The sequence below is a fragment of the Saccopteryx bilineata genome, chromosome 2, assembly GCF_036850765.1.
Source record: "Saccopteryx bilineata isolate mSacBil1 chromosome 2, mSacBil1_pri_phased_curated, whole genome shotgun sequence".
Taxonomy (NCBI): domain Eukaryota; kingdom Metazoa; phylum Chordata; class Mammalia; order Chiroptera; family Emballonuridae; genus Saccopteryx; species Saccopteryx bilineata.
In genome coordinates, this window is record NC_089491.1 from 221,797,747 (window position 1) to 221,939,674 (window position 141,928).

At 45.1% G+C, this 141,928-nt stretch overlaps 4 protein-coding genes across 11 annotated transcripts; 3 read left to right on the forward strand and 1 right to left on the reverse strand.

Moving 5' to 3' along the window:
- The first annotated feature begins 16,596 nt into the window (after positions 1–16,596).
- Positions 16,597–32,033, forward strand: RSPH1 (radial spoke head component 1). 5 transcript variants are annotated; one of them, XM_066254942.1, is made up of 10 exons: positions 16,597–16,704; positions 17,888–18,001; positions 18,104–18,209; positions 23,114–23,204; positions 23,682–23,817; positions 26,182–26,253; positions 28,834–28,993; positions 29,872–30,027; positions 30,361–30,422; positions 31,932–32,001. In XM_066254942.1, the coding sequence occupies exons 1-9, from the start codon at positions 16,651–16,653 to the stop codon at positions 30,387–30,389; spliced, it is 918 nt and encodes a 305-aa protein (XP_066111039.1). In that variant the 5' UTR covers positions 16,597–16,650; the 3' UTR covers positions 30,390–30,422; positions 31,932–32,001. The 5 variants fall into 5 exon arrangements, with proteins under 5 accessions (XP_066111039.1, XP_066111041.1, XP_066111038.1 ...); XM_066254944.1 differs by having other exon boundaries at positions 29,872–29,982; XM_066254941.1 differs by lacking the exon at positions 30,361–30,422 and having other exon boundaries at positions 31,932–32,033.
- Positions 32,034–32,923: 890 nt separating this feature from the next.
- Positions 32,924–72,505, reverse strand: UBASH3A (ubiquitin associated and SH3 domain containing A). 4 transcript variants are annotated; one of them, XM_066254946.1, is made up of 15 exons: positions 72,388–72,505; positions 70,351–70,404; positions 66,476–66,662; positions 63,917–64,115; positions 60,721–60,890; positions 58,937–59,145; positions 52,887–53,013; positions 50,508–50,607; positions 47,709–47,831; positions 45,477–45,569; positions 42,073–42,217; positions 41,326–41,432; positions 38,637–38,743; positions 37,449–37,595; positions 32,924–33,506 (listed from the first exon to the last, which is right to left on the reverse strand). In XM_066254946.1, the coding sequence occupies exons 1-14, from the start codon at positions 72,498–72,500 to the stop codon at positions 37,458–37,460; spliced, it is 1,872 nt and encodes a 623-aa protein (XP_066111043.1). In that variant the 5' UTR covers positions 72,501–72,505; the 3' UTR covers positions 32,924–33,506; positions 37,449–37,457. The 4 variants fall into 4 exon arrangements, with proteins under 4 accessions (XP_066111043.1, XP_066111044.1, XP_066111042.1 ...); XM_066254947.1 differs by lacking the exon at positions 32,924–33,506 and having other exon boundaries at positions 36,849–37,595; positions 38,646–38,743; XM_066254945.1 differs by lacking the exon at positions 32,924–33,506 and having other exon boundaries at positions 36,849–37,595.
- An 8,597-nt stretch (positions 72,506–81,102) lies between these two features.
- Positions 81,103–104,814, forward strand: TMPRSS3 (transmembrane serine protease 3). Its single transcript, XM_066254949.1, has 13 exons — positions 81,103–81,184; positions 82,528–82,672; positions 87,108–87,218; positions 88,079–88,195; positions 88,572–88,695; positions 91,542–91,667; positions 92,881–92,924; positions 93,612–93,777; positions 94,428–94,597; positions 96,444–96,539; positions 99,633–99,775; positions 100,442–100,594; positions 104,125–104,814. Exons 1-13 carry the CDS (start codon positions 81,164–81,166, stop codon positions 104,140–104,142), a joined length of 1,434 nt encoding a protein of 477 aa, XP_066111046.1. The 5' UTR covers positions 81,103–81,163; the 3' UTR covers positions 104,143–104,814.
- A 19,517-nt stretch (positions 104,815–124,331) lies between these two features.
- On the forward strand, positions 124,332–128,044 carry TFF1 (trefoil factor 1). The gene is made up of 3 exons (XM_066254950.1): positions 124,332–124,483; positions 127,192–127,347; positions 127,824–128,044. Exons 1-3 carry the CDS (start codon positions 124,399–124,401, stop codon positions 127,838–127,840), a joined length of 258 nt encoding a protein of 85 aa, XP_066111047.1. The 5' UTR covers positions 124,332–124,398; the 3' UTR covers positions 127,841–128,044.
- The last annotated feature ends 13,884 nt before the right edge of the window (positions 128,045–141,928 follow it).

Consider the following 141,928-nt stretch of genomic DNA (forward strand, 5'->3'; position numbering starts at 1 on the left):
TTAATGGCATCTGAGGGTGGTTTTGTTGATAGTACTATTGAGAATTAATAAAGAATAAAAAGTTAAAAAATTAAAAATTAAAAAAAATTATTATTTCCCTTTTTTTCCCACTCCTCTCCTCTTCCCTCCTTCTTGAGAAAATCTTGTGGTGCACTGTGAATTATATTGTGCTAAATAGAACAAAAACTACCTATAATGAAGGGCCTTAGTTTGGGAGAAGTGATAAAGGGGCAAAAAAGGGGGTATGGACCCACAAATGCAAAAAAGGAAAAAAATTGGGTCAAGAATAAAAAGATTTGCTTTTAGGTGATTGATGGTTAACTAAGAGATATAATGAGAGGAATAAGAGGGAAACAGGAAAAATGGAAAAAAAATTTAAAAATTACTATTGTATTTAGTGGAGCAAGAACTAGATAAAATGGAGAGACAGGGTTGGGAGCACTGCTAGTGAGTTTAAAAAGCAAAGTAAAAAAACCCCAAAGCATCACAAAAAAAATTTGAGTCCCAAATAAAATAATTTGTTCATGATTGAGGATTGAATGAGAGGAAAAGTAAAGGAGAAAAGAGGAAACTAATATAGACAGAGAAAAAAAGAAAGAGGAAAACACAAAAAGAAGAAAAAAGAAAAAAGAACAAAAGGAGAGAGAGAGAGAGAGTTAAGGGTTTTGGAGTGCAACCCTCATAGAGAGAAAGGAAGAGGAAAGGAAAGATAATGGGAGATGTAACACTTATGTGTAGTGTAGTTCAAGGAGAGGAGAGAGTAAGACCGGCAGAGAATTAAACGACCAAATTGGAAGAGGAAGAAAATAATCAAGACAATAAGATAAGAGAAACAAACGAACAAATATAGTAAAATGGGATAGGTTATAAAGTCTGTGGATTATTCTTCATTTTGAGAGGTTATCTTCTTGCTCTTTCTTTTCTCTCCCTCTTCCTGGTCGGTGACTCTGTACCCTGGGTTTTGCCCCTGTGGCACGCTTAGGTAGAGGTTTGCAGTTGATAAGTCTCTATGGCGATGTCATATTCTAGGCTTCAGTCTCGTTGGCAGTCAAGGCTCATTAGCATTTGCAGGCTCCGACAATGAGAGAGTCCATTTTCCCAGAGCGCCTCTCCTAGTCTTTCCTTCCTGAATTAGTAGCCTAATGATCCAGCTATGGGGTTGTTGCTGCCTCTGCCCGGAGAGTAAGAGGCTCAAAGAGCTGGCAACTCCCCACTCTATTCCCACTCAGCACAGGGCTCTGGGTAAGGCTCAATCAGTCAGAGCTGCAAGCATAATCAAGCAGGGCTGGGAGCCAATTGTTTTCAAGGTGCCTTTCTATGCACCTCTAGGCACGTCCCGAATGCCTCAGCACTCTGTGGGACCACTTTCCCCAGGCTTTTGGCACTTTATAACCTGTTTTGGCTGGGTAGAAGATGCCCTAGTCACTGTTTGCAAAGCAGGAGGACTTATAAGCTGCCAAATCCCTCTTTCTAACATATAGCCCTGAGTATGAAAGCTCTGCCAATCAGAGGTTGCCCCCACCCCTATGTGCATAGCATAACAAGAGGTACTAAAAAATATCTCCTCTCTTGTCTTAGATTGCTGACCTGAGAGAGATCTTGTCAGTTAGGGTCGCATAGGTCAGTTGGGAGGCGAGCAGACCGTGGGTTAAGCTAATCCTTCACGGGTCTGTTAGCTTGTATGGCTGGGTGAGGTGCCCCACCTGCCTGGAGAAGTTCAAGCGTAGAGAATCTCGCTTTCACGTGCCGCTCTTCAGGGCGCAGGGGTGACACTGAGACTCCAGTTACAGCCCATGCAAAGGCCTCTGATTCTGCCCCTCTGTCCGGGAACACGGACGCCCACTCCCGGGGGAATCTCTAACCCACTATCTGTGCTCACTGACCAGGATATCGGGCTGGCTGCCTCTCGCACTGGGTGATGTGCCGCCTGCCAGGAGAAGTTCCAGCATTGAGAATTTCGCTCCCGCTCCCTCCCCACACGCCACTTTTTCAGGGCGCAGGAGCGACCCTGAGACTCTGGATTCAGCCCACACAAAGGCCTCTGACTCTGCCCCTCTGTCCGGTAACACAGGTGCCCACTCCCAGGGGAATCTCTTGCCCACTCTCCGTGTTCGCCAACCAGGACATCCGGCCAGCAGCCTCTCACTCTGGGTGAGACCCCTGCCCGCATGGAAGTTTGAGCGTAGGGAATTTCGCTCCCGCTCACTCCTCACGCGCTGCTTTTGAGGGCACAGGGGCGACCCCAAGACTACGGTTTCGGTCCACACAAAAGCCTCTGACTCTGCCCCTCTGACCAGTAACATGGGCACCCACTCCCGGGGCTCTAGGAGGAATCTCTCACCCACTATCTGCGTGCGCCGACCAGGAGATCGGGGCGAATGGCTGCCCCACTTGTTTTTCATTGTCTGGATTTGGTGCGAGCGTTAGCTTGTGTTGACTGGGTTGCCACAAGCACAGTTTTTCCTTGGCTTGGATGTCCGTGCCACAGCCTGGTTTGGACGTTTGTGCCGCAGCCTGGTACTATTCACACCCTATGCCCGCCTCAGTTTCTATACTCTCAGTTCCCAGTGGAAGCAGCCTTTATTTAGGTTAGTGAGGAAGGTGGAGTGTTTCTTCCTCTGTCTTATTTTCTTTGGGGTTGATGATATATTTAGTCAATTTTTCACTCAATCATACCTTTACATTTAGTGTGGATCTGCTGGAGGCTCCAAGGATAGATTTTTCTGTCTCTGGTTGAAGATCTTGTTGAATTTTTGGGGAGATTTATCGGTATTGCTCCTTACAGCACCATTTCTCTGACATCATTAAAATACTTTTAAATGCTGGGATTACTGGTGTTCTATTTAGGGTGCCTAATTCTGTTAACACAATGATGTCACTTTCACCATTAGGAATATAATTGTATAAGGAACTTTGTATACATGTAATGGTACAGTTCTGAAATAAAGCCCTTCCTGGTATATGGAAGGCTTTCTTTCACCTAACCGTGGAGAAACTTCTTGAGCTGAAATGAGAGACAATTAAAAAGAAAGCCTGAAGTTCATTTTAAAGCAGTGCCAAATATTTATATGAGTGGTGCTAACTCAAATTACTTGAAATGAATTTTAGGAAAAATCCTGCATACAACAAAAGCTAAATCTGACTTGTAAGAGAATTAACCATTTCTTTGGAAAAATAGAGTTCCTTTTAAATCATGAATGAGTCTTGGTCAAACTTCTTAGCAAAACTATATTAACATTAATTTGAAATTTTACCATTTCAGGTTCAAGAATCTAAGCACAGCAGTGTATGTACATACTGTGAAAAAAACTAAGTATCCCATTTCAATTCCTAAGGGAAATCGAAATATTGCCCAACACTGCTTTTCCTGAACAGTAGTCCACAGTGTTACTCTAGCAAGTGTTAAACTAACTATTGCAGAGCACAGTTTCTGAAATGCAGAGATTAGAATGTTTCGATTTAATTCTGCAAAACAGGAAAGGAGCAATGTGATGAATGTGGACAACACATATCAGCTTTTCTGATACAAATCACTCAAAGCATTCCTGTTACAGTGTATAACCTTCAAGAAAGATTGCTGAATCCAAGGGAAATTATGTTTCATTTTCAACAGAGTGAAAATAAACTAATGTATTGTGAAATGCTCATTATATTGCACTGCCAAATATCCTCACAAGTGAAGGTAACTCAAAACACTTGAAACAAAATTTGGCAAAAATCCCAGATACAACGAAAAGCTAAATAGTCCTGTAAATGCATTTACCATTGCTTTGGAAGAATAGAGTTTCCTTTAAAGCATGAACTAATCTTGGCACAGCTTCTAAGCAATACTATATTAACTATATTAGCAGTGAAATCTCACCATTTCAGGTTCAAGAATCATTTTTACATGTACATAATGTGTAACAAAACCGAGTATACCATCTGAATTCCTAAGGAAAGACAAAGTATTGCTCCAGCACTGCTTTTCCTGAAGAGCAGACCACAGTGTAACTCTAGCAAGAATTACACTAAGTATGACACTGCACTGTATCTGAAATGCCTGGATCTGAGAGCTTTGACTTGTCTATGAAAAGTATAAGGAACAATTTGATGAATATGGACTTCACAGATCAGCTAGTTCTGATTCACATCACTCAAAGCATATTTGTGAACAGTGTAAAATCTTCGAGTGAGATGAGATTGCTGTCAATCATCACTCATTGACAAGGGGTGGCTCTTGGTGAACTGCCTATATAGGACAAGGTGAGCAAATGTCCTCGCTCTGGGCTCTTGGCCACATTACTAGTAGAGATCTTTCTTGTGTGTGCACATGATAAAGGGCCTGGTGGCCGAGAATGGCTCGATCCATCTGCAGAGGAACGGCAGCCCAACTCCAGGGCTGCCTGAGGGGCAGCACGTAATGGGGGACCTGCATCCCCCCAGTTCCCCTTAGGGCTCACTTGTTGCCCAGCCTGTCTGCTCTCAATTCCTCCTCATTTTCAGCTCACAGGTAGGAACTGGTCAGGAATGTGATGTAGATAGCTGACCTTTCAACCAAGGGGTCACCCCCTCAGCTGAGCTAGTCCAGATAAATATGATCAGCAAATTAAGAAATTTTTATAAGTTCTTCAGCAAGGCTGACTACTCCTCAGTCCCAGTGTGGTTTGGTAAAATATGCGGTTTAAATCGAGGGGCTGTACTTTAAAGCTCCCTCTGGGCCTGCATTTGATGATTTCTGAAGGGAAGGTACTTTTATTTTCAACAATATGCTAACTGCCTGGTGGGTGTGACAGCAGCTACTCATGCTGTCTTTATCAAACATTAGCAGCCTGGCTCAACAAGGGTGTCCGTCTTTTCCCAGCCAGCGCAGAGTCTGTGGGAGTCTGGCCTTGCATGTGAAGCTCTTTGCTCAGTTAGAGCATCGCCCTAATCACAGGTGGGGTGGGGAGGGGGGCTGACCACAGTGCTCTACACCAGTTCCCCTGCACAGCCTAAATTAGTGACCTCAGCAAGCACTGTGCTCAAAGGGAGGCTTGGTTCTGGGCTCCTCCAAGTACTTATGTTTTCTAATTCATTTATTGTTTAATTCCTCTGGTTGAAACCATCCATTTTTAGTCCTTATAGTATAAATCCTTTCTAGCTGTGGCCGGGTAGCTCAATTGATTAGAATGTCATCCCAATATACGAAAGTTGCAGGTTTGATCCCCAGTTCTGACACATATAAGAATCAACCAGTGAATGCATAAATAAGTAGAACAACAAATCAATCTTTCTCTCTCTCTTTTTCTTTTTCTCTCTCCCTCTTCTCTCTAATAAAAATATTTTAGTTCTTTCTAAAAATAGACTTATGTAACTTGCTAACAAATATACCTTACTGAGTATGATACTTTTCCTTCACTGTCACTCAAGATTATCTTTTTGAACAGCAGTTATGACCCCACAATGGCCAGTGGCCTAGCAGGAAAGGCTGGGGATCTGGAATCTAAAGATGCAGGTTCAAAGCTTCATTCCACGCTTAACTGTTGGGGACCCTGGCAATGTGACTTTCCTCTCCTGAGCACCAGTTTCTCTACTGTGACTTCCTGGGGCTGACGTGAACGTGGAAGAAGACACATGTCAGAATGTGGGCTCCACGAGGGCAAAGGTTTTTACCTGTTTTGTCCATCAGTGAATCCTTATCACCTGGAATCAGGTCTGGCGCATTAGAGGGGCTCAGCAAATCTCTGCTGGGAGTGACAAGTCATAGGCATGCTGCAGAACTGAGTCAGTGCATGGAGGCTTGTGCTGCTCCCGTCACTGTAGACACAGCAAACCAGCTTGCATGTGGAGTGATTCTAGGACTTATACCGGCAGCAGGGCACAAGAGAGAAGTAACTACAAAGTCCTTTCCAGCAACTTGTTTTAGTGTTTTTCCATTTTCTTCTAAAATCAGAGCTTGATTCCTGCTCCTCATCTCTCATATAAATCCTGTTAAAGTTTGGTTATGTGGCATGAAGTTAATGGGAGTTTTTAAACCAATATGCCTACAAAGTGCCCGTGGATGACTTCCCAGGCATCTCACTGGCGAAGGCAGGAGCGTCTGTGTGAGGTACATGACACTGTCATTTTAACTGAGGACTATCCAAGTGGAGCCCGGCTACTGGTGTCCATGTCCTCCCTGCTGTGCAGGGCAACACCTCCTACTGCCCGCGGGCCCTGCTGAGCCAACACTAGCACTTACTAGATATGTCACGTTGGGAATGTTCCCAAACCTTTTTGTGCCTCAGTTTCTTCTCTTCAGTGTTTGAGTTGTAAGACACTGTCCTTGTTACAAAGGTGACTAGGACATGTGTCATTCTTAGAGAGTTGACAGTCTAATTGGCATAAAACAACAGAGAACCTCAAGCCACATGACCTACAATTCCCCATCCCCCAATTCCTTAACAGGTTATACACTTTCTCGTGTTAACAATTTTAAAACTCTTTTAGAAAAAAATTATGCATTTTGGGGGTATTGTAATTTTTGTGAATTGCACAATGCTTTGACTTTACTAGGGGACTAATAATCATAGAATGAGCTAAGGAAGTGAAATTACTTTAAGCTAACTGAACTTGAGTTGTAAATGCCTATTTTTACATTTCCATTCTTGTTCAATGGGAAGCTTTCAAGTCCCTGCCCTGAGATCCTGTACCCAGTGCTATAAATAAATAACACTGAGCAGATGAGTCCAGCACTGCCTGGAGATGGTTGCCAGGGACCTAGCATGACCCACAGCAGATCCAAGCCTGGTTTAGTTCAGTGCCAGAGCTCAGTGCTCAGATGGCACGGATGCCAGTCCTTGGAAACCTAACAATGCCAGCCTGGTTTAAAAGTCTTCCTGGCTCTTGTCTGTGTGTGTGTGTGTGTGTGTGTGTGTGTGTGTGTGTGTGATTTGTCCAGCTCTCCTGACAACTGTATTTGGTCTATCACTGCTCAGAGGAGCTAGATCCTCCTGTGGGGGAGAGAAAGACAGGTGAGCAAGCAGGTTTGCAGGAGCCATGAGAGGAGAGGTCAGTGCCCAGGGCTGAGGAAGGCTCTTACTGGTGGTCACCCCAGAGTAGGGATGATGAGGTATCCAGAAAAGACACCTGAAACGGCACCAGTAACATAATGGAGCACAATATCCTTAAGTAACACCCCTACCTCCTTCCAACTTGTATTAAACATTTCCATTCATTCTTTTATCAAACTTTTGACTGATATGATATGTCAATATCCTTAAGGTGAAACATTATTTAATCTTCTAAAAACACTTCTGAAGAAGTTTTGACATCTTCAGCATATAATGGTCTGTGATTGTGGCAAGTGGTAAATGAAATGAAGTACAAATATACATGTATTTTAAAAGTTTATATGGATTCACACCAGACGCCAGTCATGCCATCTCTGGGAGGTGAGGTTAGTGGTCATCTTCTTTCTCTTCTTCATACTTGACTGTATTTTCCCAATTTTCCAATGGTATTTAGTAATTTTAATAATCTGAGCCTAGAGTATGTGTCGAGGTCTGTGCTAGACTGGAAGGAGAGGGTCGAGGCCCTGGGGAAACTAAGGGAGGCTGTCCTGCAAACATGTCACAACTGTATAGGGAGTGCGACAGAAGCACAACCAGAGGGATGGTCAGAGGGGCTTGAAGCAGTTAGGAAAGGTGTCCCCAAGTAGGTTCCGTATGGGTAAGGTAAAAAAGCTGAAGAATTGTTTACCAGATAAAGAAACATGGGAATCACATTTCAGAAAGAAGGAACAACGTACTCAGATAGATGAGGGTGTCCTGTAGAAAAATGATCTAAATAACTAGCAATAGTTAACGTAGTTAACGTAAGTCTTGAGGGGGGGGGCTTATCCTTACAAATAGTCAAGGAAATACAAAAAAAGGTGCACTGTTTTGCCCATCAAATTAGCAAAGAAGACGAATTACTTACAGCAGGCGAGGTAGCAGCAGGGATCATTCACTCTGCTGGAGAGAGTGAGGCTGGGCTGGCCATTCTGAGAAATGAGGTAGTATATGTCTAGTCTAAATGCTCCTCCCCACTGGCCCAGTCACTCTTCAATCTATGTCACTGAATTCTAGAGTTGGATTTGAGGTGTAGATGAAGCTCTATGCATTCAGATGTCCACAGTGATTCTATTCTTTCATTCATTTCTTAATTTTTGGGAGTGGTTTCACAGGCATTCCATTGCATTGCTTTGCTACATTATTTACATAAACAAACATATATTTTCAGTAGGCATCAAAATGATATAATCACAGATCAAAAAACTCGAGTTAAATATACACATTGTAGGCCCTGGCTGATTGGCTCAGTGGTAGAGCGTCAGCCCAGTGTGTGGAAGTCCTGGGTTTGATTCCCAGACAGGGCACACAGGAGAAGTGCCCATCTGCTTCTCCACCCTTCTCCTTCTCCTTTCTCTCTCTTCCCTTCCCACAGCCAAGGCTCCATTGCAGCAAAGTTGGCCCAGGCGCTGAAGATGGCTCCATGGCCTCTGCCTCAGGCACTAGAATGGCTCTGGTTGCAACAAAGCAATGACCCAGATGGGCCAAGCATTGCCCCCTGGTGGGCATGCCAGGTGGATCCTGGTCTGGCGCATGCAGGAGTCTGTCTCTTTGCTTTCCCACTTCTCACTTCAGAAAAATACACACACTCAAAAAATACACATTGTATTTATAAAGCATCTGGGATTTCCAGAGCATTTTTACCCTCATTGTCTTACGTGATCCTCAAGACCTTCTTGCAAGTTGGGTTAGGCCAGCCTTTTTCTGAGAGAAGAGTGCACAGGTCATTCTGCTTGCAGCCTCCTCTCCTGTCCCTTCCTCGAAGACCCTGGACCATCCATGAGTCCTGGAAAGTGCAGCCTCTTGTACCCTGGGGTCCCCCCTCACACACACACCACATCACTGGCCAGAGCAAGGTCATCTATAATAGCAAAAGTGGAACCAAGCTTATATATCCACTAGTAGGGAGGAGTAACATCCATCATAGAATGAGGGACTAGCATGTAGCTATAGGTATCACAGTTTGGCTAATTTTTTAACAGCATGGATTAATGTTGAATTTTCCCCAAGCAGGTCTGTAATATTCTTTTCTCATTTCCCCATAGTGTTCCCCACCCCTGCAGAATGACCTAGGGACACAGCACACCAGTTGTAGTTATTTAACTGAAGTACTGAGAGAGCCCCTGAAACATGGAACCTGATTTAAGAATACAGTAATAATAATAAAAAGAACAAGATCATTAAAAAAAAACCTGATGTACTTTACTCTTTTTTTTTTCCTTCCCAAGTGTTGCATAAAGTACAGCTCTGTGGCAAAATGGTATCTAACATTCCATTTGATAAGCATATGGTGATTGGGCACTTACTATGTGCTGGGCACTGTGCTATGTGGTGGGGAAGGGAGCAGAGGGAGCCCTTGAGTTGCTGCCCAATATAAAATTCAAGTCTGCCGGATTTTGTGAAGTCTCATCTCCACCCTGGCTGACTCCACTAATCCACCTGTTCTACTGGTTGTGATGCATACTGAACAATCTTACTCTCTGGGTGGAAAAAAAAATTGTTTTTCCTTTCTTGATGACAGCATTCTCAATATCCTTCCATAAAACCATCTAACTCAAGTAAGGTCTGTATGTATATCTGGTTATTTCCTCCTTGTTGGTTGCCATTTTTATAAAAGACGTAACCTCAAAGAGTTAAAAAAGTTATTTACACTTAAAAAGTGCATGTTGATGTATTTCTAGAAACTCGTCTCTTCCTAGCCTCATGCATAAAACATATGCATTAAACATAATGCCTAGCTTTTGCATTAAACATAATCTGTTCATCACAGACTAACTTCTGACTATCACAAACAATTACCAGGCTGAACATCTTTAGCAGTTTGATCCTCTTAAGAAGAAATAAAGATTGAAAATGAGTGAAAACCATTGTCAAAAGCTTCCCAAAGACCCATTGATAGAGAGACAAGATGGCGCTGGAGTAGGCGGACGTACCAGCATCTACCTCCCAGAACCATTGTGGATTACAAACTAATTTTATGAACTATCATCTGGAAAACCCAACTTTGGACTAAACTAAGAGGACTCTTCAACCAAGGAACACTGAAGAAGCCACACCGAGACTGGCAGAGGAGAACAGAAGCTCCATTTTCACGCATGCTGCAAATGACTTTTCCAGTCTACCTGAATCATTACCAGCTAGAAGCAGCGGTCATTGGGACTTGGACATGAGCTGCAAAGTATAGAATGGTGACAACAATTCCAGTGCCATGTGGACTTTTCCTAGATATGGACTTTTCCTGGACTTCTGCTCCCTGTGACAGCTCCTAATAGACTGAACTGTGGTTGGGTTGCATATTTCAGGGATATGGCATGGTGATGGGGCCAACTTGGACTTGGTGAACATGTTAAGGACACTACTTTTTTATGGATTCTTGCTGTATTGGCCAAGAGTTTGCTTAAAGGCTTTTAATCACTGTAAAAAAAATAGAAGACTGGATAAAGAAGATGGGACACATATACACCATGGTATACTATTCAGCTAGAAGAAATGATGACATTAAATCACTTACAGCAGAATGGTGGAATCTTGGTAACACTATGCAGAGTGAAATAAGTGAATCAGAAAAAAACAAGAACTGCAGGATTCCATACATTGGTGGGACATAAAAGCGAGGCTAAGAGACATGGACAGGAGTGTGGTGGTTACGGGGTGTGGGGGGAGGGAATGAGGGAGAGGGGGAAGGGGAGGGGTACAAAGAAAACTGGATAGAGGGTGACAGAGGACGATCTCTCTTTGGGTGATGGGTATGTAACAGAATTAAATGACAAGATAACCTGGAAATGTTTTCTTTGAATATATGTACTCTGATTTATTGATGTCACCCCATTAAAATAATAATTTATTTATTAAAATAAAAAGACCCATTGATAGACAAAAGGTGCTTGGCTACTCTATGAGTGACAACAGTATAATTAAGAATAATAATAGCTATCCTTTACTACATGCTTTATTGTGTGCTAGGCACTGTGCTAAGCTCATTATAAATAGACTTCACAACAGCCCCCAAATGGGCAGTGCAATGTTATCTCCCTTTTACAGATGGGCAAATTGACTTCAGAAAAAAGGAAACAGAGTTAGAATTCCAACCCTGGGTCTCCCTGGACTCCCTGGGTCTGACTTCATCCACTAGATGCCTCAAAAATTCTATTTTAAAAAAAGAAGTCGCAATTCCTGTCATTTTGATATCTATATATACATTATCTATATATACACCTATATCTATATGTGTGTTTCTATTGAATATGTGTGCATATGTATATAATATTTAAATTTGCAAGCACATAAATATTTTAATAATCTTACATTTTTATAGTTAAGATGGATCTGAATTCATTTTGTTGGAAGTCCCTGCTTTTTATCTGAGCAGTTGCTAGACGTTTAAATAAATTTATAAAACGACCCTGTTTGCATTTTTCTGGCTCCCTCAGTTCTTAAAGCCTTTTCTCTGCCTTGTCCTGGGTAGCCCAGCAGAAAGGCTCAAAAAATCAGCCAGTAGCATGGCAACTGCCAGACTGCCTTGGCCCCCAGCTTGGAGGGGGGTTAAAAAGGTGTGGAAGATAGGAAGAGCACCCCCCGGAGGGCTTCCCAGACACTTTCTCTTCCTTGGGGCAATCCCATGTAGATGCAGAAGGCACCCTCACCAGCACCTGTGCAGATGGCCCATGGCCGCCAGGACCAAGTTTTCTTGACTCATTCTTCGTTTATTTGGTGGAAGAGTTATGCAGAGAGAGGTGGATAGCTTTCATTTTATATGTAAGAAAGGCAAAAAGATAATATCTCACTGGGAAATGGGGTTCAGAGGAGGAGGAATCATGGGTACTCTTCTCGCCCTTCACCCAAGGCCCCACTGCCCATCTCAGCCGGTCCTTCTCCATGAAGGCTGCATCTGCACAACTGCCTTGCTGGGAATGATGGGAAATTCCTCCCAGAAAATGATGGGAAGCCCCTCCTGGTGGATGATGGGAAATATCCAACTGGGATGGGAGTGCCCGGAGACCCCTGCCAGGGAATTATGGGAACCCCTACTGGTGGATTATGGGAAGTGCCTCCCTGACAAGGTTTTTACAAGGCAGAAAAGGATGTCCTTCTCTTTTTGCCCCATATTATTTGTTAGAGAGGAAGAAGATGAGCTGAGCAAGTGTTTTGGGGTCTTTCAGGATTTGAAAGTGCTGCTTCTATGATTTCCAAACACTTCCGGGGGGTTAGGGGTCAGGGAGTATGGGGTACCAAAATCAACTTGGCCTGGTCTTCCTAGGACTCCCCAGGTCTGCAGAGGGAGGGGGCAGGTGAGGCTCTGTGGCTGATCTGAGCTGGGAAGCAGCCTCTTTCTGGAAGGAACACTTTGGATTTTGTCCAGTTGCTGCTGCTGGAAGCTGGGAGGCAGTCTTGTTATTTACTCTGTCTTGCCTTATTTGGACAATTGCTAAACCTGGAGTGTAGTGAAATCACTGTATTGAAATATTTTGTAAGGAAGAACTCTGAGAAATTTGAATGGGATGTGAATCAAATTGTAAATTTTAGGGTTCCCCAGCGCTATGGCTAGGCAACCAGCTGCTGTTGATGTGATTTAGAACAGGGTTTACTTAAGCCACTTTGTTTTTTTAATCTAAGCTTTATTGAACCAGTGCTTCTCTGCTTGGTGGGTGGCTTGAGGTCACTCCCAGAAAACCAGAGTAACACCTTTAAATCAGGGATCTGGGAGGCAGTCAAGTGTAGTGATTAACAGTAATAGCTCTTGAGTCAGAAAACGTGGTTCAAATCCCACTGCCTGTATGACCTTGAGCAATGACTTTATTTCTCTGTGGTTCCCTTTGCTCAGCTATGCAATGGGGAAATGACCATGAGGATTTAATGAGATACAGTCAGAACTTCGCCAACATTAGTTATGGTCATTATTAGAGCAAATTTGAAAGTTAAATTTCCAACATTTATTTTTATAGTCAAAAAGGTAACATTTATTTGCATATTCTTGATTACCACTCTATATTTCTAAAACTTAAATATATTAAATGTTTTATTAGAAAGACATGTTCAATTGTAGTAAATGTGGCAACTGCCAAGTTCAAAGAAGAAAATAATGGTCTATTATTCCAATCTCCTCACTTTTCCCCATAAGAAAAACTGTTAAATTTTGATGTTTTTAATCTTATTATCTTTGCAACTAATAAGCAGTATAATTGTAAGGTCGTGTGTGTTAATTTGCTTGTAAATTATTTCTTTTTTTTCATAAGCGATGTGTTTGGGCCTGAGATTTGCTTAAGACTGCACCTTCCACTGTTTCATTGTTTCTCAGGGAAAGGTCTGCATGGTTTTGTGTTCAGGAAATCTGTGGATAATCGTCTTGTGGATTCGGCATCCATAATGCTGTCAGCGGGATCAAACTCTGTGTCTACTCAACAACCCTTCCTCTCTCTCCTCCACAGCAGCAACAAACAATAAACCTTGGGGTGGGTGTGCAGGGACCTTTCTATAATGATATGTGATTTCTTTGTAGTATCTTCATTATTAGCAGTATGTGGCCATTATAATAAATAAAATATCATCTTTGATCTCCAATCTCTTTGAGATTGCTAGGATTTATTCTACCCAGTTGACAGAGTAAGAAACTGGGGCTTAGAGTACAAGTGAGTTATGTGGGAGATGAAAAATATTTTTTCCTCTATCTTTCTAAGTTCTCCTTGCTGGTCTAATAATCAAATTAATGCGAGACAGATTAACATGAGAAAATAACCAAATTTGTTACATATATACTTATGGGGCTTCTCAAGAATATGGGACCTGAGAGTAGGCAATGCGCAGGTATATGAGGAGAAGCAAACATTTGGTCCACAAATTCTTGCTGGGCCACCAGAAACATTGTGACACAGAGGGCAGTCGAACAGAGTTTGTTTGGATCCTCCTTGTCTGCCACACTTAATTCATAGCATGATACTAAGGTGATGTTCCCTTCCTTTAAGCAGGTTTTTCTATGTGAATTCTTTTCAGCAGGTGTGTGTGTGTGTGGGGGGCAGTCTAAAGTCTTTCTGAGTCTTTTATTTCTTAAAAAAACCCAGCTTAAAGTAATCAATATTCCAAAAAGGCAAATTTTGGGGTGTTGAACTCTGCTTCTCATCAGTTGCCCAAGGTGACCAAAGCTAATAACCTACAGGAACCCAGAATTAGAACGTGGGCATTCTGACTCTAAGTAAGTAATGTTTTCACCAAACAATGATGACTTTAACAATGTTTTCCTTCCTTATAGATTGATTATTTTGAAAACTTAAATATTAGTTTTAAAGGAATAAAATGATTGGGTTATGATTGTTGTTGAAGGTTTTAATCTCAGTAACAACTAAGAATATCATACAATATTTAGATTTAAGATGAAACAGTTATTTGTATAGTTTGAAAAACACACTAGAAATCAGATGTATAAAAATATACAATGTCCAGACCATACATAAAAATGGATTTCTGACCCAAAATCTGTAGCCAAGAAAATCAACCCAGTGTCTTCAGTAACCATCTCAGGAAGCCAGCCTGCTGTAATTCAGACTTGTAGGAAGTCAGTCTGCCATCTCTACCAACAGACCCAGGAACAAACAATAACTGTAATAATTGGCGTCAACTGACCAGGACTTGATTAATAACTGAGAGTTTTTCTAATTTTTGTCTGTACTTCTTAAGACCAATAAAAGAAAGTTTAATTTGTACTCTAACTCATCATATAGGATGCCTGCTTCTAGTTAGCTTTCTTGCAGCTTCCCAGAATCAACAGCTTTCTATCAGGGCACACCCAGAGCCTTCCATTTTTTCTGCTATAAAATTTTCCCATTTCTCTGCCTGCCTTTGAGTCCCTGCCAAATGCAAATGATAGTGGCTTACTCCCTTGTTATAGCAAGCCATGAATAAATAGTCATTGCTTGTTCTCATTTGGATGGTCGTTGTTTATTTCCACATGCAAAAATATTTTTAAGTAAAACAGATTTTAAAAATTGACCATATATCCATCGCATTAGGGATTGAAAGGCTCATATGAACTGGATTTCACTGGTTTGGTTGAACATCTACTGAGTGAAAAGACTTTTCTAGGTGCTGTAAGGAGAAAAAGATAAAGGTGGCATAGCTTCTGAGTATTCAGAAATCAGATACCTGCAGAGATGACTATTACATGAGACAGAACTTGTCTTGCATGTGATAAAGATGGTTCAAGGTACTGTGGGAGTTAAGGGAGAGATAGTAAGCACACCTAACTTAAAGGATCAATAGAGGCTGCAAGAAGGAGGTTTCACATATTTAAAGTAAAAAAATTAAAAACACAGAAAAATATGCTTAATATATACTAATAAACACACGACATAGAATTAAAATTTGCATTTTGTCACACTCAGACCTTTAAAGTAGATGGATGAATGATAGATAGATGATAGAATTGAAGTCCTTTCTTCTTTCTCAAAGTACTATTCCTCTTTCTCTTCCTGAGGGTGCCCTTATGGATTTGGAGTTTTTTTGGAAAGTGGTCCCTTAGCTAGTTTGGCTATGTGTTTTGATAGATGAAGTCATTTCAGGGCGAGGTGTGGCACAGGCAAAAGTATAGAAGTGGGAAGTGAAAGATGTATCTGGGGAATTGCCTGTGGTTTGGTTTTGTGTGAAACAAGTATAAGGAAGGGGTTGTGGCCATGAAGCTAAGAAGATGAAGAAGATGGCTTGGGCATTGAACATGAAATGCTGAATTCCAGCGAATGAGACTGGTTTGCATTTGGATTTCCGAGTTGAGGAGGTGTGTGAAATGGCTAAGAAGTCCAGAGGCTGTTGCCAGAGTTTACTGGGCGAGTAAGAAGGCCTGGATCCGGTAATGACTAAGAAATTGGGAAAGAGATCACGAGGGGCCCTAGGAAGGCACAGTGTCAGATGGACAGGAGATTGTCAGATGACAGGAAGAGGGGCCCATCAGCGGGTGGAAGTGGGCGTGAATGTGCATGTGGATGTCTGTGCGACCGCGTGTGCGTGTGTGTAGTGTGTATGCATGTGGTCACGCATCTGCTAAGAGGTCAGAGCTGCCTCCTAGAATCAGGAGATGTTTACAAACGTCTCTGTGGACCGCCAACGCCTCAGAGCCGGAAGAGCAGAGCAAGGAGATGAGAAGTGGACAAACCTGCAGAAGCCGAGAAGCCGAGGGAAGGGGTGGGAAGGGGCAGTGCCCAAAACCTGTGAGGGGTGATGCCCACTTTAGAAGTTACCCAACGCGCCTCCTGCGCCCTTCCCCTTTAGGGGCCTGATTCAAAGGCCCCTCGCCGCAACACCCAGCAGCCCACAAAAGGGATTCCCAAAGTCAGTTATGAAACGTCGGGTTAGAGAGCCGGAAGGTATCAAGTCGGCTCCAGGCCCCGCCTCCTCCCCATCCCGGGCGGCGATTGGCCGATGCTTCCCGTTGCTGATAGCATCGGTGGCTGCCAGTGGCTCCACCCCGCGCCTTGCATCTCTTCGCCGGCTCTAGAGGAGAGAGGCGGAGCTGGCCGCGTCTCCCTGGCGACGGCGGACGCAGAGGTGCCGGCTGCTGGTACTTACCAACTAGAGGCGCGCAGGCAGCGACGGAGATCGAAGCAGAAGCGAAGCCATGTCGGATATGGGCTCGGAGGAGTTGGAGGAGAAGGGAGAAAATGATCTTGGGGTGAGAGCTTCGAGTGAGAGAAAGGCTTCACGGGGTACCGGACCCCTGGAGGCCGGATTCGCATAATAGACTGGTCTGGAGGCCAGTTACATACAGTCTCCCTACCAGAGGCCTACCCAGGGACCAAGACCTCGCCGGCCACAGCTAGCACTTGAGAGGTGAAACGTTATGACGTTTGCTTGCCACATCCCAGCTCGCTGTGTCCTACTCCACATCTATCCTCCTGTTAAAGGCAAAGATTTCCAAGTCAAAGGTCCAAGCATCCTCCCCTCTGTCCAGTTTTCTTATGTCTGGGTTCTCCCAAGGTGCCATACTATTTATTTTTAAACTTGATTTTAGAGAGAACGAGGGGGGGGGGGGAGAGAGAGAGATTTGTTGTTCCACTTATTTATGCATTCATTGGTTGATTCTTGTATATGTGGTGACCAGGGATCATACTGCAATCTTGGTGTATTTGGGTGGTGCTCTAACCTGCCCCACCAGGGCAGTGCCATACTATTCTTGGATAAGTATTTCAACAGTGGAGCTTGGCTCCTCAGGATTAAGGTGGATGAAGGAAAGCTGCTTTCTGGCAGCCTTCAAAAATGCTGAGAGGAAATCTCAGGCTCAGCAAAGGCTTCCTGAAGATATTACCACATAGCTCTATAATCACATGTGCTTTCTTCACTCTTGTGGGACCTGACCCTGGTTGTTGGAATTATTCTTTGGTTTAGGCAGCGGAAGAGGTAAGGGATACACAACCAGTGAGGTGAGCTGGGCTCTATGTGAGTGTGTATTGCAGGGGTAGACAAACTTTTTATAAAAACCGCCCACTTTTGCAGTGCTGGTCAACCTAGTCCCTACCACCCACTAGTGGGCGTTCCAGCTTTCATGGTGGGCCAATCAAGGCGCCATTTGGTTGCTCTGCTACTACCCACTACTGGTTTCTCCTGGGAGCACTTTAAAAAAAAGTTACTTGCTCAGGGTCTGTTTCTGAGGGAACCCAACATACAACACATGCCCAGTCAGCTTTCTAGTTTCTCTCCTTAAATAGCCCCACTGGATTTGTAACTTTTTAGTGCCCAGGCATGGTTACCTTCCTCACCTGTAAGACTGGTCAGAGCATGGGGAGGATTTGATGTGTAGCACATGGTTGGCACTTAAAAAGTGGAAGCTTGTAATTATGCTGATTTTTTTTCCCCAGGAATATGAAGGGGACCGAAATGAGGCAGGTGAAAGGCATGGTCATGGGAAAGCCAGACTGCCCAATGGGGACACATATGAGGGGACCTATGAACATGGTAAAAGACACGGCCAGGTCAGAATCGGTGACTTAAGTAGGTAGTCTTCTATATTTAATACTCAATTTGTGAGTATTTAATTCAGAAATGATATAACTCCTACAATCAATGTGTTTCAGGGGACCTACAAATTTAAAAACGGTGCTCGATATATTGGAGAATACTTTAAAAATAGAAAGCATGGTCAAGGCACGTTTATATACCCAGATGGATCAAAATACGAAGGTAATATGTTCTCACAAAGCAGATTTTTGTGTTGCAGAGGCCTTCTTTTGGGACTGAACTTGTCTGTGAATACTGAGATAAATGGGGAATTTTAAAGTTCTCCAGATTAGTCAGTCATTCAACAAACACAAACTGTGTTCCTATGTTCATAAGGTTGATGCATAAACCAGAAAGGCTTGCAATTATGGGAAGTGTGACTGTCCCTGTGACCAGCACATTCTGTCCTGTGAGCCTGTGCATGGAGGAGCAAATGCAAGGGAAGCTGCTGGGCAGAGGCAGATTTAACGGCGGGTGCACCAGGCATGTGCCCTGGGCCCCGACTTCTGAAGGTCTGCACAAAACCCTGCTGCATATGATACACATACTACGCTGCATAGGCACATGAGGCTGCACCCAGGGCCTCAACTGACCTTAATCCGCCTCTGCTGCTGTGTGAACACGAACCTTGGGGAGGGAGTTGTGCCCATGACATTAGATTCTCTGTTGTGTTAGTTTCTTTGAAGTTGTTTTTACTGTTTCCATGTCTGATAGACCCCTTTTCTGATGAAAACTATTTATATTGAGCACTTCCTTCACTGAGGGCTCCTCGTGAGAGGCATTCAACCTTATTAGATTAGTGTTCTTCTCTGCCACAATTCTTAACATGCCAATGCTATGTCTCAAGAAGATTCTTGTTTCCTTATTTCCAAGAACCTCACTGATGCCCCAAGCATTATTGTCATCGGGTGTTCCTATTGTCATAGTCTAATCCAAACAAGGGATGAAGAAAACTCTGAACCTGGGAGGAATGACAAGCGAGGAGTGGGAGTAAGCCTTCAGAAACTGTGTACAAAATTCTACATCTGGGCTTCTTTTCTGGGAAGAAGTTACCTAGTTTCATCAGATTTCCTAAAATGGGTTGGGAACCTATGGCTCGTGAGCCAGATGTGGCTCCTTTGATGGCTGCATCTGGCTTGCAGACAAATTTTAATAAAAAAAATAATAACGTTAAAAATATAAAACATTCTCATATATTACAATCCATTCATTTCCTACCGCTCATGTTAATAGTTGCTGGTGGCTGGCCAATCACAGCTGTCCTCCGGGACAACACCAAATTTTTATTGGATAATGCGTATGGCTCTCACGGAATTACATTTTAAAATATGTGGCATTCATGGCTCTCTCAGCCAAAAAGGTTCCCGACCCCTGTCCTCAAAGATCTATAAACCCAGCCCTGAAATTGTGGTGACAATAGGTGTGACCTTGTACAGGGGACCTCATCCCTGACTGCCTCAGCTTTCTCATCCGTAGTGAATTGATGCACGTAGAACACTCAGAATTGTGCCTGTTGGAAGGAAGCACTCAGTAAATGTTGGCTGGGTGACCACATACCTGTGTGGCAGTATCACCTCTTCATGTGACATATCCTTAGAGAGCAACCTAGAGTTGCCTGCCGTGTTGCCAGGTAAAACCGGAACCCAGGAATCCTGAAACAAAGGCCCTTCCAGAATCAGAGGCCAAGTTTTAGAGTGTTAATTCTCTTCCTGTTGGAGATGAAATTTCTATTTTGTTGTGCAGATCTTAGAAGGCTTGCTCCAGAAGAAACACCTGCTGCTTTTTAAATCAACTTTAAACAATTTAGGGTTTAATTTAATTCTTTCCAAATCCTATGAACCCCCTCTTATTGTTGCCATTTTTTATTTCAGTGTAGATGTTAATACATTTGAACAACATGTAACTGTATATAAAAAAGATTAAAGAATTTTTAATATGAAGGTTAGAGAACCTAAAATGTCTTTGGAAACATTTGTAAATTTTTGTTTCTCCATATGATTTCCTAGTTTACAGCAAGCAGTGACTACTCAGTTTTTTTCTCTGAGATCAGAGAACACATGGCTGAATTCTTTGTGACTGTCTTTTGGCTGACTGCCAACATAAGGGGCACAGAATAGTGTTCTGCAGTTTAATGAGTATGCTCAGACTGTGCCGGAGATATAGCGAATAGTCTCCCAGATATTGGACCCCATCTGATTAAAAAGCCCAGGAAGGAGTGCTGTGAGAAGAGAAATCTGGGAGGAATTCCTAGGTGGGTGGGTGACTTAACTAGACACAGGGAAGCAGGGATGCTTAAGGGATGGGAGATGAGATTGGAGGGGTGGGTGGGTGTCAGAGACAGAGGGCCAATGAGGGTTTGATGTTGGGAAAGGAGAGGAAGAGAGCATATCTATTCATGCTGGTCTGGTGGTCTGTCAAGGGGAACCAATACATATAAAGATGTTTAATAATGAAATTGTGCAGAAGCAAGAAAGTATGACTTAAAGTTGGCTCTTCTGGAAGCTCTCAGATGGCAGGAGCTGGAGGAAGGAATGAGTGCCGGCCATGGGGGTGCTCGTGGAGAAGAGAGTGTGACACGTAGGAACCAAACAAACCCCGATCTCCATTTTAGTTCTGCATGATCTCTCTGGTTTTCAGGTGTTGCATCTACAAAACCATATTTTTGTTATTATACATCCCAAATTCGGTGGCAAGTGCAAGACCCTAGCTGGTGGGTCTCCACAAATGCTATCTCCCTTCTCTTCTGTGTTTCTCTGACACAGCAGCAGGAGAGGAGGGGGGAAGCCACCAGGGAAAATCAATGACTCACTGTGTTTTAAATGGGGAGAAAGTGTCTTGTTCTTCTTTATCCTGTGTGGGCTTTTCATTTTATTTATTTATTTTATTTATTTATTTTTATTTTTTTTGCATTTTTCTGAAGCTGGAAACAGGGAGAGACAGTCAGACAGACTCCCGCATGCACCCGACCGGGATCCACCCGGCACGCCCACCAGGGGGCGACGCTCTGCCCATCAGGGGGCGATGCTCTGCCCATCCTGGGCGTCGCCATGTTGCGACCCTCCTGGGTGTCGCCATGTTGCGACCAGAGCCACTCTAGCGCCTGGGGCAGAGGCCACAGAGCCATCCCCAGCGCCCGGGCCATCTTTGCTCCAATGGAGCCTTGGCTGCGGGAGGGGAAGAGAGAGACAGAGAGGAAGGCGCGGCGGAGGGGTGGAGAAGCAAATGGGCGCTTCTCCTATGTGCCCTGGCCGGGAATCGAACCCGGGTCCTCCGCACGCTAGGCCGACGCTCTACCGCTGAGCCAACCGGCCAGGGCTGGGCTTTTCATTTTAAATGGTCTTTAATCCCCAGAGGACTAGACCCATGGGGAGGCATGGGGAAGATGGTGGGATGGAGAGCTTTGTAACTAATAAGTCTCTCCCAGAGAAAAAACCAGCCCAAACCACCACCCACCCAACCAACTAACCAACCAACCACTAACCAACTAACTGTAGGGATTTCTCCTGAAAAGAAATATAGTTGAAAAAAAACCAAACACTTCAGCTATCATCATCAAGAATGATGAGAAAGTAAGGGATTGGGGTAACAAGACTAAAAAAAAAGTTAATTTTAAATGAAAAAAAAACCAGTAATAAATTTTAAAAATGGCACTCACTTCAAAGGAGAAAACTGACTTAGAGCTGTTAGAGACCAGCCCAGGGGGTGGCTTTCTCTCAGCTACCTCTGCACAGTTTACTGATTATACTCCAATTATAATTATAATAACAGTTATTATCAGTGGATTGTAATCTGCTGGGCAGAATCTCCAGCAAGTTGTTCAGTAAATTGTGACATTTAAAAAGGTTTGCTGCTGCCTGACCAGGCGGTGTGCAGTGGATAGAGCATCAGATTGGGATGCGGAAGACCCAGGTTTGAGACCCCGAGGTCGCCAGCTTGAACGCAGGCTCATCTGGTTTGAGCAAAGCTCACCAGCTTGGACCCAACGTTGCTGGCTTGAGCAAGGGGTTACTCGGTCTGCTGAAGGCCCATGGTCAAGGCACATATGAGAAAGCAATCAATGAACAACTAACGTGTCACAATGAAAAACTAATGATTGATGCTTCTCATCTCTCTCCGTTCCTGTCTTTCTGTCCCTATCTATCCCTCTCTCTGACTCTGTCTCTGAAAAAAAAAAAAAAGAAAAGAAAAAAGAAAGTTTGCTCACCTGTCCTTTCTGGTTGAAATTTAGTGCGTTTTGCAATTTAATTTTTTTCTTTTATATTTGAAAAATTTATGCAAAATACTTAATATATTTTTCTTGCTGCACTACCCTGGAGTTAGATCCCATGTTCATTTGTAGGGTTGTTGTGAACTTTGGAAACTTCTATTAAGGTCCTTTTCATATGTCAGCTGTAAGATGTGAGGACATTGTGAAGGAATATGTTTATACCTTTTAATTGAGGACATTCATTAACTAGTTTGTTGTTTTCTTAATGGTAGAGCTATGTTATGAATTTTATGATCACTTTGCCAACTTCAGTATTTCTTGTCAAGTGAGCAGGTAACTAGCCAGACCCTGCATGGCGGTGAATAGGCAGGGACACTCAGGTGAGGGAGGAGTCCACACAAAGGCCCGAATGGCAAAGGCAGGGAGCCCACTCATACGAAGCTGTGTGCAGGCAGGGCTGCTCTGAGCAACTGGGCTCGGAAGGTGCATTGGAGCCAAGTGACAAGGTCAAGAATGGAGTGACATGCTGGCACGTGGCCAAAAATCAAGGCTTGAGGTGGCTACTGGGTCAGTAAACACATGCAAGGCAGAAGAATGTGGTGTTGGGACCTCTGGCAGCAGGGCGGACAATCCTTGGTTTGAATCCTTGCTGTGTGGCTGGCCAACTGTGAGACCTGCTGTCAGCACACACGTATGACTGTAGCCTCCACTCATACATCTGCCCAGTCACTTCCTAACTTAACCTCCCTTAGCCAGCTCCCCACTCCATGCCCTTCCGCCGAGGGGTAGGGTGGGAGGGAAGTCAGAGTGGGAAGAGACAGTGATGAAGGGTTGGCCCCCTTCTTCTCACCAGGGCTTGCTTTTGTGTTGTCTCTTCCAGGGGAGTGGATGGATGACCAAAAGCAAGGCCACGGCGTCTACTACTATGTCAATAACGACACCTACACTGGAGACTGGTTTGCTGACCAAAGGTGTGGTTCTCTCTTTAGATTGATTCATGTAATGAGAATATGATGTCTTATTAAGAAACAGAATCATGACATAAGTCCACAAACCAATCCTGCCTGGCAGTCCAAACCCTTCATGGCTTTAAGGGTTTATGATGCGCTATGGGGCAGGTGCAGACTCACAGGGAAAAGCCGTGGGTCCTTCACCCTATAGCCCCAGGGAGTGAGGGCACAGAAAAAGGACCTTCTGGGGACTGAGCCTCAGCTCCCAGAAGTGCTACCTCTTCTGCATGAGAACCAGAAGGTTCCTGCTGCCTGGCACGTGCTTCCTGCCCCACGCTTGGGCATGGTGAGCAGGAGGCATGCTATGATGGGTCAGACACAGATGGCTTATGATTCTATGTCAGTCTAGGCTACCCTCAATGGAAATGCCTGTTTTCTACACCTGGAAGGTCTTTTACTGCTACAGAACAAAAGGCTTGTGCTCCCTGTCTTTACCAGGCACGGACAAGGCACCTATGTCTACGCAGAGACTGGCAGCAAGTACGTGGGGTCCTGGGTGAATGGGCAGCAGGAGGGCGCAGCTGAGCTCATTCACTTGAACCACAGATACCAGGGCAAGTTCTTGAACAAAAAGGTAAGTCAGTGGGAAGTGATGTTTAACAGCAAAATATGCAGTGCTCTCCTCTTTGTGTAACCCTGTGAACAAAAAGTACTAAAACTTCAGGGACACCCTCCCATCTTGAGTATGGAAAATGAGGCCACTGTGCCTCCCTCTAAGCATCCTGATACCCACAGGGGGCAGAGCATGGGTCAGGGGGAGGCTTGGCCAGTTTCTCTGCATCCCAGTAAATCCCAGACTCTTCCAGCAGTGGTCTATCACGTCCTTATAACACAGGGGCATGTGGCCTTCTGTTGTGTGTGCTCAATTTCAAGGGTGAATCAGATATGAGATCCTTATTTGTCGGGAACGACTGAACATTTTCTGCTGTTGAGCATGTGGAGTTTTGACTTTCTTTCCCCTGGGGGACACAAGGCTGGAGCTGGGGAGAAAGACCACAGTACCTTCCTGGTCTGATGGCTGTGGGTTCTGAGAACTGCCCAGAGAACCACCTGGAGTGCCAGACCTTGGGTTGGAGGCCTCCAGCTTGCAGTATCCACGTTGGTTACCTCTGCTGGGAGGACTTCGCGGCTCTGCCTGCCCTTCTGTCTAATTCCCGGTGGGATGCAGAGAAATCCTGGCGAACTGAGAGCCTACCACCTTGGCACTCACGTTGTTCAGTCAGGGGCTGAACAGATGCTGTCCCTGAGACAGCTGTTAGAAGTCCGCACAGGGAACACTTCACTGAATGAAGGAGCCTCACACTCTTCTAACAATTGGGGTTCATTTACATATCGTTCACACCCTAATTACAGACTCTCCTTTGAGTCTTTGAAAAACAGCTCATTCTCCTTAAATCTACACATTGCACATGTGATTCCAGCAAAACTTTTGTGGGCTATTTAGTAGGATAGAGCTATACAGACCAGTAAAGCTGAAAGTCTAGAGCTGGATACAAGTATGTATAATAATTTAGTGCTCCATGAGGACGTAATTTCAAATTCATAAAGAAATTACAGGAGAAGTTAAGAAATGGTGCTGGACCAACTTGGTAACCATTTGGGAGAAAAATAAAATCAGAGTTTGTCCTCCAGCTTATAGATAAAGATCTTTTCTAGGACAAATAAAGATTTAAATGTAAATAAATTCACAGTGAGAAAAATAAGTGAATATTTATTAACTTTAAAATGAAGAAGGAAACTTTGTAAATGAAAATATAAAGGGAAAAAGTAGTTTTTACCTGATAAAAATAATCCTTTATAGCTTAGAAAACACTAGAAAGAAAACTTAAAAATTCTGTGATGAATGGAGCTAGGTTATTTGCCACATTTAATATATAAAGCACTTATATCAATGTGATTCAAGTGGTCATAACTTAAAATATATGACTTAAAATGAATTTCTAAAAATTAACATTTTAATTTTTTCTTTAAAAAAATAATGTTTGTCCCTGAGCTCAGTGCCCAGGAGCCAGTGAGCTTTTCTCATTTTCATTTTTTCATTTCCTGCATGTACCCTGACTGGAGATAAAACCCGCAACTCTGTCGCATCGGGACCGATACTACAACCAACTGAGCTACTCAGCCAGGGCTAAAAATAATATTTTATATATTAAAACTGTAAAAACAGAACAAAATGTTAAGGGCCAGATAAAAACAAGATTTTGAGAACGAAGAGCCTCTTAAGTGCTGTTGTGAGAATGAGAATTATTAAAGCCTCATTCTGGTGTACCTATACTGCACATACTTCTGCCCAAAAATGTTACTTCTGAAAACTTATCCTAAGGAAAATGCCAGAAGTGCACTCAAAGATTTAACCCAGGATATGTTTACTTCTGCTGTCTTTGTCAAAGGAAAGTGAGAGTGGACCCAGGATCAGCAATAGTAAATGAGTGAAATAGATTTTGATTCTCAGATGAAATAAAATACCAGGTTGATGACTGGTGTTGTGGAAGAATATTTGTAAACACAGGAAGACATTCATACCATACATCTAGTAAAAATAGAGTTGGAGTCAGTATATGTAAATTGTCCGATTTATAATACAAAAAAACCCTCTGTCTTAGAAACAAGGTTACAGAGACTACATCAAAATGTTAGTAGTTCTATCACTATCTAGTTTGCTTGTGGCTGTTGTCTTAGTGAAATTTTTGTAATAAATACATGACTTTTATAAAGAGATAAAATAGAGTGAAGTTTTTAAAAAACAAAAACACAGTCCTACTTTGCAATTCCATTAATTATTAGTTCAGAAAAGCAATCTTTGTTCCATACTGGACTTCCCCTATACTCATGAGGTGGGTGGGTTTTATGGGGGGTAACATTTCTAAAGCATTTGGGACTTTCTATTGAGTGCTGACTCTCAAAAGTTAGGCACCTCTTGGTTTCCCTTTGCCCATAGCCTACCGGCCCCGGCAAGTACGTGTTTGACATTGGATGCGAGCAGCATGGGGAGTATCGTCTCACAGATGCGGTAAGTGATGGAGGATATATCATTTCCTACACTTGTGGGCAAGAGAGCTGCTCAGAGACATTGATCTCACAGACGGACAGGTGAGATGTCCGGTCTTGGGGGACTTTCAGTTATCCTCATTCCTTCTTCACTGACGTGTGTTAGTCTAGGAACTAAATGGCCAGAACTCAATGATATAATTTCACAGTTATTGCTGAAATCTAGACCTAGTTCCTCTGCAGAGGAACCAGCTAATTCTGAGCCAGCCAGAGGCTCTGGACAGTTAGGTCCTAGAAATGATGACTGAAATCTATCATCAGATTTGTGCAATAACTCAACATTTTAGGTGTGTTCAGATAACTTGCACCACTTACAGTTTTCTCAGTTTGTTTCTTTCCAACACTTAACATTAACATTAATATTAATAATAAATCAATACTCTGTGGTTCATACTAAAATTAGCTAGCTAATTTGTCATTATTATGCACCCAAATGTGTGTGTATTTGGGGGAGGCATGTCTGTATTTGTATTTCTGTTTGTCTGCCCAAGGCTTATAGATAATAGGCAATTTAGTAAAATACCACGGGCACTCCCCAGTATCCCCACTACCCCAGGGTAGACCCAAGGCACCCCACCAGGGTACCCCACCACCCAGACAGGCCCTGGGCCCCTCTTTTCCTGGTTTCTTTTCCCAGGGTGTTCTACTTCCTTTGTAATTACTCCACCACAGTCACTTTGCCCCCCAAAACAGCCCATGATTCCAAAGTCTGTGGGTCGATGTCTACCTTCCTTACTGTGACCAGAGGCTCATCAGCCTGTTCCCTTGGCCTTTTTCTCTTGCCCTGCTTCATAGCCACTGTGCTCCAGCTGACATGGATTGTGGTCAGGGTCATTTTCTTAGTTAACTATAGAATATGAAATGTCCGAAATGCTTGATTTTGTTGCCAAAAATGAGGCCTCACCACCCCTGAGCATTGTGTCTTCTTGGTTCCCAGGACGTCTAGTCTGAATGTGAGGAGGGTTTCCAGAAGTGATCAGGGACATGTCATCTTCCATGCACCTCTAGAACTCAGTGCATTTGTCTTTGTGGGAATCCCACACACCAGCCTCGAACAAAACACATCTGACTGGCTCTGTGGTAGGACTACTGATTGCTTTTGCTCTCCCTGGAGTTGGAAAACTCTTACTTGGCCCCCAAAGGAACCTGTCTGCTAAGGTCACTGTCCTGCCATTTGTAACAGATCTAACGTTTACAGTCTTGGTGATGGAGCAGTTATTTTCACTTACAAAGTGATAAAAATAAAACACATTAAGTATTTTTCAGTTCCAGGCAAAAGTTAAATTAGAAGTCAGTATTTCAGGATAAAAAGAAGAAATAGGAAGAACCGCTAGAAACACCTAAGGGGGAAATACTTATACACCCCCCCCCCCACACTCTTTCTATCATATTTGGGAACAAGTCTGTGTAGAAATGCACGCGACCCAAGGACCTTTGTCCACAGCCAGCACTGCACGCCGGGTGATGACCACACTGTGATGAAACAGAAAAGCCTACATTTTCAAAGGGGAATGCATTCCTTTAGAGAAGGGGTAGAGAACTGCAGCCCATGGACCAAATCTGGCAGCAGCCTGTTTTGAATTTTTTTTCCAATTGTAGTAAAATACGTATAACATAGGAAATCCTCTGGTGGGCTGAGTGACGGAAAGTGGCCGCTTTGGAATTTCATTTTCCCTCCGTAATCCTTGAGACTGGAGCTTTAGTGCTTATCCCTTTCGATATCACTATAAGCTCATTTTAGCATGCTTTTAGGCCCTTTCTTACTGTGATAGGATGGATCTCAGGGCAGGAAAATGTTGCTGAGATGTGGAAAAATGCTTCTCACTGTGGTCAATGCTTGATTGCCCCAGAGCTGGGGAGTGTAGGTCTGCAGGCTCTCCCGGCGCCTGTGGGGAGTGTGCTGGCACCTTGTCCCACTACATTTTATTCCTCATCCTAGTGCCACTCCCGCCACCCCCACCCCATGCTCAAGCCTTAGGCCAGGGGTCCCCAAACTTTTTACACAGGGGGCCAGTTCACTGTCCTTCAGACAGGGCCGGACTATAAAAAAAAACTATGAACAAATCCCTATGCACACTGCACATATCTTATTTTAAAGTTAAAAAAAAAAACAGGAACAAATACAATATTTAAAATAAAGAACAAGTAAATTTAAATCAACAAGCTGGCCAGTATTTCAATGGGAACTATGGGCCTGCTTTTGGCTAATGAGATGGTCAATATCCGGTTCCATATTTGTCACTGCTAGCCGTAACAAGTGATATGTGCTCCTCTCACTGACCACCAATGAAAGAGGTGCCCCTTCTGGAAGTGCAGCGGGGGCCGGATAAAATGGCCTCAGGGGGCCGCATGTGGCCTGCGGGCCGTAGTTTGGGGACCCCTGCCTTAGATTATACCTGGACAGTTGGCAATTGATCTGATCACTGATTCCTATTATACGAATGCTCAAAAGCAATTAACCTGCCCTTTCTCCCCTCCCTTTAAGTATCTGCAGTGCGTTTTCAGACACACTGGCAAATCCACATTTTTAAACTTAAAACAGGAAAGAGGGGAAGAGGAAGAGGAAGAGGAGTCATTAATAAATGTCATTCCAAAATGGAAAGCTACCAAGATCACAGAATTGGCCTTGTGGACGCCGACCCTCGCTGAGGGGCAGCCGCCTGTGGATGTGCCTGGCCAGGAGGAGGCCCCGGGAACGGAGGGTATGGCGCCTGCAGGTGTGGGAGGGGTGGGTTGAGAACAGCATCCGCACAGGCTGGCTGGAAGTTGGGCTCCTGGGACACTGATGTGGTCCCTCCCATACACAAGGGGTTATCAGGGAAAGCCTTTGGGATCAGAAGGGCAGTGATCAGTAGGATTGATTACATAGAGTCAAGCCATGATTCAGGCCCTCACAACCTTAGTTAATTCCATGGGAGGCCCTGGATATAAAATGTTTCTTGGAACTTTTATCCCTTCACCTTGCTCAGTGATTGGTTGTGGGTGTGACCTCAGGAAAGCTGGCTGACAGCAGCTGGGTGACAAGCCCTTCCGTGGGGTCTGGGCCGTATTCTCCATGGCCATCACTGTGGTCATCCTGAGTAGTTACACTGCCTGGGATGTTGAAGAATTGCAAGAGATTAAAAGCTAAGTCAAATTGACTTAAGTGAAACTACACTAATTTATTGGTTCATACAACTGGAGGTCAAGGTGTACCAGGCATGGTTGGATCAGGCCTTAGCTCACTGGTCTCTGCTCTCATAAGCCTTGGCTCTGCTTTTTTCCCTTTGGAGACTAATCCTCACTGACTTTATCAAATTGTCACCTAGTCAGCTGAAGGACACTGGGGAACAGAGAGCTTCTCTTCCCCAATATGGTCATCCAAACCCTTGGGAAGTGGAGCCACCATCCCTGAAGCAGTCATTGTGGTGAGGGATGGGAGGCTCTGTTGGCCAGGTCTGGGCTGGAGCTGGGTGATGTCCACTGGGAAGGGGTGGTCCCTTGAGGGATAAGGGAGGGTGGGAGTCACACAGGTGAGCAAGCAGCCACCCTGCACAGGCCTGTGCTCCGCTGGACACTGTGTTTCTTTGTTTCATCGCAGGTGAAGGAGAGCCTGTGGAGGAGTCCCAGGCGCTGACAGATGTTTCAGACGGGGAGGGCGATGTCACGAGGCCTGGGGAGGAAGATACTGATGCCTTCAGGGAGGAAAGCGGTGATTTCAACCGGGGAGAATACCGCTATAACAGCACAGACCAGGGTGAGCCCATGCTCTGGGGGGCACAGGGGTGGTGGAAAGTGAGGCTGCACACACACTGGGATGGGCTGTAGGTTCTCCTCCCTGACCACGGCCACGCTTGGTCCAGGCCTGAACAACTGGGAGAAGGTCTCTGAAGACCTTCCCTGAACTCACATAGGACCCACAGGTACACAGTACCCCTAGGTGCTCCTGTGACCCTCCCACAGCTGCAGGGACAGCGGGTGCCATGCATGCTCTCTCTGATCTTTGCTAATTTTCATTTCTACCAGGAAAGCAGGCCTCAGGCTGCAGTGTTCTGTGAGAAATGCATAACATGGCTGTGTGTTATTACAGGGTTGACCAGGGCTGAGTCACAGGATTAAGAGCTGGCACTGTTGGGAATCAAACCTTTTTAGGTGGGTTTGAGTATACCATTAGTCTGGAAGCTTCTGCCACTGCAGGTCCTGGGACAGGGATGTGACCTCGAGTCTGCTTAGGGCTTCCGGTTCCTCAAATCTTCATAAATCTTTCCTTGAGTGCTGAGAGCATGGCCAGAAAGCTCAGGGAGGGTTCTCTCTTTCCAATTTCCTACATCTGATGTCAAGTGGATATCTTGGTGGACAGGCCACCGGTGGTCTGAGATATGTGGTCCTTGGGCCTAGGGTCTTAGTTGCGACTTAGTTGGTCTAGGCTGTAAATTGAGGGAAAATATATTTCCTTTTATTTTGAAACTAATATCTGAGATAATTACAGCACACAAAGCTGTTTTCTAACCACTTTAAACACAAATGGACTTGGACTTTTGTCAGCAACATGATCCCAAATACTATAGTAATGCACCAAAGAATTATGCACCACCATGTGGCCTCGTGGCTGAGAACTAGGGCCTGGAAATCTGGCTTCACCAGTTTGCGGCCTGTGACTGCCTGTCCTGTTCTTCCTGCATCCCTCATTGGCATAATGCAGAGAATGACCCTTAGTGCCTGTGGGATTCTGTGAGGATGCAGTGTGCTCATGTTCATACAGTGTCTAACAGGCACAGAGATGCTCTTGCGAGGAGGTCCTGGGCAGGTACTGAGCATCTCCCACCGGGAGACACCATGCTGGCTCAGCCCCTGAGGAATGGGCAGAAAGCTCGTAGGACATCAGTGACTTGACTGCCTTATGACCTCTATGTGACTCTTAGGTACAGGACAGGTGCATGACTTACCTAGAGCATCCATAGAAAGAACTTCTGGGAGAGGGAGAACCTCTAGGTACCTTGAGAGAGTTGGGGGAGGTGGAACGTTGAAACCAAGAAGGAACTATTGCTTAGACAGACAGCAAGGTGGAGAGTAGGGCAAGGTCCCTTTCTGATGGCCTTTCCTTGAGAGCTTGAGGTGACGTTTGGACTTGATCCTGAGTACAGTGAGGAGGGAGCCTCTAATTAGGGAGCTCCTCTGGGGCTGGTGGGGGTTGGGTGCCCTGGGGCCAGGCAACAAAGAGGAAGAAGGGGCTCCACTTGGGTAGTGTGGGCTCCCCCACACAGAAGCCATGGTGGGGGGAGCACAAGGAGGGGATAGGCATGAGTGATATTCAGAATGAGGAATCCAGGGACCAGGCTGGGGATATTAGGCTGAGTCCATGGCATTAGGACCAACTAGTGTCTGAGACTTCCGATTCTTGAAACAGCTTGGACAGAAGGAAGGTTATCTTAACTCAGCAGTTTTGGCCTTCAGGGGACATTTGACGATGTCTGGAGACTTGGAGGCTGGGCAAGGTGACAAGTTGTGCTGGAATAGAGGCTAGGGGTGTTATTGAATATTCTACAATACACAGGACATACAACAGAGGATGATATGGTCCCAAATGCCAGCTTAGCAAATATAGAATTAAAAAACCCCCAGTTAATATCAAATGTACTCATGCTTCCCTTTTCTTCCCAGGAAATGTAGTTTTTGAAGAAGATGATACTAGACAGTCTGATCCAGACTAAGACGGGACCCAAAGAATGGGGACTGTGTCATACAAATGTCTGTCACTTGGGTGGTTAACACTAACCCATTACTAATCTTTCTTACTTAGTTGTTTGTGAAAATGGTTTAAATTGCAAATAAATTTCTTCATTTTCCTTTGTTGATGAAATCGCCTCTACCTCACATTCCTTTTTTTTTTTTTTAAGATTTTTATTTATTAATTTTTTTAGAGAGGAAAGAGAAAGAGAGAGAGAGAAGGGGGGGAGGAGCAGGAAGCATCAACTCCCATATGTGCCTTGACCTGGCAAGCCCAGGGTTTTGAACTGGCAACCTCAGCATTCCAGGTTGATGCTTTATCCACTGCACCACCACAGGCCAGGCCTGCCTCATGTTCTTTACACTAAATGTTACCAGGTTGTTTTACCTTGGTTTTCAGGGTGTCTTCTGGGATAATGAAAACTGCCACACCACTGACCCTCTACAGGACATGGTGGGGACCAGACTTCTGGCTGGGCCAGGGCAGTAATAGATACTGAATCTCCTCTCTCAAATGACCCTCAAGAGAACTGGGAAAACATCTAGACAATGAGAATTCCTGTGTGCGATTCTCATAAAACACAACATCATAAATACACTTTAGGTTGGATGAGAATGCAGACGCTGCCATTGGAAGTGTGCTCTGCCCTTCCCACAGCTTCAGCACACCAGTATGGGTTTTGGGGCACCCTGCCGATAGCTGAGAGGCAGGGCGCCCACAGGCGTGGCTTTGCCTGCATGTACCCTTTTTGGGTCTCCTACTGGGCTGGAGGCTAACACCTAGGTCACCATCCTGGCCCCTCCTTCTCCTCTCAGCACCAGTTCAAGCCCCAGTCTTATAAAATCACAAACTCTGGAGGAGCCCCTGCCTCCCACCCTGCCAGTTCTGCATCACCTATCCTCCATTGTCCCGAGTCACTCAAAGGGTAAGTGTCTTTAGATCCTCCCAAAAGTCCTCTGTAGTTGGTCTGCCCAACCTGAGGCCATGTGCTCTATCTGGTTTTTATGTTCTTAAACATGGGGCCTCTTTAAGAACAATACGTCATGAACCCAGTATCTGGGCCTCTTTAAGAAAAAGCACACAGCATTATAACTATAAAATTATATTCAAACAAAAATTTATTTAGACTAAAGAAAGAAATCTCAAAAAATTACAAACTAAAAGGTTGAGAAATTCACGAACAGCACAATGTCAGAAAACTATCAGATTATTGCTATTAATTCATTGCCTAATACAAATCTCTATTGCTTCTTTTCCTGTGCCTTTTGCCAGCTATAGATGTCCAAACTTTATCTCGGACCTGAGCCACTTGGCTGAATCTTCTTCTTGTGGCACTAGGATTTCAGTTGATTTTCTTGGGTTCCAGGTTTGTGGTTCTGGCATCTGCAAATACAGATACCAGGCCTTTCGTATATGTGCTGGAGGGCTGGGGGTTCTGCACATGGGTGGGAAGGGGCTCCTCTGTTCTGCATCTTTACAGTCCGCAGTTCCTTGGGCTGATTTGGAGCCTGAAGGTGTGGGAGGGAGCAGTTAGGGATGTTTGTGAGACTTCGTAAACCCTGACACCAGGTGACAAAGTGGCTCAAAATAGAGGAGACCCCAGAGCCACTCTGCATTGGGAGCATGGGGTAGTGACCCCAACTGGGTGCGTGCCTTCTTCCTGATAGCAGGTTGGCAAAGCCACCAGAGGCCAGTCGAGTATGGGGCTGAGAAGGGCAGCGGGCTCTGGAGGAAGCTCAGAGGCTGTGTGTGTCCAATGGACCCCTGAAACACCCATGCCCTCCCCTGAAAGCTCCCAGGGATACATGGAGGTGGGAGGGACAAGTTCAGGGAGTTCTGCAGCAAAAGTCAGGAGATCTGTTCTTCCCAGGACTGGGAGTTGGGAGACGTTTGGGCGTCTTCTTGCCTTTACTCTTCACAACTGCTCACAGGAAGTCAGAGCTTTATGTTTAATGTTGGAAAATAAGTGCAAAAATGTCAGGGGAGGTAGTGTATGGATCTGGACATTTTTTACAGATTCACATGAGGGCGCCACTTATCTAATGCCTGTGCTGGGCTGCACCACTGGGACCAACAGTCAGCCCTCCTCAGGAACCGGTTTTGGTATTTATATCAGTGTTTCTCCTGTGTTAGTAGTATCCTAGGGCTGCCATGATAAGGTACCACAGATCAGGCAGCTTAAATAACAGATATTTGTGTTCTCACCATTCTGGAATCTGGAAGCTGGAAGCCCGAGGTTAAGGTGTAGGCAGAACTGGTTTCTCCTGAGGCCTCTCTTGTTCGCACATAGGAGACAGTCTTCTCCCTGCGTCCTCACATGGTTGTCCCTCTCTGTGTGCATCTGTGTCCTGATCTCTTCTCAATAGGACACCAGCCAGATAAGATCAAGACACCCCTACTGACCTAATTGTACTTTAATTACCTCTTTAAAGGCCCATTCTGAGGAGGTTAGGATGTCAGCTTCTGCACTTGTTGGGGAACACACAACTCAGCCCATAAAAATTCACCAACATGAGTCATATATAAAAGATTTCAAATTTGGTTCTAAAATAAGACTTACTTCAGGGGACAATTAAGATGACTCTTCTCACATAAACTTAGGGGAGTGTTGGCCAGGTGGCAGTCTCCAGACCTGTCCCCAAGCACTTTTCCATCAGAGGATACCAGGTTCCTTTGCTGTCCCGCCCGGGGCCAGCTCCCCCTCCCATTACTTCCACCTCTCATCTTCTGAAAGAACAAAGTACTGGGGCACGAAGAGCCCCAGTCACTGTGCCACAAGGGGTATGAACATTAACATCTGCTGTGTCAGGGGTATGCAAGCAAAACCCGCACAGTTCCTTTCCAGGTTTGTGTTTTCAAGCCCACTGGTGAGGAAATCAAGAAGATGATGTCATGGGTGGGTGGAGGTGGGAGTCCCTGGTAGCAGGATGTCCATTTCCAAAGGACATCAGCAGGGGTCAGACTAAGCTTATAAATATCAAAGACCAGCACAGGGACAGGAAAGAAGAGGCAAATGGTGAGAAATCTTTCTCTTGCTTTAATTTTTGGTTTCTTTTTTTTTAAAAAAATTTTTTTATTTTAAAGATTTTTTTTTTAATTTAGAGAGGAGAGAGAAAGGGAGAGAGGGAGAGAGAGAGAGGAGAGAGAGACACAGAGAGAAGGTGGGGAGGAGCTGGAAGCATCAACTCCCATATGTGCCTTGACCAGGCAAGCCCAGGGTTTCGAACCGGCGACCTCAGCATTTCCAGGTCAATGCTTTATCCACTGCACCACAACAGGTCAGGCAACTTTTGGTTTCTTGATAGTTCATAGAGTTGAAACTTAATCAGATAGTGACAAACTGTCATAGACACTTCTGTGTTGGCCCATCTCCAGCACTGCTCCCAGGACTCAGTCCTTGAGATGAGGTTCATTCTGGAAGCTAACTAAAAGCCTATCAAAATAGATTTTTCTGTCATTGCAGCAGAATGTGGTTGGGTGTCTAGTCAGAACCAGAATGATGAAATATAAACAAAATGCTGTTTCTTGCACACTTGACCTCGAGATCAAGATTCAAACGCCTCTTGGGGTCCCTTGCAAGGGTCCCTACTGGCCCCTCTCATTACCCAGGAGCCTGAGACCTGGAAGCCTCACCTCAAAAGGGTGAATTCGGAAATCTGTGTACCATCGCAAATTCTATTAGCTTGATTTGCAAAGTTTTACTCCTTGTCATGATTAGTAAGGTTGGTGTGGCACCTGGGCACTAAAAAAGCAAGCAGGGGGTGAGGCGGGCAACACAGCCTATGGTGACTATGCTCTATCTCTGAGCACTTGGATGACCTTTACGTTTTCTTCAGTAGGGCTAGGCTGAGAGGTCACCACTGGGGAGCCCCCATCAACCACCTGGACCAACTTCTCAAAGTAGGGGCACCATTTTACTCAGATGTCACTGGGCTGGTTGGTCCCTCTCCAGTTTGTCTTACCTGTTAGTCTGGTCAGGACCCACACCTCCATTTTTAAAGCCCATCTCCCCTCTCCACTTGATCAAAAGAGATAAAGAAGAAGCTAAAAAAGAGCTCCACTTCCTGAACAGGCAGTGGTGCAGTGGATAGAGCATCGGACTGGGATGCAGAGGACCCAGGTTTGAGACCCTGAGGTCACCAGCTTGAGTGCAGGCTCATCTAGTTTGAGCAAAGCTCACCAGCTTGAGCCCAAGGTTGCTGGCTAGAGCAAGGAAGGGGTTACTCAGTCTGCTGTAGCCCCACCATCAAGGCACATACGAGAAAGCAATCAATGAACAACAAAGGTGTCGCAACGAAAAACTGATGATTGATGCTTCTCATCTCTCTTCGTTCCTGACTGTCTGTCCCTATCTATCCCTTTCTGACTCTCTCTCTGTCTCTGTAAAAAAATAAATAAATAAATAAAAATAAAAAAGAGCTCCACCTGGGTGGGTGGGTGTCTCAAATCCTTACACTTGGGCCCCTGTAATAGCAGCCCCGATGTGTTGGGGTGTGGTGTGCTCAAGAGTGGCCCCCAGAGATGCCACATCCTAATCCAGACCTGTGAATGTATTCTCTTATAGGCAAAGGGGCCTTTGCAGATGAAATCAAGTTACACATCTTGAGATGGGGGATTAATCTCAATTATCCTATATTATCACAAGAGACTTTACAAAAGGGAGACAGGAGGGTCAGAAGCAGGGGGCAGCATTATGTTGGAGCAGAGGGACAAGAGAGAGATTTGAAGATGTGACACCACTGTCTTTGCAGATTGAGGAAGGTGCTATGGGGTGAGGGATAGGGGTGCCTCTGAAAGCTGGAAGAGGCAGTGAAGTTAATATTCCCCCAGTGCCTCTGGAAGGGGTGAAGCCTGTTGACCTGTTTTAGGACTCGTGACTTCTGGAACTGCAGCAGGATAAATTGCGTGTGTGTTTTAGAATTTGTGCTGTCTTCACCACACTGTAGTGATTTGTTACCACAGCAATGGAAAACTAATACCCAGTTGTGGATGCCAAGCAGCAGTTTCCTGCTTTTGATCTGATAGACGGCTTCTCATTACATTTTATTGAACATTTACCTCTTTCTGCCCCTGTGGACATCGCCAAAGAGTGATTGAAATAGAAATGGGAAAATGGTTGGGAACTTGACGAATAAGAGTATATATAATAAAATGAATATATCCTTTTGGTGTTTGTGTGGCAGGTCTTTAATTCTTGGAAATTAGAGTCACAGTTCTCATTTCTCTCCAAGCCACGTGGCAGACACATGTTACCAGGTGGCATCCCACAGCTGGGCCCACAGGGTCACAGGTCCGCAGGTGGCGATAACAAACCTGGAAGCAGACTTCCCCGAAGCTGAAAGTGCATTTTGTGCTTCTGTAAATCACATCAGGTGAGACACCTCAGATCACAGTACCTCACAGTCTCTGTGCGAGTTTCACGTCCCCATCATGAAGTTGTGCAAACGTACTGGCGGCGCTCAGTTGCCCAGGATCCAGTTCTGCCAGTTAAATGCAGAGTTGGAGCCATGGGTCAGTGTCTTCACAGGAGGGGCCACCAATTCCCACTTTCCTTCCTCTTTATTTTCTTCACAGAAGCACATTCCCAAAGAAGGGATCTAGAACAGAGTTAAACCACTTATTAGTATTTTATGCCAGGTCCATTGATTTTAGTCTCGTTCTAATGCCAACTGACAGGTACACCTTGTGATCTGCGCACCCACAGAGCTGATATTGTCTGGACTCCTCCACAGCCCTCTGACCCCACAGGGGCTGGGAAACTCCTTGCTGCCCACACCTGTGGCAAACAAGCTGTGGCCGATGGTGGTCCCATGACAATTTTGTGTGATGGAACCATGTTGAGGACCCAGATATTGTCTACACTACGGTACTCCCAACCCCAAGACCATTGGTCAATTACTTGGTCAATTTGCTAAAAGGAGATGGGTAGAGGGCATGTCTGGCCCTGAGTGGATTTTGGGGGCAGGGCAGGAGGTGGGTCTCAGTTTCTGAGTCTGCCTGCCTCAATTCATCTCACTAACTGGATAAAAGAAACTTTTGCTTTGCCGGTGACATTCCACAAGTTGGTCAAGTTCCCATCATTCTTTTCTTCATGTCTGCCACCTGTTTGTTTTTCTCATAGTTGTGTATCCAGCAGGCCCAGCACTGAGTGCTCTGGCAGCTACAACAAGCTCTTGGGTGTCCATGGCTGGATGGCTCTCAAGGCAACAGGGTGTGTGTGTGGGTCCTTTCTGTCTTCACACGTCCCCTGGAGCAAGCCAGCCTGGCCAATGTCCTTTTCTCTTTTTATCTAAATAGTTTACTCTCTACTGGACCATCTGCTTAACTACTGGAGTTGCAAGGAATTATCATGTGAACTGACCTTTAGAGAGTCCTGTGTTTCATTCTTTTATATTATCTTGGCAGCAAATGGCCAAAACTGCCAAACTGATAATCAGGATGACAAACCTCTCCCATCAGCCCCTGCCCAAAGCTGCCTTTTGCATAAAAGCAGGTGGGCACATTCCGAGGGGACTGGTGGGTCCCTGCTGCCCTGGGCTGTCAAGACACTTGCTTTCATTCTGAGAAAGGAGTGGGAGGACCCTGAGTCCTCGGGCTGCCTGACTTTGTGGCCCAAAGAGGAAAAAACAGGCATGCACCTTTCTCACCAGCTGGGCGAAGTCCGCGCAATCCCGGGGCGGCAGCCTGAGGAGGGGGCGAGTGCAGGAGTCCAGTGCCGAGCCGTGGCCCACGATGAGGATGACGCCTACGGTAGGATAAAGAACAGCTCAAGGTCCAAGCAGGCAGAGAGCACCTTTTATTAGACTGGAGGGGTCACCAAAGTTCTTGAGGTGAAACTATCTCATGGTACCCCAAAGCCTCAAGAGGCCCCAGGGTAGAATAGGTGTAGTTGGTGACTGATCAGTGACATTTACAGTCCTGCCTCTCATTGAACATAATTGGTTCTGCAAGAGTTATCACATCCTCAGGCAGGGTCTAGAGTGGCAGCTCCTGCCTGTGAACTTCAGGAATGAGACTTTGCCTTAATCTGAGCCACCAGCAGTTATCTGAGCTGCCATCTCTCAAGGGATATAGTGGTGGCTGCCACCCAGGCCTGATCCGATTAGCTTGAGAATTATCGGCTAGTTAATCACAATGAGTCTACTGATGACTCATTTTGGATAAGGACATCCAGAGTCCACTGGCTGAGTGAGTCTCCCTCAGGTGACAGGATGTGGGAGCCAAAGCCTGGACAAAGCAGAGCTGGGAAGGTTCACCTAACAGGGGGTCTGGGAGGTGATTTGATCAGGCTCACTGGCTCCACCTAGAGGAAGAAATCAGACAGAGCACTTCCTTTGAAGGCCAGCCTGACTGCAGAGCAATCTGTTCACAGCACCTCCTAATGTGACTATAAATTCTTCAATGTGACACTTAGACTGAAGCTCCATCTACCTTTCCAGTGATATTTCATATTAATTTCATACTCACACCTTTGGTCTCCAAACTCATGGTTACTTGTTGGAATGCCATTGTGGGAGGTAGAGATGCAGGTTTGACTCCTGGCCTGTGCTCTCCATCAGGGTGACTTGGGCACCCAAACCTCTCAGTCCCTTTGAGCTTCAAAGTCACATTGTATAAATGGAGGTGGTATCTCAGACCTCACAGGAAGGTAAGGAGTTAACAGGTCATGTCCGTGAAGGGCTCACCTGTGCCAGGGTATTGCTGGGTATCAGTGTTTACTCTGCAGCCCAGTTGGACTTTCTGTTGCTCTGTCACTGCTTCCGACACCTGTTGCCCTCCTTCCTTGCTCAAGTGCTTCTCGTCCTCATGGGGCACCTCTGTCTCCTGATCCTCCTCATTCTACTACTCGGTGAGACATCCTCAGAGCCTCAGCCACTTGTCATAAGCTTGGATGGATGAGCTGTGCTCCCCGTGGGAGCAGCACACACATAGTGCTCAGTAGACACCGGAGTTGGCAGAGCAGTGATTCTGCATCTGAGTCCCCAAAGGACTGCAGGGGTCCTTGAAGGAAGGATCATCCTGGGACACTGACATTCAGCTGGTGGTGGAGGCTTGAATTGGGACAGCCAGAAAGGGGCCAGCTGGATGGGGCCCCGAGGGCTCAGTGAAAGGCTCTGATTTCACTTTCCATCCTCTGATGTCCTGCGGCAATGACTGTGAGTAACAACATGTGTTTGATAATTAAATGTCACTAAGGCGTGATTCCCAAAAGTATGTTCCCCAGGTTCAGAGCAGTCAAAACAGGCAATGTAGCCATCCTCAGGGCTAGGAGTGCTTGAGGTGCTGGATGTGGCAAGGTTTGGGGTCTCTTCCTGTAGGGTGTCTCAGTGCATGTACCCCGGGTGCACTGGGAACTCTCTGGGAAGGGGCCAGGTGCTTCGCTCCTCCTGGGTCCTATGTCAGCACAATTCTTCATCCCCAGAGCATCTCTGGGATGCGGGGCAGGGCTGGTGGTGAAGCGGGCTGCGTGGTCTCTCACTGCCTCTGTCTGAGGCTCTTTTTCGTGTTATTAATATTCTTAATATTCCAGATGTTTATATGTTTGTACCCCTTTCCCTAACAATATTTAAATTCCTTGAAGGTAGACTGTGTCTTCTTCACTTAGACTCCCCATGATGTTCTGTTTGATGCCTGACACATCGCTGGTGTTCAACACACATTTGCTGACTTAAATTTCTATAAAATTAACCTCTAACTTTTTACTATGGACATTTCTAATATGCACCACAGAAGGGTCTGATGAACTCCACATACCCATCACGGAGCTCCAGCAGTCATCCACAGTTAGCCCTTGTGTATTTCTTTTCTCTGCCCCCTAATATTATTTTAGCGCATATCTGCATATCCACCATGTACCGCGCCATCCCACAGGGACACCTCCAAATGATAAGGACTTTGCATTTGTACACAACCTCCTGCTATTATCACACCTAACATAATTGACAAGACATCCATATTCCAATTCCATACTCTAATCAGCTCAGTGATCTACTGAGCTGATTAATCTACATGCAGATTTCCCCCCATTGTCATTCAACCACATCCTGACATTTGGTTGTTCAGTTCCTAGTCTCTTTGTTTCCTAAGAATTTGGCACAGGTGGTATGTGTTGACCCTGCATCCTGGGTCCCATGGGGTCTCAGCTCCAAAATGGGGGTTCCGGGGCTTCCGTGGCGGGGAGTATGTGCCTACGTAATGCTCTGTTGGGGAGTGGGGAGGAGGAGGTTGGGGAATTATTAGGTTCAAAAAGTGGTCCAGTTTCTATCCCAGAGGTTATGACCCCGACCTCTGGGCACTGCTCATAGCGAGCATGATAGAGGCACTCACCATCCTGTAGGCAACTGTTCACAATCCGTTCCACACTCACCGCACACCTGTCCACATACTCGCTGTAGCTCTCGGCCGGCAGGATGGAAGTGGAGGGGAATGCAGGCCTAAGGGTGGAGACAGGGAACAGCTGCCATCCTGGCCTGCTTGGTGGGGTCCAAGACCATATTGTGGTCAGTTGGAGAAAGAGGATGTTCTCCAGGATGGCTTGGCACAAGGGAGGCTCCAGGTTTGTGCTCAAAATGAGCAAAGGTCTGTCAGTCCCAGCGTTCTCACTGACCACCACATGGGGTTTGTGATGGCAAAGAGTCAGCCATCGGCCAGGCAGAGAATGACAAAGATGCTCTCTAGCCAGGCTCCCCCGAACCCTCTTCTCAATAGGCCCTAACTTTGGGCTTTAGTGTTTGCCCTTGTAGAGTCCATTTTAGCAAGAATTCTGCAAAGCAGTTTAGCAAAAATCCTCCTCCCCCATATCTGATTCCTCTTCCTGATATCTGAGTCCTCTCTCCCCCACCTCCCCATGTCTGATCATCCAGGTTAGCCTTTACCAAGAATCCTGTTAGGTCAGTTTAGCAAGAATTACCCTACCCTTCTAGAAATTAACCCTGCACCCTCCTCCTCAGCTACAAATCCCTATTTGTCCTTATTGTGTTTGGAGTTGAGCCCCCACTGCCACGGTCCCCACTCACTGTCTTTAACAGGAACTGGGAAAGCCCCAGCCACAGTGGCTCTGTGAGAGCTGCGTACCTGTACTCGGTGCTGACGTTGAAGTTCGCCTCTTTCAGCTCTTCCAGGGTCATGAGGGTTGGGGTGGTTTTGCCGGCCTCCCACTTTGTCCATTCAAAGAGTCCAGGTTCCACTCTTACCTTCATTTTTCTCTCCAGTCTGAGCTCTGCATACAACAGAAGACATGTGTAGCATCTTTACTGTCCATTTTGGCTTTATGTCAGTAAGTCTCTTCCCAGATCTAAATAATACCTTTCAAAAATGTGTTTGTTTGTTTTTTTCTTGGCCAATATTGTTTTATGATCACACATGGCTGTGCTGTGTGTGAGACAAAAACCACAAGAGATTTGGAAGATATCAGAGGAGTGATGGCCCCCTGTCCATCGGAAAGGACAGTCTCTCCCTCTCCTTGCATCACAATCCGCAGGCCCAGCCTGGTGCTCGTTCTGATCATCTGGAGCAACTCAACAGCCGGATCAAGATGGCCTCACCTGTGGGTCTAGAATGAGAACGCACCCCAAGAACTCGGCTGATCCAACGATCCATGGAGAAGATACAGCTAATCTTGGAGGATGTCAGTTACATGGGAGTGTCCCCTAACACTTAGACCAGACTGAGGGCAGACTGATGGGTGGAGGGAGTCATCTTCTGGGGCATTTTGACTCCTCCCAACTGACCCTTCCCAAGCATTTTATTCTCCAAACCAAAAGACCTATAAAGTAAGGCCATCTCTTCTTGAGTGGAAGAAAAAAAGACCTTAATGTTCTTATTTGAAATGGAGAAAACTACATTAAACTCAAATTCTGGCAACAGGGCTCCTGAGCCCTGTGAAGGGCTCGTGTCTGCTGTGAACTGATCATACAAAGGAACAGTTTGGAGAGTTGCCAAATGGGGTTGACCACTTCCTTTTGAGGACATCTTATAGGCCATGGTTCTTTGGCTATCCTTTGGGAAAAGGTCCATTCGGACATTCACTGACATAGTATTGAAACAAAGTTTAGCATGTTGGTCTCAGATGTCTGCCTGAAAAACAGGTTGGCCATGTTTGAAGACCTATGAAGCCTTCTGCATGGTTCCACCCCAGCATTCACTAGGGGGCCACCAGTCAAGAACAAAAATGAGTGGTTTTTGAAGGTTAGTGGAATGATAGCAGCCCCTTGTGTAGGTTAGAACAAAGCAAGCTCATTAAATGGCAGGAATAAAAGGGGGTACGGGAGATGGGAAATTCAGGGACCAGTTTGTACCTTTAATCTCACATCTGTATGTGTTTCTCCTCTGTTCACATCTGACTACTCTAGTTGTTGGACAAGGGAGAAATACATGGATCCTGAGCAATCCAGGGAGAAAGCAACTTTATATCTACTTTGCTTTATTTCATCATAGTTAGCAAGAGTTCTCCTCAAACTGAAAGCTTAGAACAAACACAGCTGAGAAGGGCTTACCTAGAGGTTGGGGAAACCCCTGCCTTCGCATGGCCATTTCTGCTGTCCCCACTGTCCGCTAGCAAAGGCCACAGTGGGGGGACCCCTCCTCATTTCTTCTTCCTTCCTGAACCCATGAGGGGTGGAGTGATCTGCTCTGACACAGAAACAGGGAGTCTAACACCACAAGACCGTGTTCCCTGGGTGGGGGAGTCACTGCTTTAAAAAGGTTGCCTTCTCTTAGTCTCTGTCCCCCATCACCTAGTGTAAGACTCTGAAGCTGAGTGAAACCCCAAGATGAGTGTGTGTATTAGTATGTGAGTGTGCAAATGTGTGAGTGTGTATGTGAGTTTGTGTTTATGTAGGTGTGGATGGAGCAAGTTGTGTTAGAAGCCTGGCTTTAGTGTTAGGGCCAGGTCACATCTTCCAACATGCTATTAGAATTCATAGATTTGGGCCTTGGCCAGTTAGTTCAGTGATAGAGCATCAGCCCAGTGTGAAGTTTATGAGGACATAAGAGAGGAGTGAGTCAGCCAAGTGCCTGTGTAGGTCCTGCAGGACTGGTCCAATCCCTCGCTGGGACCCTGGCTGTGCGCCTAGACGTGAGTGGGCACTTTGTCAGAGTTTCTCCCATGTAGAAGTAAGAGGTGGAGACAACACGTGAGACACACATGCTTAGTTGGATCCTTTATTGTTTCAACAGCTCCTCTTATGAAGATTTTAGCCTGGGCTCACTGCCCTCTTGGACACAACTGTAGGTGCAATGCTTGGTAACACCGTCGTCGGTAAGATGGCTCACCCAGCCTCTTGGCTCCTTGTGCTCCTCCTCCAGTGATGTACCTTCCTCCCTGACCTTGGTCTTGTCATTAGCAGATACTGCAACCTCTTTCTAGGCTCAGAGTCAATCTTCTCTGTCTCCAACCAGCCCTTCTTTCTATATGGCTTTCTCTCTCTCATCCTCTGACTGCAGTGGTCCTGCTAGGATTTTATTCCACACTGAGCTCACTTGTCCTCTACCATTCACCTCCCTCAGCCTCTGACTCCCCCTTACCTAGTTTATGACCTACAGTCAATGGTCTTGCCCGCCTGTGTGCACCCTCAGCTCCTCCCGCCCTCTCTTGCTTCATTCACTGCACTCACTTTCTGAACCACCCGGAGTCAGATCCAGCTCTCGGCCTGCTCTCCTTGTCGGCGCTGGAGGCAGCCCGCACCCAGCTGATGGGTCTCAGTGTTAAGTCATTTTCAATGACCTCAGAGGGCTCTTTGTGCTGCTGCCCAGTGGCCACCCTCTATTTGCCGGGCTATGTCCTTCCTGTCCCCTCTCCCTGATATGGATTTCATACCTTCAGGACTCCTCCAACCTGCAGAAGCCCTCCCCTTTCCACATTATCTGGTGCCCTGATCCCCAGTGTGTCTGAGAAAGTAGAGGCAAGCCCCACTTCCACATTTGCCCACCTGCTGCCTCTGTATCCATATGCTCTCCCTTTGTCCTGTCACCATGGAGGGCTGGCCCGTGCTCCTGCATGGTGAACAATATCTAAGTCTGCTTTCCCCACATAGGAGGGCAGGGAGCGTCCAGAGGGAGCAGAACCCCCAGAACAGGCTGCCCTCCCTAGCAAGAACTTCCTTCCTCGGGCAGGTGGAGGCCCAGAAGCTCTGCCAGTGGCTTCCTGGTGCACATCAGCTTTGGTGGTGCTGGACAGCTTCCAGTAGCCAGCCAATTCCCTTGCCCTGGGAGTCTTGCATTTTGGACTTTAAAGAACCACATTTCCCACCTCTCTGGCTTTCTAAAAGCCCCTCCCAGAAGTTTTTCTTTTTCTTTTTAAACACATAGCAGAAGCCAAAGAAGGTGGACAGTGTGATGACAAGGTCCAGCACTGTTACAATACTGACATTCCAGTAATGTTAAGGGTCTCAGTGCCTGCTAACAGTCCTAAGAGGGTTGGTCCATAACTGTCTATGACTCACGTGGCCATTCACAGCCACTCATTCAGTTTCACTGACCTTCCAGGATGTATTTGGCTGTCTGCACACAGCGGAGGGCTGGGGAGGTGAAGACGGAGGTGATTCGGACACCGCTGTCCATTAGTGCTTCTCCTGGAAAAAAAGCAGGTAGAAATGCCTCTGTATAATTATAGCCTCCAGCGGTGGCTGCCCCGATGGGAGGCTTACCACTTGAGGAAGCCAGGCACTTAAATGGCTTCAAGATTTCCAGCCCCTGCTATACACACCCCGTATAACTCCCTGGAGTATGTGGAGCCTGTGAACAGGGTGAGATGGCACTCTTGTGACTATGTCATGTTCTGTGGGAGAGGGGAGATCACCACAGGTGGCCTGACCCATTCAGGTGTGCACATTAAAAGTCAGAGGTTCAAAGGCAGAGGGATTTAACACATCAGAAACTCTACTGTTAGCTTCCAAGATGGAGAGGCCATGTGGCAAGAAATGTGGGTGCCCTCTTAGAACTAAGTGTGGCCCTGTGCTGACAGTGGCAAGGGAATGAGGACTTCAGTCTCACAACCACAAGGAACGAACTTCTCCCAAAACCTGATGAGATTGAACTGCTTCCAAGAGCCTCCAGATAAGAACTTTATCCAGTAACCATTTGGTTTCATGTTCAAGGCCCTGAGCAGAGAACCCAGCCACACTGTGCCTGTGTTTCTGATCTACAGAACTGTGAGCCAACAAGTGGGTGATGCATTAAGTTCCTGGCAGTTTGTTCTGAATGATGGAAAACTCAAGCCAACCTGAGGCTCATGGAAGCACAAGCCTGTGAACAACACTTCCTCCTGCAACATTAGAGGACCTCACCTTTGGTGAAAAAGAGGATCTCTTCAGTAGAAGAACTACAGTACCGAAGTCAGGAGGTTTTAGTTGATGCTGTCATGGGCTGGATTGTGTCCCCTTAAATTCATATGTTGGAGTCCTAACTCCCAGTGCTTCCGAATGTGACTTTCTTTGGAGATGGGGGTCTTTGCAGATTTGATCAAGTTAAGATGAGGTTATGAGGGCAGCTCTAACTCAATCTGATTGTTGTCCTTATAAAAAGGGGACAATTGGACACAGAGACAGACATGAACAGAGGGAGATGATGTGACAACACTGGGAGAAGCCAGCTGTCTACAAGCCAAGGACAGAGGCCTGGAGCAGGTTCTTCCCTCACAGCTTCAGGAGAAGCAACCCTGCCCACACTTCGATCTCTCTAGAACTATGAGACAATACATTTCTGTCGATGAAGCCCCTCGGTCTGTGGGACTTTGTTACGGCAGCCCGAGGGCACAAATACAGAGGCTTTGCTTACATATATGCCCATTCACAGATGCTTTCAAACACACACATGGAGATTGTGCAAACATCCAGGTGAAGATTTAAGCATGCAACACAGAGCTGCGAAAGTACTTTACATATCAGCACACATGGTATACACCACATACTCTCTCTCTCTCTCTCTCTCTCTCACACACACACACACACACACACACACACTCTCCACAGTGTGTTGCAGGAGAAGGAGCCCAGATAAGGTTGTGGGGAGCAGGTCACACTGACCAGTGGGAGTCCCAACTGCCCAACTCTGTCTACCTCCTAACTCTACACTAAGTGGCTTTAAATCAGTGATCTTGATATAGTCTTGGTGTGAGCCCACTATTCACATCACTGAAATCAGCAAATGCTACAAATCAGAGCTGGGCTGCCTGCCCAGATGGCTGCGGACTAAATGCTTACATCACACCACTGGGTGAGGAACCAGAAACGCTGGGTTCCAGTGAGTTACTTCTGTTAATCAGCCATGTGTGACTCGGGGAAGCCTGAGTTAATCCAGAAATTAATTCAGAAAATAAGAAGACCAGATGAGCTCAATGGCCTCTTCTGTTCCAAAAAGTCAATCATGTGGAACCAGAACCCCAGACACAAAATCAAAGAAGGAATTAAAAAACATTTTTTTAACTGACATCTTTAGTGAACCCGACGGTCATTAATTTTTTCCTTCCTTCTCTGTTTTTTACATACCTTTAATTCTTCCCTACTTCCTCAACCATCTGTTCCTGGGTCAAATCTCTGAGCTTTCACTCACAAGCTGTGTGACCTTGGGTGACTTACTCAACCTCTTTGTGCCCCAGCTTCCTCATCAGCATAGACCTCAAAGGGCATGTAGCAAGAGCTCAATACATGTTAGTGGACAACCATTGCCATGATTATTATTACTATTCTTACTAGAACAACTCTCCAATGTACCTGCCATTCTGGACTGGAAAATTCCACAAGAGGATAATGGTGGATCGTTTTCAAAGCCTTTGATGCCATTGCTCCGTGGGGGTAGGCTGCAGGGGAAGTTCAGGTCTGGCCGGTAGTATTTCCCTAAAGTGTAAATCCATATCAGACATTTAGTTTCCTCAAGTAAATGCATTTGTCCCACAATACTCTCAAGATCAAAACCCACATTAGAAGCATAGTTAGCATTTAAATTGTTGACCGTGTTTTTTCTTGAATGTGCTCTGCACTGTGATTTGAGGATAAAAAGGTGCTTTACTGTGCACACATTGCTTCAAATACAGAAAGCTGTTTCAGCCCCAGGAGTCTCAGGACCCTCTCTGTCCTCTCCTGACCCCTGCTCATACAATTTTCCTGAGTAAGAACTAAGTGTCTCCATGTTGGACTGAGCTTAACTGGTTAAGAATCTCAAATTGGCATTAATTAATTAGGTGAAATTCGACCCATTCCCAAAGCTTAAGTGTGTCATATTGCCTGTGGGAACAGAACCCATACAGCCGGCTAGAGAGGTGCCTGCGTTGTGCACTATTCAGTCAATTGCTTGAGGTGGTACTGGAATCTGGAGGATTCCCTGGATTTCCCCACCCACCTACCCATCCAGAGGCTGCAAAGCACCATGGTTGACGCTGAGTTTGACCCTAAGCTTTAATCTGACAGTCTGGGGCAAATCCTGGCACCACCAGTTACTGGTGTGATTAGAAGTAAAGGATTTACTCTTCCTTATCAGTAAAAGGGGAAGTACTACTTTGATGAATTATTGAGATAATGCCCAGAACCTGGCTCCTGTAAGATGTCAGTAAGTGGCTCGTTATCAAATTATCTGATCTCATTATCAAATTATTGACTACCCTGCAGAGGTCACCACTCTGCACCAAGACCTCACATCCTCCCAAGTCACCCCCAGACCTCCTGGTACAACAGATTCTAGCATACTTTGTTTTTTAGTTACCATGCACAATTTTCCTGAAAGCTCGCTCCTTGGAAATTCCATTGGCAGACCAGATATTTCATCTGAACCATTAACTTTTAGAGAAATCTGTGCCTTTATTGGCTATGTGAGAGGGAAGATGTAGAAGGAGTGTGGCCTATAGGTGATGGAGAAGTTGCTCAAGTAGTGGCAAATCATCTCAGGCTTGATTTCCACCTGGTCGAAGGACTTGCCCTTGTACACACCCACCATGCTGCCCACCATCGCCGCAGGAGCTTGTGTCCCGCAGGTGTCTTCACCGCAGCCTTCTCCATGGGCGGGGCCTCCTTCTGCCTTGGGCAGGCTCTTGGGCAGCGGCAGTAGGTGCTGCTCCCTCCACCAGCTCCCGTTCACCTGTCACCACCACTGCTGCTGGGTGCTGTACAGCTGCACCAGCTGTTCACAGGACACATCAAAGCAGCTGATCACCGTCCATGTTGCGGTAGGTGAACATGCGGAGAGTCCACCTCCGCCATCTCTTCGCTTCTTTGGAAAGGACTATCCACTCTTAACAGCCTTTATTAAATGTTACCTTTAAGCTGGTCATTTTCAGTGTCTTAAAATGTATTTCATAATAGGTGACTTGATCTTTTGTCTAGGACTCCCTGGTTGGCAAACTGCGGCTCGTGAGCCACATGCGGCTCTTTGGCCCCTTAAGTGTGGCTCTTCCACAAAATACCACGTGTGGGCGCTACCTTGATAAGAAATGTACCTACCTATATAGTTTAAGTTTAAAAAATTTGGCTCTCAAAAGAAATTTCAATCGTTGTACTGTTGCTATTTGGCTCTATTGACTAATGAGTTTGCCGACCACTGGTAGGTGAATGAATATTTTTCCTTATATCCACCTATTATCCTGTTGTTTCTTTCTTGAGCCTTCATACCTCTACTTGATATTGTTTCATAGAGACAACCATAGAACTACCTCTGTGAGTTCTTGGAGGTATATTTGGTCATAATGTGATTGGCTCAGAATTTTTCTGTTGCGTGCTGGTCATCTGCCAATGGTTTTCCCTATTCATTTCCCCCTTTATTGAACTGCCGTGATCCTGGAGGAACCCCAAAGGGTCTGGGTAGCCCAGAATCTGGGAATAGATTTTATCACTGTGTTCATTCAATGCCTTCATGAAATCATGGCTGTCTGTTAGGGATATAACAATGACACAGATGTGGATCCCCAGTACAGAGACTGGTTTGTGGGACTTTGTATTTTCAAGTCACAGCCCTTCATTCTTGGCATCCAGAAGGATAAAGTTGGGGAGAGCAAGAGAATGTTCAAAAGTCAGCTCTTCAGTTGAGAAAGATAGGTAAACATTGTAGGGCAATGACCACCGCAGTGAAGATCAGATGGGAGAGATACAGTGATGAGATTGTGAGACAGGGCAAGTGCCAGCAGCCGAGGGCCCAGAGACCACAGGCCAGCATGACTTGCTCAGAAGTCAGTGCTGCACACACTAACCCAATACTATGTGTGCCGCTGTAGTATGCGGACTGGCCATGTATTACACCAGCAGGCTTGCTTGCTAGTACAACCATTCTTCTATCTTCCACAAAGCATTTGACCTAGGATACTCATAGACACCACCTAAGGTACTGATGGACAGCATACACACCAATGCCTTCCTGTAATGCCTACAGGGAAAGAAGTGGCATGTATCCACTTCACTTGTACAATCTATATGTAATCATTCTGAAGAATGGTGCCATGGGGAATCTGGCTCAGAAACTCAGGAAGTGATCTCATCTGTTAGCTTTGTCTTGCGTCTGCATTGAGGGACAGCCAGGACTTTACCTACCATCAGGAGTGGAACACTGTTGCAGCCACGACTTTCCGAAGATTTGATCCACGCGCTCCCCGTGGCGTACCACCAACACACTTCTCCTCATGACGGTGGCCTGAGATGGTGGAAGGAGAGAAAAGCTGTGGTAAGCAATAGACATGTTCAAAATATATGTCCATCAATTGAGTAGCATAGCCAGACATTGTTGAAATGTGCAATTTAACCTCCACATTATTAGACTTCAAAAAAGAATTGCCTAGTAATCCAGCAGCTGGCCTAGAAATGGACCCCTTCTTTCCTTCCTTGTTCTGTAGATTTACCTTCAGCTTTACCAATGTCATTGCAACAGAAGAGGACTAGCAATTGCAGGTGAAAATATCTTTCACTTCTTGCAACCTTTTATTTCCTGGGCATTATAACATTGTAAAGCAAATGAAAAGAAACAGAAATGTCCAAACCATGGCACATCAACTTCTTTACTCTTTGGTCTCTTCTAAGTGCTTATCCCTGGTCATAGTCCATTCCAGCTGCTCTAACAGAATACCATACACTGGTTGGCTTAGAAACAACAAGTATTTACTTCTCTCATTTCCTTGTCCATACTGATGTGCTAGTAGGTTGCAAGACACATATGTTTCTAACTGTTGCCTGCTTACTAACCATCTCAAAGTACTCTCAATGCTTTGGGCTGAGGTTTTGGATTTTGGATTTGAGGTATTTTCTCCCCTGGAGGAGCCTGGAGCATTTTAACTTTGAAAAGCGGAGCTTGGCAACAAGAATATTAAGATACAGTGAAAGGTTCACAGGGAATGGATGGAACTGAGCCCGGGTCCACAGAACAACAAGGCTGCAATGACTCTTAAGATGTGAGGTGCTGTATGTGTGCCCTGTGACTGCTGTAACCAAGTGCCACCAACTGAGTGGCTTAGAACAAAATTAATTTATTCCCTCACAGTTCTGGATAACAGACATTCAAAATCCAGGTGTAAGTAAGGCTGTGCTCTCTCAGAGGTTATAAGGGAAGGTTCTTCCTGCCTCTTCCAGTTCCTGGTGGCCCCAGCAATCAATTGGCTTGTGGCCTCATTGATCCCATCTCTGCCTCATGCTCACACAGCCTCTTCCCTGCATGCCTGTAGCTTCTCTTCTTGTGTATGTCAAACCCCCTCTGTTTTCCTCTTGTAAGGGTAGCTGTGATTAGATTCAGGGCCCACAGGATAATGCAGAATATTCTCCTTCACTCAGTCCCATGTAAAGGCCCTTTTCCCTTATAAAGTAACAGTCACAGTTCAGGGATTAGAACCTCCTATCTTTGGGGCCATTATTCAGATCACTACAAGTCAATTTACCAAACCTGATGCCCCAGTTTCCTTGCTATTTGGGAGGGGCACGTGTAGACCAGGTGAGAGGGTTTAGTCCACAGGGAGGCTTGTGCCAGGTTTTCATGCACTTGAAGCACCAGTGAGTTTAGACACAGGCTGAGCTATAGGCTAAGCCTTTTATTCCAGCTTCTCCCCATCCACCAACCTGCAAAGGAGGCTCACAGCTCCAGGAAGGCCCACCATCTATGTCTGCTGTCATACTCTCCACCTGATGAGTTTAGACTTCACTGCACCTTCCCAAACCTGGGCAGTTTGGGGGAGGGAAGCCATTTTTGTCTCTGTGGCTGCCAGGTCTCTAACTGCCGGTCAGCGGCTCCTCTTCCCTGGTCCATTCTGTCCAACTGAAGACCTGGTTCACAGAGCTACCTGACTCCTACCCTGGGTCCAGCTTCTGGTGCTCAGCTTTTGTCTGGACCAAGCCCACTCAGACTGGAGGCAGCCTCTGAGGGACAACAGGTTTGTGGAGATGGAGGATGAGTTTTGGATTTAGGAGTCTCAATCAGGGCCTTTATTAGGTCATTCCATGTTTTATTAAATAAGAATTTTGGGCAGGCCCCGAGCCAAGCTCTGGGACACAGAAAGGAGCCAGACGCTGTAGCCCTGTTCTCTGGGCAGTAACACGGGACTGTCAGGGTTACCCAGTTTGGTGATGAGAGAATCAGGGTGGGAGCTCTGGATTCTAGGCAGGGCTGTGTCCCTGTCCCTTCCCTGTTCTGTGTCCTAGCATCATGACTGAGTGACAGCCACGTGCTCCCTGCTCTTGCAGTCTCAGCAGGCACCTCTGGAGCATGCAGGTCAGCTCATAGTCATGGGGGTTCACCCTGGGCCCAGGTGGATGGAGCAGCCATGGTGTCAGCACCGAAGGGAAGGGACTCCTGCCCAAGTCTGGCTGCCACTCCGGGCAGCAAGGTATATGTCTGTAGAACAGAAGCTGCACCTGTGAGGCGGTGTCTCTGCAGAGTTAATATTAAAGGATGATGTCACTAAGCTCACTTTACAAAAGAGACTCTGTCACCTGCAAAGCCTGAATGCTGCCAGCACTCCTGGGCCTTGGTGGGGGGTGGGGTTCCCCACTGCTTCTGCTGCTGGCTTCCCCGTCCTTTCGGGAGTTCAAGTCCACGGCTAGACTGAAGGTATATGTTCTGTGGGAGGAGAAACGAGAGGCTGTGTCACAAAGACAGTGAGAAACACCTGGTCATGCGTGCACTCGAGAATGTACCTGATGAGATGAAAGATCATTGTGAGGGCAAATGAAATGATGTGTTAGAAGAGCTCAGTGCTCAGCACATAAACCATCCTGAGTTTTGGTGGCTGTTTGTCACCTTATCACCACCTAACTGAACTGTGTCCCTCCAAATCCATATGTTAAGATTCTAAACCTTTGGGACTTCAGCATGTGACTGTATTTGGAGATAGGGGGTCTGTAAAGTGTTAATTAAGGTAAAATGAGATCATTAAGGTGGGCCTTTCTCCAAGATGACAAGTCTCATTATAAGGAGAGGAGATTAGAACACAGATACACACAGAGGGACAACTACGTTGAGGACACAGGGAGAAGACAGCCCTCTACACTCCAAGGGGAGAGGTCTCAGGAGAAACCACCCCTGTAGACACCTTGATCTTGGACTTGCAGCCTCCAGACTGTGAAAGAACAGATTTTTATTATTTATCTGCTCAACCTCTGGTATCTTTGTTATAGTAGCTTGAACAGCCTGTTACAAAATTCTGTTAGAGTCACCTTCTGTAGTAGGCAAGGGTGTAAGGGGAACATGGTTGGGATGCAGGAATGCATGAGCAGTGAACAGACAAATTCAGAGCTATAGAAACACACAGGAAAGGGGAGCATCATTTTTGTTACGTAAAAACATTGCTTTCATCCTGCTCTTTGGACTGTTGTATTCCTCATGATTTTTAACACCCAGAAACCTTAAATTTTAAGTGTTTAATAACCATTATTGAAGACAGATCTAAGTGTCTCTTTAAGATCTCTTCCATCATGTCAATGCTTTCAGAACTCTCTCCAGAGAATCCAGATTCAGAAATACATTCATTTAAACCGCCTTCTCTTTTCAAATAATTTCCTTCTTCTGTTTAATTCTTGGCTTTGCCAGGAATTGATTTCAGTATGTGATGTGAGGCCATGTAAAATGCCACTTATTTTATACCCATTTCTTTCCCCGTTTCTGATGTAGCTAACAGATGTGAATGTCCCCATAAGCCAGTGCCATATGCCACTGGTCGGGTTTTCCTGTTTCCTTTAAGCCAAAACCATATTATAGACTTGTCACACATTTTGAACATCCTGGTAGGGTAACCATCTACTCTCATTGTTTTTATTTTTGAAGTTTTCTCAGCTTTTCTTTCCTGTTTAATCTGCCAGATAAACTTTTCAATCCTTCACCAAAGCTCCAGAAAATGATGCTGCTGGGATCTGTCCTGGAATTTCTTTAAACCTGGAAGTGACTGCAGGAGGCATCAATATAGTCACAATTCATTTGTTTGTTTGTTTTTTAAATCACGAATGTGGTGTGTTTCTATTTATAGGCCCATTTGTAGGTTTTGCATTTCTCGTAGAGAGGCCTCAGGACCCCCAGTTGTTATTAAACTGATGGCTCCCCAATCTCTACCCTGAGACCTTCAGGAAACAGAGCCAGGAGCATCTCAAGGACATCTGTCCTGCATCTCAACCATCCAGAGCACTCAGGTTGTCTATTTTGACCACCATGGTCATATGCCCTGGACCCTTCATCACCCTCACAATGCTTTGCTTTAGTTAATGCGTTTCTCAAATTGTCCACAACCTGTGTCATCTCTTTCCATGTTGTTGGTTGTCCTGCCTTGAGCTGTAAACTCCCGTTGGTGGTAACCAGGTCAAATAGACTGACTCACTTTGTTCAGGTGAAATGGGAGCTTTACTGATCATAAATAAACCCAGAACACTGACATTATATTTGAACCATTGACATTTCCATCTTCAAATGAACTTGCTCTCAGTAGTGAAGACACTATTCATAAAGTCTCCTATTGACACAGGAAACGTTGGTTTCCTCTTCCTGAATGTGAGGTGGGGACACCCGCACCCTGCTGTGGCTCACTGTGTGGACAGCAAAGTCTTGTTATCTATAAATAACACCTGTGAAGTTCACGGTTAGAGACAAAACTGACTTTTTTTTGCTAGTCTTTCAAATGCAAAACAATCAAGATGGTGATGGGATGTCAACAATGAGAGAAGAAAGGAGAAGCATTTGCAATTTCAGTGTTTCTGTTTTTCTCTTTAACTTAAGAGAAACACTTAATGGTTATCGTATACCATGGACGTGTGTTTAAATTCCCCCCTGTCTTTTAAAAGGGGCATAGTCTGTGGGGTTGTATGGATGATGTTCCTATACTGGTTGCTAAAGCCACCATAACAAGGTACCACAGACGGGGCAGCCTGAACAACAGAAATACATTCTCTCATAACCTGGGGGCTGGAAATCCCAGATCAAGGTGCTGTCAGGGTTGGTTCCTTCTGAGGCCTCTCTTCTGGGCTTGTATGTGGCCATCTTCTCCTTGTGTCCTCATGTGCTCTTTCCTCTGTTTGTGTCTGTGTCCTGATCTCCTCTTCTTATAAGGACACAAGTCATATTGGATTAAGGCTCACTCTGGCAGCCTCATTTTAATTAAATGTCTTTGGTAAAGACCCCATTTCCAAATACAGTCACATCCTGAGGCTTTAGGAGTCAAATGTTCACCATATGAATTTTTGGAAGACCCAGTTCAGCCTGGAACCAAACCATTATCACATAGGAGTTGCCTGCTGCCAGCTCTCCCTGTAGTTTTGTAGTTACAGCCTTGTATGGCTTTACTATTAGAAACTTCCTTTTGGCTAAAAGACGACAAAATGTCTACCCTTCAGGCCTCTCTTGGTTCTACTATTCTTCTATGTGGAGAGTTGAAAACAGCTGTGATTTAAGAATAATTGATTCCATCATGATCACCTTGATCACCTTTGATCCTTTTCTTCACAGGAACAAACAAATATTATTGTGCAAATTGTTGCCAAGGAAACCCAGACTCCTGTAACTACTGGTATATTGGCTGAGGATGTTGTACTGGTGAGGGAGACTGATTTAGTTGCCAAGTAATGACCATCATAGCTGCAAATTCATACCTAAAAGTGTGTCCCCTAAGGCAGGTTGGGGACTCCTCCCCGTATACTTATACCTCTGCTCTCAGGTGCTATAAGGTCAGCAGTTCTTGCCACCTGGGTTGCGCAAGCCAAGGGTGAGTCCTGCAGCTCAGTGAGGCTTTGGACAGTGTCATCTGACCACATGTCCCATTATTCAACAGATTAGTGATTTCAAGACATGAAAGGACTGTTTTCTAATTTAAAAATCTCTAAGTATATAATAAAGCATCTTTTGGGCAGTTTTAGAAGACTTAACCAGGATCCGTGAGTCTGACAGCAGACTGGTTTTCTGCCATTCTGGTCAATAATCATGTCAGTTTTTCCAATTGCTCCACCAGGAAGGATGGAAGTGCTTCCAAAACACAGCCAAGCAGACACCCCACAGCCTAGCCTCACCTCATACTTACTTTTTTCTTCTTTTGTTGCATTTTTTTTAATACTCATTAATTCCAAAGGGAAACTTGTCTCTAAGAAAAAATAGTCCCAGAAATGTCATGCTTAAAGACTAGAATAATTATTTTGATAACAGGTGGCTAACAGGCTAATTGTAAAGCAAAAAATGTCACAGCTACAAACTCATCTTCTTCAGAGTCTTCACTGCTGAGATCTAGAAACATCTAGGTTTGTCAATTGCTTAGTGACAGCACAAGGACAGGGGCCATGTGGGAGCCCCCCTCTTCCTGGAACTCAGAGGGTCAGTTTCACCCTCACTGGTGTACAAACCAGAGAGCCCTGGGTCGTCTGACTTCTCTCCCTTGGACCCAATTTCCTTAGAATTTTTTTTTTTACATTTAAAATTGATTAATTTCTGTTTTGAAAAGTAATACATTTATATGATTCAAAAGTTTTAAATTATGGAATGGTACTGAAAATTGTTTCTTCCATTCCTGTTCCATTCTCCCAGCTTCAACTCCCAGCCCCCACTGGTGACTGCTGTTAGAGGTTTCTAGAGAGTCTCCTTTCCAGGGAACTTTTATGCACAGACATGCATACAAATACATGTCGTGCGTATATGCACACAGACAGGTATGTTGAACTTCATCCCTTCCCCACAAATAGTACTATACACACTGTTCTGCAACTTACATAGGATTTTTTTATCAGTGCATAAAATACTTCCTCATGACCATCTCAAAAAATTGCAAGTATTCTATTGTGTGAGTGTACCACAATTTTGTTTCACTGAATTACCATTATTATTATTTAGTTTTCTCTTTCATAGGTTTTTTAGGTCATTGTTGAAAGCATACACACACCTTTTTCTAGTTATCCAATCAAATGTCATCGAAGTGCTGCTGTGAGGGGGTTTTACAAATGCGATTACTCCATAATCAGTTGGCTTTAAGTTAAACAGAGCATATCTTATCTGGGCCTGACTTATTCAGCTGGAAGCTCTTTAAAAAAGGCTTCAGGCTTCCCTGAGCTCAGAGATTCCAAGTAGCAGCTGTGTCTGAACCTGCTTATCCATCTATCTGGTGGTCCTTCCTGACTGCCACACCTAGCCCATGAGCTCTCGCTCGCCCATGGTTTCCAGCCTGCTGTGGGCTCCTTCCCTTCCTTCTTGCCTCCCCTTGCTTACCCACCCCTAACAATTGCACAAGGCAGTTCCCTGAAATAAATCTATATATGTATATGTAGGTACATGGCCCATGATATAGGTATATATTATAATATAAATAATACAAAATAATATAACAAAACATAAATTAGTTAAATCATAAATAAATAATTATATATTCACTAAAGAATAATATAAAATATATTTATATGTATTTATATTATAAATATGTATGTCCATATATATGTGTGTATAATATAAAAATTACTGTTTTTGTTTTTCTGGTTGAATCTTGACTGATACTAAACTTGGTGTCAAGAGTGGGATGCTGCTGTAGCAGACACCTGAGACTGAGCAGTGGGCGGAAGCTGGGAGAACTTTGAGAAGAATGATCAAGTCTAAATGACCTCGGACAGACTGTTAATAAAATTATGGCTGCTAAAGGTTTTGCTGGTGAGGACTTGGGATGTGAGGTGAGAGACACATTATATAGGAAATCGGAGGAAGGGGAGTCCTTATGATGTAGTAGAAAAAAAAGTTGAGTGAAATTGTGAGTGGAAAGCAGAACCTGTAAGCAAGGAAGCTGGTCGTGTAGCTAAAGACATTTCCACGTCAAGTGTTAAAGGTGTGAGGAGGAAGAGATGTTGAGGGAGGACGTGTTAAATAAGAAGAACCAGTAGTTGGTGATTTTGAAAATCTTGACTCTTCAGGAGATGTGAAAGATGCTAAAATTAAGAAATTCCAGCTGAACATGAAGCCACCAGGAGTCCTATAGCTTCAAGGAAATGAATTCTGCTAACAACCATGTGTGCTTATGGGAGGACCTCCAGCCTCAGATAAGCTCCCAAACCCAGTCCCAGCCCCAGCCCAAACCTGCCTGCAGTCTTGGGAGCCCCTGAGCTAAGCCATGCCCAACTTCTGAACCATGGAAACTGAGATAAAAAATGTATATGGTTTTAGCTGTTAAGGACATCTGTTATATAACAACAGAAAATTAATAATGTACAGTTTATATACTGGGCAGAAGGATAAATAAAACCAAGCATACAGCCTTTGATTGTAATTTATGTCTGTAATAAAGAAGTGGTATTTTGCAGTCTTTTGGGATTACGATCTCCAAAGCCATATAGAGTAATTTATGTTTTCTGAGTGTTATCAGCAGAAAACCACTAGATAGCCAAGATACTTACTGTATCCCTGCAGGGATAATGTTGCCAGCATGGCAAATTTTTACCAATGTTGGAATGGTCTAGAAGCATTCAAACACTGTTTTCAGGTGGACGCTTTCAGACACTAACTCAGAGATCTTTGGGCTGCCACTCAAGGCGACACTCACCTGTGCTTCACCCATGTGTCACATTCGCTGGCTCGTTCCGTGTAGTTCTCCGGCAGGAAGCCCCGGCAGCCGCTCCGCTGCGAGATTCCAATCACCCAGCCCTCGCTGGCTTCCTCCTGCTGAGTGGGGTCCACAAAGATGTAGTCTCCAGGACTTAGTGTCAGCTCATCCACGTTCTGGGGTTTGTACTGAAATAGAGCCCTCAGAGTCTGGAAAAGAGGCAAATGTTTTCAGGTCTCAAGCAAGGACTTGTGCTGGGAAAGATGACCGTGGAGGCTTATTGTCTGCCTCTGGCTTTCAGGCTCCCTGGTGGGCTGTACATCTCCAGGACAATACCCAAGCCTTTGTCTGATGGTAGACAGTGCAGAATATAACAAAATACAATACAGAGTTCTTTGGATAGATTTGGAAATAAATTTTGGTGTCTATCATCCATCTACACATGCATACAAATATTGATTGACTTACGACCTATGCAACTTACGGCCATTCGACTTTACGACCACAATTGCTAGCCATGACTGCTCCGCATCTGGCAGTGTAAGCGTTGCCCAGCTGGGTGTACAACAGTGCGGACCAGCTTCTGGCAGCACTACCATCTCCACGTGCACCATTTCAACTGTTATCTCAGACTCGGTACAGCAATTTGTGGTTTGCGTCTTGGATATTTTTCATCAAACCCCTCCCAAGATGTCTACCAAGAGGAAATTGTCTTTGCAAATATTAAACCAGTTGTACTGGTAATGCAGTGTTTTACTTAAACCTGACGAATGTAAAAATAAGAAACAAAATGGTGTAGAGATGGTACAAATGGCATAAAATGAACAAAGAAAATTATGATATATAACAATAATAAAAGAAAATTATGATAAAACATTACTTAAAGGTTTTTATAACATCATTTCACAGTACTGTACATATAGCCTACTCAACTTACGACCAAATCGTGTTATGACTGGTCTGTCAGAACCAATCGTGGCCGTAAGTCGAGCACTAGCTGTATATGTATGCATATATACATGAATGAATCTATTGTTAATTTATCATCTATCTTTCTGTCTGCCTACCTTTCTATCAATCATCTCCCTATCTGACTATCCATCATCTATCTATCTATCTATCTATCTATCTATCTATCTACCTATCTCTTTGTACTTATTTCTTATACGAAAGATCTCAAAGCATAGCCAGACTTCCACACCTACCTTCCCTACTGTTAACTTTTTTATAGCTTCTCCCACAACATGGAGCATGGTGGGTCATAAGGAGCACTGCATGGTTTCTATTTGAATGAATCAATTTAGTAGGAGAAAATCTTGGAATAAGGCTTCACCCAAATCATTGTCTAAACAAATTAATAACCAACATAATATATTGATATAACTTTATAATAGTCCATTTTTTTATTACCAGAAATGATTTTATTTCCCCCCCAAATTTATATGTCTGCAACTTATACAAGATGGGGCAAAAGTAGGTTTACAGTTGTTCATATGGAAAGTAATACAATACTTAATAAATAATAATAATAGAATAAACTCTGTGTTTCGTGTACTCACAACATAAACCTACTTCTGTCCCACTTTGTATATACATAAAGGAAGGCTAGCTGCAAATTGCACAAAAAAGGAATCATTTTAGAGAACAAATAGAAGCTCTTCCTTGTACTAAAATACCTCCAGCAGGGAGCTGGTGGGGTATGTGCTTGGTCAGGGAAGCCATTCATGCATTAGTTCCTGTGGGAGAATCCAGTCTGCCTGCCCAGCCCAGCCTAGGCCACTCACCTGGTAGTGCACAAAGCGCATGTCCCGCGAGTACAGGGCCGCGGTCCACTGGCAGCTGTGGCCCGGATGCACGGCTCTGGCCAGCTGCTCCAGCGTCCTCTGGTGGTGGGGGTAGAACTTGTGGGCCAGTGTCATATGCAGCTGCTTGGTGCAGGGCTTCACGGTGCAGTCTGTGAAACCAGGGAAACACAGGTGCCCACTGTCAGCAAGGCGCGCCTGGGATGGTTACGCACCCAGGCTCAGCAGCACGGGCCTTTATACATGGCCTTCCTGTCTCTGCACTGGGCTTCCTTGGCCAGAAAGGACTCCACCCACACTGTGCCATCTCTCAGAGTTCACCTTGTACAGGAGATGGTTGGGTATCTGCAGAGTCTACAACAATGTATAGAAGAGGTAGGTAGGTAGGTATAGAGATGTGATGTTGGGAGGTGTTTAGGGCCGTTAATTTGTAAGCTAGTTGCCCGAACAGTGATTAATATTCTTGAAGTTGATGCTGGTTGTGCACGTTCCTTGGTGGCCTGGCCTGGTGGCCACACTCTCCAGATCAATGACTTTTTGTTCAGCTGCTGACTCTCAGGAAGAGAACGCAAGAGGCAGCACAACTCTGTCGGACACGACCGTCCCTCTGATGTCTGTCTCACTTTGGCTGGCCATGGTCTTTCTGGGGTTCTCTGCTGGTGGGGCCCCAGCCCTCTGGTCCTCACTCCAGGGCTCTCAGGCCAGCCAGCATCTGATTTCAGCTGGACCACAAAGTACTTTATGGTGACTGGGGAGGTGGTGACCGACGGAAGCAGTACAGAGTATGGTATCAGGTAGACCTGGCTTTAGACCATTTTGTTCTTTTTGGTGGGGCTGCATTAGCCTGACTCAGCTTCATTTCAACAGCAACAACATGGAGATCAGGAGGGCTGCCTTCTGGGGCTGCCATGGAAACCAGTCTCTGAACCCACAGTCTCGAGGAGCTTTTCAGCAAATCTTAGTTACCTGCCTCCTGTCCCACAGGTGACACACACCGACACACAGAGTCTTTTCTCCCCTGAAAAGTCCTGCGGGTACTGCAAACACTTCCTGCAACCCAGGCTTGGTGGCCCCGCCCATGTTTTACCTGCCTTTGGTGGCAAACCAGACACCGAGACACCATGGAAGTGAATGTGGTTGTCGGGGAAATTCCTTCTCTCAGGTGTCTCAGCTGTGGGGGCAGGGTGGCCTTGCCACGTGCGTCACGGTGGACTGAGAAAGACCCACTGCTTTTGGCAGTGGAACCATCAGTGACTCAGCCCGACATCTGAATAGGCCCTTGTCTTTTCTTCCATCTGTGTCCCATGCCCATGGGGACGTTCTGCTGGGGAGGGACCCAGGAGACACCGGAGCTGTGGCTGGCCTCTCCTCAGCCCTCAGGGTCAGGCACAGGGCACAGGCAGCAGAAGGGCAGGGTGGAGCTGCCTCAGGATCGAGCGATGGACATGAGGTTAAAGGCGCTGTCTCAGTACCTGTGGCTGCTCAGTAGAAAACCCAGCTGGCGTGGAGGGGAGAGAGTTGGACTCCAGGTTTAGTCCCACCACCCACTGGGTAGGAGACTCATTGATTTCCTGGGGCTGTTGTAACAAATTGTTACAAACTGAAATCTGTTCCCTCACAGTTCTGAAGAATAGAAGTCTCAAATCAAGGTGTTGGCAGGGTCCACTCCCTGTGGGTCTCTGGGGGAGGGTCCTTTCTGCCTCGTCCAGCTTCTGAAGGCTTCAGGGGTGGTTTGTGGCTGCATCACTCAACCTCTGCCTCTGTCTTCATGTGGCCTCCTCCCTGTGTCTCTGTGTCCTCTTCTCTTCTTACAGGGACACCTATCATTGGATTTAGGGCTCTACTCCAGTATGACCTCATTTTAACTAATTATATATGCAAAGACCCTATTATCAAATAAGATCTTTTTCTGAGGTTGTGGGTAGATATGAATTTTAGAGCACAATGTTCAACCCATGACAGTGACCTTGGGCAGACATAATACTCTTCAGAGCCTCAGTCTCTCCATTTTTGAAACAGGCAACGAGACCCACTTTTTGGGAAAATGTAGAGAGTGAGGTACCATGCCAGCTCCGAGGCAAGTGGCTGACACATGGCACCAGGATAAAATTCACATTGTCTTTTCAGAAGCAGGAGATTAAAGAGCCATCTTTTGAATTTACATAAAGGAGACGGGGGCTAAGTTCATGACTATCCAGCAACTACAATCCCCAGTCTCTACAAGCCAGCCTCCAAGTGGAAATCTGAGATTCATCGACCTGGGTTCATAGACGTCCAAGGACCCCTGGGGCCCTGAGTTTCAGAGGTGGAAAATCACAACAATACTGAGCAGTACCAGGAACTGTAGGGAAGTCCCACAAAAACAGGCTTTGTTGTTCGACGAGTGAGAGCCTTGCCATTTTGCAGAGAAAGGAAAACAACTCAGTGAGTGGAGGTGACCTGATGAAGGCACACCCCTAACCAGAAACATAGGAGCAATTTACATCTTTGAAGGTCAAATCCAGATTCTTCCACTAATGCCAGCCAGAGCCTCTGTCTCCAGATCTGGCTGGTGTTTGGAGAAAAGGGAATTTTGCTGATTTTCAAAGTTAGTCTAGATAATCTTTCCCCAAGAGGCCAAGGAGAAAGAACTTAACTCATACCTAAAAATTAAAATAAATCAGCTAGGACTTGTGTTTTCATACAACACTGACCTGGTGAGGAGAGATGTCCAAGGTGGTCGTGGGGCTATGGGAGACCCCTATCCCTTGGTGTATGCACCAACTTACATTCCCTGTCATTAAATGGCCACACAATGTCCCCTCTTGGGACAGTTTGCCTGGCAGCTGGAATATGGCAAGTGTTTGGAAAGTCACTTTAAAATCAATACAAATAACGCTATTTCCATTTAGAGACAAGACCACTGCTGGTTCCCAGAATCTGTCTGCTTACCTTTTAAGGATACTTGACTCATTAGGGAGGATCCAGTAGAATTGTTCAGCCTTGGATTAAGGCCATATCAAAGAAGACCCTTGGCAAAGGAGAGCCATCGACCATCGCTGTGTTAAGGAACATCCTACATGTTTCCTGCCCTGGGATCCACCCACTGTGTCCAAGTTTGGCAAGCACAGTCCCAGACACAAAGGGGTCACTTTCTATTAACTGGGCCCTTTGTGTGTGACTTCCCAGGGCTACCTACCTGCTAAGACAGCTGCTTCTGTGGCAAACGTCATGGCGAATTCCCGGATGACATCTGCAGGACTGTCATTCACGAAGAAGCCAAGGTAGCTGATGGAAGAGTGGAGGACCAGAGGGACCACCGAGGGGAAGGAGCCCAACATCCTGTCTCCAGCTCTCTTTAGAGCCTCATACAGACACTCCACCTTCTGGTCTTCACACTAAGGGAAGAGACAGCCATGTGCTCCCTCAGTTCTTGTTATAAGGTCACCATATTAACCTAAAGTAAGAGGCCTTTCAAAGTGAGAGGCAACAAGCATTTCTTTGAGATCAAAGAAAAGAATAGCTATTTGGGAAGCACTGATTCATGCAGAAGCCTAAATATTGTTCTGATTAGGAAACAAAGGCCAGGGAACTTATGAGAAAGGGAAGGGAAACAATTATATCTACATAAGGAAGTCATTGCTATTGATGCAGGTAACACAGCACAGTGAGGCTGGTTCTAAATAATGTTTTTAATTTTCAGTCCGACAGTCATCAGTCCTCTAGTCATCATGTCTGCTCTGCTTTCTTGTTATCGTTGCAAATAGTTCTTTGGGGCACAAGGTTGCTTTAAGCTCAAAAGTTTATTTTGCCCTGTTCAACATTCCAAGGTTTGAGACAGCTCCGGCTTCATTTTAAAGTGGTTCCGTTGCCTGATTAGGCGGTGGTGCAGTGGATAGAGCATCAGACTGGGATGCAGAGGACCCAGGTTCAAGACCCCAAGGTCGCCAGCTTGAGCACGGCCTCATCTGGTTTGAGCAAAGCTCACCAGCTTGGACCCAAGGTCACTGGCTTGAGCAAGGGTCAAGCCCCACGGTCAAGGCACATATGAGAAAGCAAGCAATAAACAACTAAGGTGTCATAATGGAAAACTAATGATTGATGCTTCTCATCTCTCTCTGTTCCTGTCTGTCCCTATCTATCCCTCTCTCTGACTCTCTATCTCTGAAAAAATAAAAATTAAAAATAAAATAAAGTGGTTCCATTTATTATTTTTAACATCTAGTTATGTAATTAATAAAAAATTATGTAGCCTAGCAAGACTCTTTTCTGTTCACAATGGTGTAACATGATTTATCTGGTTCATATGTTTGTGGTTATGGATTTATTCCATATAGCTGGTCTTCAGTTTCTTAGAGATTTCAGGTAAGAGTCTTTGTGGAATGGAACATTATTTCAAATGCTCAGGTTGGAAATCCCTTGTCACTTAAACTACAGCCCCTCACGCCCCATCATGTTGACTCAGCCTCCGTATCACATCCTGAGCCAACCCCCTTTCCGTGCCAGGACCCGGCTGTGCTCAGCATGGCACTGATCAGCTTCTGGAGGCTTCCGTAGACTCCGAGGCAGCCACAGGTTCACTGCTGAGAGCCTCTTGCAGACCTGGCCCTAGTGACCAAGACAGACATGGCCCCTGGAGGTATCTCAGGCTCCCCATCTGTCTCTGGCAGCAACAAACGCAGGTGAGGCTCTGGTGCTCGGTCCTCCTCCCCTTCTGTCAGCAGGCGTCAGACCTGCAAGGCTCACACAGTCCATCTTTTCTTCTCTGTTATCCTTCATAGGCATTTCTCCCATAGGAATCTCCTCCGCTTCTAATTCTGGGGTCTGATTCTTGGAGGACCATGAACCAATAGACTCTGATCGTGACTCCTTGCTGTCCCCAATTCACTGCCCTCAGTTCTGTCAGTACACTTTTCTTAGGGCCCCAATACCAGTCCCTACCTCAAAGCTGCTCCCTAATCAGTCACCTGGAGAGACTTGTCTGAAGTGCTAGGCCTGACTACCGGGTGGAGCCCACAGAGTGTGCTAACATCAAGGCTGGGCTAGGGTGTGCCCTCCCCAGATTTTTCTGATGGGAGCCACAGAGGAAGTGGTGTCTGTCCCCTCCTCCCTCATTCTCACACCTCCTTCTTCTCTTTTGAGCAGCCCAGGTCCTTCTTACCTTCCCAGGACCCCTATGGAGCTGCCTATTTGACCATTTCCCAAATCAGGACCCTTCCCCTGGCAAAAAACAGTCCTTCGTTTGTGACTGGCCCAAACCCACCTATTCCTCAGTTATCCATCTCACAGTTCTGAAGCACTTCCTCTGTTTCAGGCACTGTGCTCATTTCTGGGGATGCAAAGCTGAGTGTAGGACCCACCTTTATCTGAGGGTTCAGTCTGGCAAGGATACAGAGATGCCCCAGACACATTGTCATACAACAGGGAAAGTGCCCCTAGAGAGGTAAACAAAGGGAAGATGGGAGTACAAGCAGCAGTAATTCCTTCTTCCTGGGAAGCTGAGAAAGACTTAAAAAAAAAAAAGGAAGGGGATAAATGAGTGAGATTCTGAAGGATGCACAGGAGTTGATCAGATGAAGGTGAGAAGGAAAGCAAAAGCTATATCACACAGAGGTCAGCTAACACTGCAGTTGTGGACCGCCCCATAAAAATAGACCAAGTGACAGCCTTCAATTTTGTCCCATCACTACCTAGTTATCACAAAAAATGACTTCAGTTGCTGTGTTAATGAGCATTAAAGGCACGTTGAATGACTCACCGTGAAAAAGTCACAGAGTGTTATGTGAGGGAAGACTTCATGAGCTCTGTTCTTTGTGCACTGACGTCTGCTCTCTCTCCAGAACTCTTGAAGCTTTTCCAGCAGGGACCCCATGGGGCAGAGGAAAAGAGCATACTCCTGGGGGATGGGATCATCCAGAGACGGGTCATTGCAATGACAGCGCAGCCTGCAACAGAGAACAGGCCGCTCTCAGCCAGTATTGCAACAAAAAATTCTTTTCCTTTGGAAGACAAATGCCACAACAACACCTCAGAATAGCAGGCCACCTAAGGTGCACACAGCACATAAATCAGCCCTCCACTACCGCACAATGAGGTGCTCCCAGCATGGAGCTTTGTGCAGCGACAGAGCAGGTCAGGACACACCCAGGTTAGATGGATCCCAAGTCAAAGACCAAGAAAATGAGAGAAATCAAAACCTGGTCTTCAAATGACCTTTGTGGTCCAGCCATCTCCTTAGTGTTGAGAAAGTTTGTGGAGAAATTCTCATTTTAATTTTATCTAACACTTCAAATGAAATGTTAAAATCAAAACCACGAACAACTAGATAAAATGGAAGTGGCTACTATGCTTTCTTTCAACTCAGAAAAAGTTATCTTAAGTACAAGAGGAAATAATATAGAACCCAAAGTTCAAGTTCATTCTTACTAATAATAAAAATATGAATTAAAACAGCCATTTTTCTCAGCTGTCAAATGAATGAAATGTTTTTCAAAGGATGAAAGTTATGCTCAATTGTGTCAAGAAGCAGTGAAATTTAAGGATGAAACTGTGTAATCTTTATATATGGTCATTTGCCAGTAAGTGTCAAGAAACTTAAAAATACCCAGATCATTTGAACTAATAATTCTACTTCCAGAAATGTAATCAAATGAAAAAAACTTAAGTATAGCAAAACTGTATGTATAAAATATTCATTGTAGGGTCATTTATAATGGGAAAAAAGGAAAAAAAAACTAGTAAATTTATTTATCTGTTCATTAGAAAGTGTGGTTTTGAAGAATTTCTAATGACTCAGAGTTGTGCTGGTGAGATAATATTAAATTTAGAGAGCAGTATGGAACCATTTGGGAAAACATTAGTTATGTGCAAATATACCTTCCAAATAATAATAAAAAATACCATTAGAGACATCTATCCCTTCACCCTGGTTCACTGTCCCTTTCTAGAGGCAATCTCAATGGTCAACTGCTTTGTCTTCTAGACATTTATGCAATAAACTCATAGACAACATTTGTATATGTTCTCTATAAATCATATAAGCCAGTGGGACTCAAAGTGTGCACCAGGGCACACTGGTGTGCCCTAGAAGATTTCCTGATGCGCCCTTATGGTATTCCAGAGAAATATGTACCTGTTGGGGACCAAAAAACCAACAGGGTTTTTGGAGTTTAGATTTTTGGGGGACAGAGGTGTGGGGAATTGCTGTAAGCTGACAGTCTGCCCAAATACCCACCTCACTTGCCTGATTAGGCTGCAAAAGGCTGTTAAGCTGTGGTGCTAGATTGTTTACACTACCCCCCATGTTCCCTGAAAAGACTGAAGGCAAGTTTCTTCTATCCTTTATTTGGTGTAAAGTTAAGATGATATGTATGGTGGGGGTTTTCTGCACTCAACATAATTAAGAGTAAAAAGAGAGGAATTCTTCAATGTATTGATGAGGAAACAAGAATTTGCCTTTCAAACAGATACCCAAACATTGAAGAAATTGCTAGGACACATCAGGCTCATGTTTCTCATAAACACAAGAATGAAAAAACTTAACACATTTGCGCTGAGACCTGCCGAATTTACTAAATCTTACTAAGAATGTATCCCTATATATAAAAAGATAATGTTTTTGTGGTTTTTTAAATTTTTAACCCCTCTTTTTTATAAATTCTAAAAAGCATAACTCAAAAAATGTAACATAAAAATGTTTTTTAATGTCAGAATAAATTTAATTTTGTCATCTTTATTTCATTTAATTACCATAAAAACATGCTTGGACTTTATATTTTTTTCTTTAATATTTGACTTAATTATTATAACATTTCTCAGAAATTTGTATATAGTGTGCCTACAATAATTTGTAGGATTTTAAATGTGTCCCGACTTCAAAAAGTTTGAGAACCACTGATATAAGCCATTATTTTAATTATTCTGCAGCTTGCATTTTTTTTACTCAACAATATTTTCTGGTTTCCCCCTGTTAATAAAAATCTAGTTAAGCAGGAACCTTCTCGGGGCTGTATAACATCCCATCACATATAAATGTAATCATCCATTCATCCATTCCGTTGGTGTACATTTAAATTGTTTCCTTTTTAACATTGTAATTAATTATTTGTACTTTTTTTTTAAGCATTTGGTATTTCTCCAGTGGACGTCCTTAGACTTGGAATGGCTTGTTTGGGCAGCTACACACTGTTCAGTGTTGATAGACAGCCCAAAGTGCAGCCAGGAAAGTGAAGAGACCACCCCTCCCTCCTCCTCATTGACACTTGTTTTTTTTTTTTTTTTTAATGTGTGTGTGACAGAGATAGAGAGACAGAGAGAGAGAGAGACAGCTAGGGACCAACAGACAGGAAGGGGGAGAGATGAGAAGCATCAATTCTTCACTGCATCACCTTAGTTGTTCATTGATTGCTTTTTCCTATGTTCCTTGACCGGGGGGCTACAGCAGAGCGAGTGTCCCCTTGCTCAAACCAGTGATCTTTGGGCTCAAGTCAGCAACCATGGGTCATGTCTATGATCCCACACTCAAGCCAGCGACCCCTCACTCAAGCTGGTGAGCCTACGCTCAAGCTGGATGAGCTCATGCTCAAGTCAGTGACCTCGGCGTTTTGAACCTGAGTCCTCTGTGTCTTAGTCTGATGCGCTATCCACTGCACTACTGTTGGCCAATGACAGTTGTTTTTAATGGTATCTTAATTTCCACCTCCTTGATTATTAGTGAGGTTGGGTCCTTTCTAGGCTGAGGTAGGACTTCTAGTCTTATTGGCTGAGGGACCAACCAGGGCCATCCCAGCAGTGGGCTTGTTGTCTAAGTCAAATCTGACAGCTGACTAGCTAGCCTAATCCAGAGTCCTGGTGTATCTCTGTCCTGTGGAGGGCCACATGTTTTGCCCTTGACCAGGAGTTTCTGGAGGAGAAAGGCATCCCCATTGAGGACATGCTGGACACTTAGAGACATATTGTCTGCTCTGGAGAAGGCACCCTAGCCTGATGGGACCTGGTTTTCATTGAGTTTCACTCTGGCTGTTTTGGGGTAGAGTGAGAAGGGACTTCCCACCTAGGGGCAGCATGATGGCATCATGGTACATTCAGGCAGCACGATGTTTTAAAGGACGGGGTGCTGTGTCTAGATTCCCAGAGTAGACAATGGGGCCTGTCGCCGTGGATGGGGTGCACAGTTACACAGCTGCAGGGTGGTGGAGTTGCTGGAACCAGCGATTATTGCCCCGCCCCCCAACCACATGGCTCTCCTTAAGATGCAATGTGCCAATGCCTTAGGAGACATTTACGACCCCAGTAAATTCTCCTCCATCATAGGCAGCCTGAGAGAGTGGCAACTTCTATTTTAAATCAGCTAAAGGGGATCTTCCCTAAGTATTCAACAAATCATGTTAATATTTTCTTCTTTGACAGTCACATTTGGATTAAACCAGGTTAATAAGTGAAAGAAGCCCTGTTTGAAGTCCTCTCTCTTTTGTTTTCCATTTTAAATGTGGGCTCTTTATTCCTGTCCTTCAGTGCTGGGTGGGTCTGCGTGGAGGGGCCCCTGCCCCACCCAGACAGTACCGGGCACTTCCCAGGCCCACCCTGCAGTGTCCTCTGCCCACACTCTCCAATGTGCCAGGACGCCCAGCTCACCAGTCTGCTGCCTCTTCCGCCGTCTTCCTCCCAGTAGCTGCCAATGCTTTCAGCCTGCAGGAAAGGAGAACGCAAGGAGCTTTCAGAACTCTGCCTTCCATTTCTGGGGGGGGGGGGGAGAAAGAGTGAGAGGCAGGGGCAGCCCTGCCATGCATTGGGCCTTCAGGCACACCCCCATGATACTACACAGCTGAAGGCAGCCCCCTGCCTCAGTCCTCCATGTGGCGTCACTGTGGGTTTTGAAAACACAGACCTGCTCACATGCCCCTGCTCACTTTCCTTTTGGGGCTGCCACCTCCAATCTTCGAGATGGAGTCCAAGGGCGCATGCCCTGAGGTCCACACATGCCTGCTGTCTCTCTCCCCTGTCATCCCCCAGGCACCCTGCACCAAGGCAGGAGGACCCACTCTTGGATCCTCTGGTCAGCCTCAAGTAGCCATAGCCCCAGCTCGTACACATGCCTCCCTGCCAAATGTGGCCATGTGCTGACATGCCCAGAGTTCTTCCAGGCCCAGGGTTCATCCCTCTTCCAGGAAGCCCTCCACACGCAGCCCACCAAGGTCTGCAGCCCCTCTGTGTTCCCCTGCCACACACAGGCATCATGCTTATCATCTCAACGGGCTCTGGTCAGTCTGCCTCCCTTACCAGCCTGTGGGGCCCGAGGCCTAACTGTGCCTTACTCATCACTGTCACCAGGATGTGCACATGTCATGTTGAATTGAACTGAACCGGACCAAGTTGGACAGAATGAAATATGTCTAAGAGAATTTGTCCAGGGACAGCCTCATTCAGGGCAATGAGGAGCCCAGGAGGCTGTGGCCAGTGCCGCCGCTATGTGGTCAGTACTGACGGCAGGCGTCTCCTGCCGAGGTCCCAACAGAGAAGCCTGGGCGTGGAGCCTGCCTTTGGCGCTTCAGACTAATGAGAAGTTTAAAACGAATTTCCCACTGCCAGCATGTGGCTAACGTTTAAGTAAGAAGGAAGTTGTATGTGTGCCTGTGCTGCGGTGTCAGGAGTGTGACAGGCTTTCCAGGGGCTGTAGAGAGCAGGGCTTGGGTCTCGCCCTACCTCCACCTGTTCTTCTCGGCCTCAGAAACCCCATCTGCCCCCAGCAGAAGGTGCTCAGGATGGGGTCTGCACATGGCAGGCGCTTTGCTCATGCTGGCTTCCCTTCCCTGTCTCACAGGCCTCTGGTTTATCATGAACACAACATGAAGACCAAGTCCTGCTCTGGTTTGGAAGAGGACAGGCTCTGGTTTCAACATGATTTCACCCAGTTTCGTTGGGATTTTGTTATAATGCTTAAGGAACATTTGCCCCCCTCCCAAGTCCAGGGTTACCAAGGGTACTTCTGACATATTTTCCATGTGGATAAGCATTCAAAAGGATCAGCTCTAAGAGATCAGCTTCCTATGGAAACTGTAACCCAGGTTCAGTCTCATAGCTCATTGTTTCGGGGACTTCTTCCCTCTCTGAGGTGGTAACTCCTAAGGTGAAAGTTTTCTACAAGAGCACTTGTTCCTTGGGCATGTAGGATGGTGCTAACTCAATAGATTCTTAACCGTTTTGTTTCCTTATCAGACATTCAAGAGGTTTTTCCTAAGGACAAATGGTTTCCTTGCACCATTTAGAAACATCCTCATCCCAACAGTTTCCAGAATTAGAGACTCCCTGGCTTTGGGGCCTTTCAAATTAAGAGTTTGAAGTGTCATCTCAGAGTCACTGAGCTGCCCACAAAGAGGGTACAACCAGGCCCCAAGCTCCTCCTTGAACCCTGAGAAGTGGGAACACCATAGTAACACATGGCTTCCAAGTATCACAAATTTCAGGCCACCTACCCACTAGCCAGCAGTGTTTGTCCTCATCATTAATTTATAAAAAGCAGAAAAGGACCTGATTGAAAGACAGTATCTCGCCCTGCAAGATGCACCCCCTTCAACAGGAAGTAGGTGCTATGAGCCGCCTGCAGCTTTGCGCAGAGTCCTCAGAGGGGTCAGGCTCAGAGTCAAGGGCAAATGCCCAGCAAGTTGTACTCACGCGGTGTGTGCCGGGAAGCCCATCCCCAGAAGGGGGTCCAGGAGGGAGGTGGCCCTGTGGCCTTTGAGCTTGTTGTTGACCTTTGCGTAGACCTGTGTCTCCCCGGCTGCCATCTCTTCCTGCCTGCAGACTGAAATGAGTAGATAAAGCCAGAGAGGGAGAGGCAGAAGAGGATGAGGCTGCGGAGGAAAACCTCAAGCCTTTTTTGATCTTTCTGACAAAAGCTAATATCCTGTTTGCATAAGATAATTGGTTTTTAGAATTCTCTTTGCTGGGTGCTGGGGTTCAGCATCGATCCACTCTGTTCCATAGTGCGGTTCGGGTACCAGAGGCCCCTGTGGAGACAGACCCAGTCTTTGCTAGGACATGGGTCACCCTGGGAATAAGTCTGCATGAGAAGGGACGAGGGGGAGGGCCAAGGGAGTGGGAGCTGGCAGCAAGGGTTCCCTACTGGGGCTCCCTACACAGGCAACAGAACTCTGCACGACCCTAGCCCTTAGTCTCCTTATGTGCAGACAAGATATTGCACAGCACTGTACCTATTTTCCATGCTCACTCTAAAATGTTTGGTACTTTTATTTATTCATTGACTTCTTTTTTTATATCAAAAACTAAGTTTAAAAAAGATTTTATGCATGCAGGAAAGTTGCTGAATTGTATATGTGCATGCAGTTCAGACAATTTTCATAAAGTGAGCATGCACATCTAACTCCCCCAGGAGGTCCAGCAATAAAACAGTGATCCCCCCTGGCTGGTTGGCTCAGTGATAGAGCATCGGCCCAGCATATGGAAGTCACAGGTTTGATTCCTGGCCAGGGCACACATCTGTTTCTCCACCCTTCCCCCTCTCCTTTCTCTCTCTCTCTTCCCCTTCCTCAGCAAAGGTTCCATTGGAGCAAAATTGGCCTAGGTGCTGAAGATGGCTCTATGGCCTCCATGTCAGGCATTAGGATGGCTCTGGTTGCAATGGAGCAACACCCAGATGGAGCATCAACCCCTAGTCAGCATGCTGGGTGGACCCCAGTCGGGCACATGTGGGAGTCTTTCTGCCTCCCTGCTTCTCATTTCAGAAAAATACACACACACACACACACACACACACACACACACACACACACACACACACACACGACAGTGATCCTCAATGGAGGTGATTCTGGCCCCCTCCCCAGGGCCTGTGCCAAAGTCTAGAGACATTTTTGGTTGTCATAATTAGGATGGGATGTTTGTTACTGGCATCTAGCAGTTGAGGCCAGGAATTCAGCAGTGCAGACAAGAGCAAAGAAGGATCTAGCCCAATTATACCAATAGCATCTGGGCTGAGTAACTCTGCTCTAGGATTTCACTGGGACCCCAGTTCCCAGCCACCTTCCTCCAAAAGGTAGCCACTCAACTAACTCATACATCAATTTAGCCTATTTTTGAAACTTATACAAATAAAACCATAGAACATGTACTATTTTATGTCTGGTTTCTTTTGTCCAAAATTACATGTGTGAAATTAATCCACATTATTACTTGTAGCCATAGTGTACTGTATTGCTAGGCAGTGTTCTAGAAGATGAATACACCACAATTTATTTCTCTGTCTATGTACATTTGTGTGATTTTTCAGTTGTTTTGTTGCTACAGATACTCTTGTATTTGTTGTTAGGTGCTCAGTGTGCATTTCTGGTAGGTACCTATCCAGCGGTGGAACTTTTGGCTGTCAGGCTATGCACAGATGGCATTAGAAACTACCACATGGTTTTTCAAAGCAGTTGTTCATTTACTGTCTTGCCAGCAGTGGGCGAGCGTTCAGGCTGCTCTACATCTTTGGCCACACTTGATACTGTCAGTTTTTTCCATTTTAGCCACTCTGGGGTTGTGTGGTAGTATCTCACTGTGGTTCTAATTTGTATCCTCCTGAATGGCTGTGACACTGAGCACCATGAGGCAAGCCATTGGCTACTTAAATACTTCTTTTGGGGAAGATCTTGTTGGATTGCTTGATTTTTCTTATTAATTTGTAAGAACTCTGGAGATAAGTCTTTATCTTAAATGCATCTTGTTGGATGCATTTAATGTTAATAAGTTTGTCAAGGCTGTGGTTTGTCTTTTTAATCTCTTAATGTCTTTGGGTGAAACAACATTTCTCAATTTGAGTTTCTTCTTTTATGGTTAGAACTTCCTGTACGTGTTCAAGAAATCATTGTTAATCCAGTTCTGATGAAGATGGTCTTCTATGTTTTCTACTGGAAGCTTGACCACTTTTACAATTTTAATTTAGCTCCATGGGCCATTTGAATTAATTATGTTTATGGTATGAGGTAAGGGTAAAGGTTCATGTGTTTCTCCACACCTTTATTCATTTCAAAGACTTTCATCTGCTCAATGAACCACAGTAGAATGTTTATTGTAATTCAGGTGACTACGTATACATGTATTTGTCTGTTTCCAACTCTTTTATGTTTTCTTGTTTGATTTGTTCATTTTTTTTGGTATTTTTCCAAAGTTAGAAGTGGGGAGGCAGTCAGACAGACTCCCACATGCACCCAACTGATCCACCCAGCATGCCCACTAGGGGGCTATGCTCTGCCCATCAGGGGTGTTGCTCCACTGCAATTGGAGCCATTCTAGTGCCTGAAGCAGAGGCCATGGAGCCGTCCTCAGCACCCGGGTCAATTTTGCTCCAATGGAGCCCTGGCTGCAGGAGGGGAAGAGAGAGATAGAGAGAAAGGAGAGAGGGAAGGGTGGAGAAGCAGATGGGCACTTCTCTGGTGTGCCCTGACTGGAAATTGAACCCTGGACTTCCACATGCTGGGCTGATGCTCTACCACTGAGCCAAATGGCCAGGGTTTGATTTGTTCATTTTTGTGTTCATAGTATATTATTTTAATTACTATAGGGCTAGGTCCTCTGATTTTTGTCTTTTTAAAGGTTATCTTGACTCTTCTAGGCCCCTTGCATTTTTTTTTTTTTGTATTTTTCTGAAGCTGGAAATGGGGAGAGACAGTCAGACAGACTCCCGCATGCGCCTGACCGGGATCCACCCGCCACGTCCACCAGGGGCGATGCTCTGCCCCTCCGGGGCGTCACTCTACCGTGACCAGAGCCAGCCACTCTAGCGCCTGGGGCAGAGGCCAAGGAGCCATCCCCAGTGCCTGGGCCATCTTTGCTCCAATGGAGCCTTGGCTGCAGGAGGGGAAGAGAGAGACAGAGAGGAAGGAGAGGGTGGGGGTGGAGAAGCAAATGGGCACTTCTCCTATGTGCCCTGGCCAGGAATCAAACCCGGGTCCCCCGCACGCCAGGCCAACTCTCTACCGCTGAGCCAACCGGCCAGGGCCCCCCTTGCATTTTTATATAAATCTAAAAGTCAGGTTGCCATAGTGTACCATTGGAGAGTGCAGAAAAATCCACATATACGGTCAACTGATGCTCAGTGAAGGGGTCAATATAGTTCAACAGGAGAAAGGTTAATATATTTAACAAATTGTGCTGGAAAACTGTATACTAATGGGGAAAAGTGTGAACCTCAGCCCTTACCTGACATCATTCACAAAATTTAACTCAAGATGTGCGGTGGACCTAAATGCAAAACACAAAGCTTCTAAATACCTGCTATATTGGAGTTTGCAAAGCTTTCTTAGGATGTAAAAAAGCATAAATCATAAAAAATTTATAATTGGATTTTATAAAAATTGAAAACTGCTCTTCGAAAGACACTGAAAAGAAAATAAAAATGCAGCCACAAACTGGGAGAAAGTAGCACCATGTATACACCTGAAAAAGGACTTGTATCCAGCATATCCAGAATATAATATAAATGTATGTGTGTATTGTGTGTATATACAATATATTCTTTCAATCAATAATAAAAAATATCCATTTTAAAAATAAGCAAAAGAGCCCTGGCTAGTTGGCTCAGCGGTAGAGCATCGGCCTGGCGTGCGGGGGACCCGGGTTCGATTCCTGGCCAGGGCACATAGGAGAAGCGCCCATTTGCTTCTCCACCCCCCCTCCTTCCTCTCTGTCTCTCTCTTCCCCTCCCGCAGCTGAGGCTCCATTGGAGCAAAGATGGCCCCGGCGCTGGGGATGGCTCCTTGGCCTCTGCCCCAGGCGCTAGAGTGGCTCTGGTCGCGGCAGAGCAACGCCCCGGAGGGGCAGAGCATCGCCCCCTGGTGGGCAGAGCTTCGCCCCTGGTGGGCGTGCTGGGTGTATCCTGGTCGGGCGCATGCGGGAGTCTGTCTGACTGTCTCTCCCCGTTTCCAGCTTCAGAAAAATACAAAAATAAAAATAAAAATAAAAAAATAAAAAAAAGCAAAAGATCTAAATGGATACTTGACAAGAGAAGATATGTGAATGGCTAATGAGGACATGAAAAGATATTCAACATTATTAGTCATCAGGAAAATGTAAATTGAAACCACAATGTAGTACCACAACACAGTTACTAAAAGAGCGAAAATAAAAAAAACTGACAATACCAAGTGTTGACAAGGCTGTAGAACTGTAGGAACACTCATGCATTATTGGTGCAATGCAAAACTACCCAACTTTGGAAAACATTATGATAGTTTATTTTAAAGTTAAGCATACATTTTCTATATGACCAATCCACTTTTAGCTGTCTACCAAGAAGAAATAAAGATGGATGCCCACACAAAGACTTGCATATAAATGTTCATGGTGTTGTTATTCTTTCCAATCTAGAAAGAATCCAAATGTTCATTAACTGGTTAATAGATACACAAATCATGGCATTTTTCATCAACAGGTAACATTCATTGGTAAAAGAGGACATACTGCTGATTCATGCAACAACATGGGTAAATTTAAAAGAACATTACGTTGACTGAAAGAAGCCAGACATAAGATTTTATAAATACTGTCTAATTTTACTGAAGTAAAATTCTGAAAAGGTAATATCTCATCTATAGAGACAGAAAGGAGACAATAGTTTCCCAAGGTAAAGGTCTGAGAGAGTTTTGGGGGGTGATGGAGATGTTCTATAACCTGATTTGGTGGTGAATATATGGGTGCATAGGTCTTTAATTTTGACTAAACTAAACACTTAGGATGGGTGCATTTTATAGTATGAAAATTAAACCTCAATAAAATTGATTTTTAAAAAGAAAAGGGAAGAAATACAAGAACAATAAAAAGCAGTATGTTAATTTCCACCAACAAAAAGCCTGCTGGGATTTTGTTTGGGATTATGTTGAACCCTTAGATCAATTTAACAATACTGAGTCTTCCAGTCAGTGAATATAATATTGTATATCTTTCTATTGAACTTCTTTTAAAAATGTTTTGTAGTTTCCAGTGTCTTAAACTTCTGTTGTTGTTTATTCCTATGGTTTTGATGTTATTGTTTAAAAATAATTTCTACTTTCATTTATCTCCAGTATATAGAAATATAATTAATTTTTATATATTGACGCCATACAATAGCTAACTCAGATCGGTGATTAATTCTAATATTTTGTAGATTCTTTTAAATCTTCTATGTATACAATTATGTAATCTTCAAATAATCACAATTTTCCCCTCACTTTCTAGTATTTATAAACTTTATTTTCCCATCTTGCTATGTTGTTCTTGCAAAGATCTTCAGTACAATGTTGAATACAAGTACCTGTTTTGGTAGCTCCTTTTTATGAAATTAAGAAAATTCTTTTTTACTCTTAATTTGCTGAGATGTTTTCAGAAATCCATTAGTGGATATTGAATATTACGAAATGCTTTTTTTTATATGTCTATCAAGATAATCATATTAGTTTCCTTCTTTTTTCCTTTCTTTCTTTTCTTCTATTTCTTTTTTTCTTCTTTGGTTTCATTGCTTGGACTCCAAATGTTGACTAAACATGGTCTTTTATCAGTGGTAGTCAACCTGGTCCCTACCGCCTCCTAGTGGGCATTCCAGCTTTCATGGTGGGCAGTAGCGGAGCAACCAAAGTATAAATAAAAATACAGATTTAAGTATAGTAAGTTGTTTTATAAAGATTTATTCTGCCAAACTTAGCGAAAATCCAACATAAAGTACTTGGTAAGTAATTACTATTATATACTTTAACTTGCTGTAACTCTGCTTTATAAATTTTATAAAGTAAAATTACTTCCCTACTTTATAAATCACCATTACTGTGGAACTGGTGAGCAGTTAGAAAATTTTACTACTAACAGAGATACAAAAGTGGGCGGTAGGTATAAAAAGGTTGACTACCCCTGGTCTATATGGTGAATCTCATTGGATTATTCTCCACCTCAGAGTAAAAGGTTTCAATATTTCACCTTTAAGTGTAAATTAACTATATCTTTAAATAATATGTTTTTCTTTGACAAATTAAAGGGTGAAATAATTTCATCAACAAATGAATTATATAGCTTAAGTTTGAAAGTCTGAAAATAAACAAAGCTTATTACCCAGAGGGGGAAAAGTAGATTTGGGGTCTGAAATATAGCCTTTACTCAAATACATTATTCTGTTCTAAATAATGAGCAATTGTGTTTATAACATATTAAAATGTAAATTTCTCTTTTAGAATTATCTTATTTGTATAAGCCAAAAAATGCCCACCTAGCTTAATCCTTTTTCTTAACTTGAAAAGTTATCTTTCAAGGTCAACAGGGAAAATACTAAATCTTCCTGATTGACAGTTTCCCCTGTGACTGACTCGCAAAGCATTCCTTCTGTCACTAAGGGGATCAAGGTGGAGGCTGACACCTCTCCTGGAACTCAAACTATGTGCAAATGGTCAGGACAGCTTCACAGTTCCCAGGAGAGCTGTGAGAAGGGGTAGGATGCCCCTTCTCAAATCTCCAAACCAAGACCACTTAAGACACTGGCTTGGTGAACATGAGATGCCAGCCCAAGATACGTTGATTTCTGTTTCTTCAAAATTTTATTTTGAGCTCAGTGAAATTGGTTTGTAGGTAAACTTTCTGCGAGGCTACTTTTTGGTGGTGGAAGTTTAACCACCCTCATAGGTCCCTTCCCTGCTACCCGCTGCTAAACAAGCTCTGCCTTTGACCTCATCTAACACTGATCCCAACATGTTAACAGATGTTGACATGTTAATTAATGTGACCTCGTAATGGCTTTTGGTTGTCCGCATGTCTACAAAGTACTGCTAGTCCACCTTGGTTTATAATCAGCCCCTCAATGGACAGGGAGCCCCATCACATACTTATTGCTATGCCAGGTACCATGAAAGTACATTTTAGACTCTGTCCTCCAAGGGTCTACTTCAGTTAGGAGCACGACCTACTGCTTAGGTAAAAGCAAAGAAAGATAAAGTTTTAAGTTTCCTGTCATTGTCTTTGAGGGCAAATATTCATTCAGGGAATGGAGGCAGTAGTTAGGAAAGATGTAAAGACAGGATTATAAACTAGAAATATAATCTGTGTTAAATCCAAAAGACACGAATAGGTGCCTGGCAGGTGCTGGAGGCAGGAAATCAAGACTTGAGTTAAACCACAATTGGCTCAATATGTCCCTTTAGCTGTTGTTGCCATCACCAATCTCTCCAATTTTACCTTCAAAACAATCTCAAACCCAGACCTCATCTTCATCTGCACCACTAGCACGTTGGTCCAAGTCACAGCCATGGTCGCAGAAGTCTTCAGCAGCCTCATCGCGTCCGTCTGTGCGTCCAGCCCCACCCTTGCACTCAGTGCGCATGCGCAGTTCCCAGCTTTGCCCTAATCAACTCTTCTGTGGCTTTCCACCACACAGAAATCAAACCAGAGTCCTTCCCTCCCATGGCCTGGGCCCTCCGTGATCTGTTCATTGGCCTTTCCAGGCACATAGGCTTTCTTGGGGTTTCTCAAACACCCCTCCAGGTCTTTGGTGTTGATGGTCTCATGCTTGGAACAACCTCCCCTCTTAGCTCACAAGACCCACTTTATCCCATCACCAAGGACTTGCCTGAAACATCACTTCCTCCAGAGACCTTCCTTTACCACCACTCTGTCCCATTATTTGCTAATCCTCTCCCAGCCCCATCCCTTCCTAGCATTTGTTACCACCTGAGACCAAGGGTGAATGCTTTGATCTCTCTGCCACCTGCTTTGAGTCTAGATGCCTGGTTCATGGCAGATGGCCTACATATATTGGCTGAATTAATGAATGGTTTACATCCACCTTCCAAAGAGGTTCTCAGTTCCCAGGCTCTATCAACTGTTCTGTGGCTTTTCAACAGCAACAGGGCTATTTCTTTCCTGATAAAACATCTTTAAGCCGTATTGTGTGCAGAAACCCCTTGAGACACAGAGGCCCCTGAAGAATGGAGTGTGCAGTGTCTCCATGGAGTGCTGGCTGCCAGAACACGTCAGCTTCCCTGCCTTTTTGTCTTTAGAGCAGCTGCAAGTCTACACTTGGGCTCAGTCACATGGGGGGACATATACCCCCACCAAAGTGTTTTTCCTGTCCTCTTGGTGTGCTTGTTCAGCAGTGGGAAGGACCTGCCTGTTTTTTTAAATAAGAGGAGTGTCTGTATTCCAAAGACTCTCTCATGTGAAGTTTCTGCAAAGGTTTGCTTACCTTACTTACTAATTAAAGGGAAACCACATTTTCCCCTCCCTGGTCCCTGCGGTCATACCACTGATGGCTACCTGATAGCCACATACAGGTTGGGTTACACAGTCGCTTGCGATCATGCCATTTGCTGTGATAATTGAGTCGACAAGGCTGAGTAACTGGGTAGAAATATTTCCCGATTGGACTAAAGCACTGACAGCCTGCTCACCATCCCGCTTGCATTTATAATGAAAAAGGAAATTATTTCTGCATTTAATGATGGCGGCTCCAGAAATGGTGAGTAAAGTGGGAGCTGGGGAGAGAAGATGCCACTAACTGACGACGCTACAACATTTCTCAATGCTGTGAAACCTGCCAACAGCAGCCTGTTTGGGGAGGGACTTCCTCACCTAGGTTCCAAGTTTCAGGAAGCATTTTATCATCTATTCCTATTCCTGTGATAAAGGTAAGTTGTGTCATTTGCTACGTGTTGATGGTTAATCAGCCAGTATCAGCCAGAATCAAACTAAAAAATGCTGGCTGTGAATTTATTAGTTTTCTCAGATACCCTTCCAAACAATTCTTACAATGGGAATGAAATTAACGTTGTTAGTTCACAACTCTTGCTTTGAGTTCCTTATGACCACACAAAACAACATAAAGACAAAGTTTGTTTTAAATGGCTTAGTAGTGCCCTTTTGAATTTCAAACATTATAACAGGTAAACAAGAAGAAAATTTTAAAAAAGGTGCTCTAAGCGTCTATGTTTCTATGGCTGTTGGAACCACTTGAGTTCAGTGTGTTGAGGAAGCAGGCTCTTAAAGAAGTCATGCCTGCTGCCTTGGGAGAGTGAACTGCAGTGTGGTTGGGACATCTGGCCATTCCATTGCTCCCTCCGCCCCTCTTCCAGTCACTGGACATGACTCCCAAAGGCTCTGGCGCTGGGGCCCTGCGATAAGAGGAATTCTCCAGGAGGAAACAGAGCCCCAGTGTAGCTTTGGCGCCGCCATCGGTCGCCAGCCACTCCTCCTTTTGCTATGTGTGTTGGGGGGGGGCAGGCACCCCAAGGGCCCAGATACTTTCATCCTTAATTAGGTCATGGCTGTGTGAGCTAGGAAAGCCACAAATACTGTAGGCAAGTTGTCCTTTCCCTGGTGCCGTTGACATTTGAGGGGCTCGGACATTATGTGAGTATCAAAACTTCTTATGTTTATGGTAGGTGTATCTTGTGCACAGGCAAAGGTTGAGTTTATGCGAGCAAATGGCAATGATGAATAAAGAGAAGGCATGTGCTTTGAAAGTAATTTATCTATTGTAAAGTCATGGTACGGGAACCTCTAAATGGCAAAAGGGCGTATCTCTAGAGATGTGTACTTAGTGGATTTTGAGATCAGTCAAACATTGGGAAAGTCATTATTTTATCAGAATTAAGTCCACTGTTTTTTGCTAACTCTAGAAGTTTCTCTGTTATCTACTATAGTTTAGGAAAAAAATGCGTTCTGACCAAATAGTTTCAATTAATTGGTAATGAATTTGCTTAATGTGGGTTGTCAGATTTCAAAGATTTAACATAACAAAGATGCATTTGATACTAAGACTATAAACAGGGAAGCAAACACTTTCTGTTTTTCCTGGCAAAGGAGGTGGAGGTGGAGGTGGAGCCAAACCTCAGAGGCCCTGAAATAGTCACCATGGGGGAGAATGACCCACCCGCAGCTGAAGCCCCCTTCTCCTTCAGATCTCTTTTTGGCCTCGATGATCTGAAAATAAGTCCTGTGGCACCAGGTAGGTGGAACCAGGTGTGATTTCCACACACGTTCCTCTTCACTCCCCACTTCCCATCTAGATGACAAATGTGGCTGAGAACTGAGTGTCCCTCTGAGGAAATAGCTGACTGGGAGGTCTTACACCTCACACGCTGAGCACATGCAGTTCTTTGGTTTACAGAATATGGGAGAGAAGGGCATCACAGGGGGATGCTTTGGTCATCCTCTTGCCAACTCCCCGGACACAGGAGTTGGTATTCTGTGAATGGTGATTTTCAGAAGTGGAGGCTCCACCTGTCCCTGGGAACTAGGGGTCAGGTCCTGGCCAGAATCTTTGAGCCCTCCAGAAAGTCCTGAGAACCCGTGCTCCCCAGTCCTTCCAGGAAACTTAAAAGAAGCTGGACATCACTGAAAGTATTAGATGCATAAATTAAAGTCCAACAGCAGGCCACAGAGTTGCTCCTAGCAACAAAGGGATGTAGCTAGTTTTGTAAACAGGTTACAAATATTTGGAAAAACAGTGGTCTAGATAATGCCTATCTAGCTAGTATCTTTTTGGTGAGTCTGTCAGGACTTGTCACAGTGAGCTGTGGCTTGCTGGTCCAGGATGCAGTCAGTCAGGAATACTGGTGTCTGAGGCTGGGAAGTTGACCACCTGGGGGCTCTGGCTGAGGTTCCAGAAAGCATGAGGAGGGGGCTACCCTAATGATTCCTTTAAAATCATATCTGATATTAGGGGAGGAGAGGAGAAAATGGAAGATGGGAAGAGAGCCACCAAAAAAAAGAAAAGATGTATAATTTGAAAATACTTCTCCCAAATTAACAGAAATGTAAATTTAAAACGACCCTGCCATCAATCCCCTGACCCCCAATTTTTACCTGGTTTTTACACCTGTGTTTATTTTCTTTCTGTCATTGCCTATAAATATGCATTAATTCATAGTGCCGACAGAGAGGCATTTTTCATGTGCTATTTGGTTTTAATACATGTCTTTTTAAAAATAACATTATAAAATTCCTTCAAATATATATGTAACTTAGCCATTTTATCAACATTTGAATATAATTGTTTCTAATATTTTTATAATATAAATAATATGAACATGAATAGCATTATACATATTTCTCTATGCTAATTTTTTATTATTCCTTCATGGTTTAATTCCTATTAGTAAGAAGGAACAAAAGTTGTTTAAAACTTTTCTTTTTAAAGCAATGTATTATTCAGTATAGAAATTTGAAAAGTACAGTTAATCAAAAAGATTTTTAAAAATTGTCCACAATTTTACCATTACTCAGAGATAATTCTATTAGTACTTTATGTGGGATTTCTTGCTTTTTTCTTATCAACATATCTATATTTCCTTTTTGAAGTGATATATGCTATTTGTACCATTTTGAATTTTTCTTCTTAACTAAACAATATCACATTTATTTTTCCATGGCATTGAATAATTAAATATTCTTTAGTGTTTGGCAAACTATGGCTTATGGGCCAAATTTGACCCACTGTTTGTTTTTATAAAGTTTTATTGAAACACTGCCATTTATTCACATATATCTATGGCTGCTTTCATGCCATAGTAGAGTTGAGAGTTGGGACAGAGACCATAAAGTTTAAAATATTTACTATCAGCTCCTTTACAGAAAAAGTTTGCCAACCCCCTTTTTCTATCATTCCAATGTCTCTATACCATTTTTTATTTCACCAGTTTCTTCTGTTGGTCATGTAGGCTGTTTCGCATGAATCAATATTATAAATGTCACTTGTTTGTATCCTTGTAGGTAAACATTCATATATATTATTTATGATGACATCTTAGGGTAGATTTCTAGAAATGGATTTACTAGGTCAAAAATTTCATCTGTTTTTAAACTTTGGTACATATTTCAAATTTGTTGAAAAGTTTATGCAACACAGCTATTATTGACTTTTCACTTTGGACTGTAGTGGGTATAGTAATAATAACAATAATAATGTATTGGGAAATTGGCAATAGTTATGTCTAATTTTTGTTTTTAATCGCCAGAGAGGTTGAAGGTTCTTTTTATGTTTGTTTGTCATTTGCATTCCTCTTTGGAGCAATGTTGTACATCTTGCTTTTTACTCTCAACATGCCCTCAAAGACAGAATAAGGAGTGAGGATGGAGCCATGGTAGCGCCCACAGGGTACCATGGCAGAACAGTGAAGGGAACAATGTGAACTGATACAGAGGTTCTACTGAACAACAACCTTTGACTCTACAATCTGGATTGATTTCCTAAATTAACTCTTAGAGAACAACTGAAATGATATAAGTCATACTTGGGGATCCTGCTAATTTTTACATTGTTAATGGAGAGAAGGCATCTCAGCAGGGCAGACTTATTAACTTGGTGCAGGCTTCTGGAGGGGGCTGGGTGTGGGTGGACAAGAAGCATCTGCTCTGCTAACTTAAGATCATGCACTGGTTGCCTTAAAAGAAATTGACTTCTAACCCTTCATTATAACAACTTCTATTATTATGATGTCATCCATCCATCCATCCAATTTACTAATATTTATCAAGAACTATTGGATACCAGACATTTAGAACAGATGCCAAGAACACAACCCAAACAACTGCTTACTCAACCAGGCCACAGAGCTCACCGTTCATCTCTTGTCTCCTATTTTCTTGCTCTGTATCTGTCACGGTCACTGAGGATTGTGTGTTACATACGTTTCCTTATTTCTCTTGACTCCTTCCCTTTTACCTTTTCTTTTGCTTATTCTTTCCTCTTTTCCTTCCCATCCCACTTCTTCTTCCTTGTTTGTATTTAAATTCTCTTCTTTTTAAGTCAGCCTTGAATAATATTGACCATTTTATAGTCACATTATTGCCAGAAGGTAAAGTTGTGTTTCCAACTATAGATAAGGAGAGGTTTTTTGGGTCTTCCTTGGGAGACCTCTCAGCTCAACATCTTCTAGACCAAGAGAAGAGAGGTAGAGGCAGTCTCTGTCCTGAGCCAAGGTGTGACCTTGGGAAGGCTTTCTTCCCTTCCCACATTACAATCTTTCTAATTTAAGGGAAGGCAACTTGGGCACGGATGTATTCTCAGAATTGATGAGATGGTTTGCCTGAAACGGCACCTTATTTGGAGAGCAAAGGGTGCTGATGGACATGCTCCTGGTTGCACAGAGAGCCTTGTACTTCTGGATCTCTAAATGCTCTTCTCGTCCCCTTTCCACTCAGTCTACTGGGTACTTTAGGGAAGAACTGGGAAGGGTCTGGTGCAAGCAACCTGCCACAGTTCCATGGATGCTGGCATGGGACTCCTGGGTCAGACACAGAAGACTTTGTTATTCACAGCACAAGTGGCATTGCATCCTGTTTGAGTTATTGCTCTTGCCCACCAAGTCCCACGGAGGCAACGTGCAGCAGAGCAGGAGTAGGCTGTGCACACAGTAGGTCTGCATGACAGCTGAGGGACCCACAGCTAGGGGAACCTGAATCTTTATGATGGACCACAAGCAGACCTGCACTAACTTTGCCTCAAAGACATTATATTAATTGAGCTAGGCAGTAAATAAACCTGTCCCTTGCTCTGGAGGAACATTATCTCTGTCTTCTAAGGCTGTTTGCTTTGCCAGCATCCTCAGAAAGATGTTCTAGAACCAGGGTCAGCAGTGCCTCTGTGCACAAGATTCATGAAGAACCAGTCTGCTACATCATCCAGTGACCCTCTCAGAGATCTCAGCTCTCCCTCTCCTTAAAGTAGCCTGTTTGGATTTTATATGATGTCACCTTCTTCTGTGTGAAAATGTCCTTGAAAGTTGGTGTCCTACTTCCCTTCATTTTGGTTTCGTAGGGCCACCAAAACAAAGTGCCACTAGGTGGCTTAAACTAGGTAGCTTAGAACAACAGAAATATTGTCTCGGCATCCAGGGTCCCACTCCCTCTGAAACCTGCTGCAGGCTCCCTTCTTGCTTCTCCCTGCCTGTTCCTTGGCTTGTAGATGAATTTCCCCCATTTCTACCTTTACCTTCACATGGCTTCTCCCTGTGTCTCTTCATATCACCCTCTGTGTGCGTGTGTCTGCCTGCCTCCATATTTGAGTGTCCCCTTTCTGTAAGGACCTTATTTGAACTACACTACCTCTGTAAAGACTCTACTTTCAAATAAAATGACATTCTTGGGGTGCTAGGGGTTAGAACCTCAACATATCCTTTCCCAGATACACAATTCAGTCCATAACACTTTCCCTTAAACCAGGATGCACAGAATTGGGTTGGAGTCCAAGAGTGTGGGACTGGACTTCTAGAGAACGCACCGCTATTCAGTGACCCTTTCTCTAAACGAAGGCAGCTTTCTTTGAGCTGAAACGGTCTCTGCACTAGAGAGAGGGAAAATGACCAGCTACATTTGTTTTCTTTTATTAAATTTGCTGCTCTGTGGCTGTTTGCCCCTCCGCCCCTCTCTTTGGTTCCCAGATGCTGATGCAGTGGCTGCACAGATCCTGTCACTGCTGCCGCTGAAGTTCTTCCCCATCATCGTCATTGGTATCATTGCGCTGATACTAGCTCTGGCCATCGGTCTGGGCAGTGAGTACGATTTATTATTTAGTAGGCTCTCAGCTTCCTATTCAGACACTTAAACTTTCATGAGCTCCCCCCAACAGCGGGTGCCACCACCCAGCCTTAATTACTGGAGGCAAACATCCTTCGGAGTTGCTGGTTTTGAGTTTTATTTGCCTGCACGAACGTAGAGCCAACCTGGGGCCCAGCAGGGCTGCTGGCCACACTTGGGGCTTTGTCAATACGGAACCTGCCCAGTTAGAAGTGTCCAAAGGCAGCTGATGAAATAGAATCCCCGGGCAGGAGAGAGTGTAGGGCTGGGTGGAGAAAACAAGGAGGCCATTCAGGCCAGGCCAAGCTCACCTGCTATTTTTAAAAGAAAGTGCCTGTGGCTTTTGCAAAAGTGAGTCATTTGGATGGTCTCTAATAGGGAACAATTTCTCATTTTCTCTTTCAAATTACTGGAATACAGATTGGTGTAATTCTCCACCTACTCCGCTGTGTGGTCCACAGAGCCTTCACTTGTTGTCCAGAGTCAGAGACAACAGAAGGTGGACAGGTTGGGGGTGAGAGCCCTTATCCAGGCTACTTGCTCAGCTGGTTCAGCCTGTTAGTCTGCAGCCATGCACTATTTCCCTTGACCTTGAGGCCTGCAGGGTCAAAATTCACCTCCTGTTGTGGCTCAAAGCCACTTAGTGAGACAAAGTGGTGTGCAGTGGCCCCACCCCCTGGAATGTGGAACAGAAACTGGGCTGCTGATACAGGTGCAATTTCAATGCATGCAGCTTCATTACTATGGGCAAGCCCAAGGCCATGGGCAGGCGGGTAGTTAGTGCTGCACACTGAGGGAGTCCTCTGTTAACCTTGTGGTCTCCTCCTGTCCTCAGTCCACTTTGACTGCTCCGGGAAGTACAGGTGCCGGTCGTCTTTTAAATGCATTGAATTGACAGCGCGATGTGATGGCGTGTCAGACTGCAAGGATGGGGAGGATGAGTACCGATGCGGTAAGGTCATGACTGTTCACTGTAGACACAGGAGGAAGTCAGCACGACTGGCATTGGCCTTTCTCATCTGTAAAACGGATCCAAGTCGATGCCAGTGTCATGCTATGTCCTAACCTTGCCAACTGGCCCACAGGGGATCCTGGGTCAGTTGTTAAGGGAGCGATGTTCCATGAAGCTGAAATTAGGTTGGGGAGGAGACTCCATGAGCAATGAGATCTCCAAGAGAACTCAAGGGGTCTAGGCAGTAGGAGGGCCCTGAAAGGATGGATGCTATGGATAGGGAGCAGGTTGGATTCAGCAGAGGAGGGTTTAAGCTGTCTGTGGTCTCAGGGTTCTGCTGGCCACTAATGGATTGTTGTGCTCATGCATCGGCCAGTCCGTGTGAGTGGCCAGAATGGCGTGCTCCAGGTGTTCACAGAGGCTGCCTGGAGGACCATGTGCTCTGACGACTGGAAAGGTCACCACGCTAACATCGCCTGCGCCCAGCTGGGGTTTCCAAGGTAATTCAAAGACCATTTCCAGGCAATTGTTAAAACATTAATAGTGATCATGATAAAGAAAGACAACCACCTTTAGTTGGGTGCTTGCAGCTTAGAAATGCTTCACCTCTTCTCAAACTGCACCCTTGTGACAACCCCACGATGCTTGACATCTCACCTTAGACTTTTGCTCACTCTACGGTGTGCAAACCAAGGCCCTGACACACTGACTGCTCAAGACCACATAAGAAATGGCTTTCTGGAGAGTCTCTCATGTCCACGCCAGACCTAGATGCAACCATGTGATAAGAGCTGCAGAGATGACGACAACCTGCGAACTCTGCTGGTCGCAGCTGTAGAGTGGCCTCCGGACACCACCGCACTGGTTCCTGGTGGTCATATCTTCAATTATGCACACACTTTCCAAGGAGCCCCAGACAACCAAGTGCAAAAAGCCACCAATTTGGTGAAAATACAATTGTTTAAGACAGTTGTTTAGCAACATGTAGGAGGAAGAACAATTCTAGTAAAATCTTCACTTTTCAGTGTTTGCTGTTTGTCTGACTTTGCATTGAGATGACAAATTTTCTCCTTGATTGGGAGACTTCCTTCTCTCTCCTGCCCTTCCTTTGATGGACGACAACTGTCTTCCATGGGGGCCATGATGTCACCTTCTTTCTTTGCTCTTGATTCTGAGTTCAAAGCAGGCAGTCTCCTGAGTCGCACTTGCCTCACAGGAAGTGAGCTTGGTGACAAGAGTGAACTTGAAAACACATCCTTGTTTGTATCCAAGGAAACGGTTTGGGTGGTTAAAATCTCACTGCCCTGAACCCTCCAGGAGGCTCCAACTTCAAATTTGATGCACATATTCTCAATTTCTTTCTCCAAAGCCAGTGAAACCCCAAAGGCCCTCCACCCTCTACCCCGAGATCTGTCTCTGCATCCCCCAGTGACTCTGTGTTCCCCAGGAACTGAGCTGTATTCTCAGCTCAGTGAGCACAGCACATACTGCCTCCCAGGTGCCTGTGAGAATCCTGTAGACTTTCCTCTTCATAGACAAACACAGATGCAAGCCCCACACATACCTCCCCCCACATACATTGCATACACTACATACATACATACACACACTGACACACCACACACATCACCTACACACCACAGACATGCATACACATACTCACATACCACGCACATCACATTGTACACACTACACATACATCACACAGCAGACACACACCCCACACACTCCATCACTGCAAACAGGATTTCTCTGCCCCATAGAGGTCCCTCTGCGGCCTCACCAAGGGCATCCTTCCCTTGTCTCCCCTCCTCTCCCTCCTGGAGAACAACCCGTGTCCCCGGTCCCTGGGCTTCTCCTCTGTTCAGCACAGGCCTCCGTCACCCCTTCCCTTCCACCTGCTCTTCCTGGGAAGCCCTCAGTTCTCTGTGCAGCCCATCTACCTGGGGGGACAGTCCTTCCTACCCTGAACAGTATTGACTGATTTCTTTGCTATCAGCCTGTTCTTTTCTTCCTTGTCTGTCGCTTCAGCTCTGGGTTTGCTCTTGTGTTCTTTGTAAATTATTCCTTCTACTTCTTTCTTTAAGCTCTCTTCTGGTTGTCTCTGCTCAGCTGTATCCCATGTCAGATCTGTGATGAACAAAGACAATAGGCTGTCAGGTTGGACTTCTTGGGTTCAAATCCCAGGGCACACTCAGGCCACTTATGTAACTTGTCCCTCAAAAATAGGGACAATAACAGAGCCCGCTCTAAAGGGTCACCTGAGGGTAAAGCGACCTTGGGAGCATGTAGAAGCAAGCTTGGTGCACAGGACGCCCCATGGGGTCTATAGCTGTGGTTCCTGCTCCACATGGAGGCTTGGATGATTTATAGGGCTCTAGTCACAGCCTTTGGGGCCCCTCTGCATTCCGCAACCTGATGCATAGTCCAGCCCACTGCATCAGGATCTGTCTGGGTAACAATCAGCTCTTTCGTGGGGCTTGCTGCTCTGTCAGCACCTGAGCAATGCCTGGGACAGCTGGGCAGGCCATTGCCATGGCCTTAGTTAAATTTCCTCAAAACTCAAACTTGACTAAACTTTGTATTCCGTGTAGCTGGTGTGTAAGCGAGAGAAACAGGCTGACTGCTGTGTGTTCTGTTTATCCCACGAGGAAAGGGGGATATGGCCACCATTTACCACCTCCCACCTTGTAACTCTTGAAACACTTGTCTTTTAAAAAATCAGACCTTCCTTGTTCTCCAGAAGACCAGTTTCCTGACACTTCGCCATCTGCTGGCTCCTGGTGTCCCCCGCTGACTCTCTTCCTTCCATGTGCTTGTCTTTCCAGTGGAAACCCATGCTCACTCTGGACAGACTAGGAAAGTTATGCTCCCTGACCTTTGCTCCCGGGGAACCCAGCATCCCGACTTGGGTGCCCACCTGAAAGCACCCATCCAGTTCTGTGCTCTGTGCCCTCCGGGGCTTGCTTCAGGCTGAGCAGGGGTCAGTTCAGTTGAATGGAGGTTCCATCCAACTGCATCAGGAAGTGGTCCTCCTGCCTCGGTGCTCAGAGCCAGTCTCATGGATGGAGTTGTGGGGTAGGGGCCAGATGGGTCTATCCAGACTCTACTACGTTTGGAAAGTCTTGATATATTGGCAAGAAAAAACTATTGATGGTTTGGGGGGGACACGGTGACATCTCCCAGTATGATACCTGTAATGCTGTGACTTGACATATTGACAGTTTGGGTGGAGATAATGACATGTTCCTCAGTAAGGTACCTGCAATGCTGTGGCTGGAACGCGGGTTGACTTGAAGCACGGAGTTAATTTCACTCAGCCCCTACATTTCCAATGTGCTTGCAGCTACTTCAGTTCAGACACCCTCAGAGTGGACTTGCTGGAGGAGCAGTTCCGAGAGGACTTTGTTTCCGTCAATCACCTCTTGCCAGATGACAAAGTGACCACTCTGCACCACTCAGTGTATGTGAGGTAGGTGCCAGGCAGGGCTGCTGTCTGCATTGTCATCACTGCTGCGTTTGTGAGGCTGTGCACAGCTGCACGAGGGTGCAGAGGCATGGGAGTACTTACTCTGAAAGCAGGTGGGGCATGGCCACTGTGAGTAGTCTGGGTGGGCACACTGACTGGTGGCAGTAACCTAACCCCAAACCAGCAAACATGACCAACAGAGAAAGGGAGGAAGAAGGGTAAAGGAGTAACAATGATGTGCATGTCATAAATGCTGTATTGTACCTCATGTAGCAGGCACTCCGATATGTTTGGAAAGAAAAAAAGAGGGAGAGAAAAAAATTAGGAAGAAAAAACTAAGAAAGAAACGGGTCTGTCTTTGCTCACAAAGTCCTTTAATGTATACCATTTATAGTCTGTGTTTCCTCCAACAACTCACGAGGAAGGTAAAATGAGGTGTCCTTAAATGACAATGAGGTACCTGAAGCTTAGAAGAGTCACCTGCCTGGTGAGTGGAGATACAGTCAGATATTCTGAATCTGAGTTCCAGATGTTCTTCCTGACGCCTTGACCAAACCCCAAGGAGAATGTGTTCTCTGCTTTGGGAAACAGCAGCTTGCCAGCTGTCTATCCTGTTATGAATAGTCAGCCTTGGACACACATGCAATCCGCAGGGTCAGCTCATCTCCTGACAGGACTGGGGCTCTGAAGGCAGGAAAGGTTACAGAGGGATCAGGTGGATTATGAGAAGAGCAGGTGCCTGGCTCCCACCCACGTGGGGGAGGGGGGGAATGCCTGTTATTTCTGGGACAGTCACATCTCTGCTTTAGGAGGAGTCCTCGCCCTCGTGTGTGTCCCAGGTTGCTAAGACTTCATGCTAGGAGAGCCTGCCATCCATCCAGTGGGCACTCCATGTTCCCCAGGGCCAGTGAAGAACATGGGGTAAAATGAACGTGCGAATGACCCCAGTGCATGCGTACAGACAAAGCCCCTCCTCCATCTGTAACCATCAGCTATCCCAAGCTGAGAATGCTCCATGCCCCGTCACAAGTTCAGTACTGCGCCGCCGTCAGGTGTTTTTTAATGAATTCTATTACATAGACTAAAATTGTTATCTGTATTCAAGAGCAGGGGAGTAGAGTTTCTTTTTCTTGAACCCCAAGATTAAGTTTTAAAAAAATGTTCCTTTTACAGGCCTTGGTTATTTACCATTAAGCCCACTCTTTTTCCACTTTAGGGAAGGATGTGCCTCAGGCCGTGTGGTCACCTTGAAGTGCACAGGTAAGAGTTTTAGAAACACAAAGACAAATGGAAGCAAGAGCTCGCTCACAGACGCCTGCCCCCTCCCCTCATCCCATTGCCCTGGGTGCCAGGTGGGAGCTCTGTGGACCTCAGAGGAGGGTCAGCCTTGTCTTACCTGTCGGGTGGGGGAGGTGGCCAGAGTGACTTCTCAGCAGTAGACAGGACCACGGTGCATGATGTCTCATTACTATAGCGGCTCCAGTGGCCTGACTTTCTCCTCCCCCTGCCCCCTCGAGGGAGAGTGTGCTCAGGCTGCTCAGTGCCCCAGAGCCACACCCCCAGGCAGACGCTCCTTGTTCCTGGCAGAGGGGAGCATTGACACTTCAGGGGTGGGTCTGGAGAAGTCAGGCGGGTGCACACAAGCTCGTGTGAGTGAGAAGGGTGTTTTGGGAGGTTCCCATACTTCTGTTGCGCTGTCATCACCGGAGGGCATGGGCATCTGGGGCAGGGGTGCTCCAGCATCGGGCTCTTGGCTCTGATGGACTCTTCTCATTGCACCCTCATAACAGCCACTCATCCCATGTCTTGGGTGACCTGCCCCCACCCCTTCACTCCATACTTCCTCTCCCAACACTCTTCCCGGGCGGTGAGCTCTGTGAGGGTGGCAGGACGTCAGGGAGAGGAGAGGTTTGTGGGACGGACCCCAACACTGTTCTACCCCGGCAGCCTGCGGTCTGAGGATGGGCTACAGCTCACGCATCGTGGGTGGAAACATGTCCTCGCTTGCGCAGTGGCCCTGGCAGGCCAGCCTTCAGTTCCAGGGCTACCACTTGTGCGGGGGCTCTGTCATCACCCCGGTGTGGATTGTCACTGCTGCCCACTGTGTTTATGAGTGAGTGCTCCTGACCTCCTGGGTGTGGTCCTCATCTCCTGTAGACCCGCCCAGTTTGGGCCTCGGTGGGGCAGGGCAGATTGGGGTGGTCAACAGCAGGTCCAGAGAGAGCAGACAAACAGACGAGATCATCACAAGTGATGTCCATGTGGACAGACCCTCCCTCCTCATGGACCCATCACCATCGGTTGTGTAGATCTTAGACCCAGGGCTCTTACAGGAAAGCTAGAAAGAGAAGGAAGGAAGCTCTCCCACAGGAGGAAACCTACTGGTGTGAAGGTCTGAGACGTCCCTGTAGCTGGTTACGGTAGACCGTGTTGTAGCCAAGAGGGTGAGAGACAATGCCGGGTGGTCAGGGACAAAGAGCCACCCAGAGCAGTCTTTCTCAAGGGAGACGAACTGAGAAGAAAACCAAGAAATACTCTATTATTTTGACCTCACTCAGTGGTGCGGGGTGGGAGGCCACTGTAGAAAGTACGTGTGGTGGGTCTGTGCTGTGAAGGGCAGGGGGGCAGAGGTAGATTTGAAAACAGGTAAGCAGGGCCATGCTGTATTTGCCACCTCCCTGGTGCTGGATCTAGGACACATGAGGTCCACGGGGTGAAGCGGCTAGGCTTCTCCTATCTTCCCTCTCCATTTTCTCATTGCAGCCTGTACCTCCCCAAGTCATGGACCATCCAGGTGGGCCTGGTTTCCCTGCTGGACAGCCCTGCCCCCTCCCACCTGGTGGAAAAAATTATCTACCACAGGAAGTACAAGCCGAAGAGGCTGGGCAATGACATTGCCCTTATGAAGCTGGCAGGGCCACTCAGCTTCAATGGTGCGTCCATCTGGGTTTCTTTGTGATTCTGTTGTTTTCATTTGTTTCAAGAGAGTTTAGTCATTACTGGTCAGAGCATTTTTAGGACAGTTGTCTGACAGTCCTCACCAGGTAATTGCAACATTGGATTCCTGTCCAAGTTGGCATCAGTTGGTTCTCTTCTTGTAAAAGTAGAGGTTTTCCTGGTTCTTGGTATGATGAGAAATTTTCAGTCGTGTTCTGCACATCTGGGCTATTATGTTAGGAGATGCTGGGTCCTACATACATCTTCAAGTTTAGCAGAGGTCACCAAGTTCAGGTGCACCGTGCAGGTCTGGGTCTGCTTTTGTGTGCTGCAGTACCGATGCTCGTTTAATTTCAGAGGCTTTGTGGTTCTACTCTGTCAATTTGGTTTGTCTAGTCCCCCTCGGGCTCCTACTGGTGCCACTTTCTTCTTGTAGATGTCACCTAGAGATAAAAGGGGCTTGCCCAGGCAGACTGTCTGGTGCAGTAGTGCTGGAAGGGGATCTCTGGCCCATGGGGACAAAGAGCTTTCTCTCTGTCCAGTGCTTATTGTGGTGAGGTCTTCTGCCAGTGCCACCCACCTGCCCAATATCTGCCCAGTGTCTCAGATTTGGTCGATAGCGAAAGTATTTTCGAGGCCAGCCAGCTGGTTGTAGTGGGGTCCTTTCTGAGTCATTTCTTTATGATCTGGAAGATACTGGGTATCGTCAGCTCCCTAAAATACTCAGAAGCATTCTCGCCCAGTCAGCTGCTGAGTTCTGCAGTCTTCATTTCTCTAGGGGAGATGCCAGACCTGATGCCAAACCTGACCTCTAGACGTTACAAAAAAGCTGCATCACACAGGATAGAACTGTCACACTTTCTGCAGTTGCAAACAAAGCATTATGAGCCTATTCCGAAGTAAATTCTAGCTCCCTTCTCCTTCCCAAGGGTAGAGCAGCTTGAAGTGCAGGCAGAGTGTGATTAATGAGGGCCTGAATGGGAGCAGATTCCTGGCACAAGGTCAGTGCAGGTTTGACCTGGCACAGGCATCAGTGTGCTTACCATGTAGCACATGTAACACTCTGGAGAAAATACTTCTAGAGAAACAAAGAGAAATTGTAGCAGTGGTGCTCATTTGTTAGCTATTTTTAATGATATTTGATTATACAAAACGAAGTGCTGACACTTGAACTTTGATAAAGTTAAAATGAACCCTCCCCTAGTCTTTCTCTACCATTCCATGATCATCATATGCAGAAAAGCTTAGTATAGCTCATCCTGTATTCATGGGAAAGCCCTGTGGCAACTGTGACAGTGACCTTGAGAGAGGCTTGTGTGACACAGCCCACATGGACAGGCAAGCTTGTGCTTCCAGGTGTGTCAGGACAGATAGGAATGTTCGTGGAGGCATGTTTTATAAAGCAAGGTACCCACAGTCTGGACCAGGGGTGGGCAAACTATGAGCCAAATCTGACCCTTTGCCTATCAAGTTTTATTGGCACACAACCACTCGCATTTGTTGACCAATGCCTGTGGTTGTCTTTACGCTGCTGTGCCAGAGTTGAGTGGTTGCTGGGGAGACCACTCAGCCTGCAAAACCTAAAATAGTGAGCATTTGGCTCTTTCCAGAATAAATGCTGACCCTGGTTTAGACTTACTGAAGTTGCCACAGTCTAGGGTCGTTTTAAAGTTTTAGGGCTCTGGTGGGGGAGGGGTCCCTGCTCAGAGCTAATCGTTTTTAAATGACCAAGAGCTTGACTTTTCTTTGGGAGACTGCTGGCGCCCTGCAGAGAGTTTAGGGCTGATAGGACTAGTTGTTTTTTCAGACAGAGTTGAGAGTTGTTCTTTCCTCTTTAAACAGAGATGATCCAACCCATTTGTCTGCCCAACTCCGAAGAGAACTTCCCTGATGGAAAAATGTGCTGGACGTCGGGATGGGGAGCCACCGAGGAAGGAGGTCAGTGGCCTGAGATCAAGATTCTGCATCCAGGGAGCCCAGACTTGAGAGGGCCAGGGTAGACATCCACATTGACGAGCTCCCTTCCCATATCCCAATGTCATGCTTCTGTGGGTGCCCCCCTGTCTCCACTGTGGGGTGTGAGTCAACTGCTCCAGCAAACACAGTCATCTGAGTGGTTATGGGTCAGGAGTATGGTTCCATTTGTCTTAGGTCATGAAATTGCAGCCTTTCTCAGGAGAGAAATAAATTATGAAGGAGAATGGTGCACACATCTCCATGGAGGGACCTCTGCCAGCACCCCTGGTGGTTCTACTTCCTCCAAGTCCATCCTTTCCCCCCCGCTATGCTAGCTAAGTGCACAGGTGCCCAGTCGAGACCCCTCCTGAGGTTTATTCAGAAGACGAATTTGTAGCTGGTGAGGAGCTTTTGTCTTGTGTGACCTTCATAAATGTGTTATTTCATCCTACAAAGGTCAAGTAGAAAAAGCTGACAAACAAGGGCCTTAATCCTATAATCATAATATAATTAGTAATGTGGTTTCAAAAAATTTCTCCTTAAGTGAGAAAGTGAGGAGGCAGAGAGATAGACTCCCACAGGTACCCCAACCGGGATCCACCTGGCAAGCCCCCTATGGGGCAATGCTCTGCCCATCTGGGACCATTGCTCTGTTGTTTGGCAACCAAGCTATTTTAGCATCTGAGGTGAGGCCATGAAGCCATCCTCAGCACCTGGGGCCAATTTGTTCCAACCATGGCTATGGGAGGGTAAGAGAAAGATAGAGGGAGAGATGGGTGGAGAAGCAGATGGGCGCTTCTCCTGTGTGCCCTGACTTGGAATCAAACCCGGGACGTCCACACGCCGGGCTGATGCTCTACCACTGAGCCAACTGGCCAGGGCCTTAATTAGTAATGTTAACAAAAATAATATACGCAGATGAAACCTGTGCCATCCTCTCATCAGTGTGGGACACAAAGATGGTCCCAGTTCTCAGGTTTTCCATCTACAGTTTTCCTTGTTAGTAGGAAGAATGCTAGTTTCCTGGGGCTGTTTTTCACAAATTACCCCAAACAGGGCTGCTTAAAGCAATATTTATTCTGTCACAGTTCTGGAGGCCCGAAGTCTGAAACCAAGCTGTGGGGGGCTGATTCTCCCCGGGTGCTCTGACAGAGAATCTGATCCTGGCCTTGCTCCAGGTCCTGGCAGCTCCAGCCGCCCTTGGTGTTCTTTGAATTGTAGAGGCATCACTCTAGTCTCTGTCCCCATTTTCTCATGCCCTTCCTTCTGTGCCCCTGTCTCAGATGTCCCTCTCCTTTCTCTTAAAAGAACAAAAGGCTTTGCAGTGAAAGCCCACCCTGATCTAGGAGGATTTATCTCGATATTCTTACCTTAATTATACCTGCAAAGACCCTACTCCAAACCCTCTAAGGTTGCAGGTGGACATGTTTTTTTTGAGGGGGGGTGTGGAGCAATTCAACCCAAGACAGAAGGTTCAGTCTTTTCCTTTTGAGACTCATTAGCTGAGTCTGTCCCTTCCTCAATGTCCAAGGCGCACAGGGCTGACCCAGATCCAGAGGTCAGTGCAGGGTCTCACCCCCATAGCTGCCTATGCCTTCCTGCCCATAGTGGAAACTTCTTCCATAAATATTTTAAGTTTTACTTAACCATGTACCAGGTGCTGAGCTGAATAATGTGTTGCTATCTATGCTCATAGCAGCCCCTGAGGGGGACATTATGTTTGTGCCCGGCTTAAGGGCAAGGAGACAGGGGTGCTGTGTACCTTTGGCTCAGACAAGGGGATGTGGAATGTCTGAAATTCTGTTTGTGCTCCCCACCCATGTTCTTATTCCTGTTGTTATTCATGAACTTGGAGTACCTGAAGGGAGTGTTGTGTTGTCTTCACTGGATCCTTGTGTATCAGGTGAGGACAGGTGCCATCTCAGTCCAAGCTCATGGCCAGGTGACCCCCCTGAGGGGCCGGTAGATATGTGAGCAGATTGGGGAAGCACATGCAGAAAACATGGTTGTAACTCACACTCAGAACAGTAAAAACGAAGGTTTTGTGGAGCACAGACCCACACCTGCGTATACATACTATAGGAATGTGAATGGGGGTGTGCACTGCTTTAAGCCTATGAAACACACAGATAATCCATTTTACAAACAGGTTAAGTTGGAGGGTGTCAATCTTGTTGGGCCAGTGCTGAGGCTGATGCATGGCAGGTGTATGAGTTCCCTGTTGCTGCTGCATCAAATGACCCCAAACTCAGTGATTTAAAACAACATGAATGCATTTTCTCATAGTTGTGGAGCTTAGAAGTCCTCCATCAGTCTTGGTGGGCTGGAATCAAGATGTCAGGAGGGCTGCAATGCTTCTGGAAGCTCTGGGAAGTGTTGGTTCTTTGCCTTTTCTAGATTCTAGAGGCCGCATTCCTTGGTTTGTGGCCCCCTCCTCCATCTTCACAGCTAGCAGCACAACATCCTCAATCTCTTTCTTCCCTGACCTTTGCTTCTATCATCACATATTCTTCTTTGACCCTTTCAAAGGTCCTTGTGATCACATTTAGGGTCCACCTGGATAGCCTTCGATATTGTCCCGATCTCAAGGTCTTATCACACTTGCAAAGTCCCTTTTGCCACATAAGATTGTGACGTGCATGTCTTTGGGAGCCTCCAAAAGCTGTATGTGACCTTCACGAGCCTCAGTTTCCTTTCTGTGACCTGTGTTGTCCTGAGAACAAAACAAACTTGTGTGTTGCAAGTGCCTGACCCAGGGCAGATGTTGGGGAAGTCCTTGGACATTGATGAGTGGACATTGTTGGAGATGACAATTGCTCCCACCTCCTCCCACATTGGCCCCCTTAGGGAAGTGGGTGGCTCTGACCTCAGCAGCAGGGCCCGCATGGTTCCTCATTAGAGAGAGTCTTAGGGCTGGCTGGTGCCTCATAGCAGACCCCTTCCCCCGCCATCCACCTGCAGGCGTAGCCGTTTCTACCACTGAAGTGTCGGTGGCATGCCTCTGGCCCTGGTCCCGACCCCGGATGCCCGCTTTCTGAATTCTTCACTGCACGTCCCCCTCTTCCTCTGACATAGGCGATGCCTCCCCAGTCCTCAATCATGCAGCTGTGCCTTTAATCTCCAACAAGATCTGCAACCACAAGGACGTGTATGGTGGCATCATCTCCCCCTCCATGCTCTGTGCCGGCTACCTGAAAGGCGGTGTGGACAGCTGCCAGGTAGGGACCCATGGTGACCTCCAGGGGCCAAGGCAGTAGGTAAGGAAAGGCTCTGTTATGGTGACTCAACCCATGGGACAGGCCACTGCCAGCATTACCCTATGAATGATGCAAAAGCAAATTTACAGGGTGTAGGAAGAAGTTTGCTCAAGATATATCACCCTTTTTAGGCCAGCCCATATTTACCCAGTGCTCCCACTCTGCCTGGGTGCTGGGTGAAAGGAGGGGTCTCAAGGATCCTTCCCTCCCCACCCTGGTTCTCAGAATATGCAGGGGACAAAAAGGTCGGCAGGTGGGTAGGAACTGGTGAATGTGGGCCTCCAAAGCCACAGTGAGTGAGACTCCAATTCTGCCTGGGTCTGGAGGTCAGCTGAAGCCCCCTGGCCAGGCAGACCCTCCCTCTCAGAGCACTCCCTCAGCGGCACATGGCTTCCTGGACCTTCATGGATTCATTGTATATAGAATCTGGCAGGTGGACAGCTAGGATGGATACAGAGCCCACTGTCAGGAATGCCTGCTCAGTTCTGGAAGGGCTGCAGGGGTGAACACAGAGCCATCCTCGCACTGGATTTTGTAATGTGGTGACGGGGGAATTCTGCACTAGAACAAGGGACAGTCATGAGGGTGCCTGTTCTGTTGTCCTTAGACACTTTCCTTTCTGTCTAGGGAGACAGTGGGGGACCCCTGGTGTGTCAGGAGAGGAGGGTCTGGAAATTGGTGGGAGCGACAAGCTTTGGCATCGGCTGTGCAGACGTGAACAAGCCCGGGGTCTATACCCGCATCACCTCCTTCCTGGACTGGATTCACGAGCAGTTGGAGGTGGGTACAGTGCCAGTCCAGTTCATGCTGGTCCCCATCAGTCCACCTCCAGAGACCTCAAGTCCTGCTGCAGAGAGCCAGGAAGTGAACAATCAGTTGTTGATTCATCAAGCAGTGACTTTGTGCCCTTTGGTATCAGACACAAGCAGTTTCACCCACAGCTAAGCTCTGTGTGGGAGTCGCCCTGGCAGGTTGGGCACATGTGGGCGACTGTGTCTTTACAAATCAGAGAAAGGAGGAAAGGCAATCGAGAAGAGCCCTTGGGGATGGGAACAAGTAGAGTGAGCATGTGCATGGATGGAAGAGAGGGTGGACAAGGGAGAGACAGATGAGAGAGGACCCCCAGCACCCACTGAGGTGTTTGAAGCTTGCCAGGAGCCAGGAATGAGATAGAGAGTCTCTGATTAGGAGAAGCATGGGCAGCTCTGTGCTCAGGGCGGGGGGGGGGAGCTCTCTGGTGGGAATACCTCGAGGAGGGAGACTGATCAGTGAGGCTGATTTGGCAGGACCAGGCCAGGCAGGGAGAGCCCTGTAGATGGTGGGGAGGAAGACTGGAAGGGACAGAGTGCCACAGCCAACTCCAGAGGACAGGTGCTATTACCTGTCCCAGGGAAGCAGGCGGGAAGGCTACAGGGAGGTGAGGCCAGGCCACAGAGAAGCCTGGACTGCAAGGTACCTTCTACCTCCTGGGCACTCCACAAATATTTGTCGTCTTAATCTCTGACTCTGAGCCCTACATCATGCTTTGGACCAGTTTCAAAGACACCTCACCTCCCCTTTTTAAAAATTGAGACAAAATTTACATTATATAAAATTGATCATTTTAAAGTGAACAGTCCAGCGTCATTTCGCACGTTCACGGTGTTGTGCAGCTTCTGCCTCTATCTGGTTCCCGGTTTTGTTTCTCAAAACAAAACCTCATTAAACAGTGACTCCCTTTTGCCCTCTCCCTTAGCCTCTAGTGTCAGGTAGTCTGATTTCTGTCCATGTGGATCAAAGACCTTTTTAAAAGCTTCTTTTAACTTGAAACAATGGGCTAAGAACAGAGGGGATTAACGTCGGTTGAAGCCCCAGGCACAGAAGAAAATATTGGGCCTCTTAAAAAAAGAGAGATAGGGAAAATAAAAATACTTGTTAACCATATTTTTAAATAAATAAAATATATTATGTACTATTACTGTTAAAATTGCACATATAAAACCAAACTTGGTGTCATTAGAAAAGAAGTGTAAAGTTGGGGTTTGGCGGGGCCCTTCAGAAGTCGGGGCCCAGGGCACGCGCCCAGTGCACTCTCTGTTAAACCCGCCTCTGACTAAGAAGGACATCAGACTCCTAATGTGCCTTGGGTATTAATTTCCAGGTCTTTCTGGGAAGTTTTTGCTTTCAGTGAGAAGTTACGCAATGGTTCCCTCTGTGTGAAGATGAGGCCTGGGTCTGGGACACAGCGTGGATTGACTTCCAGCCCCTGTTGTGCAGCTGCATGCCCTCTGCAGGTGCACAGAGCGCCTGTCTCTATGCCTGGCTAGTGGCGGGCAGGCAGCAGTGCTGGAAGACATGCCTGTTGGGACACTTCTGCTGTTGCTCATTTTGTTGTTAATCAGCAGGCTGGCCCAGCACTAAGCTCTTTAGCACAAAATTCAGTCCAAACTCACTAGCCTTCTACAAAGTATCCAAGTGAGGCAGCCCCCTCACTGTGGTGGCCTCAATGGCCCTTGAGCAGGTGCTGAGACCAGCTTAGCTGTGGGTGTGCATGAAAGGAAGGCGCTGCAGGACTTAAGAAAAAACACACACAAGATCCATCCAACATAGAGAAAAGATGGGTACAGGGGACTCCCAGTCTCTAGGACTGAGGGCCCAGATTTCTGCAGTCTCATCGTATTTATTCATGTCTTTGCTCATCAAGCAAATTAGTAGAGCCTGGGTCAAATTAGTTTACAGTGGATTCAGGTGCAGAGAAGAATGACCAACCGATGCCCCCAGGTGTGTAGGAAAATGGCTACGGGGGGCAGCGTTCTACCCCTACAGGACTTGGCTTCAGAAATCCACACCAAAGACTTGTCTCAAGGCTGCAGTTTAATCTCTCAGCCATTTCCTATATGCAGGAGCCTGGGGTGCAGATGGCAGTGTTGGCATGATGGCTTGAGGGCAGGAAAGCAGGAGCTGGGACCTGAATTTGCCCATGAATTTATGGAGGTATAACCTCCATGGGGCTTCAGGCGGGGGCTGCAGGTCCGTGTGACCAAGCTACTGATCATGAAAGTTAAGCTTGAAACGGATGTCAATGGAAGAAATCAACTCCCCAGTCTTCAAGCTGTGGAGGAGAGCTGGGGGCAGGGCAAGGTTCCAAAGCCACCTTGGACCCTTCTCACAGGGCACCATGCAAGGTCTCAGCCTATTTCCCTTCAGCATCATCATGGGTGGCAGGTCCTAGGGCTGTCCTCCTATTACAGGTGAGGGGACCTGCTTAATGCCCCAGAGCACAACTGCAGCCCCAGCACACACTGCACAGAAGAATCAGCAGTTCTCTAGCAAGGGGTGGGGGCACAGGACTCTTCTTGGTTATTTGTGGACATTGAAGCCTCTCAGGACCTTCTCAAGAGTGATCGGGGGTATAGGATGAGGTCCCTGGTGATCCTGATGCATAGGGTCTTCAGAACACCCTTTGAGAACCCAGTTTTGGGCCATGTGGCTACCTATCAGGCTTAGAAAGGACTTCTACTCTCCATGAGAGTGGAGGAGCTGTGTGGGACTTGCCCTTTTGCAAGTCTCCCTTCAGGTCTCCCCAGCGGAGACCCAGAGCGGCATCCCTTCCCAGGAGAGCCTCCCCAGGGTGTCTGAACTTTAAGCTTTTCCTCTGCAACATGGGTGTGAGGCCTTCCCAGAGCTCACACATCATGAAGAAAATCGCCCATTTATGAGCTGATGGTATTGTCTGCTGGGTCATCTTCATTTCATCCAGTGGTTTCCACTATCTCATCGGGGCTTTAAAAAATTGCTCTGACTCAGGCCAGGACTTAGGAACTCAATGCAAAGAGCTGGCAAGTTCAAGTGGAAACTATGGAAGACCTCTTGGGTCAGTGATGAAAAATTCAGAAGCTGGCAGATTGGGAAGTGCATACAGGGAGGAGCACTATGTCACACTGAGCTGGAATCTGCGTGAAGCTGGCAGCCTCCTCCAGCAGAGGCTGACTCTGTCCCCATTAATTGTGGAGGACAGTGGGCGCTTCAGTCAGGGTAAATACAGGTGCCCAACGATCCTATGTTGGAGGAATGACTTGACTGCTGCAAAAATGTGAAAAAGATGACACCTGGCCCTGGCCAGTTAGCTCAGTCAGTTAGAGGGTCATCCCAAAACACCAAAGTTATGGGTTTGATCCCCAGTCAGGACACACAGGGCACATATGGGAAGTGACCAATGAATGCACAACTAAGTGGAACAACAAATGAATGCTTTCCTCTCTCTCTCTCTGTCTCTCAAAAATCAATCAATAAATAACAAAAATAGATAATACCTATGTTTTTATTTCTAGAGGGACCTGAGAACTTGAAGAAGGGGACAAGCCACCACGTTGAGTTCCTGCCACAATGAGGGAGACATCCCCGTCCCTCCATGTATTCCTGGCTGGAAACTTGGACATGAGCAAATGCCTTCAGTGCTTGGCTTTATGGCACCAACAGCAGAGCTGAAAGGAGGAGCCTCTACATCTAGAACAACCTGCTACAAATACCTCTGACAAGCCACTGGGGCGTTGGACTAAAATGACCTTGCAGTGCCTTTCTGACCTTCACTAAGAACAAAAACAGGAACACTTCCGGAGTGCTGCCCTTTCCCCCTTGTCAATTATGTTTTCTCCACGGCAGTCCTTCCACATGAGGGACAACATATGCAAGTCTCCCACGTGGAGCAGTGGACCCTTCAGCCACCCGGTGAAGGAGGATGAGCCCAGAACTGCAGGATCTCAGTCACTGGCTGTCACCATCCACACATTTTTATCCCTAGTCACCAGAACCAAAACTAGATGTTCTACTTCCAAGATCTCTTTTTGCATGTGGGAACTTAATCTCCAAACGATTAGTTTTAAGATTTATGCCTATTCTATTTTGTAACCCTTGGTGCCTGATGTATGATTGTTGCTCACTTCCACAGGGCACATGTCCCCTTGTCGCATGCGTCAGGTGGAGCTTGTCTGAATGTGTACTGACTGCTCATGTAAATTGAAATCAACAGCTGAATTGCAAATACTTGTTTATTTTGATCTTTTGTGGGTACATTGTGGGTCTTGCATTTTTCTGTTAGAACAGGTTTCTCAGCAGAGCAGAACCATCTCATATTCTCACAACACTCTGAAGCAGAGTGAGAAACAAAGTTGTGGGGTAAGCCAGGACCTTCTCATCCCACAGAGCAGGTCCTGAGGCCACCAAAGTAGACAGTCAGTCACATGTCATCAAGAGGCCAAAGGCTTCCCTAGATCTCTGCAGGGGCCCTTTAGTCTACTAGGCACCTGCAGGATTAGAGACGCTTCTGTTACCCACACGCCTGTATCCCTATAGCACACATGGGTTACTTGGTCAGTAATTGTTGTGGTGCTTTCTCACAAATAATCATGAGCATGTGCATGTGCTCCTTTGCCTGGAGGCAATAGTAGCGAAGACTGGTAAATTTCTCGGTGCTGGGGGAAGGAGTCGCTCCAGGGACCCTCCTGGGAAGTCTGAGAGACATTTAGCAATTGTATTTGGATGCACCCCCACCCCCATGCAGAGTTGCTACACAGACATCATCAGCATGTGTCAGAAAGGGACAAGACCGTTTTCATTTGAGGAGCTGAACTTTTTTTTTTTAACGAGAGATTGAGAGAGAGGGTGGGGAAGGGAGAGAGAGAGAGAGAGAGAGGAAGAGAGACAGAGACAAAGACAGAGACAGAGACAAAGACAGACAAGAAGGGAGAGAGAAGAGAAACATCAACTGATAGTTGCGGCACTTTAGTTGTTCATTGATTGCTTCTCATATGCACCTTGATTGGGGAGCTCCAGCCAAGCTGCTGACCCTTTGCTCAAGCCAGTGACCTTGGGCTCAAGCCAGCAACCTTTGGGCTCAAGCCAGAGATCATGAGATCATATCTATGATCCCACGTTCAAACTGACGACCCCATGCTCAAGCTGGTGAGCCTGTGCTCAAGCCAGATGAACTCGTGCTCAAGTTGGTGACCTCAGGGTTTCCAACCTGGGTCCTCCGCATTCCAGGTCGACATTCTATCTACTGTACCACTGCCTGGTCAGGCTGGGGGGGGGGGGGGCTGAACTCTTAAGAAACAGTTTCTCTAAAAGTGTTTGACTTTTTCTTCTTTTCTTTTCATCTTAGATGCCAACTAGAAGCTCCCCCCTCCCTGCTTTCCTGGTGACTGGGAGCAGGGGAAGGGTTGCCTAAGAGCTGGGTTTGCTGTCACCCTTCACACTTGCAGCCTGGATCACTTTGCAGACCCCTCTGTCCATGGGAGTGCTGGTGCAAGGACGCAGCACCTGCATATGCAAGGTGCCCCTTTCTCTCTTTAATCAGTCCCAGCAGAGGCAGTCACATTGTGCAGGAGGTGCCCAAGCAGGCACATTAGATTGTGCATAATAGGGATGGTCTCCAGCCCAGTATTAAAACTTCATGCCCATTTCTTGGAAGTCCATGCTAAACAAAATACTTTCATAACTGAATGATTTTCTGAAAGAAAGTGTTTATTGAGCTGCCTGCTGGCCATAAAGGAGCAGGGCCTGGGTGTGCAGTCTGAACCACCACCAGCAGCACCAGGTGGCAAAGATAGGCAAGTTCACTGTCCTGGAGTTGACCAGAGCTTTGATGGAAACAGTCTGGGGAAGAAAGACATAAACTGTTTTGAAAGAATTTACACTGACTATAGAAAAAGGGAGTGGGGGAAGGTTGAAGGGACAAGTCTGGGTTAGGTGCGTCATCCGTAGAAAGAAGTGTTGGTTCCTTTGGCTCGGTGGCCCCAATGGTCTGGAAAGTTCTGTGATATGTAAGCAAGAAGTGGAGGCTGCTGGGGGTCAGTGGTGCCTGGATATTTCATATAATCACGGCAGTGGCAACCTGGAAGTCAATTCAAAGTTCCCACACGCGTTCAGAAGGGTGAACAGCATTTTATTGTTTTTGCTCTGCAGTTATTAACAGATTAACCTCCCTTGTCTCTTCCTTGTACCCTCCAGCCTGCTGTAATTTAATAGAGGGCATCTCAGAATTTTTTTCTTGTCCCAATAGAGGAAAAGGCAGGGAAAATGATGAGACAGGATCGGGGATGGTCCCTGGGTCCAGATGGCTATTGGTTCATCATACCCACACACAACCTTCAAAACGAAACCTAGAAACTTTCCAGGTCTGGCCACCAGGCAGGGCTCTGGAAAGGGCAGCCACTCCCACTCACTCCTCCTGGCCCCTGGAATGTTCCAGATTGTTTCCCACACTGGGGCAGCTGCCTCCTGGGCCTGTCACCTTGGTGTTGTAACCCACCTTCCTCCTGGCTTGCTGGAGCTCCCTGTGAGGAAGAATACAGGGAAACTGTGGGTGGCTGTTCATTGCCAGGCCATACCTGGAGGTGCCTACTTGAGTCACAGCCAGCCTCAGGAAGTAGGCGAGACTGCCAGGCAGGCATCAGGGACCCAAGGCAAGAGTTCAGAGTCTGCCACCCCACTCAAGAGGCAGGCCTGTGGCTGGGAATCGTGAGAACATGGCTGCAGCCCCAGCTCCCTGAGGGCTCTGGCAGGAGCCCCTGAGTAGGTCCTGGGTAAGCGAGGGTGGGGGGGTGTTACGGGCTCAGTACAGCCATGCCCTGGGGGAGGGGCGGCAGGGCTGAGGGTGTGGTTTAGCCACTTCCGTGCACATTCCTACTCCTGCAGGACAGGCATCATCACCAACCGCACAGCACAGATGGTTGTTGAGGAAGAAAAAATGATGAAAATGATATTTCAAAGATTATGTTTGGTGTAGGTAGTCAAAGAACTATGATTTTGGAAACATTTGTATTGGACTAATATTTTTTTCAGTTGAGATTGTTATAACTGTAGAGTCACATGCAGTCTTGAGGAACAATACAAAGAGAGCTCTCATAAGCTCTGTTCCGTTTTCCCTAATGCTAACATTTTGTGAAACTAGAGTACAGTATCACAGGCAAGACATTGACAAGGATAAGGTCCACTGACCTACTCAGATTGCTCCAGTTTTACTTGTACTCGTGTCTGTGTGTATGTGTCTGAGTGTGTGTGTACATGAATGTTTTGAGGAACATAAATGAACTGTTTATTTGTTAATGAGAAGAGAAATAGCCACAATTCATAAAAAAGAGAATAGGCAAAAGATGAACCAGCATTTTACCAAGGCAATTATGAATGACAAGTACATACGTGACAAAAATGCTCAACATCTTGAAATGCAATTAAAACTATGGCTTGCTTATTTAAAAGGGTAAATTCAAAAGATTGACTCTGCCAAGTACTGGCAAGGATGTGGAAGAAATGGAACTCTCCCACACTTCTGGTGTGTGTGTGTGGGGGGTTGTGTATAGATGTTTAATAGTGGGTGTCTGTGTGTTTACATGTATGTATTGTGTGTCTGTGTATGTGTCTTGAGTGTGTGCATGCTTGTGTGTTGCTGTGGATTTTGAGAAATTAGTCCATCTCTTTTAAGTTGTCAAATTTATGAGTGTAAAGTTCATCGTATTCTCATATTATCTTTTTGATGTCTGCAGAGTCTGTACTGATATCTCCTGTTTCATTTTAAATATTATTAGTGCCTTTTTGCTTTTAATTTTGGTCAGTTTTGCTATACATTTATTGATTTTTCCTGAGAACTAGAATTTTTGTTTCCATTATTTTTTCCTATTGTTTTTCTATTTTTAATTTCATTCATTTCTGCTTTTTAATATTTCCTTCCTTCTCAATGCTTTGAGTTTATTTGTATCTTATTGTGCTAACTTTTTGAGGGAAAACTTAAGTTTTGAATTGAGACCTTTCTCATTTCTAACATAAGTTAATGCAGTAAAATTTTCTCTCTGCATTTGCTGAGTCTCACAAATTTTGATATAGTGAATATTCATTTTCATTCAGTTCTATTGATTTTAAAATCTCGTTTGGAACTTCCTTTTGACCTGTGTGTTATTTAACCCTTTGAGTAGTGAGTTTTTTTATGCTCGCTGACACCCAGGAGTGTTCTTTTTCAAAAAATGAAATTAGTTCCAGTTACAGTTTTATTAACTTAAAATAATGTTTGATAACTAATTTATGAAACAAGAAGAACATACATTTGCCCTTTTTTAATGTTGCCTTACACATTTTTAAAATAAAAATGTTTGTATGATTGTACTCTGGGTGGTCAGGAGGCACGAGGACGTACATGAATATTCGTACTACTCAAAGGGTTAATTTCACAGTGGTTAGAGATTTTCCTGTTGTCTGCTACTGATTTCTCACTTGATCCCATTATGGTCAGAGAACACATTCAGTATGATTTATTTTAGGTTTATCAGGATTTGTTTTATGGCCCAGGGTATGGTCTATGTTGATATATTTACATGGGCACTTAGAAAAATAATGTTTATTCTGCTATTGTTGGGTGAAATGTCCTGTAAATGCCAGTTAGATTCTGTTGGAGTGTAGCTCAGATCTTTTGTATCCTTGCTGATATAGTGCCCAGAAGTTCCGTCAGTTACTGGAAAGAGGGTGTCTAGGTGTCTCCAATTATAATTGTGAGTTTAACTATTTCTCTCTTCAGCTATCAATCTCTGTTTCATGTATTTTGAAGATTTGTTGTTTTGGAAGGGCTAATAGTTTTGAAATTTTTGAAGGCAAAATAGTATATTGAAAGCCATGTAATTGTCATAAAAATGTGGCATCCTTATGTAGCAAAGTGAAAAAGATTAAAGGTAGACCTGCAGAATGCAGCTTAAATGTTCCATTGACACACTTAAGAACCACGACATTGCCTTTTTACTTTTTTTTTTATTTTATTTTATTTTTTATTTATTTATTTTTTTTAATAAATTTTTATTAATGGTAATGGGATGACATTAATAAATCAGGGTACATATATTCAAAGAAAACATGTCTAGGTTATTTTGTCATCAAATTATGTTGCAAACCCCTCGCCCAAAGTCAGATTGTCCTCCGTCACCCTCTATCTAGTTCTCTGTGCCCCTCCCCCTCCCCCTAACTCTCTCCCTCCCTCCCTCCCATGTCCTCCCTCCCCCCCCACCCATGGTAACCACCACACTCTTGTCCATGTCTCTTAGTCTCATTTTTATGTTCCACCAATGTATGGAATCATGTAGTTCTTGTTTTTTTCTGATTTGCTTATTTCACCCCTTATAATGTTATCAAGATCCCACCATTTTGCTGTAAATGATCTGATGTCATCATTTCTTATGGCTGAGTAGTATTCCATAGTGTATATGTGCCACATCTTCTTTATCCAGTCTTCTATTGAAGGGCTTTTTGGTTGTTTCCATGTCTTGGCCACTGTGAACAGTGCTGCAATGAACATGGGGTTACATGTGTCTTCACGTATCAATGTTTCTGAGGTTTTGGGGTATATACCCAGTAGAGGGATTGCTGGGTCATAAGGTAGTTCTATTTGCAGTTTTTTGAGGAACCACCATACTTTCCTCCATAATGGTTGTACTACTTTACAGTCCCACCAACAGTGAATGAGGGTTCCTTTTTCTCCACAGCCCCTCCAACATTTGCTATTACCCGTCTTGTTGATAATAGCTAATCTAACAGGAGTGAGGTGGTATCTCATTGTAGTTTTGATTTGCATTTCTCTAATAACTAATGAAGCTGAGCATCTTTTCATATATCTGTTGGCCATTTGTATCTCTTCCTGGGAGAAGTGTCTGTTCATGTCCTCTTCCCATTTTTTTATTGGATTGTTTGTTTGTTTGTTGTTGAGTTTTATGAGTTCTTTGTAAATTTTGGATATTAGGCCCTTATCTGAGCTGTCGTTTGAAAATATCAGTTCCCATATAGTTGGCTGTCTGTTTATTTTGATATCAGTTTCTCTTGCTGAGCAAAAACTTTCAATTCTGATGTAGTCCCATTCATTTATCTTTGCCTTCACTTCTCTTGCCATTGGAGTCAAATTCATAAAATGTTCTTTAAAACCCAGGTCCATGATTTTAGTACCTATGTCTTCTTCTATGGACTTTATTGTTTCAGGTCTTATATTTAGGTCTTTGATCCATTTTGAATTAATTTTAGTACACGGGGACAGGCTGTAGTCGAGTTTCATTGTTTTGCATGTGGCTTTCCAGTTTTCCCAACACCATTTGTTGAAGAGGCTTTCTTTTCTCCATTGTGTGTTGTTGGTCCCTTTATCAAAGATTATTTGACCATATATATGTGGTTTTATTTCTGGGCTTTCTATTCTGTTCCATTGGTCTGAGTGTCTATTTTTTTGCCAATACCATGCTGTTTTGATTATCGTGGCCCTATAATATAGTTTAAAGTCAGGTATTGTAATGCCCCCAGCTTCATTCTTTTTCCTTAGGATTGTTTTGGCTATTCGGGGTTTTTTATAGTTCCATATAAATCTGATGATTTTTTGTTCCATTTCTTTAAAAAATCTCATAGGGATTTTGATGGGAACTGCATTAAATTTGTATATTGCTTTGGGTAATATGGCCATTTTGATTATATTTATTCTTCCTATCCAAGAACAAGGAATATTTTTCCATCTCATTGTATCTTTTTCGATTTCCCTTAACAATGCTTTGTAATTTTCATTATATAGGTCCTTTACGTTCTTTGTTATGTTTATTCCTAGGTATTTTATTTTTTTTGTTGCAATCGTGAAGGGGATTTTTTTTTTTTAGTTCGTTTTCTAATATTTCATTGTTGGCATATAGAAAGGCTATGGACTTTTGTATGTTAATTTTGTATCCTGCGACCTTACTGTATTGGTTTATTGTTTCTAATAATCTTTTTGTGGAGTCCTTTGGGTTTTCGATGTATAGGATCATATCATCAGCAAAAAGTGATAGCTTTACTTCTTCTTTTCCGATATGGATGCCTTTTATTTCTTTGTCTTGTCTGATTGCTCTGGCCAGAACTTCTAGCATAAGAAGTTGAATAAGAGTGGAGAGAGTGGACAACCCTGTCTTGTTCCTGATTTAAGGTAGAAAGTCCTCAGTTTTATGCCGTTTAATAGGATGTTGGCTGATGGTTTATCATATATGGCCTTTATCATGTTGAGATATTTTCCTTCTATACCCATTTTGTTGAGAGTCTTAAACATAAAATTGTGTTGTATTTTATCAAAAGCCTTTTCTGCATCTATTGATAAGATCATGTGGTTTTTGTTCTTTGTTTTGTTGATATGGTGTATTACGTTAACCGTTTTGTGTATGTTGAACCATCCTTGAGATTCTGGGATGAATCCCACTTGATCATGATGTATTATTTTTTTAATATGTTGTTGCATTCGGTTTGCCAGTATTTTGTTTAGTATTTTAGCATCTGTATTCATTAGAGATATTGGTCTGTAGTTTTCTTTTTTTGTGCCATCCTTGCCAGGTTTTGGTATGAGGGTTATGTTGGCCTCATAAAATGTGTTTGGAAGTATTGCTTCTTCTTCAATTTTTTGGAAGACTTTGAGTAGAATAGGAACCAAGTCTTCTTTGAATGTTTGATAGAATTCACTAGTATAACCGTCTGGGCCTGGACTTTTATTTTTGGGGAGATTTTTAATAGTTTTTTCTATTTCCTCCCTGCTGATTGGTCTGTTTAGGCTTTCTGCTTCTTCATGACTCAGTCTAGGAAGGTTGTATTGATCTAGGAATTTATCCATTTCTTCTAGATTGTTGTATTTGGTGGCATATAATTTTTCATAGTATTCTACAATAATTCTTTGTATTTCTATGATGTCTGTGGTGATCTCTCCTCTTTCATTTTGGATTTTATTTATTTGAGTCCTGTGTCTTTTTTCCTTGGTGAGTCTTGCCAAGGGTTTGTCAATTTTGTTGATCTTTTCAAAGAACCAGCTCCTTGTTTTATTGATTTTTTCTATAGTTTTTCTGTTCTCTATTTCATTTATTTCTGCTCTGATTTTTATTATCTCCTTTCTTCGGCTGGTTTTGGGTTGTCTTTGCTCTTCTTTTTCTAGTTCCTTAAGGTGTGAAGTTAAGTGGTTTACTTCGGCTCTCTCTTGTTTGTTCATATAGGCCTGAAGTGATATGAACTTTCCTCTTATTACTGCTTTGGCTGCATCCCAGAGATTCTGATATGTCGTATTTTCATTTTCATTTGTCTGTATATATCTTTTGATCTCTGCGCTTATTTCTTCTTTGACCCATTCATTTTTTAGAAGTATGTTGTTTAGTTTCCACATTTTTGTGGGTTTTTCCCCCTCTTTTTTGCAGTTGAATTCTAGTTTCAAGGCTTTATGATCAGAAAATATGCTTGGTACAATTTCAATTTTTCTAAATTTGCTGATATTGTCTTTGTGGCCCAACATATGGTCAATTCTTGAGAATGTTCCATGTACACTAGAGAAAAATGTATACTCTGTCGCTTTGGGATGAAGTGTCCTGTAGATGTCTATCATATCCAGGTGTTCTAGTATTTCGTTTTAAGGCCACTATATCTTTATTGATTCTCTGTTTGGATGACAGATCTAGAGCCGTCAGCGGTGTATTGAGGTCTCCAAGTATGATTGTATTTTTGTTAGTTTTTGTTTTAAGGTCAATAAGTAGCTGTCTTATATATTTTGGTGCTCCTTGGTTTGGTGCATATATATTAAGGATTGTTATGTCTTCTTGATTCAACTTCCCCTTAATCATTATGAAATGACCATTTTTGTCTCTGAGTACTTTTTCTGTCTTGTAGTCAGCATTATTAGATATGAGTATTGCTACACCTGCTTTTTTTTGGGTGTTGTTTGCTTGGAGTATTGTTTTCCAGCCTTTCACTTTGAATTTGTTTTTATCCTTGTTGCTTAGATGTGTTTCTTGTAGGCAGCATACAGTTGGATTTTCTTTTTTAATCCATTCTGCTACTCTGTGTCTTTTTATTGGTAAGTTTAATCCATTTACATTTAGTGTAATTATTGACACTTGTGGGTTCCCTACTGCCATTTTATAAATTGCTTTCTGTTAGTTTTGTATCTAGTTTGATTCTTCTCTTTTGTTTTTCTATCATTTGTTTTTGTTTGTTTGTGTTCCATACTTCTTTCCTCTGTTGCTACCTTTTTTAAGTCGTGTTTTTGTGGTGGTTTTTTTAAGGGTGGTTACCATTAAGTAATGAAAAGGGTACCTACCATATTCATTGTAGTACCCTATCTTATAAGTATTTCTGCACTTCATCATCCTTTGCTACTGTTAATCTCCATCCTCTCCCCCCTTTTTTTCCTTTGTTGTCACAGTTTAAGTTTGGTTTTATTGTGTTCTTGGTGGAGCTGTTACTTGTGGTGTTGTTTTCTTTTGTTCTTTGAATCTGGTTGGAAAACCCCCCTTAGTATTTCCTGGAGTGGGGGCTTTCTGTTGATAAATTCTCTCATCTTTTCTGTATTTGTGAATGTTTTTATATCTCCTTCATACTTGAAGGATAGCTTTGATGGGTATAGTATTCTTGGCTGAAAGTTCCTCTCTTTCAGGGCTTTAAATATTGGGGTCCACTCTCTTCTAGCTTGTAGAGTTTGTGCTGAGAAATCTGATGATAATCTAATAGGCCTTCCTTTATATGTTGTACTCTTCTTTTCCCTGGCTGCCTTGAGAATTTTTTCTTTGTCATTGGTTTGTGTCATCTTTATTATGATGTGCCTTGGAGTGGGTTTGTTGGGGTTAAGAAAACTTGGTGTTCTGTTTGCTTCTTGAATTTGAGGCTTTAGTTCCTTCCACAGGCTTGGGAAGTTCTCGTCTATTATTTGTTTGAGTATATTCTCCATTCCATTTTCTTTCTCTTCTCCCTCTGATATACCTATTATTCTTATGTTATTCTTTCTGATGGAGTCAGACAATTCCTGTAGGGCTTTCTCATTTTTTATTATTTTTGAGTCTCTTTCTTCTTCTCTCTGTTGTGCCTCAAGTTGTTTGTCTTCTATTTCACTAATCCTATCTTCAATCTGGGCTGTTCTGTTAGCTAAGCTTGTTACCTCGTTTTTCAGCTCGTGAATTGAGTTTTTCATTTCTGTTTGATTTGTTTTTATAGTTTCAATTTCCTTGGTAATATATTCTTTGTGTTCATTGAATTGTTTTCTGATCTCCCTATATTGCCTTTCTGTGTTTTCTTGTATATCTCTGAGTATTTTTAAGATTTCTATTTTAAATTCTCTGTCATTTAGCTCCAAGGCTTCCAATATGTTAAGTCTTTTCTCCATAGATTTTTCCACATCTATTTGTGTTACCTCTCTTTCTTTTGTATCCATAATATTCGATTTCCTCTTTCTTATCGGCATCTGAGGGTGGTCTTATTGATAGCACTAATTAGAATTAATAAAGAGTAAAAAGAAAAAAAAAAGGGTAAAACACCCCACAAAAAAACAGTAATAATTTATTATTTCCCCCTTTTTTTCTCTCTTCTCTTTCCCTCCTCTCCCCTCCTCAGGGAAATATCGTGCCTATAATGGAAGGCCTGATTTGGGGTGAAGAGTTCAAGGGGCAAAAAAAAAGGGAGTAGGGACCTACTAAATGCAAAAAAAAAAAAAAAAGGAAGAAAATCTTAGACAAGCATAAGATGATTTGCTTGTAAGTGATGGTCAACTAAGAGATATAATGAGAGGGATAAGAGGGAATCAGAAAAAAAGACCAAAAAAGAATAATAAAGAAGAAAAAATAAAAATAATAAGTAAAAATCTGTTGTATTAAGTGGAGCGAAGACTAAATACAATGGAGACCTTGGGTTGGGAGAACCCAAAATGCCACAAAAATAAACAAACAAGAGAAAAAAAATAAAAACAAAAGCAAAAAAGATAAATAAAGCCAAAAAAAAGCCTTGAGTCCCAAATTGACTAATTTGTTCGTGATTGAGGATTATATGGGAGGAAAGTAAACTGAGAAAAGAAAAAATGAATAGAAAGGAAAAAATAAGAAAAAGAGAAAAACGAGGAAGAAATAAAATAGGAGGAGAAAAAAACAAAATAAAGCAAGACAAAAAAAAAACAAAAAAAAAACAAAAGAGGAGAGAGTGAGAGTTAAGTGTTTTGGAGTATAACCTTAAAGGAGGGTGAGGATGAAGAAGAAAAATAAAATGCAACACTCATGGGTAGTGTAGTTCAAGAAAGGGGAAGCATAAGATGGGCAGAGAATAGAAGGACCGAGGTGGAGGAAATAAAGGCAAAAAGATAGAAGAAACAAACAACAACAACAACAACAACAACAAAAATTAGTGGATCAAGTTGTAAAGTCTGTGGGTTTTTCTTGATTTTGAGAGGTTAACTTCTTCCTTTTTCTTTTCTCTCCCTCTTCCTAGTCGGTGACTCTGTACCCCAGGCTCTGCCCCTATGTCACTCTTAGGTAGGGATTTGCAGTTGATGGGATTCTATGGCAATGTCATATAATTGGCTTTAGTCTTGCTGGAAGTAAAGGCTTGTTGGCGTTTGCAGGGTCCAACGATGAGAGAGTTTGCTTTCCTGGATTCTCTCTCCTAGTCCCCCCTTTCTGAATTAGCAGCCTGGTGATCCAGCTATAAGGCTGCAACTGCTTCTGCCTAGGGAGTAAGAGGCTCAACGAGCTGGGAAATCCCCACTCTATCCCCACTCAGTGCAAGGCTTTGGGAAAGGCTCTGAGAGTCAGGGCCTCCAGTGTAATCAGGCGGGGGTGGGAGTCAATTGTTGTCAAGGTGACTGTTCAGCGCCTATCATTTAGTTGGACCTCTCAACCCAGGCTTTCCACACTTTGTAGCCTGTTTTTGCAGGGAAGAAGAGGCACTCGTCTCTGCTTACGACTAGTGTAGTATAGACCTTATTATCTGCCAAGTCCTTCTTGTTAGCATTTATCCCTTAATATGGAGGCTCTATCAATCAGAAGTTGCCCCCGCCCCTTTAGCGAGAGGCACTAAAAAATATCACGCCTCTTGTCTTGGATCGCTGAACTGAGAGAGATCTTATCAATTAGAACCGAGGGTGCGCACAGATTTTATGGGTTAAGCTAATTTCAGTGATCGGGTCGCAGCTCTGTTTCCGAAGGTATTTTAGGCTGCCTGCGCGCGCCCCTCCCCCAACGCTTGATTGTTAGCTTGAATGGCTGGGTGAGGTGCCCCGCCCATGGAGAGAATCTCCCAAGCCTCTCCCGCTCGCCCCGCCACTAGCGCCTGGACCGCACCAGGCGCAGGATAATGGAGACCCCTGGGTGTGCGGGCCAGCAGGGCGCCCTGGGCGCGTGGAATGCCCAAGGCACGCGCGCGAATGGGGCACTCCGGGCACCGGTGGCCGGCGACCCCCACTCGCAGTGTGCGGGCCGCTGGGAACGTCAGCGGTGCTCAACCCGACGGGGGCTCGCGGCGGCTCGCGGTGGCGGCTCGCGGTTCCCAAGTATATGGGCTGACTCACCGCAGGCGCACTCCCTCGAGGCTTGAATGAGCGTCGCTGCTGCGGTAGCTTCCTCCACACCCTCGTCTCTCAGATTCAAGTGATAACAGTCCTTTTGCTTTCAGTTTGTGTGGAACTCCGGAATGCTCCGAGGATAAATTTTTCTGTTTCTAGTTGATAAATTTGTTGTGATTTAGGGGAGAGCTGTCGGATGCGCTTCTCATGGCGCCATTTCCGTGACGTCACAAACCTGTAAATCGACATTGCCTTTTTAAAGCAGGGGTTTAAAAATAGAACGCTACGGACTCAGGAGCAGATCAGAGGCCATTTCCTGCCACGCAAGAGGTGTTTGTGGGGGGGCTGAGTTTCCCACAGGACCCCAGCTGTGCGATTCTGAGCTTGACAGCTCAGAGCCACCTCTTTCTTCCCCACAGAAGAAAGCATGTGAAAATGCAAGAGAATAATAGGGAGAACCTTGATCTCTTCTAATTTATTTTAAAAATGAAGTCACTTATTTTAACGTTGCTGGTGACTCTGGGGGATGGAACAAGTCGTTCTTATTTTGTATAGTTATGTGATGGGCGTGTGGTTGACACCTGAGACATTAGGATGGATATTGTTGTGAAGTGTCTGCATGGTCTTCACTGTGACATAAGGCAGTGCCACCCTGGAGATAACAGAAACGGAGGGTGGGAGGAGGAACATGGGGCTCAGGTACTTTTTTAACCTTGCCCAGCCTCTCAGAATTCTCCTTAATAATATGCATTGGGTAAATTTTAGGGTTGTTAGGAAGAGAAAGCAGGACCCTGTGTGTGTGTGGGGGGGAGAGCTATTATTGTTGTTGTTTGTTTGTTTATTTGTTTTCTGTTTTGCATAAACTCCCAGTAGCAACTCTATTGATGAAAGTGGTAAAAAACGGTTTTGATTTTGTCTCCAGCAGATGTGAAGTTAGCACAGAAGCTGGAACACTGACAAACCCCACTTGGAAAGGTGGCCTGCTCCACAGCCCCTCTGACCGATGCCATACGTGTTGCCAGGGACTCTGTCCTTAGGGAGGTACTGCATAGCGGGATCACAACAACCAAATAAGGGCACTACCAATGAGATAGAGCCTGGCCTGACAATCGTAGCCCTTTATACATCACTACCCAACCAGTGGACGTGCTATGAGATTTGCCCGAGTCCTAGAGCCCAGCTCTCCGCAACTATATTTAGAAAAAGTGCATTAAAAAAGGAAGGCATGAATGAAATGTACAAATTAGAAATAAAGTTCAGTGAGGATCTTTAGAGGTGATCAAGTTTACAGCCTTTGTCCAGTAAATAAAAGCCTCCTCTTGGCCAGTCGTGACTGATCACTAAACCAGTGGGGTATCTGGCTGCTCCTTCACCATGACTCTGTCTCGGGGACATAGAAAATAGCCCAGGGCAGGGACTGGGGCTGCCATCCTGGGGACTGCTACTTAGAAGTAATTTATATGTAATTCCTTTTGTCCTCGTCTTAACAGGATTGTTCACCAGTCTAGTTCAGGCCAGATAGAGCATCCTCGTGCTTGTAATAAAAAAGTTACCCACACTCCTATGTCTGGAGTAGACATAGATTTAAACTGACCAAAAAGCCACGTCAAAGGACTCCATTGGGGGTGAGGGGTGGATGCAGGAGGGAACATGGCAGATCATAAGAACAAGAGACTGTGGGCTGGACCACCAGTCTGCAGGAGAGAGGAAGGGTTGCAGACAACATCACAGGAGGGGGCTGGCCAGTCTGCTCACTACGGGGACTGAGATACAGGTGAGTGGGGAAGGTCCAGTGTCCACACTTATCAGGCTTCCTGGAACCCAGGCAAGGGATGAGCAAATGAATTCCACACTCACCTACCTGCTGGGAGGACCAGAGCTTCATTGAGACCTGGTGGGTGCTGAGCTGAGTGTTGTAGGTTTAAGTCAGCACAGGTCGGCAAAGTCAGGGGGTTTGTCAGGGATGGCTTGGAAGTGAAGACTTAGGTATCTGTTTCCCTGTCTGTCACTCCTAGTTTTAAATTCCCAGGAGCCACCCTTAGGACTTAATATTGGTTTTGGGGCATTGAACAGCAAAAGGGACCCATGTGCCTGGGCACCGCCACACTGAGTGAGAAGGGTGAGGAGGATCGAGCTGGGGGAGGTCCCTGTTTATACCATTTCTGGACCCAGAGGTGAGCTGTTCCCTTCATGAGCATGTCTGCATGGGCATCCCTGAATGGGCGTCTGGGATTTTCTGGGTGGGGCAAGGACTCAATGGGTGGGAATGGGCAGCTTCAATCATGGGGCTGCTGAAATCTAAGAGATAACCGGCAGCTCATTCCAACCCGATTCCTGTGTTTAACTTCAGGGAAGGGGTGAGGCGGCAGGTCACGTGGCAAGCATGTCAGCAAGGTGTGGCCCAGGCGGAACCCCTCCAAGGTCAAATACCCCCTTCATGACTGACTCATGACTCACGCCTGAAGGAGACAGGACAACTCTTTTCTTTCTCTCTTTTTGTGGACAGCAAAATAGTTACATTTTATTTTTAAAAATACTGTGTTTTTTAAATAACAAAAGTAATTGCTCACTACAGAAACATTTTGAGGACTAGGAAAGCAGAGTCCACAGAGGACGGCATGGCATCCTCTCCCCCTTCCTTGCCACCCACGGGTGGAGTTTCTCTCTTCTCCGTTTTCTACTGAGCTGTTTGTAAACTTTCATCCTGCTTTTCATGGTTTAACATTGTAGCACCAAGATTCTCCAGGCTACCACAAATTCCATAGGCCTGTACTACAGACGGCTGAACATGTCACCATGCATCGTCACACCAACATGTGTGACTGATTTCTTGTTATTGATAATTTGGGTTGTCAACAATTTTTTACAACTACTAAGATTTCTTTTAATGACATCTTTGTGCAAAAATGATTTTTCTCTGTGTAGGATTTTTTCTTTAGGGCACCCCCCAAAGTAGATTTACTTTCCTAAGGCCTTGATACAAAGTACAGTGTTGATTGCTACAAAGGAATCCCACTCCCAGTATGGATGAATGTGGGTTGTTTCACCTGACTCTCAGCAACATTGAATCTTCTGATTAAAAACCAAAATCTGACAATTTAATCGGCTTGCCCATTGCTATTATTTTAAATTCTTTTTTATTACTAATAATTTTTCTTCTCTTCCTTATAAATTTAGACATTTCCATATTGCTTTCTAAGCACTGTAGTTGACATTCAGGTTCTTTGCCCCTTTATCTATTGGCTTTCCAGGGTTTTAAAATTCAACTTGTATGAACTCTTTATATCTTCAAATTTTTAAACCTTCATGCACCATATACACTATAAACTTTTTACAGTATAAAAAACTTTACATCCAAAGTTTAAAATATTTTACAGTTAAATTTACTCTCTACCTACATTTGTTATGTACATTTAGATGATTTCTGTTATTGTGACGAGGCTTGGAAATACTTAAATCTTCCAGAAATTAGCAAAGTATTTATTGCTATTTAATTTACATAAGACGTAGCTGCTACAGTAACTGCTTTGGTAGTTGGTCAAGAGGTCCAAGTTAGTGGCCATAGCGTCCTTTCCATTTTATGCCCTATTATTACCTGTTATCATGTGGCGATTGGCCTGGTAGGGTGGTAGTGACCCAAATCTTGACATTTATAGGATCTGAGTCCTTGAATAGAGAGGCTGCCATGTGCTGATTGAAAGAGAGAGGGGTCCAGCATTTCAAGTGCATGAACTATTGGTTTTTAAAATACTTGTACAAGATGACCAATTCATCAGTGGACCAACTCTCAACTCAATGTGTCATCTTCCCTAACCTGTCATTTTAAAAACTAGGACGTGTAAGGTTATCATGTGATCCTGTATTAGTATTGTTCACTAGGACTATTGGAATTCCCACTGGAAGCCTGGGAGATGACCTGGGGAGTCCTCACCATTGCAGCTCCTTCGGTCACACCATCCACATGGGGACAGGGTAGGACATGTAGCCTCTCTCTTAACCTTTCCCTAAAGTGATAGGAATTAGGCTTTAATAATGATATTCACACCTGACCAGGCGGTGGCGCAGTGGATAGAGTATAGGACTGGGATGCAGAGGACCCAGGTTTGAAAACTCGAGGTCGCCAGCTTGAGCATGGGCTTATGTGGCTTGAGCACAGGCTCACCAGCTTGAGCATGGGGTAACTGGCTTGAGTGTGAGATCATAGACATGACCCCATGGTCACTGGCTTGAGCCCAAAGGTTGCTGGCTTGAAGCCTAAGGTCACTGGTTTGAGTCAAGGCTGCTGGCTTAAGCAAGGGATCACTGACTTGTCCGTAGCTGCCCTCCCCCCCCCCCCATCAAGGCACATATGAGAAAGCAGTCAATGAACAACTAAGGAGACTAAGGAGCCACAACAAAGAATTGATGCTTCTCATCTTTCCCCCTTTCTGTTCTGTCTGTCCCTATCTGTCCCTCTCTCTGTTTCTTTCTGTCTTTGTTACAAAAAAGAAATGATATTCACAAACACACACAGAGAATGATATAACCAACACCCATGACTATATGCCTCCCTCCTTAACTTACTAGATGCCAACCTTTGTTCCATACTTCCTTTAGATTTTCTCAGTGAGAGAAAGCATTACACATACATTGATGGTCCTTTGTTCACTCCCTGATCCCTTCTCCCTTATTCCCTCTTTCCTAGATAAACCCATTATGCAGAGGTCAGGAAGTCTGCTTTCTGTCTATGTTCTCATTTCATTTCATCTGGGTGAGGTTCTAAAAGTATGTTGTATTGTTTGACATATTTTGGAAATCTACATAGTAAATTATATCATACTTTGAGAACCATTCTTGACCTATGGTGGTATAGTGGGTAAAGTGTCGATTTGGAATGCTAAGGTCATCGGTTTGAATCCCTGGGCTTGCCTGGTCAAGGCACATACCAGAAGCAACTACTACATGTAGGTGCTTCCAGCTCTTCCCCCCATCTCTTTTTGTGTCTCTCTCTCTCTAAAATTAATAAATAAAATCTTTTAAAAATATTTTGTAAAAAAAAAAAAGCCTGATCTGTGATGGTGCAGTGGATAGAGCGTTGACCTAGACTGCTTAGGTCGCCGGTTTGAAACACTAGGCTTGCCCCATCAAGGCACATATAGGATGCTTTCTGCTCCTTTCCCTTTCTCTCTCTCCTCTCTCTCTCTCTCTTTCTCTCTCCTCTTTAAAATGAATAAATTAAATCTTTTAAAAAAACCCATTCTTAACTTATCTTTTTAATTTGATGTTGCTTTCAATATTTATCCTTCTTTTTATTATTTATTCATTTTCATCTTCTGCAAGGTATCATATATACAGGTTCTTTATCCCTTTTCTCTGATAATGAATATTTATGAATATGCTTATTGTTTTTTTCCAACCCTCCTTCCCTTCTTTTCTCTCCCTCTTCCTCCCTTCCTCCCTCCCTCCCTTTCATCTTTTCTTCTTTCTTTTTTTCATTTTTCTTTCTCTTCATTCCTTTTTTCTTTTATTTTTATTTTGCTTTTGAAAAATTATTTTATTTTATCTTTTTACAAAGAGCTATTGCAAATAACGCTGCAACCACAACCAGTGGAACAGTGAGTTGTAAAATCTGTAGCTTCTACTTCACTAACCACCTCCCACTTTTTTCCCATTGTGGCACAATATGCTCTTCTATCTCTGAGAGCTCCCATTGGGGTCTGAGAAATGAGCAGATGACTCTCCATCATCATGGGCATCACCCAGGTCTGGTGGTCCCACCATCTCTGGCAAACATAAGCCAGCCCCACAGAGCATGCTCTCTGGGCTCTGTGTACCAAGTGGCCCCAGCTCAGGATTGGCAGCCCTGGAGGGCAGGGGCTGGCCTCAGCCAGGAGTGAGGAACACTGTGGCGGTTCTATTCTGGCCCAGGCTCCCCACTCAGGACTGCCAGACTTTTTTTATCAGGTCATCTAAGAAAAGTTAGTACTTCTCCCAGATGAGATTCACTTTCCTTGGAGCCTGATCTCTCACTAAAAATATATATATATATATATTCCTTCTATCATTCATTCATTCATTCATTCATTCATTCATTCATCAATGGATATTGACTAAATAAGTCACCATTGTAAGTGCTGAAGACACCTGAATGCACAAAATAGGCAAAGCCTTTGCCTCATGGCCCTTCCATTCTATTGTGGGAAGGGAAATAAGTGATAAACATTGTGTGTGAGTGAATTGCTTTGCACATTCGAAGATGATAAGAGCCATGAAAGAGGAAGAGCCAGAGCAGGGGCAGGGTGGCTGGGGTAGAGGTGGTCCTTGCCACGCAGTGTCCAGGGGAGACTCACTGGGAGGCTATGGGCGATTGACCCCATAGTTGCAGGGAAAGGGATCCTGCTAGTGGGAAGATTGCCTTTACTTGACCAGTTTCCATGCCTGCTATTGTATACACAACTTCATTTTTTAAAGGAAAAAGAAAAGGAAAGTGAAAAAAAGTTAATTTGGATAACTAAGTGAAAATGCTCACTGGTTCCTGTGAGTAGAATGGCAGTGCCAACCGGACTATGAACCCCCTCTGCATGGCCATGCTTCCTCGGTGAAGCACCAACAGTGCTCTGCTCACACACGGATTTGCCATGGAAAGGTCTAACAAGACAACACCAACAGGGAAATGATGAAGTTTGAAGTTCAAGTCCCCTAGGGAGAGGCGTGAGGGGAGCAGGCCTGTCATTATCCTCGTCTCTTGCTCAGGCACAGCTGTCCCCACTTTCTGAATTTGGATTCTCAAAATAGTTTAAAATGGCCACCTGTCCACGTTGAAAAGACAAGGGCAGCCAGGCAGGCTTTGTCTGTTTCTTCTCCTTTCCCCTGAACTGTGTGGCAGGGACCCCATGAGACACTGTTGACACAACTATGCCTTTCGTGGGCCATCTCTCACTATGAATCACTTTCCAGTGAGTGTAATGTTGACATTAGCCGATATGATTGGGACCTGGACCAGGTCGTGACCGAGGAGACTCCCACAGATAAGATCAGGACTTTCTGAATCTCAAATCCCTCACCAAAATGACTGCGCGACACAGATTTCCCTCTACTGGTAAACTTGTCTGTGTGGCTTGCCCATGTTTACGACAACACCTTTTAATCAGTGGAGATTACTTAGCATGAAGGACTGTGAGACGCTCCTTAGGCAAATGTTATCTCATACTCTTTCAGCAAACAGAGCCAGGGCTTAAAATTGAGAGCTCAGATTCTCACCCCTGACTTGTCGTCTCTTGGGGAGCAGAGAGGAAAAGTCATGGCCGCCATGGAGCCCAAGGTGATCTGTGTCCTGCTCCTGGTCTTCGCGCTGGCCCTCAGCACCCTGGCCCAGGGCCAGTCTGGTAAGATAGCTTTCTTCTTACCTACGTCTTGGTGGGCATATGGGCACATAGAGGTAGCCTTGATGAGGGTCTTTGTTTCACAATGTGTATTTTTGAGCCAAGCACTGTTCTAAGTCCTTGCAAGCTTTTATGTATGTATGTATGTATGTATGTATGTATGTATGTATTATGTATTTATTTATTTAGCGAGAGAGACAGACAAATAGGAAGGGAGTAAAATGAGAAGCATCAGCTCGTAATTGTGGCACTTTAGTTTTTTATTGATTACATCTCAGTGACCCTGGCTCAAACCAGTGACCTTGGGCTTCAAGCCAGCAACCTTGAGCTTCAAGCCAGTGACCATGGGGTCATGTGCATGATCCCACATTCAAGTCAGCATCTTCATGCTCAAGCTGGTAAGCCTGTGCTTAAGCCGGCAACCCCAGGATTTTGAACCCAGATCTTCAGCGTCCCTGATAGATGTTCTATTCACTGTGCCACCACCTGGTCAGGCCTTTGAAAACTTTTAAAAAGCGAAGCCTGTGGTGATAGCAGTGGGATAAAGGGCCAGCAAGTCCTTTGAGAACTGCTGTGAGAAAGGGAGTCCTTGGTCAGCACTATCTTCCAGTACTGACACTAGGGTATTAGGTTATTCTTGAATATCATATTTCAAAGGTCATGCTTTGATGTAGGGTATGAGAATAGCCCTTCTAAATGTCCTAGATAAACTCTACTCCAGGGGCTGGACCCGGTCAAAGTCTACAGAGATGTCCAAATGCTGACTCCATGGGTGGGCATCTTAAGAAACCTCTCTGCCAGGTAAGTGGGCCTTCTTGGGCCCCATTTTCTGTGGAGTCCAAACCACCTATCCCACCAAGATTAGTCCATAGTGTCACCAAATGAGAGAGGGCACTGCTGCTTTCTTGGAATGTGTTTGTGTCTCAATGTCTTTATCTTCAGAGTGTGATCAATTGTCTGCCTTAAAGCGTTGTCAAGAAAACTCGGTGAAGTGTGCTCTGCAAGCTACAAAGTACTAAATAAACCTTACTCATTATTGTTAGACTCTTTTGCTGGATTTTACAAAGGAATGCATAATGGCATGCCGCCCTCTCAGTCTAGGAAGTACATCCCACATCCACCTGTCTTTGGAAGGACTGTTTTCCACAAAGTCAGATGCCTCAGGTTAAGGCCAGCTGTGACCACCTCTGTCTTGAATCTCAGTCCATGCGTCTTTCTGACTTTCCTCCCTCTTCTGTTCAGGCTCCTTCCCTCTCTGTCCCTTTGTTGCCAATGCTTCCAAGGCCATGCTTCTCATCCCCCTTGTCTTCTCACTCATGGTGCAATGCCATGGGCACCTCTGAGCCCACCTGCTATGAAGGGGCTCCTCACCCTCCTATGCCCCCAATTCCAAGATGGAGACAGGGAAGGGGTTCCAGTCTCCTCTTTTGTTACCTGCCTCAGCTTGTTGGGTTTGCCTTCTCAGCGCCCTCACCTGTGGCCCCAAGGGCAGACCCTACAGATCTTGCACCCAGGCCCTGTGGAAACTGTCAGCTGGTCCATCTGCCCTGCGTGTTCTCTGCTTTGGCTCATTTCATCACCCTACCACCCTCTTGAAAACTGTTTCTCTCAGGCTGAAATCAACTACTCTAAACCAGTGGCCCCCAACCTTTTTTGGGCCATGGACCGGTTTAATGTCAGAAAATATTTTCACGGACCGGCCTTTAGAGTGGGATGGATAAATATATCACGTGACTGAGACAAGTGTCAAAAGTGAGTCTTAGATGGATGTAACAGAAGGAATCTGGTCATTTTTAAAAAATAAAACATCGTTCAGACTTAAATATAAATAAAACGGAAATAATGTAAGTTATTTATTCTTTCTCTGCGGACTGGTACCAAATGGCCCACGGACTAGTACTTGTCCGCAGCCCGGGGGTTGGGGACCACTGCTCTAAACCTTTGCCTGGCTCCTCCCAGACCACGCCCACCCTAACCTCTGCATCGTACCTGCTAATGGACTTAAAACTCCTCAAACGCACCTTGGTCTCTCCCTTCACTGCCATTGAACATGCTGCTCCTTCTGCTTGGAACACCGGGTGCCTCATTCTCAAATGGCCAACCCCCTCCTACAGGAAGTACTCCTTGCTTTGTCCAGCCTTGTTATTTGTCCCTTCTGTGTTTGCTCTGGCCATACTGGGATGGTCGTACTGTGCTGTTTTGTACATATACCTGGCTTTCCCTCTCCTCCACTTGACTTTTGGTTTCTTAATAAAAATGTCTTTATTTTGAATTTCTGGGTCCCCACCACCTGGCACAGAGCCTGGCATGAGCTGGATTTCTGAGAGCCCTGTGCCGAAATCACACAGCTGTCTGTTTTTGCTATGCTAGCTCCTGTTTCTACCACACACAAACCGTGCTCAGTAGACACATATTGACTGAGTAAATAAGTTTAATAATTGTTTGTTGAAATAAATGAGTGAATAAATACATCGTCCAGGTCAGTGCAAGGTTTACGAATCCCGGGCACTTTGTGTATTCCCTGAGTTACTTGTTTTCACGTCAGAAAATGAAGAGGGTCTCCCTATTGGACCCCGAGTCCTGAGTCTGCATCAGCCACACCGGCTGGTTGCGAGTTCAATTGGAGAACAAAGCTGGACTGGGATGAGTGTGAGATATGTGAGGAGGTCAGCCCATGGCTTCCCTTTGCCTCTTGCCCCGTGTGCTTTCAGAGACATGCAGAGTGGCCCCAAGCCAAAGAAAAAACTGTGGTTTTCCTGGGGTCTCCCCTACTGAGTGTGCAGAAAGGGGCTGCTGCTTTGACAACACGATTCCTGGTTTCCCTTGGTGCTTCCTTCCAATGGCCATCATAGACAATGTTCCAGAAGGTATGATCATGACAGCGCTGTGGGGACTGACAATGCAAAAATAGGGGGAGAAATCAAATGAACCCTAATCCACATGGCCAGCTGTCTTTTTTAATACCTGGAATAGTGACCCCAAGGTGACCCCATGGAGAAGTGGTATAGTTTAAATCAGGCTGGATTCAGGTCTGGGGGTGGAAACGCAGGACTGAAAGACTGTTAGGGGAGGAACGCTGGGTTTTTTGTTTTGTTTTGTTTCCTGGCTTTTCTTCACATATGTAAGCACACATTGTAAAGAATCATCCTTGTAATGCTGAGCTGTTCACTTGGGTTGAAAGTGAACGGAATGACAAAATAGGAAGACAGTCCATGTTTTCCAAAGAATCTTCCCATTGGCACTTTAAAGTTAAACCCTCTGTAATTATTTAGAAGTGAAAAATGTTCTCATTCTCACTAACACATCTCTTCTTCCCCCTGCCCGCCCCCTCCTTCCCTTTCAGATGAATGTGAGTTTTAGCCGCTTTCCTGGTGAGAGTCACGTGGGAACTCCATAAAGCCCTACCCAGGCTCCACTGGTGGCCACAGGTCCGTGGCAACTCTGCCAAGTGGCTGCTCATGCATTTGGGGGCATCTGTGTCTGAGCCTCAACTCACTGCATGGATTGATTGCTCTGATTTCTCATGCTCAAAACTGGCCTAAACATTAAAAGACATGAATGCTACCCTGTGCTTTTAATTCTTTCTAAAAATATAAACAATTTTTCTTTCTTTCAAAGAAAAGTGCCCTGTGTTTCCCTCTGATTTCCTGTCATGGATTATACATTAATTCACATCATCTCAAGGGAGATATGAGGGAAGATGGAGGGTAAAGTGGCCACAGGGTAGTAGAAGTTGACTCAGTAACTCTTAGCAACTGAGGTCCATGTACACCAGTGGTAGTCAACCTGGTCCCTACCGCCCACTAGTGGGTGTTCCAGCTTTCATGGTGGGTGGTAGCAGAGCAACCAAAGTATAAATAAAAAGATAGATTTAACTATAGTAAGTAGTTTTATAAAGATTTATTCTGCCAAACTTAGCAAAAATCCGACATAAAGTACTTGGTAAGTAATTATTATTATATGTTTTAACTTGCTGTAACTCTGCTTTATAAATTTTATAAAGTAAAGTTACTTCTCTATTTTATAAATCACCATTACTGTGGAACTGGTGGGCGGTTAGAAAATTTTACTACTAACAGAGATACAAAAGTGGGCGGTAGGTATAAAAAGGTTGACTACCCCTGATATACAAGGTTATTCATTGCAAAGTCTTCAAGGAGCAACTTCAAGTCACACCCTTGTCAAGTCATGAAAATAAGTACCAAACTCTACCAAGGCTCCTGCAATGTTCATTGTGGATAAACCATAAAAACTACTTTTCAATTTCTTCACTTCCACCAGGTAGAAACTGGCTCAGGAGATAAAATCCACAGTAAAGAGTCTGAATAATAAAAAATTGCAAAGCATGACATGAGTTGATATCTTGAAGAACTCTCCACCTACCAATGTGAGGGATACAAAAGCCACATGTCACCTTATTATTATTATTATTATTATTATTATTATTTTATTTTAAAGATTTTTATTTATTCAGTATAGAAATGGGGGAGAGAGAGAGAGAGAGAGAGAGAGAGAGAGAGAGAGAAGGGAAGAGGAGCAGGAAGCATCAACTCCCATATGTGCCTTGACCAGGCAAGCCCAGTGTTTCGAACCGGCAACCTCAGCATTTCCAGGTTGGCACTTTATCCACTGCACCACCACAGGTCAGGCATGTCACCTTATTATTGACACAGGCAAAATGGAAGGACAGAAAGTCAACTGGACCTGCCAATTGCACCCTGTCATTGAACAGATAACCCCCACCCCATGCCAGCAGTGCAGACTGAGCAGCCTTAGGTGCCCGGCCCCACAGTGTTGCAGGAGGAGTGGGGAGAGGCCACCAGCTCCGCTGTCATTCTGCCCCAGGAGCACAGCTAAGCAAGTCCATCACTCCCCAGAGTGGCTTCTCCTCTCAAGTGTCCTTGCACCAGGCACAGCCTGGACAACTGTTGAGGGGTTCCCAGGAGCAGTAGAACACTAACTACACAGTCAGTTGCTCCCCAGAGGAAGAAGAGGCATCAAGCTTTGTGTGAATGGCGTTTTCCAAATCAGCCAGTCAGATCAATCACTCCCCCAACCCTTGGACACCAGGACAAGCACGTACAGAAGCCCCAGGGGCCAGGAGTACCATGCACAGGCAGGGACATCAAGATGGGAACCCCAGCACAGGCACACACTGCACACGTGTGTGCAGTGATGTGCATCATGTGTGTGTGCTGCGGGGATCAGCATGGCTTTTCCTCATTGGAGAATGTGCACAGACATTTTTGCTTCTCTTTTGTGTCCATAGTGTATCTGATCTCTCTCACAATGTCTGCCTGCTAGATTGAGGTAAAAAGAAACTAGCTTTGTTTAGTCCAGTCCCTTGTGAGATGCAGCATCTTCTAGTCACTGCTCCTGGAAGTAACAGTCCCTGGGAATAAACTGCTCAGTCTCTTTTGGCCCAACCCCTTCCTGATCCTCTCCATGACTGGCTGGTGGGGAGGGGCTCAAGTGCCTTGTGGCTGTGGAGTGAGGAAGGCCTTGGGTCTACGGGCATCTCTTCAGTTTTGTCTGTGGAATGGCACTCGAGCATTCTCAGGAGCCCAGCTGGTTCTGTCCCCTGTCCTCCCACCCCACATTCCCCATGACATCTTGTGGCAGACCTGTTTCCCAGTCTGGCCATCCATTTCTTCCTTCCCTTATTTCTTACCTGACTTCTGCTCTATAAAGAAAGGAAAGAAAGCATTCACTTTCCTAATCTTTCTTTCAGTTACAGGTGGCCATGTGACTCCATTCTGGCCCATGAGGCAGTAGGCAGCATCTACCTGGAGGCTCTTGAAGATTCTTTCTCCTTAGAAAAAGTAGGGCTCCTTTTGGCCACCCTGGTCACACCTGCCTCCTGCCTTTGAATGTTGAGTGGTATGAAGGTGTGGTGTGGACTTCAGAAAGCCATTCTCTGATAACGAACAAAGGCCAGAGAACTAGAACCTCAACACCGCAGAGTTGTTGATTTGACCCATCACCACCCACCTCCAGACTTGGTGCTAACTAAACCCAATGTCCTCAGGAGTTAAAGCATTGCCTGTGGCATTTTATGTTCTGGAACAACACATCAACAAGGCCCATAGCTTTCCTGTACCATGGGACAGTCACCCTATGGCCCAGCTGCCACAGGCAGGGGCAAACGAGAGTGAAAGTCTCAAGGTAAAAGTCCTTAGGATGAGTTCTCCAGGCTGGGCCCCGATCTTTTAGACCAGGGGTAGTCAACCTTTTTATACCTACCACCCACTTTTGTATCTCTGTTAGTAGTAAAATTTTCTAACCACCCACCGGTTCCACAGTAATGGTGGTTTATAAAGTAGGGAAGTAACTTTACTTTATAAAATTTATAAAGCAGAGTTACAGCAAGTTAAAACATATAATAATAATTACTTACCAAGTACTTTATGTAGGATTTTTGCTAAGTTTGGCAGAATAAATCTTTATAAAACTACTTACTATAGTTAAATCTATCTTTTTATTTATACTTTGGTTGCTCCACTACCGCCCACCATGAAAGCTGGAATGCCCACTAGGGGGCGTTAGGGACCAGGTTGACTACCACTGTTTTAGACAAATGCAGGCAGTCATTCTCTCTACCATGCCTGGGGTTTCACCCTAACTTTGTCTCTTTGTCTTCAGTGGGAACCCCCCAGTTTGGCATTAGGAGTGAGCTGGCAAAGGGAACTATGCAAGAGGGAACTAAAAGGCTTCACTTCATGTTTCCAAAACCAACTCCATTACAAATGACACCTCATCCTTCTCTTCATCCCCATTTTGTAATTGAGGACAAGGCACCGGCAGGTGTTTAATGACCTGCTGAGTGAGCAGACCCAGCGATCTGACAGGCTCAGCAGACTCTCAGGTCAGAGATCCTCCCAGGATAGAGGTTTACTAATGATTTCAGAGATGCAATCAAGAAAGCTGAGAGAGACGAGGACAACACCCTCTATTCATCCTTTCTATGGCTCTGAAACACAGATGTGGCCCCCAATGGGGCTCACACAGCTGGGGCCTTTCACTGTGAGTCATCTCTCTTTCTCACATGGATAGCTGTGTGGGTGAAGTGACACTTTCCAGGGAGCCATGACTTATAGATCAGGTGCTTCTGGAGTCTAAGTCCTCCTATAACCAGGGGCATTCAGTAGCAAAGTTCCTTCTTCCTGGCAAACATGTCAGACTAAGGGCCTGGAAGCCAGGTGACAAGGGACTGAATTTGTGGGTTCCCTGCCTTCCTCCAGTTTCCTTGGATCCTGGCCCAGTGAAATGACCCAACGGATACAGCATGGGCTGTGTCAGCACCCCCCCCCATCAGGTTACACAGAAAGAATCACAGCTCATGACCCATGTCTGTCTCCTCTGGTGTCCACCTCTAGAATGTGTGGTCATGTGGCTCTACCATCTGGATGCCAGGCCTCTGGGGGAGGACAGAGACTGGGGACTCCTACAGAAGCATTCTTGCTCAATACAAAGTAATGGAGTACATGTGCTTCTGCCCCATTGTGGCCCAGCACTCTGCATAGGACCCAGGGGTGGGTGCAAAAGATGTGGCTTGATCTGTGCCATATTGTCCTGGAAAGTCACAAAAATGCAGAATAATTCCACAATGGGATGCACTGGGCGGGTGGAGGGGACAGGGAGAAAGCCCTGGAGACAGAGCTCAGAGGGTGGGAGGCGGGACAGGGAGCAGGGTTGTGGAAGCGAGGCTGTGAAGGTCTGGAAGACCAAGGGGTTAGGGGGGATGTGACAGCCATGCCCCGGCTGTTACTCCTGAGGCACGCCCAGTGGACCTACAGCAATCACTGAAGTTCTGGGGTTGGTGGGAGCTGCTGAGTCCTGGGTGTGGTGACAGCTGGGGTAGCATGCATGGATGCGGGAGCTGGGCCTGAATGGACAGAGGGTGCTGGGTGCCATGCCACTTCCTTCTTGTGGTCAGAGCCAGGTGGAGTGAGATAAGAGAGGAGGAGCTTGAAAAGAAAACTGTTGGGCAGATAAAATATATTATGCTCACTTTGTTAAAGATGGCGCTGCCCACATGGAAGCTGTCACCCAGGTGATATTAATGTGTGTTGGGGGTGGGCTGTGGGCAGGAAGGATCCTTTTAGCCTGGGGCTTGGTTTTGGGACTAAGCCTTTTCCACCCTTTTTGATGTGGGGTGGTACAATCCCATCATGTCCCAGATAAGTGACTTTGTATTAGAGACTTCTCTGTTTTGTATATTGGATTAAAGGTTTTGATTTCTACACTATAAAATGGGGGCAGAACAGGAGCTTGCTCTCTTGGTTCCTGAGATTATCATTAGAGGAGAGAGCAGAAAGGAGAGCAGAGAAAGGCCATGTGGAGGAGGCCAGGAGAAGCAGCCAAGATGGCGGAGTGCTGAGTGACAAGCCAGTTAGTGCAGAGTTTGTGCAGGGAGAAGGAGATGGGAAACAGAGGTGAATAAGTCTGGTGAGCTAGAAACCTTTGATTCTAAGAAACTCGGATAAGTCAGTAGCTTTGTGAGCACTGAATGTGAGTGGGTTTTGGAGCCCAGTGTGTGTTTATACTTGCCCACTGGGTGCAAGCTAGGATTAAAGATAATGGCCCACCAGTTTTTGGCTCCGTTGTTTCTTTACTGATTGTCCGAATCCAATGCGAACCTGCATGTGAATGGCCATGATGGCGACTCCTGGCCATACATTTGGCGTAGTCTGGGCAGAATTCGATACAGATCGGCAAGGAGCCACCACCACCTTTGAGCGGTTGAGTAGAGGACTGGCTGCTGTTATGGTTCCCCATGGCTGTCCTTTTGGGGGCCATAGGCTGGCTGACTTTTACAGCCACGTGTGAGGAAACCAAGAGCTCTGCAAGGTCTGCGGAGCAGAAGGCGGCAACAGCCTGGGACTCGAACCTGGCAGCAGGAGCTGGTGTTTTCAGTTCCTCTTTGGAGGATGAGGAGAATCGGGCTGGAGTTGCAATCTGCAGTCTCTAGAAGATGAGAGCCCAGCAGCAAGGAATACTTACTATGTTCCTGGTAGGTCTGCGATTTTGGGACATAGGGCTGGACATGCTCTCCGGAGCAGAGATGGAAATGCTGACTGCCATTGCCATGTGCTCCTCTTTGGGACAGTGTAAGACCTGCCAGGATGGCAGGGATGAGGCGGGTGGCTGAGGTCTCCTGTGCATGGACTGATTTCCTGGACTACGACCAGAATGGGCATTGGCTCCTTTGTTGGATGGACTTACGGATTTTGGACAATGTGAAATACCCTGATGGAGGTGGGGGGTGGCTTTTCTGGAGGCCCTTCCCCTGCCCCGGGAAGCTTTTCCCATGGCTAGAAAGAAGGCCGAGGACATTTTGCGCTTTTGGCAAAGTGCTCAGATATTGGTGAAATGTACCTTGTAATTGTTGAAATTGTATGATTTGCCATGTTGTTGTAATTTGTGTAATGTGCCTAATTTCCTTGCACAGGGATGCCAGTGATGTAGATCGTGGGTAGTAAAGTGAGCATAGGGGTGGATTGTTAGGCAGATATAATATATTATGCTCACTTAGTTAAAGATGGCATTGCCCACATGGAAGCTGTCACCCAGGTGATATTAATGTGTGTTGGGGCGGGCTGTGGGCAGGAAGGATCCTTGTAGCCTGGGACTTGGTTTTGGGATTAAACCTTTCCCACCCTTTTTGATGTGGGGTGGTACAATCCCATCATGTCCCAGATAAGTGACTTTGTATTAGAGACTTCCCTATTTTGTATATTGGATTAAAGGTTTTGATTTCTACACTATAAAATGGGGGCAGAACAGGAGCTTGCTCTCTTGGTTCCTGAGATTATCATTAGAGGAGAGAGCAGAGAGGAGAGCAGAGAAAGGCCACGTGGAGGAGGCCAGGAGAAGCAGCCAAGATGGTGGAGTGTTGAGTGAGAAGCCAGTTAGTGCAGAGTTTGTGCAGGGAGAAGGAAGGAGATGGGAAACAGAGGTGAATAAGTCTGGTGAGCTAGAAACCTTGATTCTAGGAAACTCAGATAAGTCAGTAGCTTTGTGAGCACTGAATGTGAGTGGGTTTTGGAGCCCAGTGTGTGTTTTTACTTGCCCACCGGGTGCAAGCTAGGATTAAAGATGATGGTCCACCAGTTTTTGGCTCCATTGTTTCTTTACCGACTGTTCAAATCGAGTGCGAACCTGCGTGGGCCAGGCTGCTGTGATGGTAGCCCTGGCTCCTGGCTTTACAAAAACCCAGAAAGGCCTCAGAAGGGTGAAATGTTTCCTCCTTACACCCAGGAGTATAAAGACATTCAAACCTGCCCAAGGCCAACTTCTGCCCATGGCAGCCCCTCACCCATGGTGTGTCCACACCCTTCGCTGCTCCCCATGCTGGTCATCATCTGTGGGGGGAACCTGGGTGGGTGTTTGGTATCACACCACTCCCCACACGTGCTTCTCTACAACCTGAGCACATGAGTGGGTGGGTGGGGGGTCAGGAGCAAAACTGATGTCTTAAGGAGGCAATAGCCTCCTTCTCTGGGTCACTGCAGAGTCCTTAAAACGAGTGGAAGGGTGGTGGGAAAAAGGCAAGCTGCAGCGATAACGTGCCTTAATAAGAACAGCTCTGCTGCTAAGGCACAGGAGCAGTGAACAGTTTGGAGAACGTACCACATGCACACACATACATGTAGGCACACACATATATGCATACACATACATGTACACACAGCCCTTAAAGGACCTGAGCTCCTCTTGCAGTTCCAGAGGCTGGAAGTCTGAGATCAAGACATCAGCAGGGCTGGTTCCTCCAGAGGACTCTTTCCTTGGCCTGTGGGTGACTGTCTTCTCCCTGTCCTTACATGATTGTCCCTGTGTGTGTTTATCTGTTTCCTAGTCTCTTCCATTTACAAGGTCACCAGTCCTATTGGATTAAGACCCACCCTAAAAGCCTCATTTTAACTTAATTACTTTCCTAAAGACCTTATCTCTACTTAAAGTCACATTTTGAAATAGTGGGGGTTGGGACTTCAATCTAGGAATTTGAGGGAGACCCAATTCAGCCCGAAGAAGTAGTAGCCTGTGTTTATTACTTGTAACCAGACAGCCCTAATCCATGCAAATGGCCACATGCCGATGTCATGATGGCTGGCTGTTATTTGAGACTAGTTAGTTCTGTACTCCCTGGTGAGAGACCAAATGGGATACATGAAACTGAAAATGTGTCAGGTACAAAGAGCAGGAAGCTAGCTTCCAAGACGTAGGTGGCAGGAGCCTGCAGGAAGTATTACCTGACCAAAAGGATGGAATAGCAGAAATGTCATTACAGATGGGAGAGGATGAGGAGGCCACTCATCAGAAGTAGATAGTTCATGCCCAGGCTGACAGGTCTGTCATCCCTAAACCAGGCACTCATCGGTGGCCCCCATCATGGGCCCATTTGGAATTCAGGTGTCAGCCCAGAAACACAGACTAACAGCAGGTCTGCTTTGTGGGTCACTGGGGACTACAGCTGAGCCAGCAGTCCCAGATCTGGGTCTCCCCAGTAAAGCCCCAGGCACCGTTTATGTCCCGGCCCCGTGCTGAAACCTCGGTTTTTGTCCTTGTTACTGTGTATTGTTAGAAAGGCCAAGAGTGGGATAGGACAGAATACCTCATGACCCAGGGTCCAGGTATGTGGTCATTCCACCCATTCGCACCCACGGGAAACATCAACCTGTCCTGCGCTTTTCACCATGGACTGTTGCTGATTTAATTAATGCTCCATGAGCTTTTCTGTTCTGCTTGATCCATGAGCCTTTCTGTTCTGTGACTGGTCGTGTGCTTGGAGGTTACCATTGTTTCTAGATAATTTGCTACACAATAGGGTTCTGTTCTGACAATGTTGAACTAAAGAGCAGGCTAGGAACCAATTCTTGAAGCCAAGTTGTGGCTTAAGATCATATTTGTAGGGTCATTAAGAAGGATATTGTTAGCTTAAGAGAACTCCCTCACCTTTCTCTGTAAGAGTGGGAGGGCGGGCTGTGGAAATAGTCAATAACTGTGTGCCTGATAGGAAACACCAGGGGCTATTAAAGAACAATTAGATATTTGATCCAAATATTCATGGCTATTAGAAAACAGTCATCCATTGAAAATTTTGAGCAGACAGAAGATTATAGTTAGTAACAGAAAGATAAATGTAATACAATGTTTTAAAGGCATTTCTTTTTAAAAATTATTTATCTTTTTATTGAATTTATTGGGTGGCATTGGTTAACAAAATTATAAAGGTTTCAGGTGTACAATTCTATAATACATAATCTGTATATTGCATTGTGTGTTCTTAATTGTTCTTCTCATTCTTACTGCTGCCCTGAGTTGTACATTTTGGGAGTAGCAAACAGATTAAATTCGACAGAACTACACATATCTTTTACATAAATGGTACAGTGAGGTTGTGTGGACCTATTAAGTAGGGGACATCTATTCTAAAGGCAAACTCTGAAGGGTGTTTTAGTATTTAATCTAGTCTATCATTGTCAAGAACTCTGAAGAGCTATGAGTTTACCATGCTCGCAAGCTAATAGTTTCATGGATGCTTGTTCACTGACTAAGGACTTGATTATTCACAGTGTAGCAAGCCGCATGAAATCGTGATGTTTGTGCCCCTAAGTCCTCCTGGGGTGACACAGTTGGGCTCAGATGAGGGCTAGCACACACAGTTGGTTGTGTTGTAGGAGAGAAACACTGACCTCCTAAGGGACTCACATCTTTTAAGAGGCAGTAAGCCTGCCCGCCCGCTGCTGATGGAGATGCCATATCTGCTTTCGCAGGTTTGCTCCACAAACATTCTGGAAAAGATAGTCTGGAATGGAGGATTGTGTTGATAGTCTCCTACTCATCTCACTGGGGTCAGGGGGTACTGCCAGGGTTATGAGGGTGGCCAATGTTGGACAGCTGAGGTCACCCCCAACTTATGAGTCACATATGCTCATGGCCTGGGATAAGAGGACACCATATGTCATGCAAGGCCACCTGAGGGTGTACCCAGGAGCAGAGTGAGCAGCCAGGGGCTGTGGGAAGAAGCGCTGCTGTATATCAAGAGAGTAGGGTGCCCGTGGTTTCCACAGAGGATGTGATTGGCTTCTTTGAGTGATTTTGAGGACTAGCAGGGAAGTGAAGTCCCTTATTGAGGGGACAGCAGGAGTGACACCCAGGGTCTTGATAAAGAGGGTTGTTTGGCCAAGGGGCCTTCTCTGTGGGGCAGGTGGGGAGGAGAACCTGTGATGAGGCCCTGTGAGGCCCTCTCAGTTCTACCAGATGTCAAGGCACACTCCACACTCAATCTTAATTCTAGGTCCCATGCCATAAGGACAGTTAGTGAGACATGCCCAGATCGTAGAGACACATGGAGAATTGCTGCCTGACAATTTTAAAACATTTAAAGTTTATTCTTAGAGAGTTTTAAGACAGGGGTAGGCAAATCTTGTTTTTCCTGAAGGACAAATGGTAAATATTTCAGGGTTTGTGGGCCATATAGTCTCGGTCACAACAAATCAACTCTGCCATCATAGCTTAAACATAGCCATAGACAAATGTGTAAATAAATAGGCATAACTGTATTTTAATAAAGTTTTATTTAAAAGAAAACAAGCAATGAGTCTGTGGGCCATAGTTTGCTAACTCCCACTGTAATATATCAGTTCGCCTTGACATGTGGGAACCTAAATGATTTAAATATTTTGAAGTTTTAAGATGGACCAGATTGTAGCTTGTCTCAGCTTGGTGTCAAATAAAACCAAATAAAGCACCCACTTAAATACCAAGAAGACATCTTCAAGTAATGTAAATCTTGCATAAAGTCTTTAACAGAAGTTCAAGGATGAATCACATTGCACAACACATTGGAAAATGTGCTAAAATTCATATCCAACCAGTTATACTGCCAAGTATAACTCATGGAGAAATGTTGAATTTTACCCCCTCCCAAACTCCATATCAAAATTCTCATCAGCGGCCTGACCAGGCGGTGATGCAGTGGATAGAGCATCGGACTGGGATGTGGAGGACCCAGGTTCGAGACCCGAGGTCGCCAGCTTGAGCACGGGCTCATCTGGTTTGAGCAAGGCTCACCAGCTTGGACCCAAGGTCGCTGGCTCCAGCAAGAGGTTTCTCAATCAGCTGTAGCCCCACAACAGTCAAGGCACATATGAGAAAGCAATCAATGAACAACTAAGGTGTCGCAACAAAAAACTCATGATTGATGCTTCTCATCTCTCTCTGTTCCTATCTGTCTGTCCCTATCTATCCCTCTCTCTGACTCTCTCTCTCTCTCTCTGTAAAAAAAAGAAACTTAAAAAAAAATTCTCATCAGCGTTAATTAATCTGTTTACATCTTCTAGTTTTGGCCACATTCTTAATTAAGTCGATAAACTTAGTCCTGGGCTTCCAAAGACTTGATTATTTCCTCACTCCACTGATCAGTACTACCAAACTACAGAAACCTAGAAAGCTGGGAAGGGATTGAATTGTGTGTTGTTTAGCCCCCCCTCCCACCCCTCTTCTACATTTAGGGGCACAAAGCATGTAAATGTTCATAATAAAAATAGTTTCCCCTGATGATAGTGTAACAACGAGGTATTATCCTACACAGAGGCAGATTTAATGGCGGGTGCACCAGGCATGCACCCTGGGCCCCGACTTCTGAAGGGCCCCGCAAAATCTCAACTTTACACTTTTTTCTAATGACACCAAGTTTGGTTTTATATGTGCCATTTTAACATTCATAGTACATAATATATTTTATTTATTTAAAAAATATGGTTAACAAGTATTTTTATTTTCTCCGTCTCTCTCTTTTTTTTAAGGGGCCCAATATTTTCTTCTGCACCGAAGGCCGCAACCCATCTTAATCCACTGCTGATCCTACACAGGTTTTAGAGGGCATGTGGGACTCAGGGAAGCACTGCATTAGCCTTCATCCCAGCTCCCTTTACAAACGAGGATGCTGTCATCTAGAGAAATGAGGCTTCCTTCGTTATGTGTGTATATCTATGTCTAGATATTATTTTATGAGTTCCAAAGGTATTTGGGGTAGTGGGCAACACTGGATGGGAAGTTCCCACTTCTCCATTCTACTCCCTTCATTAAAGAAGCCCACTGGGTCTGGGTCTGGGTCTGGAACACGAAGGGAATGAGGCACAGGCCTGGCTCTGGGTCTCACCCTGCACTTACTCTCTGTGTTATTTGAGTGAGACACTTTCCCTGTGTAGACTGTAAGATGGGAGTGGTCGCATTAGCCCTTCCCTTGCATTGCTGTGAGGATGGAATATGATCTAGCGTTTGAAATCCTCAGACAATCCCCTGGCACAAAGCTAGCCTAACCTGTAATAAATAGTAGCTATTCTCTTTGGTACAATTAATAAGGCAACCAAAAAAGGAAAAATCTACTTAAAATGTAGGTGTGGTTAATGTTTTGAATCAGGTGGACAAAAGGTGTTTGGAAGAGGGATGAAGGGCATCTGTCGTCTCTCTGGGGGAAGTAAAGGAAATCTTCCTGGATGAAGATATTCCTGAGGTGAGAGCTAAAGCACAGAAAGGGGTTAGCAAGGCAAAGAGTGGAGGGGGAGGCATGAGGGAGGAGAGAACACACAAGCAAAGACTCAAAGGTTCAGCTCTGTGTAGAGAAGTGTGATATGCCTACATTGAGAAGGAGACCTAGTAACAAAAGATGCTGGAGGGGCATGGGGGTCCGGCTCACAAGGGCTCTTGCCTTGCTTTTCATACTCAGAAAACTCAGACCTGGTCTTTGCCTTACAGGCTGTGAGAAGCAAGGAAGTGGCAGAGGAGTGACATATACATATTTTCATTTTGTAAAGATAATTAAGTAGCCTGACTCTTGTCTGGGTGGGTACAGAACTATTTGTGGCTAAGAGACGAGTTAGGAGACAGTTGTAGCAAACAAAGTGAGGAAGTCATGGGGACTAGATGGGCTTGTAAATGCAAATACTTACAGAAGCCACGCAGGTGCCATAACAGGGAAAGCCAGTTGGGTGGGACATGGCTGAGTAACCTGGGGAGCTCACGCCCCGCACTGAGGGGCCACCACAGCTCCAACATCAGGAACTTCCTTCAAAATTCCTTGGAGAACAAGTTTGCAAGTGACAGGCTTGCTCACCTTTGGTTTGTCAAAACAAGTATTGAAATCTCTGCACCTTCTGCTCAGTCTTCTGTGAATCTAGAACTTCTCTAAAAATAAACTTTATTTTAAAGAAAAGAGTATTTTGCCTTTATTTTTGAAGGATATCTTTTACCAAGTATAGAATTCTGACTTGACAAGGTTTCCTTTTTCTTTTAGCACTTTAGAATTGCTGTTCCATTGCTTCCTGGTTTGCATTGTTTCAGATGAGAAATCACTTGTAATTCTTATTATGCTCCCCTGGATACAGTATATCTTTTCTCCAGTTGCTATAAAAATATACTTTTTAATTACTTATTTTCAGCAATTTGATCACACTGTGCCTTGATGTGGTTTTTTTATATTTATTTTGCTTGGAGTTCATTGAGCTTCTGGGCCATGAGTTTATATGTTCCATCAAGTTTACAAAAAAATTTTTGGCCATTATTTTCTTCAGTACTTTTTTTTTCCTCTCCTAATGCTACACCAATTCTATATATGTTAGACTGGTTGACACTATCTCATGGGTTGTCAAGGCTATGCTCACCTTTTATTAGTACTTACTTTTTATGTTTGAGTTTGGAGAGTACATACTGCACTGGCTTCAAGCAAACCAGACTTTTCTTCAGTATCTAATCTAAAGTCCATACAGTGGATTTTTCATTAGAGCTATTTTTCTTATGTCTAGAATTTCCACTAGGTTCAATTTTAGTTTCCATTCCTTTATTTAGATTTAAAATTTCATTTCCTCACTATATTTTTTATGTTTCTCTTTAAATATTTGAACATTTTAGTGCAGAATCTGGGTCTGTTTTTATTCACTGACTTGTCCTAATGATTATGGACTGTGCTTCTTCACATGATGAGTCAATTCTGGCTTTGTTCAGAACATTTTTCTGTGTCTGGCTTTTGTTGTCTTCCTGAACAAAATGCTAAGTTTTGTTCTGTTAAGCAGTTAATTTACTTGCAGATTAAATTGGTTATTTTAAGACTTGTCATAGAGATCTGTTAGAGAGGTGACATGGTGTAGGTCTACAGATGATGGTGGGGCAGGGCATTAAAAGTGGTATGGTTCACAGCCTGCTTCTCCAAGGAGCATGGTTTTTGTGTGAGCATAGAGACATCAGGGCTCAAGGTCAATGTCTGGCCCTCTGCCAGAGCCCATGTAATGGGAGCATGGACAGACAATGCAGTTGCAGATGTTGTACTGTGTACATAGCTTCACATTCACATAGGGTGCTATCACATCTACTATAATGATTTCCTCACAGGTGGAAGTAACTTGTCTTGGAGAAAGGCTCCTCTTTCCAATTTGCACAAAAGCACTG

What these genes read in the sequence shown, in the direction of transcription:
- TMPRSS3 (XM_066254949.1), top strand. Translation starts at nt 81,164, where the DNA reads ATGATGGCGGCTCCAGAAATG. An exon ending in AATAAGTCCTGTGGCACCAG is followed by an intron (nt 82,673 to 87,107) that starts GTAGGTGGAACC and finishes TTTGGTTCCCAG; the next exon opens with ATGCTGATGCAGTGGCTGCA. An exon ending in GCGGTGTGGACAGCTGCCAG is followed by an intron (nt 99,776 to 100,441) that starts GTAGGGACCCAT and finishes CTTTCTGTCTAG; the next exon opens with GGAGACAGTGGGGGACCCCT.
- RSPH1 (XM_066254940.1), top strand. Translation starts at nt 16,651, where the DNA reads ATGTCGGATATGGGCTCGGAGGAGTTGGAGGAGAAGGGAGAAAATGAT. An exon ending in ATGGTAAAAGACACGGCCAG is followed by an intron (nt 18,002 to 18,103) that starts GTCAGAATCGGT and finishes AATGTGTTTCAG; the next exon opens with GGGACCTACAAATTTAAAAA. An exon ending in AGATGGATCAAAATACGAAG is followed by an intron (nt 18,210 to 23,113) that starts GTAATATGTTCT and finishes TGTCTCTTCCAG; the next exon opens with GGGAGTGGATGGATGACCAA.
- TFF1 (XM_066254950.1), top strand. Translation starts at nt 124,399, where the DNA reads ATGGCCGCCATGGAGCCCAAGGTGATCTGTGTCCTGCTCCTGGTCTTC. An exon ending in CCTGGCCCAGGGCCAGTCTG is followed by an intron (nt 124,484 to 127,191) that starts GTAAGATAGCTT and finishes GTGTGCTTTCAG; the next exon opens with AGACATGCAGAGTGGCCCCA.
- UBASH3A (XM_066254946.1), bottom strand. Translation starts at nt 72,500, where the DNA reads ATGGCAGCCGGGGAGACACAGGTCTACGCAAAGGTCAACAACAAGCTC. An exon ending in TGCGCTTTGTGCACTACCAG is followed by an intron (nt 59,146 to 60,720) that starts GTGAGTGGCCTA and finishes CCTCTTTTCCAG; the next exon opens with ACTCTGAGGGCTCTATTTCA. An exon ending in AACGTCAGCACCGAGTACAG is followed by an intron (nt 41,433 to 42,072) that starts GTACGCAGCTCT and finishes CTCCACCCTTAG; the next exon opens with GCCTGCATTCCCCTCCACTT.